Source organism: Diadema setosum, chromosome 21 (assembly GCF_964275005.1).
Source record: "Diadema setosum chromosome 21, eeDiaSeto1, whole genome shotgun sequence".
Taxonomy (NCBI): Eukaryota; Metazoa; Echinodermata; class Echinoidea; order Diadematoida; family Diadematidae; genus Diadema; species Diadema setosum.
Genome location: NC_092705.1, coordinates 22974072 through 23118250, shown reverse-complemented (window position 1 = coordinate 23118250; position 144179 = coordinate 22974072). Strand labels below are relative to the sequence as shown.

Below are 144179 nucleotides of genomic sequence, written 5' to 3'. Positions count from 1 at the left end.
CACTCCCTTTATCGCCTTACAAGTGTTCTTTTGTCGCACGTGTGTTTACAGTTTCTTTCGAGATCGACCCTCAAAACCCCATCAATATCACCTCGCCGCGGACCGTCCAGCAGAAATTTTACCATGGGTCCGGATACGCCGAGTATCACATCGCTGCACCGCCTGGACAGATAATTGTGGCCTTCGTAGACGATTTCGACATCGAAATGCTTGCCATGATTGCCATCACGGACGGCAGTGATGCTGACGACCGCCGGAGAATTCTAGCCCTTTTCGACTTTAAAGATCGTCCACAGAAGATCTACTCGAAGACTAACACAATGACTCTAAGTTATTACTATAACAGCAGGGCTTCACGGCTCTACAGGGGATTTAGAATTGAGCTACATGCTGTGGAATAGTAATTTGTTCGTCCATTCGCATTCTATTCTGTTTCTCAAATCAAATCAAAATAAATTATATGGTTATGACAAATCTAAACAAAACATAACCAAATGACAAAGGAACAATACGAAAGTGCAGTCTATACTATGCATGCATGACAAATCACCCTACTTGTAAAACATTATGGTTGCATTTATTCACGTATATATATATATATATATATATATATATATATATATATATATATATATATATATATATATATATACAAAACAATAATAATGATAATAAAGAAGCAGAATATTCAACAAGGAAGCAGGAGACGTTCACCATAAGCATAGCTTGACTGGGCTGATGGCCTCATTCGGAGTGTAGCTCAAGTTTGCTTCTCGCAAAAGTTAGTTCATTATTATCAATATTAGCAATGTTTATGATGATGGTGATGATGGTGATTATTATGATTATCATTATTATGAGGTAGTGCTGGCGTGTGCAGTAAGTGAGTTAAATGTTTGTGCAGGGGCCATCATAATTCATGATTATTCTTCAAAATATCAATACAATAATACTAACAAAATCAGAGCAAAAAATAAACAAAAGTTTTTTGTTGTTTGTTTTTGCATTTTACTGAATGTACTAAGGAGTTGAAGTATACTTCTTTAATTATGCTGGCTCTAAAGGAAAACAGTGATTTCTTATATTTAGGGAGTCAGGTAAGGTATTCCATGTACTTGGTCCGTGATGCCTCACCTATGAGCTATGAGGGATTTGGGACTATCCCTCATAGTCAAGTGGACAAGTGGATGGATCACAGTAGCTATAAAGAATTCGGCCCAATACACTCCGCATGTATTGTATAAGTGCATATCCAGTCTGCATAAGCCCGACTGGCGTTGCTTGCACAAGTAGACAAGTGGAAATCTGTTGAGTATATTGTAGGGTGAATGTTTGTATCATAATCGAAAAAGTTTTTAACCCGTAACCTGCTAAGGGCCAGTTTACTGGCCCAACGCTATTTTGACATGTTTTTTCATATTTTCTGGCTAAATTTGTACCCTTAAACATAAGTGCTAGCTGAAACCTATTTAGTTCTATCTTCTAATTAAACATAAAACAAGAATTTCTTCAAAAAGTGAAATTTTAGGGGCAAAATGGTGTCAAATTATGCTATTTTTGAAAATGTACCACAAAAACGATAGCATGGGGGACTACACGACAATTTTCAATCTTTCCCATACAAATGGAGATAGCTAAGAAATGAATGGAGATAAATAACTGGAGCTTTTATGTAAGATTCCTGACATGTGCCTCTACAATATAACCACAAAAAGTTGAGAAACAAAACATAAACTTAGAAGAAATATGATAAATTTTCATAATTTCTCTGAAAAATTACAATTTTCTGAAGGTCAAATTTCATTTTTGGTGTCAGTTTATGTCAAATTAGTTGATAAAATCATTCTGAAACTTTTGAGATGAAACATTTCAACATTTTCTCTTCAAAATGATATATTGCGTGTTTTCATCAGACAATGCTTGTATACTGCATTATTTTTGTTCGCTTATGACGAAATTTCGATGAATAAAAAATGAACAAAAACAGCCCATTCTGAGGAATTCGAAATAACGGGAGTACACTGGCAATTCTTTTTCTGTATGTGTTGGAGCTCGATCCCTTCTCAGTTTCTTCTCGTTTTCAGTCAACTGCTTCCACGTTCTTTTGAAACTTGTACGTTTCTTTTTGCCACATGTCCATTACAGACTTCTTCCGTCATTTCATCATTTTCGTTTCAATATATTCCGAATGTGACTGCGTACCACTTTTCGGATTGAATCTTGTTTTTGTGTTTGTTTTCTTTTTGGTCGCAACATGTTCAGGCCACTTAGGGAATGAGAGAAAATCGTTGTGAAAGGAAAAATAAGAATGTATAAAGGCATAGAATATTTATGACAATTACAGCGAACGTCCGTGATGGAGACCAAAATGGATGTATTTTGTTTGAGATGGCAGCTACCTTACTCAAAATATATTGACCGATTCTGTGACGCGCTATGTGTATTTTTTGGCATGGGCAGCGCCATTACTGCGGTGTCTCAGCCGACCCCCCCTTCCCACTCCCCACCCCTCTCCCTACATTAGCACGCGCGCAGAATGAAAAACTGATGCATGGTTGCTTTAGCCAATGGGCGTCTCGTACTGAGTGCGCGAATGCTTGCTTAGTGCGCGAACCTTTGTTACAAGTGCGCGATAAACATGTTGCCCGGGGGGTGGGGGAGAGCAGGGGGGGGGGGGGGGGGGTCGGCTGAGACACGTCCGCAATTTGAGCTCATGGCTGCGCCCAGTGCCATAAAACAGAGCGGGTTCAACTCGCTCTGCCATAAAATGTCTGCTGCCCTCAACGAACCCGAATCGGTCAATACACGGGGAGCATCAGTCACTAAAAAGTGGCTCTGTTCCTCTATCTCCTACTATGTAATTCATGGACTTATTCTACCAACGAACATCCGTGAGCAAAACGTATTCCTTTTGTTATTATAGGTAAATTGAAAGCTGAACTTGGTATTCACTTTTGGGTATGAGAGACTCAGTAATTTAGTAATATTTCCAAGTAACATTAACTTATGGTACAGTGATGTGTTTGTTATTATCAGAAATTTCCTTTCTCGGACCGAACGTCCGTGAGCGAAACTTTCAGAACCTATAACAGTGCAAATTGTCTGCAAAACCTCATCAGAAAGAAAATTAAACGAACAGAAATTACAGATTACGCAAAATTCCAGTTTCCTTTTAGTTGGTTTTCAGTGTTTTATTGTATTTTTATAATTAGAGGGAATATAAGCGTAAAATTGCAAGTAAATTTTGAGCCGTTTGTTCATTATGATCACATACCGCCTTAAAAATTCTGAAACTACTGCTCTAAGCTCATTGTCTACTTTGTAAAACTTTATTTTTCTTCATTTGAGCTGAATGTTTTAAAAAATAAAGGACACTTTAGGACAACTTTATTTTTCTTCATTTGAGCTGAATGTTTTAAAAAATAAAGGACACTTTCGAGACAAGTTATCCCTATTGTTCGGATTGTTCACCTCACGGACGTTCGCTGAAATTGTCACTGACGTTCGTTCTACCACTAGGGTCACGTTCCAAGACGGATAACTAATCGACAGAGAGTATACGTAGCTTTCCTAACTCTTTCAAATTTTTGAAAAAAGATATTTTCACTGAAAATTATTAGAAATTTGACACCCTTTCAACATGTACATTTTTCAGAAGGGGAGTAGGATATGGATTTTCAGAGAAAATATTCAAAATTTGCTTGGTTTTCGGTGAATCGTATGGTCCAAATACTGCAGATGAGACCCAGTCCGCTCCAAACATGGCATGCAGCTCCTCGGCTAGAGAGCCAGAGGTAAAATGTACCTGCGCCATCAAAGCAAGATGGTTCCCCACTCGATAACGTTTTAATCATCACGGACGTTCTTTTTTCTCTGAGGTTCGTCTAAAAATGTAATTTCGGTTCGCATTTGACAAGGGATGGACAAAAACTCAAAACATACATTTTACCATGTGGCTAGGTCTTAGTTGATTACGACTCAGAACAGTATCGCCAAAAACGTTTAATGGGCTACGATCTGTGTTAGTAAATAGCAGACCCACGTCCGTGACGAAAACTGAGTATAATCTTGATTAAAAGAGTGTTACGTCCCATGTACACCCAGTAGACGTATACAATTTTTGCAGGATATGTACATTAGGTGGAACACCAAATTTTCGTATACATTACAGTTGGGACAACAAAGTAGAATTTGCAGCAGCGATAGAGATAGAAGCATCACGGACGTTCGCCTGTTTAGGACTTTGATATTTCAATTGTTCTCTGTAATTTTTATACGTGCTCATAGAGTTCTTATAATTTTGTGGTACATACCCATGATATGTCAGATCCAGAACACTGTCAGATAATAGATGCCACGTACCTTAAAAAAGCACATCATTGGTTTGAAAAACAAAAATTATTGTGAAAATAGCGTTTTTGCCCTATTTTTGCTCTTTAAGTCCTTGTCAAATGCAAAATATCAGTGTAAAGTAAACCAGTAACCCATACATTTCCTGAAAGGAAATTTATCAGGCTTTGAGATGATATGAAAGAAACTGGTTTCTTAATAAAACAACGGAAACAACAAATAGTAACTGGAATCCCATACAGTGGCAGAATGCTTCGAGATGTTACTTTGTCCATCTAAGGTCTTTTCCATGTAAATTGTAAACAATACCATTACTAAATTATGACAATTATTATTTCGTTAATTCGGATAAAATGTAATCCCATCAGTTTCTGTTGATTTTAACCCGTTCCAGACTGAATTCTTAAATCCCCATAGACTTAACACAAAGGTAAACAGGTTATCGTAGGGAATGGGTTAAAAAAGAACGACTGTATAAAATGTAGTCTTCTTTGTAAAATAATTCGTAGGAAGAAACTTTGAGATCCGATTGGTGCTCCAACCCACACACAAACACACACAAACACACACACATACATACATACGTTGTCTTGACTTTCAGTTGATTTCATTTCTATGAGGAGGGGAAGACTGTGTTCTACGGCCCTTGACAAAATCAATAAAACTTATTATGGACATGGACTCATCCTCTACCTATAGCAGGGCCTTGTTTTTTGAAGTGTTCTAATTGATTATATAGTTGATTTCTATCATAAGTCTATGGCAGCCTGTTTGTTAAGGAAATTTATAATCGATTAATATTTTGATAAAACGGGGCCCAAGAATTGATTATGAGTAAATTTGTTCCTCTGCCAGTAATTTCAAATCGTCAGTAGTATTGGTAGGCCTATAGGTGCAAAAAAAAAAAAAATCACATTTCATTTCGATATCTCGGTCAATTTGATTTGACGAACAAAGAGTGCAGTCACAATCATGTTCGAACACGCAATGTGACAGTATATAGGGTACAGCTCCACAACGTGTATGGATTAGGCAATCAACGTTTCTTGAGATTCGTGTGTCATACTGTTTCGAATTTAAATGTTCAATTTTAATTTACACACGTATTTCTGCAACTTTTTCTTTCAAGGGTGCACTGTACAAACGAAACTGTAACACATAGGCATTTTGGTAAACTTGGATTTTTGAAAAAGAAATATCAAGTTTTTACCAACAAATTAAACATTATCGTACAAATATAACCGACTACGCTGAAGTGTTGCATTTTTTCTTCTGTCACATGTTCCATGTTGCTGGGACAGTCAGAATAATCAGACATAAAGGTGCTTGATTAAAAAAAATTATAATTTCATTTCCATTTTATTGCGTATGCCTGGCACAAGTAATCAACGAAATCACTTTCGAAAATATACACATTGATTCATCATTTTTCATGGCTAACTTTGCACATGAAAGATAAGGAAATCATTGTGATATAGAACAGAGATAATACAACAAAGGAACAATCAAACACTCTAAAAAAATTCGAGTGAGAACTGACCCGGAAGTTGGTCCGTTGGGGTCACACACCGTTCCGGGTCAAAAATGACTTGGAATTTGGTCATGAAGACCCCAAATGGGGTCATCCTGACCCAATTCATGACTCTGAATGGGTCACATCTGACCCCATTCCTTGTCATTTCTGACCCGGAAGCGTTTTTTTTTTTTTTTTTTTTTTTTTTTTTTTTTTTTTTTTTTTTTTTTTTTTTTTTTAAGACGGCACAGATTGGGGCATGGCGCGTGTAAACCTATGGGAAAAACGTTGGGTTAGGGTTTTTGGTTATGGTTAGGGTTAGGGTTAGGGTTAGGGTTTGATGGTTAGGGTTAGGATTAGGATTAGGGTTAGGTTTAGGAATAGGGTCCCCGATAGATTTTTAGTTTCCCCAATCTGTGCCGTCTAAAAAAAACACGCGACCCGGAACGGTGTGTGACCCCAACGGACCCAGTTCCGGGTCAGTTCTGACCCGGATGTTTTAAGAGTTAAGCTCAATACAAGAGGACCCCCAGTAAGCCGTTCTTAATACTGGGGCCTCATTAAATGAGATATAAATCTATTATACAGTTAAACAAACTATCGACCCACATAACTACGGCAAACAACAAACTATTTCACACACAAAACATACATGGTCATGTACACACTCCAGGTGATGCTAAGAAAGAAAAAAAGAAAGAGATAGCGATAATGTGACGGATGGTGAGAAAGAACAGGAGAGAAAGAAATAGAAAGACTCCTTGTTCACTGCGCAATTGATAATGATACACTGTATGATGCAACACTATTGAGTTTGCAATCACCCTGTTGCAGATCAGTTCTCGTGACAAAAGAACTTAAAAAGTTATTATCGTTTTTTTCGTTGATTTACACACAAAAGAAGTGCAAGTGAAAAGATGTAAGTGCGGGGAGGGTGATTCATAAATGGCTTGAATGCTTTTACTTGAAAAGAAAAAAAATGATACGATTATGTTTGATAATTACGATAATGATTTTAACATAAATATGCGTGTTTGTTGTTTTGGAACACTGATTTGTAGTTGTTATATTGTCATCCAAATCATTACATATCCTTTATAATGCACTTATAATGCACTTATTTTTCCCTTATATGTTTGGGCAATACTGTAATAAAGCGCATTTTAATGTATTGTTATTAAGGCAATCAGCATATATTCACACTTTGCATATAACGCATACGACCCCAAACAGCAAAATGCATTAGAAATTGATGATATACATACATTTCAAACTTTTGTATTATGTACAAATATGCTAAGAATTTGCTGCCGTAGTCCTTTCAAAACTTTTTTTTTCGATTATGATACAAACTTTCACTCGTACCCTACAAGACACTCAACAGAATTCCACTTGTATAATCCAAAGTCCCTTATAGCTCACAGGTCAGTGAGGCATCACAGACCAGGTGTACATGGAATGATTTACCCGACTTCCTGAAAACAAAAACATCACTGTTTTCCTTTAAAGCCAGCATAAAGAGGTAGGCCTATATTTAAAGTCAAATGCATTTAGTAAACTATAACATTATAGTAAATATAATTTGTTTATTTTCGATTTCTCTGATTTTGTTAGTATTTAATTGCATTGATATTTTGAAGAATAAGCATGTTCATTATGATAGCCCCTCCACGAACATTATTTTAACGCACAGCATTTCCTCACAATTGATGTCTCTTCCACTATAACATATATTTTTTCAATGATAAGATAACAATAACAACAATAATAATAGTAATATTAATGATAGTAATAATAATAAAACAATAATGATAATAATAAAATAATAATGATAACCACTGATAATGATAATGATAATAATAACACTTACATTCCCAATGAGGCCATCAGCCCAGTCAAACTATGCTTATGTTGGCAGTCACAGTCGTCTCAAACTAATATACTGCCTTTGTTGTATTCATATTATGCAACCAATTTTTTATTTTTTATTTTGAATGATTTTGTTATGCATGTAGTATCATAGATTGCACTTTCGTATTGTTCCTTTGTCATTTGATTATGTTTTTTTTTTTTAATTTGTCACAACCATATAATTTATTTTGATTTGATTGCAGAAGCAGAATAAATACGAACGAACGAGCAAATCACTGTTCCACAGCATGTAGCTCAATTCTAAATCCCCTGTGGAGCCGTGCAGCCCCGCTGTGATAGTAATAACTTAGAGTCACTGTGTTAGTCTTCGAGTAGATCTTCTGTGGACGATCTTTAAAATCGAAAAGGGCTAGAATTCTCCGACGGTCGTCAACATTACTGCCGTCCGTGATGGCAATCATGGCAAGTTGTTCGATGTCGAAATCGTCTACGAAGGCCACAATTATCTGTCCAGGCGGTGCGGCGATGTGGTACTCGGCGTATCCGAACTCACGGTAAAATTTCTGCTGGACAGTCCGCGGAGAGGTGATATTGACTGGGTTTTGAGGGTCGATCTCGAAAGAAACTGTAAACACACGTGCGACAAAAGAACACTTGTAAGGCGATAAAGGGAGTGTTGTGGCATTCAGTGGCGTAACTACGGGGGGGGGGGGGGAGGCATGGGGGTACGTGCCCCCCCCCCCATCCGCTGGTTAAAAAAACAAATAAAAAACAAAAACTTACCAAAATGATAATTCAAGGGTTTAGTAAACTGCTTTTGAAATCGACATGAAAGGGTGATCAAGAAATAAGATATTTTTCTAAGATTTCTTTTAACCATGATTAAAGAGGTACATACTGTGAAACATTGTTCAAAAAGCCCGGAGCCGATAAAAAGATTGTGATTCAGCGTGATTCTTGGTTGGCATTCTGAATATAGGCAGTATGTTGTGCGCAGTGTACTCAGAACATCCGAACGGCAAGAGTCGCTGCATTGTTGCGCAATGTGATGTAGAATGTACACCTTTGTACCTTACGCTTCGTTATATCAAAGCTAGATCATTGATTTTGCAGTGTTGCTTTACATGCTTGTCTATATTAAATGCCTTGCATTGCCAATTCACCTGATGGGCTATTTCCTAACTTTTCCATGCATATAAAACACACACACACACACACACACACACACAAAAAACAATAAGGGGATTCTCTAAGGTGCAGATTTTGGACATCCTTCCCCCGCTTGGTCACTTCGACACCCTTGACTACAAGTGGCGGATCGGGGGGGGGGGGGGGGGCGCACTGGGGGCCCCCCTCTTAATTTCCAAAGCGAAAAAAAAAATCTAGCTACAAACAGCAGGTTTAGGACTGTAAAATTTTCAAGCTAGCTCACTCCGCTCGCTCGCATTAATCGCTATGCCATTCTCCTGATGTTGTTGCCAGTAATTGCCAGCAGCTGCGCCCGCAGTGCGCCCCCATCACTTAATTTCCAAAGCGAAAAAATATAGCTACAAACGGCAGTTTTAGGACTGTAAAATTTTCAAGCTATCTCACTCCGCTCGCTCGCATTTAATCGCTATGCCATTCTCCTATAAGGTTGTTGCCAGTAATTGCCAGCAGTTGCGCCCGCGGTGCGCCCCCATCACTTAATTTCCAATTACAAAAGGCAGTTTTTGGACTGAAAAATGTCAAAATTTTCAAGCTCGCTCGCTCCGCTCGCTTGCATTTAATCGTTACGTCATTCTCCTGATGTTGCTGCCAGTAATTGCCAGCAGTTGCACCCGGTGCGCCCCCCCCCTTAATTTCTAAAACGAAAAAATATAGCTACAAACGACAGTTTGGGTTCTGTAAAATTTCAAAATTTTCAAGCTCGTTCGCTCCGCTCGCTCGCATTAATCGCTATGCCATTCTCCTGATGTTGTTGCCAGTAATTGCCAGCAGCTGCGCCCGCAGTGCGCCCCCATCACTTAATTTCCAAAGCGAAAAAATATAGCTACAAACGGCAGTTTCAGGACTGTAAAATTTTCAAGCTATCTCACTCCGCTCGCTCGCATTTAATCGCTATGCCATATTCCTATAAGGTTGTTGCCAGTAATTGCCAGCAGTTGCCCCCGCGGTGCGCCCCCATCACATAATTTCCAAAGCGAAAAAATATAGCTACAAAAGGCAGTTTTTGGACTGAAAAATGTCAAAATTTTCAAGCTCGCTCGCTCCGCTCGCTTGCATTTAATCGTTATGTCATTCTCCTGATGTTGCTGCCAGTAATTGCCAGCAGTTGCACCCGGTGCGCCCCCCCCCCTTAATTTCTAAAACGAAAAAATAAAACTACAAACGGCAGTTTTGGTACTGTAAAATGTCAAAATTTTCAAGCTCGCTCGCTTCGCTCGCTCGCATTTAATCGTCATGCAATTCTCCTGATGTTGTTGCCGGGTAATTGCCAGCAGTTGCGCCCGGTGCGCCCCCCCCCCCCTTCATTTCCATAAGCAAATAGATATAGCTACAAACTGCGTTTGGGGGACTGTACAATGTCAAAATTTTCAAGCTCGCTCGCTTCGCTTGCTTACATTTAATCGTTATGCAATTCCCCTGATGTTGCTGCCAGTAATTTGTCATATTCATAATCCATGTAAGGATAACTTACAATGACTGCGCTGTGCAATGCATCACATTCCGTTATGTATTGTAGTCCCATTAAGTTTGCAGACTGACAGCGCACGGACACATGCCTACACACACAATACACAGTCACGCACGCACGCACAAGCATACACGCCTTCAAAATTACTTTTCCACGAGGTGCCCCCCCTCCCCACCCATGCCTTGACCCACGGTACGCCACTGGTGGCATTACGGAGAAATGTGCTCTCGATAGTTTAGCAATGAGTAGATTATGTCCTCTTTATAATCATGGGATTAAAAACAATACAAACGGCATGTCGAAACTTCACTTTTGCGTATTCTTAAACCAAGTAATGACTGAATATATCTTATCATGCAAAATACAAAGAGAAGTTGTGTGTTTCAAATAAATTAAATTACTGAAAAAAAAAGTATTAAAAAACACCCTCTATTATGCTTATATGGAATATCAAACAGAGATCGAAGCTTACAGGTATTTGTGTCATCACCACACTCAAGCTCGTCCTCCTTCCCACCCAGACAGTCGTAGAAGAAATTACAGACAGCAAATGCCGAGACACACATGCCAGATTCGCACTGAAAGTCTGTGTCGACACACGAACCTGTTCGAAGCACAAAATCCAGTCTTATTGGTCGCTACACGTAAAGAACGCTTCTCCGACAAAAACTAACAAACAAACAGACAAACAAACAAACCATACACTCAATGGATTAAAAGCTGTGGCGGATCCGGTAAAAGCTGTGGGGGAAGGGGCGTACCGGGCGCCCCCCCCCCCTTTAATGATTTTAGTTCTCATCTTTTTCAACAAAAGCATGAATGGAATCGCTGAGCAGCTGTGGCACGAGAAACACGAGAAAATTTGCACTGAAGTTTTTTTTGTTTGTTTGTTTGATTGTCAGCCGATTAAACCCAGAAGTGGCACCAAAAATATAAACTGCTTTGCACCCCACCCCCCCCCCTTCACGGAATTCCTGGATCCGTCCCTGACTTACAATGAGACAGTAAGTAAAACTCCACAAAACAAGCGGAGATTCATACGGAATAGAAATAAAAGGAAAATGGTGTCATTTAATTTGATTCGAAAAAAAGGTTATAAATTGGATGTCTTCATTATAGATAAATCGAAAAGACAGTCACATCTCTTATAGCCACTAAATAGATACAAACAAACAAACTAACAAACAACGAACAGGAACATAGTTTCCCTGCGAAAGAAAATCTCCGATTTCAAACTTTGCAAATTGCTAACATTTGCAGATTGTCATCCGGATACAGATCACAGTAATAACATTAATAAAGAATACAACCTTCTATCACCTTATATAATATATAAATATATAAATATATATATATATATATATATATATATACATATATATATATGTATATATATATATATATATATTCATATATATATATATACATATATGCAAAAAGATCGGTGTTACATTTAACATGACAGGGCTCAGGGGCGGATCCAGGAATTCTGTAAAAGGTGGGGGGGGGGGGGGCAGCTAATATTTCTGGTGCCACTTTCTGGTTTCAATTCATTTCTTTCTTTTTATTTCTTTTGTTTTTAACGAAAAATAAAGGAGGGCGTGCGCCGGTTGCCCCCCCCCCCCCCCCCCGATCCGCCACTGGGTTTTAAATCTAACACAGATCAAGTGTCAATAGAGGACCACACTGTGACAGGTGTAGAAAATATTGTTGTAGTGGTGCTGAAAAGTGTTCACCTGACACTTTGTGTGTTAGTTTTGCATTGCTGGTGTTGATTTCAATGGTATAACACCAGCCCAGTGTCAATTGGAGACCACACCAACTGGTGTTACTGTGGTGTGTTCATATATTTTTAATCGAGTAGGTAGGCCTACATACTTTATATCAAAAAGTTCTCACTTATTTGTCTTATTAAAATTCAAAATCAACAAGAAGAAATTAACATACGTACTTGTCACTTACAACTCATTTCGTCATCCAGAAGTGGGCATTCCGGGTAGTTGTTACATACGCGTTCTTCGTTGAAGCTAACATCACTGAAATTCTTGCAGTAGTACACAAACTCATTTTTCCAATCCTCTGGTGAACAATCACAAATGAAAACTAATGAATTGGTGATGCATTTATCCTCTCTATCTATCTACCTTTCTATCTATCTATCTATCCATCCATCTATCTATCTATCTATCTATCTCTGTATCATTACCTGCCATATGTCCAGAATAGGACCACGGACCTGGTATATATAATAATGTCAACAAGTCCTCTGTTTTTACTTATCAATAAAGACATGATTACAACATCAATTTCTCTAGTTGATAATTACCTTAAAGACATTGATTAACCATGTTTTCAGTTTTGAGGTCTTGAATGCATTGTCCTCCATGTTAAAAATGTCTCTGATATCATTTACGGAAAGAAACTGTAAAACATTGGGTTTGAATAATACTTTATACAAACAAGAGCTTATTCATTTGACCGGATTTAACACGCTTGATGTTTCAATAGACAGGGGTGTTGGAGTGAACACTTCAGGAATCTATTTGTTACGATAATGGTTCACAGATTGATGCATGGTGAAAACTTCAAAACTTTCGTCTGTTTGAGTGATACTTCAGCAGTCTGCTATTTGAACTTTACTCACAGACTTGCCCAAAAAAGCTCAAATTTACGGAATGTGTGTCATGGTGAATTTATTTATTTCATCGTATACATGGTATAGGGTCTTTTCTGCGTCGGATATGCAGTGACATTCAAAGGTGCCAAGTTAGTGAAAACAATATGATGAATATTGACCAGAACTTTATGGATCAAACTGGCAACCATAACTCACCTACGGCAGCAGTGCAATTTTGCTCGTCTTCCCCTTGAGGGCAGTCTTCATATCCGTTACAAATAGCCCATCGAGAAACACACAAGGAGTCGCTTACGTTGAGTGTGTAGTTACAACTAATCATTCCTGGATTACAGACAGGCAGCTCGCTGTCTGTTGAGAAAGGAGGCAATTTGCAAAACTATTCAAGCTCAAGCTCAATCTTTATTTTTTTTTAACAGAATGTACAGAGATATGATTTAAATTGGACATACATTTTTAATACACATGCAGGAAGCAATAATAGCAGTTGTATAAAATGTTCATGTACACTATGATCAATGCAAAAAGAGACATACTGACACACAATATACATTCTGCGATTATATGGATTGGTTCGGGAGGGTCGAACTTGCACATAATATTATGTGCAAGTTCGACCCTCCCGAACCAAGCCTTGTTGTTGTTGTTGTTGTTGTTGTTGTTGTTGTTGTTGTTGTTGTTTTTGCTTTCGTTATATAATTGAAAATCCCATCGCCTTTACTTTTTGTGACGAATATTTTCGCCAAAATTCAATTCAATTCAATTCAATTCAATTCAATTTATTCGGCACAAAATAAATGAAAAGTACATTATGTACACAATAAAAACAAAAGCAATGTGTATAAACATACATGCACATATTATGGAAATTAATGCCGGGACCCCTTTGAATCATCCGGTGCTTGTTGTTGGGGCCCAAAACAAAATTATACAAAATACAGTAACTTTGCTAAATAGCATATTGTGCAAAAATGAAAATGAAAAAAAAAAATACACACACACACACACACACACACACAACTTATCAGCCCTACACTATGCACACACACACACATGCAGCGCACACCCAACACACTCATTGAGCAATTATTGTATTCATAATATGTACGTAAATGCACCTTATTAATCATATTGTAGGCCTGTGCGAGTCGAGTCCGTTCATTGTGTACGAGTTGGCGCGCTTGCGCACTTCAGTCTTTCAGCTCAACTTAAAAATAATTCATGTCCCATTTCGTTTCCATGTACGAAAAAAAAAAAAATTCGCACCCCGGCACTTTACCCCACTCATAGAGCTGTATTATACGTACAGCTCTATGACCCCACTCCAGTTTGGACGTATACGAAGACTGACGCAGGACAGAATAGTGTAATAGCTAGGCACGAGGAACTTACCACCATAAGGAAGAGCAGTTATTGTGAGGTAGAAACCAGGTCGAATGCCCCCAACACTTCCGCCATAGAATTGTAAGGCCAGTTTGTTGGTTTTCGTACGTAATATGCTTTCGTCAGGTGACAATTTCCAAAAATACGCCTGGTTGCGAGAGTCTAGGAGATCGTGGGTGTCACGGAGCGTGACAAACGCCCCCAAAGTCAAATCAAAGTGGAGAAAGTCCAGGCGAAACGCGCTTTCAGGTGGCCCCTGGAATTTCCACGCCATCCAGCTTTCAGCAACGTACGGCTGCGGCCAATCGGGGGAAGTGATGTTAACGGACTGGTAAAGTCCGAGTTCAATGAACTCTTTGAAAGATAATGAAAGAGAGACAATTAACATCAAAGGAAGAAGAGAAAGAAGAAGAAGAAGAAGAAAAAAAACAACAACAACAACAACAATTGCCATCTGTAGTTACCATCGACACTTTCCAGGGTCATTGCCGTCATACTAACCATGAGAAAAAGCTTGTCCACCAACACAGCATACTACTATTACTAGGATTACTTTTTGGTGTTTAGTTTTGACTTTTTCACGGGGACATTTGAAAATGTTATTCGTTTAAACGGATTGTATATTTTATGTTGAGATCTAACTTCATTTTTCTAACATTTTTTCGGTGAGATAATGAGAAACTTCTTATGAAATATGAAAGAGCATGTACCAGTAATTCCATGAGGAATTCAACGTTTATTTGATGAAAATTGGTTTTGAAATGGCTGAGATATCCAAAACAGAGCGATCCTAATAAAATGTGGGACCCACCTTTTATTACGATCACTTTGTTTTACTTTGTTTTTGGATGTTTCAGCCATTCCAAACCCGATTCTCATCAAATAAACTTTGAATTCCTCTTAAAATGGTATGCTCTGCACTATTCCATAAGTGTTTTCTTGGTATCTCGCAAAAAAGTTAGAAGCCCAATTCTCATCTCCACCAATACTGTACTATCCATTATTTTAATTACATTACAGAATAATCATCACTATCAGTGTTACAAACATTATTGAATAAGATTTAAAGGATTCAACTACAACAAAAGATATATAATGCCTTTTATTAAGTTCCTAACTTATTTCATCTTACAGCCTTATCACCAGGGTATTCAAAATGCTTTCCTGGATAGTTGTCTTTGTTTATTATCTTTCCACCTGTCTTACCCTTCCCCTGACCCTAACCCTAAATCCTGGACCTGGACCTAGCCCTAACAAACTCTAACCCTACACCTAATCGTAAACCTAATCTTTACTCCAACTTTGTCACTAATCGTATTAAGCCGAGGGTAATTGTGGGAGGGGTAATTGCCCTGATACGATTTGCAGCAATATAAATAGCATTTACATGTTGATATTCGGTTTTTCAGAGAACTCCATTGTATTGTACAACATCTCCTTTACTTAAAACAGTGTATCTACATTGCTCAATGCAATCACCTATGTGTATCTATTTACTGTTATCGATTTATTTCACTGCACCTGTTATTCTTTGTTCTTTGTACATTTTGAAGTTTGTATTCAAATTGCATCTGATTGAATGCAGAAATAAAAAACAAACAAACAAACAATGTCTTGCCAAACTAATCGCTCGTAAGGGACAAACATCGTTTGAATGACACTGTGTATACCTATTGCATCAAAATAATATTGTAGTGTTGTAACAACTGACTAATTATACCACATACATGATAGAGGCTGTTGCATTTGTAAATGATCTATCAAAGACACGATTTTGCAATATTTCTGTGTCTGCCAATTAACGGGAGAGTTGTTAGATGGTTTTTTTTGTTGTTGTTTTGCGTCATCTAATTTGTATGTGGGTATACGACCGACATTATTAAGTTATCGTCAAAACATGGAAAATTTCATTATTGTTTCTTTCTTGTTCTACGTCCAAAATCCTGCTGACACCTGTACCACTTTGTCTGAATTTACTCTTGTTTGCTTTTGTCAAAGTGGACATTGACATGAATATGTATCGTTTCCATTCTTATCTTTTGAATGGATAATGATCGATATAGGGACATCAACTTTTATTTTCCGTCAATTGACTCACCGACCGGGGTGCCGTGGTAAGCCGAGCAGTTCACTTCGTCGGTCATTCCTGGGCAATCTCCCATCCCGTTACATCGGGCGTAGATAATCGATTTGCACGACCCGTCGTCACAAGTTACCTCGGTCGTTGGGTTGCATGTGCCTGCGCGGAAGAAACAAACACGATTTGGTCGTATTGGTCAAAGTACAAACATATCGGTCCGAACTTGCCCTAGAGGCTGTCACTTACCAATCAAAATTTTTTTTCTCTCTCTTTCTCTCTCTTTACCATTAACTGTTCATTGGTGGAGAACTACACCATGTACATGGTAGACATGTTCCATCGCGTCGCATTATATGTCTTTTTTTTTGCTTGTAATTCCGAAGGCTCGTTCGTAGGGTCTTCGCATTATTCTTTTTTTTTCTCTTCTCCTTTTCGGACCATCAAACCTTCGGAACAACGAATCTTATTTCATTTTTTTTTTGATTGTCCTACCTCCGAAATAGCCCCACAAATGTTCAGTTTAATGAACCCAATTTCATTTACGACTTAACGAACATCTGGGTATACAGAATTCGTATGTTTCGGAATAATGGACCCTAGGAATAACGAACCTAATTTCCTTTTGGGTAAAACGAGCTAACTGAACAAATGATCATTACCCTGCAATACTCACCGCACTGTTCTGGAGATTCGTCAGAATTGTCGAAGCAATCATATCTGTGATCGCAGAGTCTGTCCCGGTGTACACATTTGCCATTGTCGCAGGTAAAGTGCGTGGCGGGGCAAGAGCCTGTGTTCATGCAGTAAGAATATCATCAGTGTAAGTGGAATACGTTGGGGATATTATAGTAAGTAAAGGGGAGTACGATGTGTGCTGATCATCTTGTTTTGACACCATCATCGTCATGATTCGTCTTCTTCTCTGTCATTATTATCGTCATTTTTTTATGATGATTAAAATGATGATTATGATCATTGTTATTAATATTACCATCTACATAATTTCCATTTAACATTATTATTGTGAGATTCTGTCGTCTGTCTTTAATATAAAATGTAAGGCGTTACAGCACCACGACACCCTGATTCATATCCTTTAACACAGCAACGATGAACTGCATGCAACTTGTTAACTGTATGCGATGCACGATTCGATCATCACGTACTTGGAAGCGTTCTAAGTTACATATACCCACTACTGAAAGGGGAGGGTGCTTCAGGAATCATTTGTGATTCCACACTTTTGATCTCAAAATACTCAAAAACAGCTCATTAAACAGGCAAATCGCGTCAGCCAGACAAGTTTCTCGGTAGAGACTTCAGTTATCTTGCAAGCAAATTCTGATTGATGGAAGATGAATGCCCTTCTGAAAACTATGTTATTTTAGCTTAAAGTCATGCACATTTTCTATAACTATGGACTTCCCGGCTTTGTTTAAAGAGAAAATTTTCCAAAAGTTCTACGACAAAGTGTGCATTGAATTTCAAGCTTGAATAATTCGAAAGCTCCCTCGTTAGGGGCGGGGGAAAAATCTTGCATACGGCCATGGTAGTGTCATTATTCCTCCATCAATGACAATCACCATAATTATTAAGCCACGAGTATCATTGCCTAGTAAAGTAGAGATCAGGGCCCCATTTGATGAGAGATATTAGGATAGCAACTCTTGCTGGAATGGCAACTTCTCATAGCAACAGTCAATCAGGAAGCTAAATTCTTGTCATTACTATATGGCAATTGCTATTCCGGCAAGAGTTGCTTTCATCATGTTCATATCAAATTTTTTAATGTAATGCGGCCAAGACGGTCTTCGTCAAATGCCTTCTGCAGTTATTGAACGAGAAAGAGTGATCATAACGGCAGCCCGGTCTTAATTCGCGACTGAGCGACTTATCAGCAGTGAAAATGCCTTCGTAAAAGCTACCTGGGGTTTGTGTCAGGACAGTCTTATGAAAGACTTTTCGTTCATATTGACACACTTGTGAGAGACTTCATGAAATGGATTTTACTTCACTTTGAAAGTCTCTCACATCTATCTACATAATATGAATGACTTTGGTTATTCTAAGATTTTTGTAAGGACTTTTATGTGATGGCCTCACGAAACGGACCCTTGATATTACCTGTTAATGTAAAGGGGCACAGTGCTTCGTCCTCATTCCCAAGACACTGCTGTGAGTGATCACACAACATGTATTTCGGGATACATTTTCCGTCTCCACAGCGGAAGTGGCCATGTCCGCAGACATCTGCGGACAGACAAAAACCAAAATACACACAGAAACAAACAAAATGAACCACGATCATGCAGAAACACAGGGGGGAAAAACAAACTAATATTTACCCTTCCAATAAACACCCCTCCCCATCAGCTGCCAGTAAGACCTCACCCTGTTCCTCCCCGCCCGTTTTTGTCGCCCCATCCCCCTACTGGCCTTAATGTCATGCGTCCCGTGAAATTTGCTTGTCTCTTCGATCGACCTGCCACCGTCACTTAAGGAGATGAAACAGTATTGGTGGAGATGAGAATTGGGCTTTGAACTTTTTTTGCGAGATACCAAGAAAACACTTATGAAATTGTACAGAGCATACAATTTTAAGAGGAATTCAAAGTTTATTTTGATGAAAATCGGGTTTGGAATGGTTGAAATATCCAAAAACAAAGTGAAACAAAGCGATCGTGATAAAAGGTGGGTCCCACACTTTATTAGGATCGCTCTGTTTTGGATATCTCAGCCATTTCAAAACCAATTTTCATCAAATAATGAATTCCTCATGAAATTAGTATGCTCTTTCATATTTCATAAGAGGTTTCTCATTATCTCAACAACAACAACAACAACAACAACAACAAAATGTAAGAAAAATGAAATTAGGTCTCAACCAAAACTATACGATCCCTTTCATGGACAATCCGTTTTCCTCTTTATAGTGGAATACAAACTGATGGCGTTGAACATACGGGTGCACGTCAAAAGTTCGACACCCATGAATCGAGGAACAGCCCACGAGTCACACAGCCAAGGAGTTCGACACAAAGCAAATAAGGGTCATGAGTTCGACACTTGGCAAGCAACGCCCACGAGTTCGACGGTAAGCAAACAAGACCAACGCGACCGTGATATTGTAGAACTCGTGGGTCGTTTTTACTTAGTGACGAACTTGTGGGCCTTGTTTGCCCAGTGTCGAAGTCAAGGCCTTATTTGCTAAGTGTCGAACTCATTGGCTGTGGGTTATATGACTCATGGACCCTTTTTCAATGTCGAACTCGTGGGCTGTTCAGTATGACTCGTGGGTGTCTGTCTCGTGGGATGAACGTGAATATATTTGTCATTTTTCTCCATTTAAGCTTAAAAGTTATAGTTGGCAGGCCTTGCAGGGGGAATATAGCGAAAAGTGATTGAAATAAAGGAGAAAACAGATGGACAAAAATACAAGTAAAGATCAAAAACGAATATGACACAAAAAGAAATGTAAGGAAATGAAAGACGGATGGAAAGACAATGCAAAAATAAAATGAAAAGAGAGGAGGGGAGGAAAGAAGAGGTGAGGGGAGAAAAGAAGGAAACGAAAAATAAGCGGCAGGGACATTTGAACCAAATTTTTTTGGGCTTGCCTTCTGATGATATACCAACCACATGCTTCTTCGTCCTCCCCGTACAATGGACAATCCGTTGCGTTGTCGCATCTCTGGTCCAATGGGATGCACGTGACTCCATCAAGACACGCCCACTCGGTGACGGGATTGCAGCTCACGGCTGGAAGAGCTGAGTAACAAAGGAGGGGCAAAAGGAAATGGTCATAAACATGGAAGTTATGAGATACAGTCCGATGACGATTATCCGTCCATCTCCTATCCGGACTTCTCTATCATCTGGGCCCCGTTGCATAAAAGTTACGATCAAACGCAAGTAAAGAAGATCAACAAAAGTCCCAAATGCTCCATTCTGATTGGTTGAAAAGCAAGTTGCGTATGATCTTCTTGACTTGCGTTCGATCATAACTTTTATGCAACAGGACCCTGGACGTCTCCAAGAAGTAAATGATAATAATAATAATAAAAAAAGTTGATGTAAAACACAATCGAAAATCCTGCAAAACTCACGCAAATTACCTATGATTACCCCCCCCCACAGAGACCTGTTATGAATTATTGTACAGTTAAAATAAATTATTTCAATTTTATTACTATGATTATGGCCAGCATAAACTACACTATTGTTGAGATGTACACTACCTACCTTTGTCACTATTAACTTTAAAATCACTCTTTATTCAACAGACATTACAGAAAAGTTACAGCGGGTTAATTATTAGAAAAAAAGAGGAACGAAATGTTCTTCACTTTCCGAATCTGCATCTTTAAATATTCTAAAGTTATGTAGAGGGCTAAACATTTGCATTTTGTGTGTGTGTGTGTGTGTGTGTGTGTGTGTAATGTGCATTACTTATGAAATCATCAAGCAGAGACAGTGTGAGAGAAGGAGAGAAGACAGACAGACAGACAGATGTCTTCGTGAACTGAGCATAAAAAACAAACAAACAAACAGATAAATCAACTCTGTATATTGCTAGCTGGAAGCGCCACGAACCTCCTTTGCGAGTGACATATATCTTGGCCGAAAATTCCACTCCGTCATCTTGACTTGAGCGAGAGAAGGTGAGCGCCACTTTGTTCGACGTCGAAAACAACGTGGTCGGCCGATCACCTGACCGAAAGGCTTTAAGGGACGACGTCGCGTTTGTCGTCGGGTCCACGTCGTCGATGAGCAGCGAGGATAGGCCATCCATGTGGAGGAGGCTGAATTCAAAACGGAGGACGTAGTTGGTCAACTGTGTCTCGAAAACGGTCGAATACGTAGTCTCCTCTCCAGGCGCCGGCTTGGGATAGTCATTGGACGAGATGTAGTCGACGGCTCCTCTCTCTATTTCGACATATTCTATGACAGACAGGCAGACAGGTATGACGTTAAATAAAAAAAAAAAATAGCCTGTTTCATTAGGAGAAGCAACTGATTAGTAGTCGAGAATTCAAAGAGAACGTTAAGTACATACAATTTTTATATCGTTATCATCATGATCATCATGATCATCATCGTCATTATTGTCTACAGAGTGCATAATCGTGATAATACTGCAAAAAAAAGTTTTTCATAAATTCAAAAAGAGAAAAAAAAAGTGAGAAAAATAGTAAGAAATACATGCTATAACGGAAAGAAAATTTGTTTTCCGTGTATAGATAATTCCCCGGGATACTATGTGGTTGTAGCAGAGTAATGTATCATGAAAGAAACAAAACAAACAGAACTAATTACCACATAAAAAACTATTTTGAAAGTCTTCTTATGCTGTCATCGATTGTCATATAGGCCTATATCACATAATGCTAGGCAATTCCTTCATCGCATTTCGCTGATTAGAGAGAGAAAAATGTTGTTCTTGTTGTTTCCAGAAGAACGCAAAATCTTCAAAAAAAAATTTACAAGAATCTGATCATGCTGATACGCAGTTTTAAAGAAATCAAAGGGACAGAAATACCAGACTGTTTTATATTGAATTCAAATTTTCCCATTCTTTCTTGTTCCAAATTTCCCCTTCTTTTCTTGTTCCCTACCTCTGGCAGTGTAATTGTTCTCCTTCTCTCTCCCTGAAACACAAAGATGATAAGAAAAAAAAAATGTATAAAACTTGTTCCGGTACGAACAATAATTGTATTGTCCTACAGATATTTTGAAATCATGATGAATTATTCAGTTCCTGAGAGGCATAAAATCATTATATTGTAAGCGAAAGCCGGGGGCTTTATTGATGAGTTGATTATATTATTCTAATAGTAATTGTGTCCCCACTTGGCAACCACATTGGGTCGGTGTACTTTCCTCGAAACAACGGTCATAAAAAAAAAGAAATAAGACAGTGTAAAATGAGATAGTAATCTTTAGAAGCAGCTGACAGAGCTTACTAAACGGTGGAAACTAACAGTGGCAAAAATCAGTAGAACCACGAATCTCCATATTTACATTTGTACCAATTCCTACTTTGAATGATAACTCCTAAACTCAAGCATGTCAATAGACTTCGGTAATTGTTTTTTACTGAAACAAAATTATGCATATTCTCAATCGTGGGTCCTTTATCAGAATTTGTCGCACTTTAAAATGTTGGAAAAATGTCGTAGTAGGATATTCACCGGTACCGGTTAGTGATAGTGGAAAGATTAGGGTTATACAGGGTTAGAATTTGAGTTACGGCTAAGGTCAGGGGAAGGGTCTGGGGTGATTATCCAGGGGTGATTTTCCTAGAACCGACAAACTCACTCATGTGAGTAGATCAATCACTCATGTCGTAGATGTGGTTACCTGCGACGACGACGGCAAGGATGACGACAAAAAGAACAACCAGGATGACGATCCCGACAACGGGTTTCTTGGTCACCATTGAGGCTGGAGGGCCATCAGATTCTTTCGTTGTTGCAAGAGAGTCACGTTGCGAAGCGCCCTCTTCGTTGAGCAAGACCTCGCCTGTCTTCTTCATTTCCATTTCTAGATAAGTACTTATTACCGTCACAAGGATTCAGTGAGGGTCCGTTTCGGGGGTCCCCAGAAACGGACCCTCACTAGTACCGGTCATGCCGGTGATGTTCGTCGACTATTGTCGAAAGTTCATTAACCCTTCAGCAACTGAAGATTCCGTACACAATGGCCTATATGTTGTTCCTTGGAAGGTACAGCAATATTACTCTCATTTCGACAACTTTCTAAATTATGCAAAATAGATCACGGCATGTTTATTTTTGTCTGTCATAAGTTATGTTTATTTTGCAAGCCTATTAAGACTTTATCTAGAGACTTTTGTGTCACAGAAATAATTCTGACTAACTTTGACGTACGTTTTGACATACTTTTTACATACGTTGACCTCTTTCAAATTATGTAAACACCTTTTCTATAATGAAAACAATAACAATAATAAAGCATAAAGCTATAAAAATACTGACGGTTGGTTTCGGGCAGTTACTGGGAGTAATTTGACGCGGCGGATTCAGGCGGTTCCGGGCGGTTCAATTATGAATGATTTAATCAGGAAATGACATGAAATTCGTTATTTCGAAGGTTCGTTATTTCGGAAGTTCGTTAATCGGAAAATGAAACGAGATTCGTTATTCCGAAGGCTTGTTATTTTGAAAAACACAATGGTTTTACCAAGGAGGTTGATTACGACAGAAAATAACTTGAAGTCCTGAAGACTGTTTTTGTTAATAGGGAGATGGCCGGTACTAAGGCAATAATTCTATTATGGAGAATAATTTTTCGCGGCCGGGAGAACCAGCATTGTGTATAGTCCATGTTAACAGCCAATGAAAAATGCAGTCACCCCTCTTAGGAAAAAGACGGCAGTAACATACAAAAGAGCACACACATTATTAGTAACATTAGAAATCATTCCGTGGAATACTTACTTACGCTGCGTCTCGTGAAGTAAGAAATAAATAAACTGCAGTGAGAGCCTCTTTTCACAACACGAGGACCAAACTTCTGCTTTTATCTATCCCGTCACAGCTTGGACCTCCTACTCACGCCTATCTACCGTTAGCAGTGGGAACGGTATATGAGCATATTGGTCATTGGGTGAAAAAAAGAAAGGAAAAAAAAAAACACCGATGGATTGTCAACTTTGTTTTCTCAGATTTTATATGACCATCCCGGGTGAAGGCCAAATCCCTGAATTCGGAACTCACAACCGATAACACATCCTGTCTGTAATACAGCTAGTAACTGATCAGTGGGAATCAGTGGGAATGCTGGGGGATGATTGTTCCAATTCTTGTACATTATATCTATTGTTGTGTGAAAATTATTTGCTTCGGAATGGTCTCATATTCAAGTAATGTACAGTTCAATGTTTCCAGGTTAGCATACATACATAACACAATGGTTTTGTGTTACAGTGACGGGACGATCGTTAACGATGTGTATGGGTGCATGTATAAGGGTCTTTGTTTGTACATGTACATGTATGTATGTATGTATGTATGTATAGGTGAATATAATTTTATGTGTGAGTGTATGAGCGTAAAACATGTGTCTGTATGTACATGTATATGTATGCATCGTGTTAGAATTTGTATCATAATGATGTAGGCTTATTCATTATGTGTGTGTCATCCCATTAGAATATCACCCTCTGTGTAATTCATACGCACATCCGACGCATGGAACCTATATTCAAAAAGTGTGAGAAGAAATATGAAATGGTTATTGATTTTATCGAAAAAGATAAGAAAAGAAAGTATGATTAATCACTCTTAGCGGTGTACAGTTGTTATTTACATTATATTTTTGTTGTTCTGCAAAACTTCAACGGTTGTAGCCACTTTTTCTTTCTTTACAGTCAGGACGATTGTTCGGTAACTTTACCCAGGAAGGACTTCCAAACTTTCTCCATCCGGAAAAATAATGGATTTCGAATGACAGGAAAGTCACTAGTCTTTAGGCCAACATCATGAGGTCAAAATAGGCTTCAGCCCGACATCTTGGTAACAAACTATTTTTTAAAGGATTTGTACAGAAATGCGTATAGAATGTAATTAACATAATGAAAGTCCTCATAAATTCTCCTTAATTGGTCATTTCCGCAATTCAAGAAGACGTTCAAAGTTGGCCGCTATTTCATGTTTGTTTGTTTGTTTTTTTCACATGTATAGCTTTGCGGGTAGTGCGACGAATCATCACTTTTAATGTCTATTCTGAGAAAGGATAAACACATCGAAGTACTTATTCAGAGATATGAAACAGAAAGGTACTGATATAACACTCAGGCTATTCCTGAAATCCAAAATGGCTGTCAGTTAATGTTTTTTTCTCATGACTTTGCACGTAAGTTTATGTATCAGCCATACACACATACATAGGTCATAATCATGAAATCATGAATCATAATTACGAACTGAATTGTAATAATTGGTCAAACATCTTTGAAAAAGGAAGCTTTATTATTGTTTTATTTATCTTGTTTTATTTTATTTTATTTCACTTTTTATTTTTCATTTTTTATTTTTTATTTTTATTATTATTTTTTTTCATTATTTTTTTTTTTTTTTTTTGGGGGGGGGGGCAAATTTCGAAGGGGCACATTTTATGTGACAGTATGAGATCCTCGGCGATGTAGGGAAGTGACCGTGAGGGGGAGGATGTGAGAGGTGGGATACCCCCTTCTCACATTTTGGGGGACTTTTTGTAACAAATGCAGTATAAAAGTCGCGTTTATAGAGCATTTAAAAATAAATGTCTATAGTGACAAGACTCGAACCAATTATCTTGCTATTGACATTCCGTGGTCATGTGCTTCTTATCCCCTGCGCCTAAACAGTGTTGTTTATTGGCGTTGGAGTAACTTTCGTTGCTATTAACAATAGCGTGCTCTTTCACCTGTTCATCGTCACCGCACATTCTTTTCGCATTCCAGATTCCCTTGCGTCCTCTTGAAATATCCTTGGTACTCCTGGCTAAATGCGCGGGAGATTTTGAATTCTTTAGCCATTGTCTGCCGCATGTCGTGATTCCGGATGTGCTGTCGATGAGAGAGCTTGTACGCTGTATCTAGAAGACTGTTCACCGACTCAAGTCTTTGCAAGACGGACTATGAACTAATGCTCTATGCTTTGCATATGTTCGTTTGGCAGTACCAGGATTGCAGCCTTTAATCAGGTGAGAAAACTTACTCCCTCATAAAAACCAGGGCCTTACAAACTCTTTCTCTGTTTTGAGATTACAGTAGAATAACTGATATCTGTTTACATTGTTCATTCTGTAAGGTTATGTATCACTATCAGACCTGCGTGCATGTAACTTGCATGTCAGAACAAGACAATGTGGTAAGCACTGACGTTCGTTCTTTTTAATACCCTCTAATTTCTCAAGGCTTTTGTTTTTGCGGAAAAATGATGATTATGATATCACTGTAAGCAATTTCCACATTTCATGGTGACAGTATTTACGGTACATTTACGAGATGGAACCGTGGGACGACAGGAAATGCGCAATATTCACTGACGTATGATTTGTGTAAGAGCCCGAGTACGTGTTATGAGCTTTGCAGATGTCCATGTGTCATCACGGGTGCTGTTCGTTATTCCAAAGGTTCGCTATTCCGAAGGTTCGTTATTCCAAAGGTTCGTTATTCCGAAGGTTCGTTAATCCGAAGCACACAAATTCCCTATACCTAGGGGTTCGTTAATCCGAAAATGAAAAAGGGTTCGTTAATCCGAACATTTGTGGCGTTATTCCGAAGGTTCCTTATTCCGAAGATTTATTAATCCGAAAATGAAATTTGGAATAACGAACCTTCGGAATAACAAATCTTCGGATTGAAGAGCCGTCGGAATAACGAACCTTCAGAATAACGAGCTGTAACCGTCATCACATACATTATGAGCTGGAGATGTGAATGGAATCATCCCAGTGCGTACGAGGCCTGCCCTGCAAGGAAATTATACGGTCGGTCGTTGCTTTTTACTACCACCCCGATTATTATCTGATTAGTATTAATAAAATCTAAACTTGAGTCGCAATGGACAAAATAGTACTAACAGTCGTTTTAGAAGAAAGTCATAAAATCAACCACTGACTTTTTTTTTTTTGGGGGGGGGGGTTTGTTTCAAATGGTATAGCTTGTTAACTGCTTGTCCTGTATAGAAATGCTTGGCCCTGAAGGAAGTTCATTATAATAATACTCCCTAATTTAAATGCACTAGTAATCCGGCCTTATCATGGCCAAATGTATTGCATAATAGATCCACAGGTGATTTTGCCACTTGCCTTGTTATAGATCGATATTTTGTGACTCCACACTTGTAATTATGATCATCATTGTAAAGTCGATAATTACAAGAGCTTCTTTTGGGACAGCCACCCCATTTGTAATACTCTACACACACACACACACACACACACACACACACACACACACACACATTTCAGACACACACACAAAACACACACCCAAATGTTTTATTCTTATAGAAAGGATTGACACTGATATTATGCTTATCTGAAAGAATTTCTGGATTAGTTCGTTGAAGTCTGAAGGAAATCGAATGTTTCTCATAAAATTCATTTCGTCATTTTTATAAAACAATACCTTGAAAAAATAATCCCTACAGCAGCTCGTAGAAAGCTAAATTGGGGCGAACTGTGCGATGGCGACATTGGCCGGCGGTGCTTGAAAGTGCTATAACTATTTCCAATAAAATCCCAAAACGCATTTAAATAGTTTGGGTTTTCTGATCCGTTGATCTACTTATCTATTTATTTATGAATTCGATGATTAATTTACCAATATTTTTTTTCCATCTTAATTTAGTTATCTATTTGTTTATAGCGTGCCTTGGCTAGATTTCCATATGTACACCCACTAACATGGAAAAAAAAATCTGATCACTTATATTTTGTAGTAAGATGTATTTATAACAAAATTAGGTGGGAGAAATGCAATATAGCAAACTTACCAGGTTTGGTCATCTATTTCTTGGGAGGGTACGATTGAGCAGCATCCAGAAGAAATTTCGTGAAGAGATCTTCTCCTTTGTGATATTGCCTCCACTTGTATTTCACTAGGTGAAGTTCCCACTTGTCTCAGCAGGTATGTTTTTCGCTCAGCTACCTCTTGATCTGCCACCACAATCCTTCGATGTTGTTGGTGTGTTGCTTGGAAATAGGGTCCACAAAATTTAATGTATGAGTGCATGACAGTTAAATGCTCATCCTGCGGCTCCCAGTTGGTCATAGGCCTTCCAACAGTCACGAATTGTTGTCCCTGACTTAATGTGCTGGATGATAAGTGGTTCCAATGTGACTCTATCTCTCTTATTGTCCGGCACTGGCACAAGGAACACTTCTCTTGTTTCTTAGCAACCCCCCCCCCCCCCCCCCACAAAAAAAAAAACACAAAAAAAACACACAAAAAAAAAACACTGTCCGTCAACTGATCTACCTTCATTATACTTCCGCTTCTCAAACTTTGACTTGTCGATTTCAAAAACTTTTCCAGGTCCACCAATGGGCGTGTCGCAGTGTGTCTTGGTGAGAACAGCCCACTAACAAAAGTTGTTTACAGTAGTTGTAATAGTCACTCACAGTCTCGCTGCTCGTTGTCACAACTGTCATGGAAGTAGAACATGCCGAACTACATCTGCTTCACCGACTGTTCACTTTCTATGGTAGAATGTCCGGAGATGAAAATCTGAAGAAGAAGTCAAAGTTGAAGTAGGAGTTGCAGTCGATCTCTACATCTGCTTCACCGTGTTCACTTTCTTTGTAATGTCCGGAGGAGCTGGACGTCTGAGAAAAAGTTGAAGTTGAAGTATATTAGAAGGAGTGGCAGTCTCTACATCTGCTTCACTGTGTTCACTTTCTGTGGTAGAATGTCCGGATGAGTTGGAAGTCTCAAGAAGTTGAAGTTGAAGTAGAGGGAGTGGCAGTCTCTACATCTGCTTTACCGTGTTCACTTTTGTGGTAGAATCACCGGAGGAGATGGGAGTCTCATGACAGCTCTGCTGTATGACAGTTTGTGAATGAGGCAATACACAAGAGGAGACTTCGCTCAGACTCAAATTGCTCTGATGGTTGCACCATGAAAATTCCACAAAAATCAGTTTCATGAAAATTACAAATTCCATCAACTTGATACTGACATATGTTGAGGGTAGCAATCATTCCCCTTGCTTTCTGAAAGCAGTTAGTCAAGTGCTCTTTCATAATGCTAGAAAAGTGAATTTTTGTGGAATTATCTTTATATTTTCTTTGTATTGTTGTCCACTCATACTTCATAACCTCTAGTAGTCTCCTCATCCAGCGGTTCCAACACCAAAACTTAAAAAATTCACAACTTTTGCATCGATTGTCAATTTTCCTCAAATTTTCACTGATGTGTTCTACTAATGTTGCTGCTTTCACTCAATCCACATTGCTCTTTGGGTTTGTGTTCCCTTTAATGCTTAATCACCTGTCCGCGCAATGTATACGGAGGGTAGAACGCCTTGATAATTGAGCCAATGAGAAAACTCTCTGTCTTTTGGGGGTTTAAACTCAGTTTGTTCAAACACATCCAATCATTAACATGTTCGAGATCACGGTTTAACATTTTGTTTTCCTCTCTCTCTCTCCTTTCTCTTTATCCAAGTTTCAACAAAGTTCATTCAATAGGTAGCATTTGTTGTGTAGGATCAACCGCTACGTAGATAAGCGGGAAAACAATCATGTCAAATCTTCAGTTCGAGTCGAGTGTGAGTGAGTTAATCCGCCTGGACGGGCCGCTGAGCATGGGCAGTGGATCCGCCTTCCGCGCTGGCAACGAAAGGCGATAGAAGGAAAAGGTAAAAGAAACTTGTAAATATGAGTATTAGTGTTCGGGTGTGACATTATTGCGACGCTACGACTAGAATAAACTAAAAGTGGTGGTTGTTTACTGCTAAGAATGATAATGTCGATAATTGTACGACCACTGTCTGACACAGTCGCAATATACTACGTAATATACAATATATCGTTTTTATTGGCCCTACAAAAGGTCGCTTGGGTTAATTTTCCATGAATAGTGGACCTGAATGTTGGGTCAACAAGGGTGGTTTTTGTTTTTCAGTGATTCTGGACAGAGTTATCCCTCGTCTATCATGATAGCATAAGATTAACCCAAAAAAAGAAAGAAAAGAAAAGCAAAATGTACCAGATTTTGTAGACCCTTTCCTATCATTCATTTACATTGTATTTATCAATTTATATTTGTGGTAGAGAGAGGGTTGGCGTTGTCACCGTCATGTCTAAGGAAGACACCTTCGAAAGGATTGAGGCAGACACCATCCAGAAAAGGATCCGACAGATCGCCAAGAAAAACGCCTGAAGAAAGACTAGCAAGTCTCCGGGAAAAGATACGACCAAGCAAAACGAGGGGGAGACAGGTTTGTATCCTGAGATGATATACTCAATATGATATCTTGTATCCGCCTCTCCATTTTGTCTCTCCATCTCTTCCCCTCTACCACTCTCCTCTTTCCCTTCCCCCTTTCTCATTGTTTCTCTATCCCAATTTCCTTTGCTAGATCTCTCCTCACGTCTACCTCTTTGAATTTATGTGGGTCTGTTAAATTATCTCTACATTTCTTTTATCTCCCTTTCTATATCTACATATTCTCTACTTCATGTTCTCTGAATCTATTTGGTTCCCTACGAATTGTGAATCTCTTCATCCATCTCCCTTCCTCCATGTCTGTTGTCTATCTATATCTGTTTCTCTGTCTGTCTGTTTCTCTCCCCTTAACCGTTCTGTCGTCAGCTCATGATACAATCTATTAGTAAAACAGCTATAGTTCATGATGATTTACGAGAATATAGGTGCATAAGACCAATGATAAAATAAGTACTTAAACACTTCTTCAGGAAATATCCATGTGATTTTGTACTTGTTATAAAAGACAATAAGAAGACATCACAATGAAATTTGATGAGGAAACATAAACGCACTCTTCATGCTGAGATAATTCCACTTCTTTTCCTCATATCTACCCCCTCCCCATGAAACAAAACACAACCAAATTAAACATAAATGATAGATTCATTCCAAACCGCGCCCTCATGAACATAGACCGGAGTCACTTTAAGGTCACGCAGGAAAATGCGGCAACGTCGGAGAGAGGGGACGCAGAAACTCGTCAACGTACAACATCGATTTGCAGGAACGGCTGAACGACAACCGTGACGCCAAGATCCTAACGTTTAAACAGCGAGCACCGAAGGCCCAAGAAGGTAGTTCAGCTTTCAGATTAGTACCGTAGATAATATTTAAGAGCCTATCTCACTGTAGGAGACGTGTGTTGCTACTCGTGCGACACGAAAGACCGAAAAAGTCATCCAGAGGGTGACTTCAGGGCGACGATATCAAACAAGGTAACAACTAGTTTGCCCGGAAGTCGAGGGGACGTTACCTGCGATGTCCCAGAGACACCTTCTCCGTCACCGATACTCATCTTCGCCGGTTATTGACGAGACGTCTCGAACAAATTAGTCGTCGCGATGTGGCCGCAACTATTTTAAAATTTATGAAAAAAAAGCACCATGTGTATGCTATGGCAAGATAATATCAGTTACGGTGAGAGGGGAAAAAAGACAATCAGCGCATTCAGTCATACTTTGCAATTCCTACCGATGTGTACAAATGTGTACTTTGCTCGTCTATCCTGAGCGAAAATTGGCTCAAGTGTGGTGCGATACAAAGCACACAGGATGGAGAAGCACCTTGCACTTCCGACACATGTATCTCGTTTCCGGTCGAGGGATGCGCTCTCCTAGTAACTTACGCCTTCCAGATGATGAAGGTTTATACACAACGCTCGAACTTGTCGGATCGTTGGTTTTGTCAGTGGGAGGAACATGAACTGGCAAGTGTTGTGATTGTGAAAACTCTAGTCCAAACAAATTTTCCTTCTCGCTTTTCCTCCCGGCTCGAGACAGTTTTAGTCTGTCCTGGTTATGTAAATTTCCATGGGTAAATCATCGATCATTCTCATCAATCAGGTCTAGAACCAAAAAAAAAAAGTCAAATGATTAACCCTCCTGTCGACCAGAATGTTAGCATTAGTTACAGCAAAATCATTCAAATGAAAATTCAGTTTCTTGTACCATTCACTTCTTCATGTCGGTATACTGATTAGTGAGAAAGTCTGACAAATCCAGTCCTCCCATGTAGCTATGCGTATATAGTCCGACACAATTGTCTGGTTTCCAAATGGCCTCTACTGTCACAAGATATCTCTTCTGCGTGTCCCTGGAACTACTGGAGTGGATGGTGCTCAGCATTTCTTTACATCACTTGAAAAGTGACCCTCCTCGTTTCAACTTTCTGCTTGGTTTCAGATCCTTTAGCATTCCTTTCCTGTTCATTCTGACAATGCCACAAGCACGTGTCTTGCGTTTAAATAGTTATAAGAAAAGGGCTGGACTCGTGTACCAGTTGTCCGGTAATAACCTGTACCCTTTGTCAAGCAGGCTAGCCATCATAGAAAGTACCAGTTGGATGATGCCTTCACTGTTCTTGCCGGTATAAAGACGAAAGTTCCTGGTATATTCTGATGGATCAAAAATCTTATATGCTTTCAAGAAGTATTTCGCTGGCTTTTGAGGATTGTACGTTTTTAAGCTCAGTCGTCCATATAATATAGAATCTTCTAAGAGCTCCATCTATTGCTATAGAACTCCAACGTGTAAACACTGTTCTAAAAGCCTCAGTGACCGCATCGCAGAATGGCCTGAGTTTGAAGAGGGGGTCGTAGTTGGGGTCATGGCGTTCCTATGCCTCATCGTTGTTATTGAAATGCAGAAAGCGGAGGAGGAGGAGCCGAAAGCGATCTCTCGTCATGGTTTGGCCAAAGAATGGTGTCTGGATTGACTGCCTTGTGGACCAGTGGATATAGTTGGACTAGTGGTTAGCCCAAAAGATGATCAGTTGTACTGTAGGGGAAAAAAGAATCAATCTACAACGTATTAATTCAATTTTCTTTGTCAGTATTACCCATTGTATTTATTCAGACAAATTAAAACAACATGTCTACGGCTGCAAAATGTACGAATACGCATGGTTGTCTGCATCCCTGAAATACATTCACCAATTTAAACAAGTCAGAAATAAGAATGGGAACATTAAAATACATAAATCTAAATACACTTTAATATTTACAATACAGTAGAATAAAAGTGAAATTTAGCTATGGCCTACGGAACACCATTGCACATAGAATGGATAGTCAGCATGTTAATAAGTGATATTGTAATAGAGGAATAATCAAATAAAACAAACAATATTGCAAGTTATACAAGATTATTAATTATTTTCATATAAAAAAGTGGATGAGTATATCAGAAAAACTATATGCATATTAATATTATGTCAGTAAGAATAGGGTTTAAATGTTCACCAAAATGAAAGATTAGTGCATAACAAAACATTGTAAAAAATGCACATACCTAAAAAAAAAAAAACTTTTTAAATAAATATTTTAAAGGAGAAAGAGATGATTACAATGGTACTGGTTACAATGTTACTTGGTGATGAATTCCATTCTTGTGCAATCATTGAGATAAAAAGAACTTTGAAATAATCTGCTCTAGCAAACGTGATATACTTTCTTATTATGATCATTTCATCCAGTGTCCGGTGTTTACAATATTATTTATCATTCTGTAGAACAATATACGGCTGAAATACTTCTGTCTTTTAAAGGTCCAGTTTACCTTTGGGAACAGTGATTTAACAAATTTTCAAGATACAACGTTTAATGCATATGTTTAGGTCTGAACGTGCCACAAAACATCCTATCATATAAAATTTTCGCGATAAAGCCTGAAATATAAGGAGATTTCTGTATATTTAACAATACTTAACACCAATTTTACGGATTAATATCTTTACAGTGGTTGTTTCTATCCCTAACCCACATTTTAGAACTATTTTAAAGCACTTATGCTGGGTTTTTGTTTCATCTGCAAATGGTAAATTATGCCTTTAATGTAAAGTATCTTTTGCAACGAAGTCAAGAAAACACACCAAATCACGGAACAATTAACAGTCTTATAAAGTTCTTCCGAAAGCTCTCCTTGTAAATGATCATAATTTTATTCTTATTAAAGTGAATTAAGACGCCTGTACAAAATGCAGTCGTCTGCATAAAGACGAATATTTGATACTATATCATTCGTAATATAAATCTATGCGGAACAGTATCGAATGCCTTAGCGAAATAAAAAAGAAAAAAAAATCCATTTGACAGCCAGAGTCCATAGCACTTGTCCAATCGTGAATAACTTCCTGAGTCTCACATGACTGCTTTTTACGGAAACCGTGATGACCGTCGCACAAAAATGTAATTCACTGTCAGGTGATTAGCAATATTTAGTCGACTACATGAAATTCTTTCAAGCAGCTTACACACAATAGAGTTCATAAAAATATGGTGATAATTTCTTGGGTCGTTTTTCGAATCCTTCTTGAAATATAGGACAATTAATGTTCGCTCTACGCCAGTCAGCTGACAGCTTTCCTGAAGACAAGGATTCGTTGAAATAACAGCTGACATAAAGAGTTGGCTAATTCTTCAGCCCCTTCTTTCAAATATTTTTGTTGTAAACCATCTGGTCCTAATTGGGATTCATTGACATCAATGTTCTTTCATAATTTACGTACTTCATCAACTATTACAAACAATAATTTTCCATTACTGGAACACGTATATAAAGAATCGTTCAGTGGGAGATTAGTGAACTGAGTATCATTGAATGCAGACTGAATCTGTTTATTCAAAACATGTGCAATCATTTTATTGTCTGTCACATGAAATCCATTTACTGCCGATGATGATATCGTCTTTTCTACAGTCTTTTTTGACTTAACACATTTTAGACAAAAACTCCTGCTCCTATCAACAAGAAAACTTACTCTAATCTTCCCCGAGGCTTGCCCGTTGTAGCAACTACCACCGCTGGCAAACTGTATTATAAGCGATGAAATCTTGCAATAGACTAACAAGGAGAGAAAGATGCCATGTCTTTGATCTTGTGCAATGTATTCCTATTATAGAGTAGCAGCAACAGCAGTTTGACCCTTTTTTCGAAGATGTATGCAAGACTGGAAATGCTGTGAAAATCTAAGACAAGATACTCTACAGTTGCTCTACCCCTGTGTTCATCCACAGGTTACTCAAACAACCTGAAGGTGCTGTACAGCTCGTCCAAGTCGACAGGCCCAAAGAAAGGTCCGAGCCGCTTCATCCCCCAGTCGGCCGATCGTATTCTTGACGCCCCAGACCTCCGGGATGATTTTTGTCAGTAGTACACTCCTTATACTAGGTGTTACAAAAAACGTTTCCCACTTTTGATCCTTAATAGTTTGAAAACTAGCGCCGGAGGCGGGGGGGGGGGGGGGGGGGGCAGGGGTGGCACTTGCCCCCCCCCCCCCCAAACAAAATGTTGGGGGGTCAAAACGAGTTTTTGCCCCCCCCCCCCCAAAAGTGCCCCCTCTAACAAATAATTAATCACTGATTTAAAGACCAAAATGAACAATAAAGGCATATTTCTTGTCTAAATGTTGTAATTTCATAACTGATAATGCAAAAATTTTCGCCCCTTACGGGGCGAAAATTATAATACACTAACAACATACATTATTGTATCTATACACTAATAGTAACTTATGAGTAAATTTAGTGTATAGATGGTAGCCTCGTGTCCTCGAGTGTGCCCGCTGAAACATACATTTAGTAAACCTTACATTTTTCATTTTCTTCTCTGCTTTCTAGCAGTATAAGAATATATTTTATTGTTCGAACGATGCGATCACGTTTAAGCTTTTAATGAATACATTTCAGATAAATTGCAAAGTGAAAGTGACTCGCTCGTTCTGCCCGTACTTATAGTAAAATGAAAAGTTTTCATATCAAGTTATTATCATAGTCCTTCGCCGTGATTTCTTTTACTATTCTTTTACTCAGAAATTTAATTTAAAATGCTCTATAAAAGCGACTTTTATAGTCTGTTTTTACAAAAAGTCCCTACCGTGGGAGGGGGTATCCCCCTTCCACACCCTCCCCTGCTCGGTCGCTTCGCTCCCTCGACGAGGATCTCGCACCATCACATAATATACCCCCGTATGTTAAGATCATGGTACTTCCAACTGATTTTTTTTCAGTATGTTAATTCCCTAGAAATTTGCTTTTAAACGTTCTATAAACGCGACTTTTATACTCTGTTTTTACAAAAAGTCCCTACCGTGGAAGGGGTATCCCCCTCCCACACCCTCCCCCCCCCCCGCTCGCTCGCTTCGCTCTCTCGCCGAGGATCTCGCACCATCACATTATTAATGTACTCCCGTATGTTATGATCATGGTCCTTCCAACTCATTTTTTTCAATATGTTAATTCCCTAGAAATAGGCTTTTAAATGTTCTATAAACGCGACTTTTATACTCTGTTTTTACAAAAAGTCCCTACGGTGGGAGGGGGTCCCCCCCCCCCCGCTCGCTCGCTTCGCTCTCTCGCCGAGGATCTCGCACCATCACATTATTAATGTACTCCCGTATGTTATGATCATAGTCCTTCCAACTGATTATATTTCACTATGTTTAATTCCGTAGAAATTTGCTTTGAAATGGTCTATAAACGCGACTTCTGTACCCTGTTTTACAAAAGCTCCCTAAAGTGTGTGTGTGTGTGTGTGGGGGGGGGGCATCCCCCTTTCCACCCCCCCCCCCCCCCCGCTCACTCGCTTCGCTCCCGCGCCGAGGATCTCACATCGTCACAATGTGCCCCCGCTGAGATTTTGCCCCCCCCCCCCAAAAAAAAAAACAAACAAACAAACAAACAAACAAACAAACAAAAAGTGTTTCGGCGCGCTTGCATCAGATAACACTGTCATTGATATGAGTAATAGCTGAATAATGTACAATTCATTTTGAGGTGCTTTTTGAACATGAGAGCATGAATCAGTGTCGTTAAATTCATGATTGATTTTAAAGTTAAGTTCCAGATTTTGGTCAAATTTGAACCCTCTGTACAAAATTGATCTGTACACAAGAACCAATGATGTGTATGTGAGTGTGTGCTTACAATGACTCAGAACAAACATGAATACCACGAATACCACCTTTTCAGACCTCTGCTGACTAGGCTTCTGAACTCTTGCTCCAAGGTACACGAGTGCTTTATTAATAATTCATGATGGATTGCCCTGGGCACTCAGTATGGACTCATGGTAAAGGATAAAATATGCCCATGAAAAAAAATAAGCACACGTTTTCATGAGCTTGCATACACTACATTTCAGGATGAATAAAGACTAGCTGTGTGAGTGCATTTTTTCATGAATATGTAAAAGAGCATATCGATCCTGGCCATTGTTCAGGACCATTGTAAAGGTGTTAACCACACACTGCCGTACACACCAATTGACCCCTGTGCAAAATCAAAATTTTGTACAGAGGGTTGAAAACAGAGCAAAATCTGAAACCTAACTTCAAAATAAGTCTTGAATTGAATGAAACTTATTCATGCTATCATTTTTAAATTACCTCCAGGAAAAATGTTAACTATATAGCTATTGCTCATATCAATGTCAGTGTCATCTAATATACAGATTTTGAACTATATAGGATCAAAAATGGATTTTTTTGCAACACCTAGTACTTGTCCTCATTCTTCACGTTCCTTTCCTTTGTTATTTTCTTCATTGTAGTATGATTATAATGATAAGAATGAGAATAATGAAAAAGAATGATAAATAATTATATTCTCATCATGTAATCAATAAATAAATCAAAATTCATGTCTATATTTCCATTGCCGTTATTAAGAGAAGTAGTTAAATTTACGCTGTATTCATGATAGTTTTCATTGTCCTCATTGGGCCATTTCTACTATTCACTCGTTCTTATAATATCGCAGTAATTATTACAGTAATCGAATGATATAATTCCGCCAGTACGACTATTATTAACGGCGCTATTTTTGTCGACAAGCTTCCATATATTATCTGCTACGACGTAGGACTGGAAACGGCATTGACAAAGACAAACACAATTGGACTGCTTATGGTGTTGAAGGTCAACGTAGTTGTGAAATGAAAACCTCACACAGGAAAGAGGAGGAAGGCTAGTGTATTGGGGAATAATGAATGCATCTATACTACTTTATTGACGACGCAGTATGATTCTTCTGAATGATATAGGGACTAACATGAATAATATTATTGTTTGTTTTTTTTTTGCTTTTTTTTGGGGGGGGGGGGGATGAGGATTATTACTACGTATCAACCCTACGCACTTCACTGATAGTGGCCCCTTTCTGTTCCGGAGACCTTGGGTACCAGTGCCGTGGTGTGTACAACGCTATGGGGTTTTCTGTGCCTATCGGCATTCACCGCACACGAGGAGTTAATCTTTTTAGATGCTTCCCTAAACAGACTTAAACCTGATGGACTGGAGCTCGAAGAACATTGTCGCCATCGCTCTCGACAATGCCGTCTACCTGTGGAACGCCAACTCGGGCGAGATCGACCACCTTTTCCAGTTGGAGAGCGTCGGAGATTACATCTCATCGTTGGCCTGGCTGAAGGACTCTGATGTCATTGCTGTCGGCAACTCGTTAGGTCAAGTCCTGGTAAGTTCTCACCAGGGAGCCTGCCACCTAGCTATTATTACTATCATCATCGTCATCATCATCATCATCATTATCATCATCGTCATCGTCATCATCAACAACATCACGCCGCCGTCACCACCACCATCACCACCACCACCACCATCATCATCATCATCATCTTTGCCGTTACTATACCATGAAACAAGATATGCTGAACGCCTTTCTACATCTCTCTATAATGTCTCTATGTCTCTATCCATATAGCTTTGATAGCCGTCTCAATCTCTGGCACCTCTCTCTCTCTCCTCTCCCTCCTCAGTGGCCTCGCGACCTCTGCCCTCCCATCATTCATACTTCCTCTTCCTGCATGCGCACTTCCCGCACCAGTTCGCGTCACAACGGGATCTCATCATAGTTAAAGGACAAGTTCACCTTCATAGACATGTGGGTTGAGTAAATGCAGCAATATTAGCAGAACACATCATTGAGAGTTTGGAGGAAATCGGACAATCTGTTCAAAAGTTATGAATTTTTGAAAGTATCTGCTCACTCAAGCTGGATGAGAAGACTACTATAGTTATGATGTCACATGAGTACAACCATAGTAAAGAAAGATAAAGAAATAATTTTCTCAACTTGACTTTTGAATAAGAGCACATTTCTTCGACTTGTTAGCTGACATAATGTAGGGTAATGAATAATATTACCCTTAACATTATGTCAGTAACAAGTCGAAGAAATGTGCACTTAATTCAAAAAGTAAAGTTTTGTGAAATTCTCTTTTTATTTTCTTTATATGGTTGTACGCATATGACATCATACACTATAGTAGTCTTCTCATCCAGCAGTGACTACACAGATACTTTAAAAATTCATAACTTTTGAACAGATTGTCCGATTTTCCCCAAAGTTTCACTGATGTGTTCTACTAATATTGTTGCATTCACTCAATCCACATAATATGTATATGAAGGTGAACTTGTCCTTTAAAGACACTGAACTGTAATCGTCGTTCGTTACAATAGTTTAAAGTTACCGTTTCAAACGGCTCATTGATATTCACAACCGAGTATTTATTTCTGAGCTGTTGCCATGGAAGTTAATATGCCCTAGTTATCATTACATATAGTCGATGTACTACTAATTTGTGAAACGGGACCTCACATTAATGACACAGGTTAAGCCACTGAATCGATGTTGTCAATTTGAAATTGTTGCAGCCAGCCTGTTGATATATTATTGCACGGAATCACGTGGTGATGTTTTCTAGTCATAACCATCCCTATTATATTATGTTATTATATTATTCATGATATTTCTTCGTGAAATTCAGCTGTGGGATATTGTCAAGCACAAGTGTCTACGCTGTATGGAAGGACATCCCACGCGAGTAGCGTCTCTGAGTTGGAATGCTTACATTTTGTCAAGGTATGGAGGGATTATGTCATCATTCAAACATTGCAGCACAATATTATTGCATTCCATTCACAGATCTTTAGTAGTGTATGAACGTTATAATCTGTTCATTGTAGTAATAATAATGGCAGGGCCCTCTGGTAGAGCAGTGGCAACACTGGAGAGGCTACCCTGGATAAATAAGACATTATCATCATCATTATTATCATTCGTATTATTATTATTATCATTATGATTATTATTAGTATTAGTATTAGTATTATTATTATTATTATTATTATTATTATTATTATTATTATTATTATTGTTGTTGTTGTAGATTTCCCTCGAATTATTTTCTCTTGTCTGATATGAAAAAGTAAAACACAGCTAACGGGAAAGGAACATTTTTGTCTTTTAAGACACTTATGTTGTCCTGATGCTATCGTTGCTCGGGTAATGATACTTTGTGTTGTTGTTGTTTTTCCTGGAAACGGCATACTTATTGCAAGAGTAGACTTGATGGATTGGATGACTTGTGAGTAAATTAAGACCAAGCAATGACTCTTCGTTATACGAATTATTCCTCTTCATTCATTTTAGAGTGTTTGATGCAAGTATGTATTTATGTTGAGCAGCATGACTAATATTAATGTGGGGTTCCTCTGACGCGAGAAAAAATAGGTAGAATACAGACAATTTTGCTCTTTTGTAGATCTATCCCAATGTCTGTTTGCGTTGGTAGGCCCCATTTGCGCACGATTTGCAGCTCTGACATTGTATTATTGGAATTCAACTGAGATTAGGATCTTGCTATTATGATGATGACGATGTTTAAAGTGATGATTGATTACTGAGTGATACTCTAAATTATAAACATTGCCGTTGTTGTTGTGGTTGCCTCTTGCTTAGTGGAGCCCGCTCTGGGGGCGTCCACCACCACGACGTGCGGATCGCTGACCACTTAGTGGCGGCCAACGATGTCCACAGCCAGGAGGTTTGCGGCTTGGCCTGGAGTCCCGACGGGAAATATCTGGCCAGTGGCGGGAACGACAACGTCCTCAACGTTTGGGATTCGTCCAGGGCCCTGGCAGGTTCTGAGCCACTCTTCTCGCTCACTCAACACCAAGCAGCAGTCAAGGTGATGTACAAAGTGATAGATAGAGAGATAGATAGATAGATAGATAGATAGATGGATAGATGGATAGATAGATAAACGGATGGATGGATGGATGGGTATATAGATAAATACATAAATAGTCAGATTGGATAGATAAATACATAAATGAATGAATGAATAAATAAATAAATAAATAAATAAATAAATAAATGAATGAATGAATGAATGAATGAATGAATGAATGAATGAATGAATAAATAAATAAATATAAATAAGTAAGTTGAAAGAAGAACAGAAACATTGTAGACAGATAGAGATACATAAATGATGGGTGCATAGATAGCTAGATAGGGAAATAAATAGATACATACTTATATATCAATTATATAATATTGAGAAATAAAGAGATAGGCAGATAGACAGATAATTAGATGGATAAAGGTATCTTTATTGCATACAGCATGCAGTATCTAGGAGACAGATAACAACTGCATGCTTTGAATTTTATTATTCTCACCTGGATTGTACATTCATCCACTCCTGACTAAGACTTTCATGCAGAGTGACTATGGGCATAGAATTACAAGAAGTGAAAATGTGCGTTTAATGATGTGGATTCGTATCAGTAAATATCAATTCCCAACTGACTTTTGTATAACCGTTTAAAGTTGTTTTTTTTTTTTTTTTTTTTTTTTTTTTCTTGGGGGGGGGGGGGGTATTATTGAGGGGGCGCATCAATTAGTACAGATTACATGTATGTTTCTACAGCATTAAGTGTGTTACGTACGTGTCACCTTTACATGTTCAGCCACTCGTCGATAAATTGTCAATATTTTACAAAATCTTATAGAAAAATGAATGGATATCTCAAAACCGCAGGCTATTAGCTGGTGTCCATGGCAACCCAACCTCCTGGCTAGTGGTGGAGGAACCGCCGACCGGACCATCCGTTTCTGGAACACGCAGACTGGACTCTGCGTCAAGACAACAGACGCAAAGTCTCAGGTAACAAAATTTCATCTGGAAGAGATAGGGTGCTTTATAGTAAAGACTGGAAGAAAAAACGATATGAAGGGAGAAAGATGGAACAACGAGATAGAAGAGGAGGAAAAGGAGGAGAAGAAGACTGCAAAAAAAAAAGATAAATAGAGGCGTTTGGGAGGGAAAAAGATTGAAGAGAAGGCAGAGGCGGAGAAAGTTGAGGAGAAGAAAGACGGAGAAATAAAAGCAGAAGTAATGGTGGAGGAGAAGAAGAAGACTTGTTTTTCTTCATACTAATTAGTTCAGCGCCACGCTACGGGGAAATTATGGTACGTAATGGGTTCTTCTTAACTCTGTGTTCTATAATTTTTTCTCGACTCCAATGAACATCACAGGTGAGCTCTATTTTGTGGTCACGTGCATACAAGGAGCTGGTCACGGGACATGGCTACGCCCAGAATCAGCTGACCATTTGGAAGTTCACCACCATGGAGCGGATTTGTGATCTCAAAGGCATGTGCAAGTCATAATGTAAAATTCAATTCCTAGTGTCAGGCCCATTCATGACCATTGCTATAGCTGCGACATAACGTTCGACCTTAATACTCCCTAAATTGACCCGTGTAATCTGTAAGTGCAATCGTAATGCTTCCACGTGCACTGAGGAGCCGATATGTACAATGTATTAAAACTGTATCCTCCTATCCACAACGTCAAAAAGATCATAATATTACTGTACGGTGTACATGTAATTACAAACCAAGACACAAAGAAGCTACTGTGTTACGCTGGAATTGTAAGAGAAAGTGTTGGAGAAAATTCCGGGCAGCTTGCCATTTGAGCATGTATTATGATCAACTTCTTACACCACCTTCTTACACCAAAGTCTTGCATTTTATTGTACAAATATCTTTCTAAATCGACCTCTTCCCATCGAAATCAGTGTCTTTTCACTTACACCGACCTATTCTCTTTGACACCAAATTATTCCAGTATACATCAATTTCTTTCCATTTTTTACACTCTCTTCCCCTTTGCACAAACTCTTCCGATAAGCACAAATTTCTTCCCATTAACGCAACGTATTTTCATTTTCACAAACCTCTTTAACACAAATATCCTTCCCATCGACAACCTCTTTTTATTTGCACAAACCTCTTTCCATAAACACCAATCTCTTCCCAGTGACACCAACCTGTTTTCATATAAACAAACGTCTTCTCATTAACTCCAACCTCTTTCCATTTACACCAACCCGTTTTATTTTATACACAAACATCTTCCCACCAACACCAAGCTCTTCCTACTAACACTTATAACCTCCTTTCATTTACACAAACCTCTTCCCATTAATACCAATTTCCTTCCCATTGACACCAACCTCTTTTCCTTTACACAAACGTCTTCCCATAAACACCAATCTCTTCCCATTCACACTAACGTGTTTCATTTTATACACAAACATCTTCCCGTCAACACCAACTTCTTCCTATTGAAACCAACCTGTTTTCATTTTACACACAAGCATCTTCCCACTAACACCAACCTCTTATTCCTACTGACACCAATGTCCTTTCATTCCCCCAAACCTCTTCCCATGAACACCATCCCCCCCCCCCCATTGACACCAACCTTTTCATTTTACACACAAACATCTTCCCATGAACACTAACCTCCTTTCATCTGCACAAAGCCCATTCCCATTAACACCAACCTTCTCCTGCATCCATACCAACCTGCAGGTCACACCAACCGAGTACTCACCATGTGTCTGTCACCAGACGAGACCACCGTGGTGTCGGCGGCAGCAGACGAGACGCTGCGATTCTGGAACTGCTTCGCCCACGAGAAGACGAAGAAATCGTCGACGACCACGAAGAGCAAGGACCCGGTCAAGAGTTTCATCACGAGAACGATCAGATGAGATGGGGAATGATGTCGATATTAAACAATGAACAGTATCGAAAGAAAACACCATGGACGAAAGGAAAGACCACGCCTTCATACCAGCCAAACCATTGCCGCATATCAGTTACCATTGACTTAAGAATCCTTTCGCATTCTTAGACACATAGGAGGGAGTAGCGACCGATGTTTTAAATCGGAAGTTTGATATGGAGAGGCAGTTTAGGTGAGAACTTTGCTCATCATACCAGGTATTGTGTTGTAACAGCCACCAAAAATTATCCATAAGAGCAATGAAACTTTCCCTGTTAGGACTGAAAGTTGCAATTTTGTGTCATCAGATATTTCGTCATTCCAGATCTCCTCTATGCCAAATTTCCATCGTACTTCTTCTAGGACCGTAAATTTCTTTCACGTTTTACAGCAATACATCTTAATCTGATGCCCTTGTGGACGATTATCCTGGGCTCTATGGTTCTCTGGGCAATGATTTGAGGAGTCTGAGTAAGGGGAAATGTCCATGTTGTGGAAGTCGTCCCACGGTAATTGTACCTGAGCGCAAACTTTTTAAGAGAACACACGTACTAGTAGACGGGTCTCATTGGTCAAATGAAATCATTGTTCCACAATGACACAATGAATATTATTGTCCCGGGGTAGCTGTCCCACTCGGAATACACCTGTCTAGGAGGGGGCTCTCAGGCCCGAATTCACGAAGGTGGTGCAATTTTTGTCCATGGTTTAAACCATTGACAAAGACCGTAGTTTTGTATGGGGCGCTAAGTGTCGCATGGCCTATTTCGTTACGAAATGACTGATTTCGTAACGAAATAGGCCATGCGACATTTGGCACCCCATACAAAACTACGGTCTTTGAACCATGGGCAAAGATTGTACCACCTTCGTGAATTCGGGCCCTTGAGGTAAACTGTCCATGGAATTTCAACCTGAACTGTACACTTTCAAGAGTCAGTCAATATCCCCTTGGTGTAAAACAAAATGTACACAAGCAAACTATAAAACAACTGGCACTAAATTCTGACAGTTTCATATTCGTAAAATCGAAAAAAAAAAAAATTGTAATTCAGAAAATAACAAAAGTCATAATCTTTCAGTGAAAGCTGCATGTGTTTGATTCTTCATTAAAAAAAAAAAGCAAAAAACTAAAACAAAAGGCAACCGAGCATCCAAGACGACAAAATCAGTATAATGATAACTCAATATGATTTGAAATACTACGTATCTTCTCATACCTTAGTGTCCTACATCTTAAATTGATTAAAAAGACTTTACACACGGCTCTTAACCTTTGGGGTGTTTCAAGAAGTATAATCTCAATTGGGGAAGCAAAAGCAACATAAATATTAATTTTTTTTACAGGTGAACTCACCCTCAAGAGAGAGAAAAAAATCACTTTGAATGCATTGATACAGTCCAAGGTAAGAGATCCGTGTCTTTGGGCAAAATCGGAGCCAAAATAAAATCATAAAATCGGCATCATCTGCAGACGTCCAGAAGTCTGTTCAGTGGACACATGGGCAGTGGTTACAAGGCGATATTGCCCGTTCTTCAACATCATTATTGCATTTTATAATAAAATAAAATACCATGTTTCCAGACAGTGATTTTCAACATAATATAATTAGTTTGGAATGTAATGACTCTAGTCAAAGAGACCAAGATTGCTGTAACATCATCCATTATGAGACAGAAACTTGCTCTTCCATTGTTTGAAATACAGCTGTATTGCTCATATTTTTGTCCTTTTTCTGTCCGAAACCTGAGAAAACAAAACAAAAACAACCACCCCCCCCCCAAAAAAAAAAAAAAGTTCACATAATGAACATCTTTAAAATTTTTCTTTATGCACAACCTATATGTTGCAATATACAGGGTATCCTATTGTGATACGTTTTGGCTGGACTCATACATTTCTCATCCGTCTTTGCTTGTATCATCGCGCTTAAGGCAACCCTTTGAGAGTTGGTCATTTAGATTTTGTGCGATTCTCCCCACACTTCCCCTTCCACCCATTTGTCATCTGATATACTATAACAGTTGCACACAACTTCAATTACGAAAGGTTCTCCTCTTGCAGATAATGAATGAATTTCTACAAGACAGTGATATAAGGCTGTTCCAATACTGTGTAACTTTTTTTTTTTTTTTTTTGGTAAATAAATGTTAATGTGTGTCCGAGTGTTTTGTTTGCAAGTGTCTATGTGTACCCTCTGTATAATATTTATTGAGCACTGATATCTTATTCATGTTACTTGACTTGTATTTGTATTCACATGCAACTTATACTGTCATGAATAGAGGGTGCATTTTGTGTGTGTATGATTTTGTAGATATTTTACTAACTGAAATAAAGAATTGTAGCATACGAAGATTCAATGTAGTTTACTTTGTGTGTTTAAATCTGTCTAAATTTCTCATCATAAGACATGTATTTGCTATAAATGCTGACACAATGCAGTGCAAACATTGCACACTGTTCACAGAGAAATAACATTTATGCTTATCAGACTCAATTGCAGCTGAAGAAATACAACTGTGTAATATTATCATGCTGTAACATAAAAACATCATGACACAATTTCTGCCTTAGCATCCTATATCACCCATTCCTCCACCCTCCCAATAAAGATTTAAAAAACTGTCACTCAAAAATAAAACATACACATGACTAATGCAGAAAGCAATACAATGCAATGAGCATGCACAGTATTTTACTAAAGCATTTGATATCCTTAATGGTAGAAGGGTACATTGTACACGTATAAATGATGCCTTAAATCACGATAAAACACAGCACCAGATTGTAGAAAACTGCTTTTCTCTGCCCCCGCATAAAACAAATTCCTTCATTTCTAGCAACTAAACAAAGAAAGAACCAGATAAACTGCACAATTTCTGGTGTCGAGGGCCTTTATACAGTGGGGTTTCTATGGTATTTGACAGAAAGAATACAAATGTGCACATGCCATAGGAACATACAATAACTGAGCAAAGGGACAAATTCAGACTGAAGGGTAGGGCAGAACAAAGGCTGCTAACATAGTGTCAATGCACTTGTATTTTCTACGGACGACTATTGCATTAGCATAGGCTATGCACATACGTACTTGATGTGAGATGCGAATGAGGACGTGCATCCATGGACATCATTATAGCAACACTAACATCAACACCGAACCTGTAACTACAACTTTGGTAATCCCTAGGGGCAGGTGTAACCCAATACGGAAAAATCACTTGGCTATTTGTATGTCACCAAGAATACAGTGCACTCCCATTGTAACGAACACGGTTATAGTTGTAACAAATTTCCGGACACAACGTACACCTGTAGTAAAAATTCAGGTTGCAACATTATTCATTCTGTTTTGTTTTGTTTTGTTTTTTTTTTTATTCTGTTCGGTTATAATGACATTTTAATATAACCAAAGAAAACTGCCGGTCCCAAGGAATTTGTTATAACCAGGAGTCCAGTGTACTGAAACTTGGATCAACAGACAGCACCAGGCTCAACACTAGCTACTGGAACTACCCTGTACATCATAATTTTGAGGTCAATCTCCAAACACCAACTGATTTCAAGCTCAAGATTTTTGCTGGTGCTCGTGTTGAGACAGCACTTATACTGGCAGTAGCGCCGAACATGAAATCATTTGATGACTGACAAAAACCATTTCATTTCTGGACATGAAGGTGACTTGGCATACTGTAAAAGTGGAAATTTTCGCGCACTTCGCGCAACCAGAAACTCGCGCGAAAATAAAAACACGCGAATATTTTTGCTTGCCATACGTTCCTGTGCGTGATGTCTTGATTCCGCGGAATTAAAAACACGCGAAACTCTTCTGACCCGGCCTAGCGCGAAAAATTAGTCGCGCGAAAATATCCGCTTTTTCAGTAGTTGTTTCCTCACACAATTTCCAGTGTTCAGTGCATTATATTTCCCTAATGAGTAAAGCAGTGTATGTATAAACATATAAATGTGTGTGTGTGTGTGTGTGGGGGGGGGGGGATTCTTTCCATCACAGCATACACTCTATGCCTATCAATCTTGGTAGATTGTACATATTGTATGAATGACCAATCCCATTGTTCATTCATCCCCCTATCATCCAGGTTTTTACCTGTGCGCCTATCAGAAATTCCTCCATTGCCATCAACTTCTTTCTCATTCTCCAATTACATTTGGGACTGGATGAACACACAACTCCTATCAGAGTCAACTAATGCTTGCATATACTGTATAAGCTGTTATTTTGCGAATCACAGTTGGATCACAAATTTAACAACACGTAAAAATGACTCCATACGCTGTGTTAATAGAGCATTAACGTAAGCGGCGGCGTTGATTCGCGAAAACAACATCTCACAAAAATGTCTGTGACCTTGTCATTCGCGAAAATATCTGTACGCGAAAATAACAGTGTATACAGTGTGGGAGTACTATGTTAAGCTGGAAGGATGTCGGCAAATCCTGTCAGATATAATTCTAGCTGTAGGCCTGCATTCAGAAGATGTACACCCATGACAAGCTGTTGTCAAATAAAATGAATTTTGCTTGTGTTCAAGTCTATTGACGGTTGATACAATACCGCTGTACGGTAGTACAATTCACATGGGCAGAATGCACGTGTTATAAGCAAACATTTGCATGTGTACTTTTTTTTTTCTTGCTGGTACTGAGTATGAATATATATCCAAACTGTAAAATGTCCCGTGACTGCATCATGCCTTGCTGTCCATTTCACAATTCCTCATATGGTGTAATATAAGGTGTTCTTTCACAATGTCACATGATACATGGGCCACATCACATGACACTCTGGCCAAATCACATGACACAAGTCAGAGTCACTCCTTGGTTGCTGGTTGACAGACACAGTCACAGTGCAACACAATATCAAAGAGATACGTCCTTGATGGAGAGCTGATTGCTGGAATGCCACTCACAAGAAGAGTCCCCTCATTCTACGACCCATGCCTTGCCTGTCGTACAGCACGTTGAACTTGTTGACAAACTGCCAAGAAGGAGGACAGTTAAATACATGTGAAAAAATGACACATAATTTGTAATATGAGTTCAAACAAATACAATTACATAACAATGAAAATGTTATTTGATTAAGGAATCAATACACCAAGAGATGAATTACTACATCAATTTTATCACTGAAGTTATCAATGAAAAAAATGCATGCATAGCTTTACACATAGCATTATGTGCTAAAGAAATCAGAAATAAAAACAATTCTTAAGTCTTTTTAAATCTGAAAAACCTCATATCAGCGACTTTTTTATTGTCTGAATATCCAAGGCACAGTTGCATAAAAGTTGAATTTAAAAAAAAAAAAGTTGTTTGTATCATTTTTCCATCTGAAAAGATGGTTGGATAGCCCATTTTCAGCAGTTGCACTAGCTGGTCTTCCATGGGGTCCAGTTGGATGTGAGGCAGGACCATTTTACCGTACTTGAGTTGTAACCTTCTCACAAGCAAGACCTTCATTTTGTGTCCCACCCGAGGGGCAGGGAACGGGACATTTACACACAACATTGCTCACAGACACTTTAGGATCGAACCTACATGTAGGTCCATTGTATCTGGTAGCAGACGTGCTACCGACCCAAGCCAAATCACATAAAGTCTCTGCATACTTAATTCTGATTGGCCGATATCCTGACTTAGCTTTGATTTTTCTGTCTTGCGTTTGATTGCATTTTTTGAATGCAACAGAGCCAAGAACTCTAACTCACCTGGTTGACTGTGTTGCATCCTTTGGTGATTGCTCCTAGGTATGCCATGAGGGTTACGTCATTGCATTGCTGCATGGAGGTAAGATTTCAAACATGACATACAGTACTGTAATCAAAGACCTTGTGAGAATGAAGACATGATATTAAGCAGACACATAAAATTCATCCCAGAACATTAATCCGGTTTGTAGATCAAATAAACCCATACATATACAAATTTGTCATTCTTCTATTCCTTCATATAGTATGGTAATAACTGCTATAATTTATCCACAGTTACATGTATTCTTCATGTACTCTCTATGAGCACAATTTACCTTCACTGTCCAATTATTCTTCAGAGTGGAGCTGAACACGTTGAGGAAGGACTGATTTTGCTACAACACGCATCTCCCACAGACACCTGCTTGAGTACACTTGGGACTCGTCCTCAATGGGTTAAAGCCCATCAGTCCCCTGGTCCACGCTTAACCCTTAAATTGTGCTTTGTTTGTAGATTAGCACAAATATACTCCAAACTTGTTGTCAATGGATAGATATTACCTTTAAAATCCCCCTGTTCCCTATTGTTTCACCGTGGCTCTCCTGTTTGACTGAAGCACATTGCTACATCTGAGTAGGCTTGCTAATTTGCAACTGCATGAAAAATTTGGATGGATTGCTGAATGCTTATGAAAAAGTTTGGTAAGTTCAGCAAAGTGTCTGGAGATGTAAAGGGAAAATTGCTTCCCTTTAGCAGCCCAAAGAAATAATCCCACACTCCATACATTGGACGGCCAACTCACGTTGTAGAAGTCGGTGTCAAACTTGTCGAGGTGGAGAACTGGTAGTCTGTGGCACAGACTGTTTGCGTCCCTCAGGACGTCATGGTTCATGGGGACCTCTCCCGCCTGGACGGCCTTCACGTAGTCCAGTATCAGCTTAACACGGCTGTGTAGCATCTTTACTGCGTTGTGCTGAGCCATCAAGTGCTCCGCAACTTTGGAGCCGCATGATAGAGAGAGAGAGAGAGAGGTGTAAAGGAACATAGAGTAACATCAACAACACTTTCATCTTCTGTCCATTCTTTATAATAACAGTCATTTCAACAGCTCAAGGTATAGAGGCCAAGGGTCATCTCTGAATTGTACTGCTCTGCCCCCCCAAGGAAAAACGCAGTATCTAACATTTTTGGCGATTTTCACTTTTTTGCATAAATATAGTCAGTGGGCAATCCTTCTTCATATGACATATTCAGATTTTTGAAAAAATGTTTGGAAAGCTACTTTTCCGTAACTGCCAAACGCAGTATCTACACTTAACTTGCACTTTCCCCAAGGAAAAACGCAGTATCTACATCATGAATATTTCCCCCAGGAAAAACGCAGTATCTACAAAGCTAGTCTTAATTACCAGACACTGTTATTTATATATGTGAATACTTTGCCGGTTGTTCTGTAATTTGAACGTAAATTACTTTCTTTAGATATACTTGCTCAATAATGAGACATAATGTTCAAAATATCTAACCGAAACAATACTGATTAGTAAATATTTTGATGAGATCGTGATCCTAATATAAAACACAGTGTGTGATTAAGACTAACCGAGTGCACATTAAACAATACAGCTAGCACAACACTGACAGCTTGCATATTAGCTGCACTGAGCATGCAGTCAGCACAGGGCCCGGCCGGCTAGTCAGCATTTATACAGTGTGAGTGTGTACTTGTCTTGGATTAAAACAAAATGTTGTCGCCTGGAAAATTACTCGTGAGCCTAGCCCTCAAGAAAAATTTATCTGCAGATAATGAGTAAGTAATTCAAAACTATTTCAATATTGAAAGAATAAAGCTGATCGTTTGTCACACAAAGCGAGGTAAACACAAATGCATGTTTGTCACACGAAGCGAGGTAACGTTAGAGTTCTAAACACAAATGCATGTTTACCTTGCTTCGTGTGATTAACGATCAGCTTTTCTCTCATATTCTACCTCGATGATGAACATCTTTCGTACTATTTCAATATTAACTTGTTGTGAAGTAACTTTGATAGGCCTAGACCCTTGTCAAAATTCCTCAGGCTCCAAATCTGAAAGTTTCGTCGAAAGGCAATAGACCTAGGTGCCTGGATCTATTTGTGTTGTATCGGATAAACGTCGCGTTTATACTAACATGTTAGACCCTATACATCTAGGCCTAAGTCCAAGTCTAAGACTTGTCTAGACAGTAACGTTTGAGTCTTGCGTCTCTTTTCTAACGTTAGACTTAACGTTAATCAGAACTTTCAGGGTCCGTATTCCGAAAGTCTAAAGAAAGATGTAGTGTAGGACTAAAATAGGCCTACTCTACGGCAGGCCTGTTTATAAAACTAAGAAAGAAGTCTAAGACTAAAACTTAACCACTCAGAATCCTCAAAATCTAACACCGCTAGTGAAGTCTACTCCATACCATACTGTCTTAAAATTACATAGACAGCGATCTAGTGGAAAATAGATTATGTGAAAAATAGGTAGGGGCCTAGACCGGTAATCTAAGGGCTTAGACTAAACCTTCTGCAGTTCTAACGTTAGGCTATTTTTTTTTTCTATGAGTATCGTGCATAGCCTGAGGCTGTAGACTCGTGTAGCCTGCTACGTAGCCAGCCTAGAATAAACGATATAAAAACTAGAAGTAGTCTAGATCGATCTAGGTCCAGACATCCGAATTAGATTTATTTTGGTCTAGACAGACTCTAGCCTAGACTGTACAGATCTAGATCTAGTATCCTAGATGCTAACATTAGTTAGCGGCTAGGCCATATCACATTACAGCCCTGGCAAGCTTCATACTTATAAACGCGTAACGTTTACAGCAAGATCGGTCTGGGAATGTAAGCAAAACGTTCCAAGAACGATCTGTTATTTGTTAATGCTATTGTTATGAAGCCACCTCTGTAATCAGGGCATAAATGGGGGATGGAGGATGCATCCCCCAGGGCCAGAGGTTGAGGATGGTGCATCATGAATACTTGTACAATGATGTATAGAACTGTCTACATGCATACATAATTATGGCAGTCATTCCGCTGTAGATACTGCGTTTTTCCTTGGGGAAATACGTTCCATTGTAGATACTGCGTTTTTCCTTGGGGAAATCAGTCAATTGCATGGGGTTTCCCCAAAGTATCTACATTTTCATTAATAACTTAAAAACAAAACAAAATCACAAAATGATATTTTCCAGGAAAATTGGTAGCTAGATAGACTAAAATTCCACAATGAAGGAATTTTTCAAAAGAGTATATTTTCCAGGGGCTTTGGCAAAAACATAAAATGGTGAATATCTCGGTTGTTGAGAAATGGAGCTGGATGTAGATACTGCGTTTTTCCTTGGGGGGGCAGTGCTTGTCTTACACTGGAAACATTATTAAACTAGAGAAGCACTCTGAGAGCGCAGACCTCCGCCAAGCATGCAGCTCATTTCCATCACTGATCTTGTTCTTCCATAGAGATATCAGTGATTTCCACCCATAGGCCTACGTACTTATAGCATGCTGAAAGTGTTTATAGTGTGCTGAAAGTCGCCCAATTTCCCAATATACTAGTAGAAGCCTTTAATTGTTACGTCATAAACCCTCAGCTGCACGGCGCACCTCGCCCTAGCAGAAACTAGAGCACGCACTTTAGTGCGCGCATACAAACCTCAAATACGCGCAGCCTGAACTCCCAAGTTCATTGACCCTACCTGCCAAAATATCAAAAATCCTTCATAAATTCCCCCCAAATTCTCGGATCACTACCAAAAGTTAATCGTTTGGTACTTGTGTCATTCTCAACCATTCCTGCAAGTTTCATCCCAATCCTTTAACTACTTTTTGAGTTATTTTGCACACAGACAAACTAACTAACGAACACACACACAAACCAACGGTAACGAAAACATAACCTCCTCCCTTGGCGGAGGTAATGAGAGTGGATACATTAATTACTATTTGCATGAATTTAGAAATTTTGTGGAAGAAACCTGCCAATCATAGTGAGAAACATAAAAATTGTAATCTTACGAGAACGTGCTGCCAATTTTGAGAATCAATTAGAAATTTAGCACACATGGATTTTTGTAAATCCTGTAAATGAAACAGATAAATATTTATGAATATACAAGTGCTCTTATGAAAAACAAATTATATTTTCACATCATTGTACAATAAATTGTACTTTATGAAATGCTAACAACAAGTAGTCGAAATTATGATGGTGAAATACAGCATAGCATTATAAACTTCCTTGGTTTTTGGAATTACTATTACAGTATATAACTCAAAAAGTGCAACTAGTCCAATGACTTTTTCATACAACTATAAGTCTAGTCAGATGGCTTATCTTATAACACAACAGGTTTTCCCTCACAACAGGCCAAATTCAATTTCTTTTCTCTTCTAAAAATAATTATGAAAATTCCAAGCTATCAACTCTATCAAGGCACTCCTCGACAAAAATAAATTAATAAATAAATAAATAAAAACAAAGATTGTGGACTATATGAAACTGTGCACACAAAGTTCACTACAAAAGAATATTTCCTTTAAAAAAATCAACGGAAGCAAACAAAGTCGTGAACCCTTTGAGGTTCAAAGTGATTCTTACCCATGGAACTTTCCATAGTCTCGCTGTTGGTTACCCTGGCGACGTGATCCACCCCAATCCGCTCAGCTTCCTCCGTAGCCAGCGTGAAGTTGAGCTCCACAAAGAGCATGGTGGCCACGCCTTGTATCAGATCAATCACAGACTCATACATCGTGACTGGAAGCTGCAGACAGAACAGTAGACAGCATCAGTTCTGTACATATGTACACGTATGTATGTAAGCACTTTCATGATAGTGCAAGAAGAATGTAAGACTGAAGATATTTTCCTTACAAACTCATTAATATTTTTCTTACAAACTTATTTTCCTTACAAACTCATTTTCCTACCAAAATGCCTTTTTTTCAATTGTTTATATCATCCCAGTAATGTGGTGCTCACAGCAGTATCTGTGTTCAGATAGAGTTTTGAGGGCTGATGACTCCGTCAAGTACAAGTGATTTCTGGAGAGCTGACCGTACCATGGGAGAACAATAAATGACTAGATACCTTTGAGCGCAAGCTTACAAGGTATCTTGAGCTGGAAGCAGAGTGCTCAGACAATGGTTGGAAGGTCTCTTGTTTTCCATTTGAGGTTGGCTGTCATGCATTTATGGTTCGAACATTGCATAAGTGGTTTCAGAAGTTGGGTTTTACAAGCAAAAGGATGCTTGAAGAGCTGCATCTTTCGCAGCAGAGGTGAATTCTGTGTGGGTTTGGACCAAGTACATGTATGTCTCAAAGCAAAATAGATCCAGCATTTGAGCACTGTTATTTTCCTTTTTTTTTTTTTTTCCTTTTGAACTAGTGGGATGGTGTTGCATTACACTGCTGGCCCACCACTGACAGAAAGCATCGTTTGTAACAAGCCAAAACTCCCAGTGACTTGTGGAGAGCAACTGATTATACCCACTGTCTACATTCTGTAAAAATTGCAATTATACTGGCACGTCCGTGCAAAATATGTAAGTGTTTATGTTTGTAAGCTTACATCTGCTTGTCTTGATAGAGGATTCAGCTTCAAGAAGATTGGACTTTCATTGATTTCACAGATCTGTGGGGAAGACATTGATACAGAGATAACAATGGCATTGCAACAGAGAGAAGATGAGTTAACAGAAGCTATGCTTTCTTTCATAAAATTGCTAATGAATATCAGGTGTTCGTCCTGCTCATATTATATCCCTGTCGAAGAACCATGGAAAAGTGTTGACAATGAAAACATTTTCTGACAAACATAATTGTCTATTTTCTAAGAATATTCGTACAAAATTGTCTGAACAACTTCATGAAGAAACTGTAGACCATCATTTGGAATATATATCCAATGGCTGAGTTTATTTGAACTGCACAAATTTGTTGGAACTTGGTTAGGTTTTTAAAGGTACCAACGAACAAATGACTACTTGAAATAATAGCATGATTTGAAGATGGCCATGTCTTCAATTCTCTTTTTCATATACAACGTAAACACTGTAATAAATTTATGTGCACAATTCCCCCACAGTGTACACTTTTTTTTTTATGGAGGGAATGGGTTGGTTTCCCCTTTTTCATATTTTTTTGTTTAAGCTTGAGTGAGTGGATGAAGTCAGAAAATTCAAAGGAAAATCCCAAACCTAAAAACATATAATCAAAATTAAGTTGCTTTGTTCAGCACAAGAGAGTTCTTTATTTGAACTTCTCCACAAAAATATCATTTGACAGCTCTGCACACATACTTCAGATAATATTAATTTAGTACCCTAATCAGGAATGTTGCCATCTACAAATGATATGCAGTCATCTTGAGTTCTTGAAAATTTTGTACCATCACTCCAAAATTTCTGACCAAACCCTTCCAGCTGCCTTGACCACACTTAGTGAAATTGAAGTATTTCATCACAAGTATATCTACTAAATTGTAGTATGACTTACCTGTTTGTGAACCTTGATATCTGCTTCATTTGGGGCTCCTCCTGTGGTGTACCACCCAAGAAACTCAAGATCTTTGAACACTTGCTTGACTGTGATACAAACAGAAATCGAGGTGAAGAGAAACAGTAATGTGTTGTGGCACCTCTAGGGAGTACATGTACATTTGATATTTAAGAAAATTATGCCTCCTGACAGCTTATAAAAACACCTCCATTCAAGCAAATATTGGAAGACGGCATGTGTCTGTTTATAATCCATCCACATTTGGTGAAATCTTCATTACATTATTTAGAATTTTTAATGCAACCTTCATGTGCCAATACCATACATGTCATGAGGCATTTCATACATATTCAGTAAAAGCAAACTTGTTAATGAGCTGGTCACTGTGTGTTGATATTACATAAAGCTGGTGAGTGCACTGTATTCAGGGATTATTTCAATTTCATCATAAAATGTGAGTTAAAATTCATCGATCCAGGACTGTGAATCAGCCGTAAACTGGAGGAGGGTGAGGCATCCCACCCTTTATTTGGTTTACCCTCGGTCAAGATCCCCCCACTTCAGTGACTATGGGAAGGTTCTTTTTGTATACTGAGATTCATCAGAGTAAACAAACTAACAAAAATTATAAAACTCTTCCAAAACAGATTTTTCTGCCTATAAAAAGGGTAACTTAAGACTCCTAGAGACACTTACATTGCTCCTCCTTGGTGTTGTAGTATTCCCGGTCAACAATGATGTCTCCCTCGATGACATCAAACAGCAACTCAAAAGAGTTTAGAATCTCAATGTTTCTTCCTTCTTGTTTGCCAATCAATGCTCCAAGAACTGGGAAACAATGAAAAGTTTACCACAATAAATAACTTGGCTGAAAAGACTAAAAATCTATCCTAAATTGCAATTTTTCTTTTGAAGAGTAGGATTATCATATTAGATTTTGCCTAGATATCCTACACTCTGCTAACAGCAAACATGACATCATAAATACTTATGATTAGTGGTCATTTTCTATTTTATGTTGTTCAATGTCATGATAATTTTCCCTCAACAAAAGAGCATTACTGAACCTCAAGTCAGTCGTCTACAGACTTCCGTACCATCATCCCAATGTCCACATCCACGTTGCATGCATGATAAAGATGAAACAAACATGATACAATATTGAATTTGTAGATGTTTTCTATTGATCTTACTTGTTTTTCCTGGTTAATAAGAGCTAAATTTCAAGACTAAATTTGTAACAGAATCTATAAAGAGACAAGACTCAAGACTCAAGAGTCAATTTAAAGACCAGTAGTTTTGGAATCAAAAGAGATGATTCACCAAGGATTGGTAGACATTTGCATTGCGTGGGTCACGATTTCATACTGGCACTGAATACAAACAATGCTAATCTATCAAAGGGTTGTGTCATACGCACTCGTCCGTCCCGATTTCAGACAAGTTACACGAAAGTGAATATATGGGGCTACATTACACTACAGAACTAATACCTTGCGTCGGTTTTCCTTCTTGTGCTCGGATCCTTGTCCAGTGCTCTGAAATGTTCATTACAACCAAAGGATGGAGAGCAACAGCAACACTTCCAGATGTCCCACTGGAGGCCATCACAGACTGCTGAGTAGACGCAGAAGCGCCTTCTACCTCCATTTGCGATGCCATTTTCGATGTCTACTCTTACTATTTTTGTTTCAGGAACTCTCTTGTCAGGACACACTGCACATTAAATCGCTGATAGCTGGCGCTCCGCAATTTTTAGACTAAGCTGTTTTTGTTGTTGTTTTAGTTTTAATGGCGTGTATCACTCAGAGAGTGTTTTACACCATAGTGATTTAAAAGCTGTCACTAACTATCAAAGAGATTTTTTCTCCTCCCAAATCTCTATGGTTAAAACTACAGGGCTCACACGGGTAAATATTTCCCCATAGAGACGTGTGTTAACATTCAAAATTCAAAATTCAAAAAAATCTGTAAAATAGCTGCGAGAAATGAGGTGTTTCATTTTCACTAACCTGAAAAAAAAGTGAGATATACCCTTTCATCCATCCAATTTCCAAGGGGGGGGGGGGGGGGTTCTTCAGTTGAAACTATGTCCAATTGTTAGCAAAGCCAGACTACGAGTTCTTATTACTCCCAAAATCACATAGGCCTATTTTCTGTACATGCACCCAATCAATAGTCCCTTCTATATTCCATGAGAAAAGCTTTCATCTTCCAACTCAGTGCAGTTTGTAGAGGAATTCATACTCAATATCTGCAGCTATTCAGTTTAATGCCAAACTGCATTTTGATTTTTGATTAATTTTTTCTTCTTTTATTTAGTGGTACATTTAACGATTCTGTGAGCCCTACAGGGTTTATTCAACAGTACATAGACTTTATACTTCTAACAGAAAACCGGGATTGCCTGCAATAAGCTTTATAGGCCCCTGTCTGAAAAAAAAAAAATACAAAGTTTGAATGCATGCAGCTGTAAGGACGGCATGAACTCACAGGTCATGCATTGTCAAATCAGGCAACAAGTTATAGTTGTAGGCCTACCCGCAGGCACGAATCTAAAACGGCAACAAGTAACAAATCAAAATAGACACAGTAGGGGCGGATCCAGAAATTTCATAAAGGGGAGGCGCCTAAGTTACAAAATTAAAAGGGGGCACGCCCCCCCCCCCATTTTTGCTTTTATATATTTTGTTTTAACAAAAAATAAAGGGGGGGGGGGGGTTGCGCGCCCGGTGTGCCCCGCTTGGATCCGCCACTGTACAACACTGGACAACAACATCGACAAAACAGGCAGGGGAGTGTACAGAAGCCCCTAGATTTCATAATTATGGCGAGAATGTGATTTTTTTTTTTTTCAAATGAAATAGTATTGAATGTATAACATGAGAAAAATATGGTAAAGATAGTGATGCTATAAATAAGGTTATATAACTACAATAGAAATGAAGCTACAGAATAGAGGCTTCAGATGATGAACGTGCGTAATGGTAATAATATTCACTAATTGAAAGAAAAATAGGGCCTACATCCTGAATCTTATTATGTTGTGTTACTTTTTGTATGAAGACAAAAAAAAAAAAACACAAACAAACATAGAAGTAGATCAACGAATCGAATTATGCAGAATGAAACAACATTATAAGTTTGGGTAACTTCTCACGATGTAGCACATTACTATCTGCAATGAATCCCCCCCCCCCCCCCCCGCCATATTTACATCCTTGAAAAATTCAGTGAAAGCTCGACTGTTGGATCAGGCCGGCCGGAGAATATTACTGGAGGTGGGATGCCTCCCTAATTGTTGAATACAGTCACTGACAGTAGATGAATGTTGGGTTGCGTTGAGTTCAGGAATTACGCCACCTACGTTTGATTCATCTTTTCGAGCAGCTGCACAAAATTACGCTAGGTTTCTTTTCTTCTTTTCTTTTTCTTCTGCTTCTTGTGGTCATTTAGACGAATTACTCCCTTTTCATTTCTTTAATGTCCTTTCATCTTCTCTCTTCTCTTTTCTCACTTCTCTTCCACATCCCTTCCTCACAATTTCTTCTTTCTTCCACTCATACATGTCATGCTTCCCTGTTGGACTTTAGTATCATTATTATTTTAGTTTCCACTCTGCTTCTTTTCGAAGTTACACTCACTGTGCTTACAATGTTTCCAAATCTATTCTCCATTTCTTTGCCATTTTCTTTTTTTTCCATCAATTTCCCTTCCCAACAATCATTCCTCCTATACAAAAATGTTTTTTGTTCACGTCTACCGCCTCTTCCTTCTTTGCGACATCTTCTCCAAGGCCTTCTTCTCTGCATCTGATACTTCTGCTTCAGCTGCTTCAGGCTCCTTTTTTTTCATTATCATTGTTTCTCTTCTTTTTATTTTCTTCTCCTTCTCCTCCTTCATTTTTTTTACGTCATCATCATCTTCTCTTTTTCATCCTTCTCCTTTTCTTCTTCTCCTTCTTTTCATTCTTCCTCTTTGATCTTTCTGTAGTGAATGCAAGGATTAGGATATTGGTTTGTCACAGGGGCGGCGGGGTGGGGCTTGGCCCCCACTTTTTTTTTGCATCCGTACGTAAGAATTCATAGGGTGTCACCACTTTGGGCCCCAAATTTTTTATGTTTACCCTGGAAGTGGCACTAGAAAAAAAAAATATGAAAGACACCATTGAGCGCAATAGAGCCCTTGTGTTTGAGCTGAAAACCTTTTTTTATTTTTTTATTTTTTTTATTTGTTAGCTTGTTTTTTCTCTTGTTAGCTCATGAAAACCGGAAGTGCCCCCCCCCCCATTTTTAAAAACGTGGCGCCGGCCGGCCGTGTGTTATGCCCAAAGAGATTTGATAAGCTCGAAATTGTTCATCAAGCCATCCTCGCACCCCCGTCCCATATAGGGCCTACTAGTACCCTTTTCTCTTCTCCCCGTCCCCTTCCAGCCTCCTTCAACACCCTTCCGTCCCGACCTTTTTACCCTCCATCCGTTTGCTGTCGCTAATTTTTATCACTCTTCGCACCAACTACGTGACTTTTTTTTTTTTTGCGGATCTCAGCATGCTGTGCTGATGACTGTGTGTCGGTGGGGATGTGTGTGTGTGTGGAGATGTGTGTGAGTGTGTGTGCGCGCACGCACTCATTATACTTAATAATAGTTGGCGGCATTTTCTCCTCAAGTCTGCAAGTAGCGCGGCATTCACAAGTCTTTCAAATACATGTACCCCCTTTTTCTTAATGATTATTTCCCATTTTGTTTTGTGAATGTGTGTATCAGCTATAACGATTTGATAAAGGACAATGTGCAATATTCAATACGTGACTTAATGTTATTGCCAAATTTTCTCATTGTTGCTCTCATTCTTTATTGTTGCTCTTCTTATGTAGATTAACTTTAGAAAAGTAAATAAACAAACAAAGAGAAACAGTAACATCCTGCACTGCCTATAGATATGACTGTGTATTGTCTGATCTAATTGACGTACTCGGATATGGCTTTCATATTGTGAACGACAAAAAGATACTAAAACAATGACGGACTTAAAGCATAGGGCAATATCTGATGTGTAAAATCTCTGAGACAATGTTATCGAAACACAGAGATTTATGATTATCCCCTGATTTTGCTGCAGGAATGAGACTGATACATACTAGCACACACACACACACACACACACACACACACACACACACACTCACACATACATACATATCATACTTCAAGTTCAAGTTCAAGTTTATTTATGTTTTTCTCAGTAACATACTCTGTAATCTACTATCATCGAGGGAAATAATGCATGGGAATTGAATAGAATAAACAACAATAGTTAAATAGAAATCACTTTAGGGGCCGCGGAACATTTTCAGTGTGTGTGGATGTTTAGGGGATTTTAAGGGCCAGTAGTTGCCCCCCCCCCCCCCCTCCTACGCCCTCCCCGCTTTGACGGGAAGAATCTCTCTGCTGAACCCTTGGAGTGCATGGGTTAATTGGTAGAATTCTTTATGAGGGGAATGAATTTGTAAAGCGAAAAGTGTGTGTCCTCCCCCGGTTCCGCTGCCCCGCACTTACATGACTGTATAATTATTGCATGACTTGTATTATGGAATCATCGTTTCACGATACTCCCGCTGCTTCGCACCAAGAAGATAACACTACTTGTTTTGGATTAATAATTCACTAACTACGATTCCTTCCCATCTAATCATTGTCACTGGTTGTTAGCCCTGCCGACTTTGTTCTTTACACAAACCACCTCAATGCCAACTGTTATGCTCATAATGTATGTATCATGTATTTTGAATTGATTTGTAAGACAGTACGCTACGCCTATGCGTCGTGTAATGTTATTTTCAAAATGTCGGCCTATACGTATTCTCTTGTTATATGCAGTGATTTGAAAACAAAAATGCAGAAATAAAAACAAACAAACAGACAATTTACTTTTTTTTTGTTGCAAACATCACCAACCATTCCCTCCTACTGGTCCCGAATGTTCAAGCGCACATGTAATGAAGTCATGCCTTGTCAACACCGCTGAACTTTGCGACTGTTTACTCCCAAAACTTTACCTAGAGTTATCGCGTGCAAGATCGGCGCAGACGGGAACAACGGAACCAATAACCCTGAGAGAACGGGTTCTCTCCTTAAAAAAATGTCATCCGTTTCCCCTTGTGTATAACGGTAATGTGTATGTGCCTCTGATCAGGTGAAGAAGGACGAGTTCTTTTTAAACGGAATGTCACTTTAAAAGACAAGTCCACCTTCATAGACATGTGGATTGAGTGCAATTGAATATAGCAATATTTGTGGAACACATCAATGAGAGTTTGAGGAAAATCGGACGATCCATTCAAAAGTTATGAATTTCTGCTCAGTCACTGCTGGATGAGAAGACTACTGTACAGCTTGTGATGCCGCATGTGTAGAACTATATAAAGAAAATAATTATAAAGAAAATCACACATATTTTCATTTTTCTCGCAATAGAAGAACGCTTGACTCGCCTCTCTCAGAAGGCAGGGGGAATACATGTAATTACACTTAACATAATATATGTCAGTGACGATGTTGGGGGAAATGTGCACTTTAAAAAAATAACATTTTGTGAAATTCTCTTCATTTTCATTATATCGTTCTACGCAGGTGGCATCATACACCGTAGTAGTCTTCTCATCCAGCAGTGACTATGCAAAATAATACTTTAAAAATTCGTAACTTTTGAACGGATTGACTAATTTTCCCCAAACTTTCACTGATATATTGCTGCATCCACTCAATCCCCATGTATATGAAGGTGGACTTGTCCTTTAATAATCAAGATTTACCCTCATTATGGGGCGACACTGACAGAACTTGAATGATCATATGAGTTACCAACGGCATGCAGGTCGGGGGACTTGGTAATTATGTGCCACTCAAAAGAGGGGGATGAAGAATGCGAAAATTGGGAACGGATTTCTTGGGGTCCTTGGTGGGCAATTTGCTGTCGTTCACATGAGGGTGATAAACTCCGAACTTTTATAGAGATCCATCTCGGAATGACAAGAGATAGACAAAATAATATCGCGTCATATTTTGACATCCATGGACACAGACCTGGGGCATGCCTGTGCACAGAGCGCGAGCGGGTTGACAATTTCTCAGGAAGTGGACCTACCGCCGAACCACCGTGTACAGTACTTAGTCACGTGTCTTAACCGGCGTATAAGGACTGTATGATTCACCAGTATTCACGTTGGCAGAGAATGAAATACCTCTAGCTTCCAAGATATGACACGGGAGCCGTGTACATGCATTTGCTGATCGAAATTGGCATTTTAATGACGTTCTAACCGAAATAACAGTCAAACTTTTTCACCGCTACTATCAGTAAAGCTACGTTATTTATCGACTGGCTAATTTGTTGAGGCGCACATGGCATAATCATTCTTCAATCATAGAGAGCGAGGTTTTCTTGATTGCAGCATTAGAAAAATAAATTTCTTTGAAATTCCCCTTATATCTCATTCGTATGACTCTATACTACTGTGACATTACCTATTCTTTTAGACTTTCTATAGAGAGAAGATTGCAAACTTTGGAAATTAATATCTTTTATTATTGTGCTGGTTATATTGGGGGCTGTCCTATTTCTGTCAAACTTCAATTGAATGCTTCCCAATTCCTTTGCGTAATTTCTTTCACGTACCGGTAACATTTTGGGTATTAGATGAAACAAAAAACCCAGAGTTAGTGCTTCAAAATACGAGTAGTTCTAAAATGTGAGTTAAGGATAGAAACAACCAATGTACAAATGTTAATCAGTATAACTAATGTTTAATATTGTTAGATAATCAGTAAACAGTTATAATAAAATAAAACCTAGAAAAGAAAAACGTCTGCAGTTATGGTTTAGTGAGAAAAAATAGTGATATCTCAAATCATATTTTAGACTTTATTGCGAAACTTTTATATGGTATGATGTTTTAGGATACTATACAGTTGAACCTCTCGTATCCGGACAAGTCGGGACCGGGGCTCATCCGGATAAGGGATTTGGCCGGATACGGGAGAATCAGTGCTTTATACATGTACATATACATACACATGTACTGATGTAGCCCATTGTAGTACCACATGTAGTAATGTGTATACTGCAACCTTTTCATTGTTACACTCAGTAACCAGACCCCAAAATAGAGGTGTATGTTAATGTTGGAAGTAATATGTAATTCATGTGTGTTTGTGTAGGAGTTCTCAAGGAGTTCAGTTCAGTTCAGTTCAGTTTTTATTTCTGCATTTCAAAATCAATACAAATCCACAAATCAACAAAATACTTACATAGTCATTTACACAGCTAATATTCGTAACGTTTGGATCTTACATACATTTTTTTTTTTCAAGAACGAATATCATATATGAAAGGAAGCAATAGGAAATGATAAAAATGAAATGCAGGGGACCATCATCATAAGCTAAGCTTGACGAGGAAGATGGCCCTCTTTCCTCTTTCCTAATTATTTAAAAAAAAATCACGGCGAGATTGCGTCCGTATAATAGAGAGATCCGGATAAATGGAGGCCGGATAACTATACTTACCTACACATAATATGCATCAAAAGTGATAACTCGAATTATTTTTTTAAATCACTGCTCCCAATGGTAAATAAAACCTTTCACTAATTCCCCAAACGGATTCCTCACCATGGTGAGGTCTGGACCTGTCATCCTCCTCTTCTTCATCTTCATCTTCTTCTTCTTCGTCTTCTTCTTACTCCTCTTCTCTTTCTTCTGTTTGCACCTTTTCTCTTTATCTTCCTCCTTTTCTTTATCATTATATCTTCAATTTATAGTCTTCTTTTCTTCTTTGCCCATTCATTTTTTTCTTATCATTCTCTTCTTTTTCTTCTCTTTCTTTTGAACTTTTCCTCTCTACCATTTCTTCTTCCTCGTCCTCGTCCTCTTCTTCCCTTCCTTTCCAGCTCTCTTTTCCCTTCTTCTCATGATTATTTCAGTCAGACTGAAAAGTTTCGCTAATTTTTCAGGAAACAGGTTCTTGAACGGTCAATATGAACATGCAAGTGGCGAAGTGAGCATGACATCCCCTCACAACTTGCTATTCATAAATTTAAAGTTTGTACATAAAATGTTGAAATTTCCCGTTTTTCATTCAAACGCAGATATATGCCCGAAGCTCAAATCCTGGTATATCTGACTGATCACTATTCTGAAGTTATTCAACCTGGAATATAATATCATGTTTCAGACTTCAATGGCAGATGCATTGAATTTTCGCTATTTTTTTTTTTTCGTGCACGATTAATGGTAAATTGTGAGGTCACTTATTTGCATCATTCATATCTACTGTACAAGAACTGTTTTGCAGAAATCAGCAAAAATTCAAAATGTCATAACTTCCTTATTTTCCATCCGATTTCAGTCAAATTTTTACCGTTGAACTCATAAGATTTTACTCTTTCTTTTTTTTTTCTTTTTTTTTTTTTTTAAATCAGACTAACTTATATTTGGACCGGATTTTCCCTTTAATCCTTTCTGTTTGCGCGGGACTTTTGACCTTATTCGTACTCATTAACTCTGCGGTGGTTTTCCGTACCAAGCGACACTCTATGAACACAAAGGGTTAACTCGTTCCTTTCGAGATCTTCCCATCTCTACAGCCTTTCCTGGAGACCCGTCAGTTCCCTCCAGGGTTATTTAGTTGGAAACCTTCAGATGATTTTTAGACCTTTGAGTCCGAACATTTATTTTTATGAATTGGTGATTCAGTTCATTCCCCTCATAATGAACACGGTTACTACGAAACTACTACAACGAAGTAAAATTCAGGGTCCAAAATTATAATCAGCTATTCTACATTGTCTTTATACCTTAATTAAATTGTTCGGGTATAACGAAATTTCGATCGCTATACACCGTGCATCACAAAACGAACAAAAAGTCGCACGCAGTGATTTTGTGAGAGGACTGAAAATCTGTGAAATGGTTCGACCTATCCAGTCTTGAGTTGTTCATATTTTGTAAAAGAGCAAGTCTTCTTCCACATTATGTTAAAGTTTGGGATCATAAAACATACAGGAACTTGTCTTTTCAGCAGGTTTTCTCGAACACTTTTTGGTGGAATAGTGTGATCAGTTGTTTCTCAAAGAGCCCTCTTTTCATTTCTTAAAAACCCCGTCCATACTCTTCACTTTCCACTCCAATAACTTTTGAAAGAATGATGCTACTGCATTGAAAGTTGGCATTAATCATCAACAGAATGTGTTAATGATGCATGCTTAATTTCAGCTTAATCTAAAATTCCTTTCATTGCTGTTGCTTCGATGGTCAACATCCCGTTTTTGTTCCATTCATCGCACGGCTATAGGGTGGCTTGGTAAAGATTAAGCGTTTGAATAGACACTGTACTTCCGAACCTGCTTTCTGTGTTCACACTTTCCAGAGTGTGTCCTTTCTCTGCAATATTTAGATAGCTTAGGAGAGTCCATTTGAATTGGGTTATACATCATTTCAACGCTTAGAGTCTGCTCTTTGAGAATCTGCTCTTAACTAAAAATCCATGTCGGGCGACTTTTTGTTGGTTTTGTAACGAAAGAAAACCGCCGGTCCCGAGGACTAGTCTTCGTTACAACGCAAGTCGTCTGTACTGGATGCAGAGTTTCAGAATTCATAGTAATTGTAAATTGGATGAGGAATCAGAATGTTTTCACAATTCACAACAAATCACAATGAACGAGGATGGTGACATAATAAAAGAACACATGGTTGGGAGATCAAGGAAGCAGAATAAGAGAAGAAAGTACACTGTTGTATCTACATTACTGGAATATGGGAGCCTCCTGGATATCAGCATCCTTGTTCAGTGTATTATGTTTTGGGTTTTTCAGAATATTGGTTTATCTGCTCAAGGACCACAATGAATTCCTAAAATCTGTACATGGCGCAATAGATTTTAAATTATGTAAATCGTCTGAAATGCAGCTTTAAGAGCCTCTATAAGGAACGTGTTCTTACTCTTACAAATCTGCCCCTCGCCCCTTCTCCCTATTATTTTGTTCTATTAATTCATCATTACTTGGTTAAATCATTCATATCTTCTTCTTCTTTTTTGAGAGAGAGAGAGAGACATCACAAAATGCTGATCTAGAATTTCACAAAAAAAGGAGAATTTGTACAAATTCCTTTTCATTCATAGTTGTTTCAAATAGTCCATGTAACATCAGGCATCTAGAAACACAGAAGCGCAGATATCCAGTAACAAAGCCGTACAAAAACATATACGTATGCACACTTTGTACAGCAGTTATATCACAAAGGGTGTAGTAGTACATGATTGTGTAAGCATATGAATTCATAACTTTAAAGAGATGAATAAAAAACTTAGACTGACTATGTCGATTGCTCAGGACAGAACTATTTTGGGAAAACACAGGATTGCAGAGCGGAAAACTGAAGGAGACCGCTACTATGTAGTGCGGCTATTGCGTTTGTCGTCGGGGAAAATCACTGCGATTATGTTCAATTTCCGCTCAACCGAGCGCCAAGATTCAGATAGGATCTAAAGCCCTGTTTTCATCTTGATATTCAACTTGGGAATATGCTTGGCATTTGACTCTCCACTACTTTCCTCCTCTTTCTCTTTTCAGACTTGAAAAAAAGAGAAGATGATAGTACTTCTAAAACACATTTTGCATTTGAGGTAGAAGGGCATTTAGGGCATGTAGGGAATATACACAGATGCTCATGCGTATAAGTGCTGTGTACACATAACTGTCTATATATCTTAGATAACATAGTGTATACGTGCCTTGCATAAATGCATTGCCAAAATGTATTGTATATGGGTAAAATCTCAAACATGTTAGCCTTCATTAAACGTGTAGGTCCCCACATTGTTACGGTGCTGATCCATTTGATATCGGGATGGGGGCCGGGGGGGGGGGGGGGGGTAAACCTTTTCCGCTTTTCTCCCACATGTATGAACATGGCATATACCTATAATTACAAATTGTATTATACTCCGAGATGAGAGGTCTTTCCATGATCAACCATTCTGCTGGCACGTTCGTGAAAAAACTTGTTAGCTCCTCCACCTCTTCTTTCCACGTTCAATTGTGGCATCCTCTGATAGATTAATTGAAAAAGGGCGAACAGAGGTGGAATTGAGATTATGTAGGCCTATGTAGACCAAGAAATACACATTGACAAATTAAAGAGGAACAATAAAGATTTTATGAACATACATGATGACAATCAACACACGTGAAATTCCACACAAAGACATGTATAACTTTGAAGAATAAATTACTTGGTGGGGCACTTCATATCCAAAAAAGTGTAGAATAAAAAAAGAGAATAACAAACAACAAGAGAAGACCAGTACAAGTGAGAACACAACGTCGTGAATTCACGAAGCTACGCAAGTCGGTAGCATCCCACCACCCCCCCCCCCCAGCATCATGCCCCCCCCCCCCCGCTTCTGTCAATTTTGCTAGCATAGCTCCGTGATTGCATCTCTTTTTGTTTGTTTGTTTGCTTGCTTGCTTGCTTTGTTTCACTGGCCACACCGTTTTATGTGCCGCATTGGTGACTGCGACAATAACATTAGGCCTACTTCCCTATCTTATTTTCTCCTATAGGACGTGGATATTGTTTTAAGATTTGTTTGATGTGACAATTAGCATGATTAGGATTTGGGTTAGGATTATATCTGTATAAAGGTAGAAATTATGTTTGCCTTAGCGTGCAGATATTGCACGGTAGCAATTGTCGTAGGACCAATTTAATGTAATGGAACAGTCGCATGACACCCGAATCCAACATGCCTGTACTGTTATCTCCAAATTTCAAGAAAATAAAAACAGATCGAGACGAAACCAAGCAAGACTAGGCAAAACGAGACAAGAAAAGACAAAGCAAAACAAAGCAAAAAGGACTGTCACAACAGAAAGTCATAGAACTGTGATATTCCTCCGAAAAAAAAGGGGTCAGTCATCTGTATTCTGGGACAGTTTTATGGAACGACATCTTAACCTCATTTTTGCACTTCCGGGCCAGCATTGCACTTGGCAAGTCGACAGGAAACTTATGTCAACTGTCTGCACGCTGCATTAATGAGTGATGAGTCACAAGACTAGAATGGACAAGGCGAGAAGAGTACAACGCGATCCGATTTGGGATTGTCACCAAAGATGCCTGACTTACATTAATTAAAGGAAACCAAAACCTATACTTATAAAAGAGAAATGTGGATTAAGTTATTTCAAGAAGCCATATTAGTAGAACACATTAGTGAAAGTTTCAGGAAAATCGGGGACAATCGATGCAAGAGTTATGAATTTTTAAAGTTTTCGTGTTGGAACCGCTGGAGTGGAGACTACTTGAGTTTATGACATCATGTGTGAACAACAATATAAGGAAAAAAAGAGAAATATATAGAAACTTAAACATGCTTTCAAGCTTCTAGCATAATGAAAGAGCACTTGTCTAACCGCTTTCAGAAAGCAAGGGGAATAATCACTACCCTTGTATCAAGTTAATGGAATGTGTAATTTTCATGAAAAATATATATATGTTTTTGTGGAATTCCCTTTATATTTTCTTTATATTTTCTTTATATATATATCAGACCCCCCGCCTAAAAAGGTCGTCAGCGGTTGAGCACCAGGACCCAACACCTTATCGGGGGGGGGGGGGGGGTGATGTTCCCATATCCGTCGACAAAAGTTATTATTAAAGTCAGTTGTATACAGTATGATGCGAACGAATTAAAAAAAACAAAAACAAATTAGGTGTAATCGTATGTACACGCGATTGTGATGATTCTTTTTTTCTGGAAATTTTTGGCGGCAGGCAGCCATTTAAGAACCAGGGGTTTAGAGCAACAAAGGCATTAGGAATGGTTTCGAGAACCAGAAAAGCTATATATCTGTACATTCTAGTCCTCTTTTATCTTCCTCCGTCTTATTTTTCTTTTCCTTCTTCTTCAAGGCTTCTTCTTGTTTTTCTTCTTCTGCTTTTCCGGTTTTTTTTTTCTGGTTTTCTTCTTCCACCTCATTTTCTTCTTAATTCTTGGCTTTTGATTCATTTTTCTTGCATTTTCGTCGTCATTCTTGTCGTCATCGTCTTCTTCTACTCCTCCTCCTCCTCCTCTTCCTCTCTCCTTCTTCTTTACCCTATATTCCTAATCCTATAAGCCTTTCAAATTCAAGGAAAAAGTAGCCTATGATCCAATAACGGATCCAGCGGGATGGCACCGGGCGCGCCCCTTTATTTTTTGTTAAAAGAAAAAGAACAAATGGGGGGGGGGGACGTGCGCTCCCTCTTTATGGAATTCCTGGATCCGTCCCTGTAATGCAAGAAATGCGTTTTGACATTAGTGGTTGATGCAGTCGCGGACCGGGGTGTGGGGGGGGGGGGCGCACTTAACCCCCCCTTTTTTTTTGCTAAAACAAAACAAAAAAAAAATGGGGGGGGGGGGGGGAGTGCGCCAGCCTTTAATTTTGTAAAGGCGTCTCCCCTCTACAGAGTTCCTGGATCCGCCACTGTAATGCAAGCAATGAGTTTTGACATTGTATTTTGTGGTTGACGCAGTCGCGGATCCAGAGGGGGCGCACTTGGCGCCCACCCCTCCCCCTCTATTTTTTTTAAACAAAAGAAATAAAACGAAAAATGAAGGGGGGGGGGGGGGCGCCAGCCTTTAATTTCGTAGAGGCGCCCCCCCCCCCCCCCTTTACGGAACTCCTGGATCCGCCTCTGTAATGCAAGCAATGGGTTTTGACATTTGTGGTTGACGCAGTCGCCCCCTCTATTTTTTTTTTTTTGGTTAAAACAAAAGAAATAAAAAGAAAAAAAAATGGGGGGAGGTGCGCCAGCCTTTAATTTTGTAAATGCGCCTCCCCTTTACGGAATTCCTGGATCTACCCATGTGACGCGTAATTACATTTGCAGTAAATATGTACATTTTGACATTTGTGGTCAACGTGTTATGACATCGTGGTTAATCAGATTTTGACATTTGTGGTTGACGCGTTATGATATTTGCACTAAAAATGGAAATTAACAGGGCATTCAGACGCAAAAAAAAAGGCAGAAAAAAAAAATCACACTGGAACGGTATGGCTACACGCCAGTGAATTTTTACGTCTGAACGCTGACATTATGTGGTCGATGTGTTATGACATTAGTGGTCATTATGACATTTGTGGTTGACGTGTTATGACATTGGCGGTTGTTTTGATCTCGCTCCTACATACAAACAACAAGAACAAGAACAAGAACAACAACAACAACAACAACAACAACAACAACAACAACAACAACGACAACGACAACATACACACACAAAGCTTTTGTAAGTCTGCATCTCCTATTCAGTGAGCCATGTATTACGTGTTTAGGCGGAAAAAGAAATAGCTCTGATAGATTCGACAATCCCCGCAGCGAATTGAATACAGCTTTACAAACACACAGCTACCTCGACCCCCCACACACAAACACACACACGCACGGTTTAAATGTAAAGTTCGTATGTTTGTCCTCGTTTTACATCATGTATCAAAGTGCAAGCACACACACATACACACACATTAACACACACACACACACATTTACTTTTTTATAAAGATCTCAAGAAGCTTTGGACATATAGGCCCGAATTCACGAAGGTGGTACAAAAGAAACCATGGTTTAAACCATGGACAAAAACCATGGAGCGCCAAGTGTCGCACAGAATATTTCGTTACGAAATTGGTCATTTCGTCAACAAAATGACCGTTTCGTTAACGAAATTATCATTTCGTGGACGAAATGTTCATTTAGTTACAAAATGGTGTCATTTCGTTACAAAATAATCATTTCATCGACGAAATGACCAATTTCGTAACGAAATATTCCATGCGACACTTGGCGCTCCATATGGTTTTTGTCCATGGTTTAAACCATGGTTTCATTTGTACCACCTTCGTGAATTCGGGCCTAAGTGGCTAAAGTTAGTGTGCTGATATTTCAAGAGCAAGCAATATATGCCTGAAAAGATATATATATATATATATATATATATATATATATATATATATATATATATATATATATATAATATCCGAAAAAAAACCCCGACCCAAGTCCAAATTTGGCCATCGCCTTTGAGTCCCTTTATGAAGTCATAAAGATAGATAATCAGTCAAATGAACGTTTTACAATCAGAATTTGTCTGAATAACATTCCACTAACTGAAACCCCCCCCCAAAAAAAAAAATCATTAGGTAATTGTTTAATGATTCCTACTTTTCTAAATTTTCTGTAATGGACTTGGTTCGTTTTTATTAAATGTATTCAGATATTCAATTTAAGATCTTGCTATACTTACAAGGTTTTTTTCATAAGTTATCTCCAATCTCCACTTATCAGTTGGTCTACGTCAACGGCGGCCATATGCACAACTAACTCCTGACGTGCCTATTAGCGCCTGAAACTTACGGGCAGGGTAAGGCCTTTTCTTCAGTTCAGTTCAATGCAATTCAACTAAAAAAAAAACTACACTAAGGGTGTATACGTTAACAACAACTTTGCGAATAATGTGCGACATATTGTGGGCGGCGGGCCCCTTTGAATGTTCTTCGTAGATAAATGACGCTACAATATTTGATAACGCATTAACGCCGTTTATGATGATGATGATGATGATGATGATGATGATGATGATGATGGTTGTCCTAATCATCGTCATAATCGTCGTCGTCATCATCATCATCATCAACATCATCATCATCATCATCACCATTATCATAATCATCATCATCATCATCATCATTATCATCATCATCATCATCAATAAAGTCTCCAAGACAAATTTTAGGACATGGCGCTGATTAACTAGTTATTTAACAGTTTTGTCATAGCGTGACAGTCATAACAGCATCATAGCACTTTCCAGGAACACACACATGGCGCTGAGAAAACCTGAAAAACATAGAGAAAACACTGAATGCAATGATTCATTATATCTTTTATTGGAATCTGATTGCTTGATGATTCGACGTTTCCCAAGATGACTTCCAGGCATCATGATTCGCGGGCCCCCATTATTTTTTTTTATTTATTTGTTTATTTTATTTTTTTTTTTTGCATAATCGTTAGCATAGGGTCTAACCACTCGGGGCCCTCACTTTTCTTACTTTTCTAACATGGTCAAGCTTTCTACGTGTTGTTCTAGAGAGATTAGAAGTGCAGTAATGCTTTTTTTTTTTTTTTTGCTTGTCAGCTGAAGAAACCCGGAAGTGGCACCAGTCGCACCAGAAAGTTGCGCTGAGGGCTTTTTGTTTGTTTGTTTGTTTGTTAGCTGATGCAACCCGGAAGTGGCACCAGAAATATAATCTGTCCCTCCCCCTCCCCCCCCCCCCCCCCACTTTTCAAGAAAAAGTGGCGCCGGCCTTTGTTACATCAAAGAAAATGCTGATATGAATGTTTAAAGTGGCTGGAAAGTAAAACGGTCCGAGGACTGCAGCGGCAGCAGCATGATTTGAATTTTAAGTATTTAATTTTACTTTGCTCCTTTTTTGCCGACTTTTTCGGGGGAAGGGGCTGCGATCAAAATTATTTGGTAGTATTTAGTGGTATCTAGTTTTGAAGGAGCATGTGTTGATGTATACCTTATCAAGACAATTGTTTTCATACACGGGTGTATACCTAGTCATTGTCCTTTTCATACCTTCAACTATGAATTGCTGAAGAATCCTAACATCAGTGCAGCTGTGCTGGCAGAATCCTGAATATATGGAAACTATATTCATTGGAAAATTAATGAAAAATCACTGCTATGAATTAAAACTTGCTGTAATTAAGGCGCAGCGTGTAACATCTACGTCAGGTGGGCATGCGAAATCTCCTTCATAGGAGACGTCTCATTGGTCATAAAATCATCGTAGGTGGGGTAAAGCTCATTACCAGCTACACGAGTTCGATGAAGAGCTTTTTGTTGCCCCAACGTGGATGGCGATCATGGAATCCTCGCCACTGTCAATGGAGATGTAAGCGTAACCCGATGAGTTGACTGTGATGGTCTTACCAGTGCAGCCCCAACCGGTTGGGTCACCGCTGATGACGTCACAGTAGTCTCCCGCGGGCAGACCAGTTTGCAGAGTCTTCGAAACGGTATAGCCCTCGTTGTTGAGTGCGAAGAAAGCTCGGCTGCCTCGGGAGAAGGAAATGAAATTGTTACCGTTGTCGTACCAGTTTTGCACGCCGTTGGTTCCGGCGGCGTTGCGGAAGCAGGCCATGTTCCTAATTTGGCGCCATCGGTGCTCGCATACCCACCCGTTTCCACACGTGCCATCGCTGTTAATAGAAGGAGAGATGATGCTGCCGTCGGAATAAGCAGGAGGACTGTCATCGTCGTTTGAGAAATAGTAGCTGCTCATGATGCGGAAGGTACCATAGTCCCAAGCCATGCCGAAAGCGAGTGCCTTCTTGTACGGCACTGCATTCATGTGGGTGAGAATGTCACCGGCTCCTCCATGACCTCGTTGGTTGTCGTGATTGTCTACGAAGACAAGGGCCTGGTGTGACGGCAACATGCCCCAAGACTCGCCGAAATTCGAGTAATACTTAGCGGCGTTCCAGCCTTCTCCAATTCCTCTAATATCCTCACAGTATCTGAATTCGGTGACATCGCCAATGTGTACGTACTCTTCCGCATGGACGGCTTCCCAGTCACTCAAGTCGATAACTTCTTGGTAGATATACGGCTTGCCACCCACCGCGCAGTTGTTCAGTCTGATTGAAGAGGAAAAATGGAAAACACTCGAAGAACTCAATCGCAAAAAAAAAAACAACAACATTATTTTAAACGTTCTAAAAGTAAGTCCATCACAAGAATATCATTTTCAGTGGTACCTTATTTTGAAGTTATGGATTGTAAATAGCCGATACTTTGTTATCATTTCCTTTTTTAGCAAATTTTGTCTCAAGTTTCTCAACTTAATAGACATGGTGGTTACTCGTTTTGCGAACAAACTTTTGACTTTCATATTTAATATTTGCTCTCAACCTTCGAATATGGAGAGATTCATGTCACATGAATATCAAACACGATGAAATTAAGAAAATATGTACACATAAGTATTGGGACTTTAGAGAACCAACACGTTAACAATGTGGTTAACATGGTAATTACAGAACAAGTCTAGCCCAGGGAGATGTGTCATTAAAGGTTCTAGAAAGCTACGTTTGAAAGTTATAAGTAAAGACAGTCATGATTGAATATGGCGCGATTTTTGCTCTAAACTTTAATTTTCATTTTTTTTTTACCTGCTCTTGATTTCTTCCAGGTCGCCAGGCCACATGTGTTTGGCGGCATCGATTCGGAAGCCAGCCACGCCCAGGCCGACGAGGTCTTCAGGTAGGCCGCTACCTTCTGGTTACAATAGTAACCGTTAACGGAGCCGAACATGAGATCGTTCAGACCCACGAGGTCGCAATTCCTCACTTGATAAACATTGTTGTAGTCATTTATATTTCCGCCGGTAGGGCAGTTTCCTCTCGGTACATTAAAATCCAAGCTGCTGTACGGCACATTCGGAAAGTCGTAGCTAACTGTATAGGAGAAATTCAAATACATAATGTAGGCATACCTGTCATTTGGTCATTTGAAGCTGTAAGATTTGTGTCGGAAAACGAAGCAAGAAAACAAACAAACACACAAACACGAAAAAAAAATACAAATGAAGATCAAATAACCAGCCAAAGTTAGTCCTACACTTGCCACTTTACAAATTGCAAATTCATACCACGTTCAAGATAGATTTTTTATGAATAGATTAGAATAAGACAAACTAATATCAGTGGTTTCATAAAATTGGATCTTAGAGGAATCCCGAACCTAAAGAGCAATGTGGATTAAATAAAAGCAGCAACATTACTAGAACACATCAGTGCGGAAAGTTTGAGGAAAATCGGACAATCGATGCAAAAGTTATGAATTTTTAAAGTTTTGGTGTTGGAACGGCTGGATGTGGACAATGTAAAGAAAATACAAAGAAAATTCCACAAAAATTCACTTTTCTAGCATTTTATCAGATAGATATACCAGGATTTGATCTTCGGGCATAATTGCGTTTATATGAAAAACTGGAAATTTCACAATTTTATGTACAAACTATATGCAAGTTGTGAGGGGATGACAGTCATGCTCACTGTGCCATTCACGTATTCATATTGACCGGCAAGAACTGTTTTCTTAAAAAATTACTGAAACTTCAAAATGATTTCACTTCCTTATTTTTCATTCAATTTCGATCAAAACTTTACCGTTGAACTCGAAATATTTTACTCTTTCTTATGAGACTAACTTATATTTTGGACCGGATGTCCCCTTTAACATTATGTCAGTATCAAGTTGATGGAATGTGTAATTTTCATGAAAAATGACTTTTTGTGGAATTCCCTTTATATTTTCTTATATCGTTGTCCACACATACGTCATAACCTCTATTAGTCTCCTCATCCATCAGTTCCAACACCAAAACTTAAAAAAAAATGATAACTTTTGCATCGATTGTCCGATTTTTCTCAAACTTTCACTAATATGTTCTACTAATGTTGCTGCTTTCACTCAATCCACATTTCTCTTTGGGTTTGGGTTCCCTTTAAATATGAACGTTCTTAGATTTTAACTCGTTTAAAGTTTCCTTTGATTTTACAAGTCGGTATAGTCTGAAAGGATAATGCCATTTACTTTAAGATAATTTCGATTAAACATTACACAAACTTGCCCCCCCCCCTTTTTTTTACATGATATCACTAAGAATAAGCTTATCATTCGCATCAAATTATAGTAGTCGTTCAACAGGAAATCTTTCGTCGATGCGGTCAAGTTCTAAAGTATTAGCCATCCAAAATGTCAGTGGAGTATCAATGGCATTTATTAGCACTACAAGGGAGTCATGGACAAGAGTTGTCTCTGAATGTAACACTGACAGGCTCGGCAATTTGCCTCGCTGCCCAAACAACGTCTTTACGCTAAACGGCTGGGGAAGTGTTGCAGGACAATCGCAATATCTCACCTCAGAAGCCATCAAATGATAAAATTATTGCCGAAAAATGAAACTTCAGTATGAGACTTGTGGTAGTATGTCCGTACTATGCTCTAAATATCTTTTCCGTAACATTTGTCGCATGGTTATGCCGGGAAAAAATCGAGAGTCACTGTCATTGTGACCCACGTAAAATCTATAGCGTGAGCGTTACGCAGTCCGATGTATCGGTTTTCGTGCGGCATGAAACAGTTGAAGCACATTGCAGGGTTCGTCCTTCACCCATTCACCACCCTGCAATACCCTTATTGGACCGAAACCGTCTCAAAGATAAAAAATTCAAATCTCGAAGAACACACCAGCCCAAAACTCATATGAAGGATGATAATAATATCCATATTAGATATATATGTGGAGTTTCAAGCGATTTAATGGTAAAATGAGGGAAATACAAGGAGGTGAACTTTCAAGATTTTTTGTCCTTCGCTTTGTACAGTGCTTCGGTGACCGTTACGAATTTAAAAACTTTGGCCTTTTAATACATGTAATATTGCGGAGTTAATTGCACCATAACATCGGGCCTGCTGAGAAAATCTTGAAAAAAACGAAACGCATGAAGAATTATGTTTGGTTGGCTGTAATTTGTCCAAAGCCTTACATGCTGCCATGTGGTTGATAACTGCGTCGACGTAGATGAGGACTCCGACAGCCCGACATCGATTGACCATGTTCTTGAATTCACTTCTCGTCCCGCTCCTACTGTTGATAGCGTAGCCGATTGGCTGGTAGCGTTCATACCATGGTCGCCATGGGTCCCAAACTAAATTGTGTTCATTAGGGGGAGATACCTGAACACCCGCAAAACCGTACGGTCCAAGAAACCTGCATCACCATGACAAACGTGGCAGTAATAGCAATAGTTAAAATGACGATGGTTCTAATGATAACGATTCGATGGGTTGCGGTTATACACACACAAAAAAGTACTCCCTTGATAACAAACGGCGTAACCTTTGAAGGAATAAGTTTTGAGGAAAATAATTTGGCAGGGATACTTCTACGCTTGTTGAATAACTCCTGTGGGAAAATAAACGTGATGTATTGAGCCGTAAATGAGAGAGTACACATTAAAGATGAAATTGTCACTTTTCAAAGGTTACAAATGACATTTTTGGAAATAAATAATGTGAAACATTCTGCATCTGGTGAAATTGTTTCATCATCCATTGTTTAACCCCCTTATGTCACGTCAATTAGTGCAATATTTAGCACTTCTTGTTTTGCTGCATACCCATCCATTATACAATGACTCGCTTTTATTGCAACTGATTGACAAATTGCCCTACATCGATGTAAATCAGCGTTATTTACGTCGATGTAGGGCAATTTGTCAATCGTTGCAATAAAAACATCTCCACGGAAGAATTCCATGAATTTGAATGACCCCTTTTTATCACAACATGTCTGTTACATGCTGGTAACAATATCCGATGTCAATTCTTTCACTAAACTGATTTTTCAGTTAAAGGAGGGTTGAACAAGGACATTTAGGTGTGAGCGGGTCAAAAGATGGATGGTAAAATATCAATATTTCATACTCGAACAGGTGTCTACGGGAAATGTGTGTTAAAGTAAAATCAGCTCGTCCTCACAGGGTTAAAGATACACCAGAAACAGAATGTTTCACAGAACCCCCCCCCCAAAAAAAAAAGACACTTGAGACTTTCGAAAAGTGACTATTAATTTTTGTCTCACTTATAAATGACTGAACAAAATATTCGTACTTTCTCACAGAAGTTAGTAATTAAGTGTAAAGATACCCTTACCAAATTAGTTTGCTATTTTTTTATTGTTAAAAAGATACGACATTTTGATTTAAGGGGTATTACTTTTTGTTGTGTTTATTACAATAATCTCGTAAATTATTGCTTATCATCCTCAACGAAAACACATATACGCATTTTCTTCAAACAAATTTAACTCATTAGTGAATCCCTCCTATCTATACCTGTCTACAGTTTGTTGTGGGCTATACCTGCATTACAAGTGCTACTTCGACAATGATCACTTCGTATTTTTCTTTCGAAGTGGCAGCTTATCTTTTTCTTTGTTAATTCTTTTGTTGGATAGCTTTAGTTATTTCAGATTCGGTCCTGCCTTTCACATTCTTCGGCGATGTCAACCCATTTCCACTCGAAGAGATGAACGATGACTGTTCGGCCGTCCAAAAAGTTCTGAGCAGACGCGCCACAGACGGCGGCAAGCAAGAGAAAATACAAGCTCATCGACATGGCTGGGAGGAAAAACAAAGCAAAGCAAAACAACATAAATTTTTAGATTATGGAATAACTGAAGTTAATGAATTAAAAGAAATCTGCTCAAAAAAAGGGGGGGGGGGTAAGGACTGGTGCCTAAAGTTCAAAGCGAGTCTGCCTAAATACTCTGCCATATCATATGTGTATATTTGTAAAAAATATAATGTAGATTTTCCCTCTCAATTTCATCCGAATTGTATTCGAATTAATGAGAAGGCTTTAAATTCAAGCGATTTTCGTCAACGCTCTGGTCTAACGATTCACTTCAATTCTTTGATTTTTTTCATGTCATTCATCTTCAAATTTGCTTCATGTCATTCCTTTCAGATTCTGTCTCATTCAAATTATAGAGGGAAATTCATTCATTTTAAGTTTGCATTCAATTCGCGCCAATTCAATTTCGTCCCAAGTACCAATTTCAATTTGATTTGCAGGCACACAACTTGGAAGTTTAAACAATGAAATTCAAATAAACATAACTAAGCTCTGTTTTATGTGATTCAAACCGTATTCATATAGGTCAAATTCCCATTTTCACTATTGACTAATTTGATTTTTGTAGTATTTCATCTTTATGTCAAAGTTTCATTCATATTTTATGTATTTTTTATTCGTTACCAACAATATTACAATATTGATATTACGGAATGGTCATATCATTATTCTCCCAAATTTTTAAAACATTAACAGTAACGAAAGGCACTACCAAAATGTTGTAATGAGTGCCTTTTCATGAATTTCAATTCCTTAACATTCATCACGGTGGTGCTGGTGTAAATTTGAATGCGCCACGCTCGCAATTTAGTTTGAAATTGCTTTTAACACGTTCATGATTGTGTGAAAATCATGAAATAGGAGGCTGATAAAAGGAAATTACATGCTAAAGTACTAGTCAGCTTTTTGAATCTTGATCTCGGTAATCTTTCAAATTTGCTCGAGCTTGAATGATCGCATCGTTAAAGAGAAATTAAACTGATAATATTGGGAGGGAAAACCTACATACACATTACAGGCAATTAAACTATACATGTATTGCGAATTTCGAAGATTTATATCTTGTAAGATATTGGGTGACTGATTGGATTGAAACACCTTTTTGAGTCATCACATTCTTTAAAAAGAGATCGAGGCAATAAACGGGACAAAAAATATAATTACCAAAATTACTGATGGTAAAGAAAATAAAGACAAGACTATAATGTATTTCGATCCTCATCATATTGTTGATGCAGTTGTCGATTCAGTTGTTGTTGATCATCGAAATGTTCTTGCCTTTATTTTACTTTTATTTCTTCTTACGATAATAAATTACTGAATAATCAGTTATCCATATATGAAAACCTGATTCAAAGTTTACGGATATTAAAAATCACAGGATAAAATAAAGAAACCATAGGAAGGGGGAGCGCAGACCCTCCGCCAAGCATCTTGTTTTCCACTCATGCACGAATGTTGAAAATGGTCCAATTTTAAAATATAGAAGCCTTTTGTTTACGTCATCATCAGCTTCCAGCTGCGCGGCACCTCGCCCGAGGAGCAACATTAACTCCTTGTAGGGGCAAAGAGATACTGCCAGTGTTACCAGCGTAAGAAATGGGGTTGTGCCTGAGGCGGCTATATAAAGTTATGGCAAATTGCCATGAAAATGTCACATCATGTCCACCAAATGTGGTGCCTAATCAGCTGACAAGCAAGAAAAGTCCTCAATTTCTATGTTTAATTGACAAAACGAAACAGTAGCTAAAACAAATCGTAACTAACAAAAAAAAAAAAAAATGGTATCATACAGTACATACAACGTCTTCACATTTCCTGTCTGTAACAATTATCCTAGAATTTTCCTAAAAAACAGACAAATTATGCCAAGTATAATGGTACATGTATACATGCTGAAGCGTCTAAAATTATGCAAGAAAGCATAATTAAAATCTGGCAAGAAAAAAAAAAAAACGTATTGGGCGTTCATCATAGGAGTACACCAAATTGAATGGTTTATGGAGAACTGGGATTTACACTTAGAATATCATGTCATTACAAATCGTATGCTGTTATTTTGGTACAGACTCGTCCATGGCAAAGTGGGTAAATTATCCTTCTTACTGTATGCTTTTAACTATTCATTATTTGCTAATGACACTCATAGCATGTCGTGAATTCAAAAGATGGAAGGACTTCTTGATAATTTGTGTTTCACTGATATTTGCGGAAATACGGGACAGGACACTATACGGGACTGACACGATGAAGTGAATTCTAAGACATGTACAGTGTACAGAATGAACTTAAATTTGAGAATTATTTGATTAAATTAAGCCCTACTAATAGAATTTTCTTTTTCGGTTGCCTTAGGTCTTTGAATAACAAGTTGCATGTGGTGACGGGACGGTACTCGAGCATACCAAGAAGTGAAAGAATTTTCTCTAGGCCAGATTGGTGAGGAACTTCATTAATCATTTTAATTTCCCCTTTTTCATAATTCTCATAAACAGCGCTTAAGAAATATTTCTGGAAAAACTCAAGCGTACTTACAATGGATTTACTTTCTAATGACACAACAAAAGAAAACATTGGTGAAAATTATTGCAAAATTTTGTAAAGAAAATGATATACTGATTAATCATATTGGACCTAAATACCAAAACACTATCATTTTTTGTGTGTATGTGTGTAAATTTGACTAAGATGAGTGAGTTGGTAGGCCTGTATGGTATAAGGATATTGTGTATACATCTATGAGTTCGTGTTTTAGTGCTCGCAAGTGGTGTCTGTAATGTTTCTGTACATAATTATCATGTTTGTGTATGTTTTCATATTTTGTATAATGTTGCTTTTGAACAAGCATACCCTAAATGTGATGATTGACTCAATGAACTTTCAAATTTCACGAGCTTTAAACTAATAAAGCGAAGCTCAAAACTGAAATACACGCAGCTGGAACTCCCCAGGTCTATAAAAGTCGTTCAAAAAAAAAAATAATAATACCTCCAGCGACATTTCGTGGCAGAGGCATAAAATAAAAATCTGGGATTACTACCAAAATCTAATCATCTGTTCCTTGTGTCATAATCAACCTTTCCTGCAAGTTTCGTCGAAATCCGTTCACAACGTTTTGAGTTATTTTGCACACAGACAGACAAACAAAACAAACAAGCAAACCAATGTCGATAAAAACATAAACCCTTAGCGGAGGTAATTAATGTAAATCATGCAATCCTCGTTCACGTGATGGAAGCCGATAAAGTTTAAATGACTTGCTACTGGAACGATGAGCTCTAACACTTAAAGGAGACCTCCGGATGATTTTCAGATTTTACATTTAAACAACTATAAATTAGTTATACTGAGGACAGAGTTTCAGAATTTAAGATAATCCAGATGAAAATAAGACTATTTTCAAAATTTAGAACAAATTGCAATGAACAAGGATGATGACATGGCAGAGTCACCATAAGAATGCATGAGTTGGGGCTCAAGGAAGTAGAACAAAGAAGAAGGCATGCATAGATTATACACAGGTGAACTTGCAAGCAAGCGGTATTATAATGGGAATTACACTGCTACATTTCTGAAATATGTGAGCCTCCTATGTCATCATCCTTGTTCAGTGTAATTTGTTCAAGGTTTTTCAAAGTATTGTTTCTCTGCTCAAGAACCACAATAAATTCAACAAATCTATACGTGGAGTTGTTGATTTATGTACTACATGATGTGAAATTATGAAAATCGTCTGGAATGTCCCTTTAATGCTTATACTCCAGTTCCACAGAGATTTTCTTTCATCGGTCACTCATCCGAAGCAAAGTCTGTTGTTTCCGATCACCCACCGAAGTGTATGGGATCAAAGTGCGATGATTTCGACTTGTGCTGGTCGACTATCGGGTCAGTGTCAGACATGTCGGGCGGTGATCCGATGGGGCAAAATAACCGATGAGGATGACAGGCGACATGTCTGACACTCACCGTTAATCGGCCAACACGAGTCGGATTCATCAGATTGCCATCCGATACATTTGGTTGGTGGCCGGAAACAACAAACTTTGCTTCTGATGAGTGACCAATGAGTGACCGATGAGAGAAAATCTGTGGAGCGGGGTATTAATGAAATGCAACGAAGTGCGAGTTTACTTTTTTGTTGTTGTTGTTGTTCGCATTTCTATACTGCACTGTATGGTATTTGGTAAATTAACATATGCCGGGTACAAGTTGTATTGAATGCCTTCACCAGTTGTAACCGAAACACAGTAAGAAACAAACGATAATTAAAAATAAAACTTGAAACGAAAAATAAAGAAACAACTTATTATAAGATTAAGTAACTAAACGTGCGACAGCAAAGAAATTTTGAAGGTTCAAATTTGACTTCAGAACTGATATTTTCATAAATTTAAGAACTCCTTTTTTTAACATCAATCTTATGCAGTTCAACTACAATCATTCCCAGAAGTTAGATTAAGAAAAAGAATAAGAAGCACACCAGATAGAGGATATAAGATATATATATATATATATATATATATACACACATGTAAGAAATGAAGACAGAAACGGTTGAGTTTCAGATTTGCAGATTGCTGGAAAGGAGACCGGATAATGATTACCTCGTATCGAAGGGATTATAGCTTTGGTAGATTCGTCACCTCCTCAGTCCTAGCAGATATACGGCAGAGAAGTGCAGCTTGTCGGCAGATTCCGGAATCCTCTCCAATGTGTTTTGGCGATGCGATGTGTAAGGGACTTATATCTTGTCCGACATCACCGAAGTACCGTGCAAACTGGAGATTTGGGTTATCATTCTTTTGCTGTCTACCAGATGGTGTGATTTCCACGGTTTTGTCACGCTTTGTTTTTGACTACGTCGAAAGGAAAATTACCTATTCAGCAAGAAGATATGGGTTTTAATTATCTTTAATGTTTTGAACTTATATAATCTTGGGGGGGGGGGGTGGAGACTCCAAAAAAAATTGAATACATTATGAAACTTTCTCATTCGGGAGTTCTAAGTGCTTCAACAGATTATGTCATCAGTTATCTGACATCGCCACGTAAGCAGTCCAAGTTGAGCAAACAACGACGGTTATGAAACCAAGTTCAAATGTCAAGCTGGTTACAGACTCTCTTTGATCGGTATTTATCGGTATTTGTTCCCCACAACTCTTCAAAGGGGAATAACAATTATTAACCGTTATCAATTATTAGACAGACACCAGTGCGTCTCACTGTTTTCTCTTTCACCAACAGGTGTTGTCCTTCTCATTCTTCAAGCAAAATAATGTACACATCTACTGTTCTGAAAAACACACCATAGTTACAAATTAAACGTTTATCATTTCTATTTTACCACGTGCGTGCTCCATATCACAGCTAGAAACTACAAACAAAGGTCACTGCAACGGCGTAGCCAGGATTTGATCTTGGGGGGCGGTTATTCTGCGAGGGAGCGAAGCGACCGAGCCCGAGCGAGCGGAGCGAGCGAGGGGGGGGGGGGGGGAGGGGTGGGAGGGGGGTTTTCCCCCCTCCCACGGTAAGACCTTTTTGCATTTTGATGTTGTAAATGGTGCAATTTGATGCATGTTTTGCGCGTTTTATCGACGTGAAACAGTCCCACTTGTTTAGGTAGCAGTATATTTTAGTGTAGATTATTATTGAACATTTGCCTATAAATGGTATAATTCAAAATACACTTCTTGTATTAATTCTTTTCACTGAATATCATGAACGCGACTGAACCCGAGCGAGCGGAAGCGAGCGAGGGGGGAGGGGAGGGTGTGGGAGGGGGGTGTCCCCCTCCCACGGTAAGAACTTTTTGCATTTTGATGTTGCAAATGGTGCAATTTGATGCATGGTTTTTGCTCGTTTTATCGACGTGAAACAGTCCTACTTGTTTAAGGTAACAGTATATTTTAGTGTAGATTATTATTGAACAATTGCCTATAAAATGGTATAATTTAAACACACTTCTCAATATTAATTCTTTTCACTGAATATCATGAACACGACTGAATCCGAGCGAGCGGAGCGAGCGAGGGGGGAGGGGAGGGTGTGGGAGGGGGGTGTCCCCCTCCCGTGGTAAGAACTTTTTTGCATTTTGATGTTGTAAATGGTGCAATTTGATGCATGTTTTTGCGCGTTTTATCGACGAGAAACAGTCCCACTTGTTAAGGTAGCAGTATATTTTGATGTAGATTATTATTGAACAATTTGCCTATCAAATGGTACAATTTAAATACACTTCTTGTGTTGATTCTTTTCACAGAATATCATGAACGCGACTGAACCCCAGCGAGCGGAGCGAGAGAGGGGGGAGGGGAGGGTGTGGGAGGGGGGGGGGGTGTCCCCCCTCCACGGTAAGAACTTTTTGCATTTGATGTTGTAAATGGTGCATTTGATGCATGTTATTGCGCGTTTTATCGACGAGAAACAGTCTCACTTGTTTAAGGTAGCAGTATATTTTGATGTAGATTATTATTGAACAATTTGCTTATAAAATGGTACAATTAAAATACACTTCCTGTGCTAATCTTTTCACTGAATAATCATGAACGCGACTGAACCCGAGCGAGCGGAGCGAGCGAGGGGGAGTGGAGGGTGTGGGAGGGGGGTGTCCCCCCTCCCACGGTAAGAACTTTTTGCATTTTGATGTTGTAATGGTGCAATTTGATGCATGTTTTGCGCGTTTTATTGACGAGAAACAGTCCCACTTGTTTAAGGTAGCAGTATATTTTGATGTAGATTATTATTGAACAATTTGCCTATAAAATTGTACAATTTAAATACACTTCTTGTGTTAATTCTTTTCACTGAATATCATGAACGCGACTGAACCCGAGCGAGCGGAGCGAGCGAAGGGGGAGGGGAGGGTGCGGGAGGGGTGTCCCCCTCCACGGTGAGAACTTTTTGCATTTTGATGTTGTAAATGGTGCAATTTGATGCAGTTTTTGCGCGTTTTATCGACGAGAAACAGTCCCACTTGTTTAAGGTAGCAGTATATTTTGTTGTAGATTATTATTGAACAATTTGCCTATAAAATGGTACAATTAAATACACTTCTTGTGTTAATTCTTTTCACTGAATATCATGAACGCGACTGAACCCGAGCGAGCGGAGCGAGCGAAGGGGGAGGGGAGGGTGCGGGAGGGGGTGTCCCCCCTCCCACGGTGAGAACTTTTTGCATTTTGATGTTGCAAATGGTGCAATTTGATGCATGTTTTGCGTGTTTTAACAAGTTGAAACAGTCCCACTTGTTTAAGGTTGCAGTATATTTTGCGTACATTATTATTGAACAATTTGCCTATAAAATTGGTATATCATTTAAATAATCTTCTTGTAGTTATTCTACACTGAATATCATGAACGCTGTCTGCAGTTCAGCAATCAAACAGAAAAAGCAGCACACGAGGGTGTAGATAGGGGCATATCCCCTCCCACACGAAGGTGATTTTGCGTTTTCAGACCTGAAATTCAGCGATCTGGTGCAAATTTTTGGTGCAATACTTTTTCATCGAAGTGTTAAAATCACGGAATTAGCTCTTATTCCGAATGTGCACATCTGTGTGTATGTATAAAGTCTAGTGAGGTAGAGCTTAGGGAAGGGGGATTCCCCCTCCCGCTCGCGGAGCTTTTGCGTTTTTAGAATTGAAATAAAGCGATCTGGGTATAGCCACAGTCTACTTCTACGCATGGCGGGAAGGGGGGGGGAGGGGCGGGCGAGCAGGGAGAAGGCGTGGGCGAGTGTTATCTCCACCCTTCCCTTCCGATGGAGCTTTGCCTGAATTGAGATATCTCGTATACGCATATTTGATGGAATCAACATTTGGGAAATCACAAAAAAAAAAAAAAAAAAACTGATGGGGGGGGGGGGCTGAGGGAGGAAAGGGTCGATTAAAAGGGGAAATTCCCCCTTATACATGAGGGAACCTTGAGTTTTCGGAATATAAGTGATAAGTCTTGTGCACTCAGAATTATTCATATTTTTTGTGTGTTTGTAAATCTAAAAAGTGTACTAAGCTAGGGAAAGAGGCACAGAGGGGGAGGGTTTGGGAGGGGGATACCCCCTCCAAGCACGAGAGATTTTGCATATTTTGAATTGAAATTCAACGATCTGGTGCACACTTTGACTGAAATATTAAAAAAAAAATATCTTATTTGATGAAAGGTTGCAAAGGAGACCCGCTTCATGTGCATGCATACAGTATACACGGATTTTTTTTTTCCGCCTCCCAAAACCCCGGTCCAAATCTTGGGGGGGGGGGGGGGCGACCGCCCCCATCGCCTCCCCCCCCCCCCCCCCCCCCCCGGCTACGCCAGTGCTGCCAACAGAGTTCACAGCAGGACACGATAACTTTATGTTGGTTTGTCGTCGTCTTAAACATGTCCCACGGAGCTCGTTTCTGGGTTCCACTGTTGTGTAATATATCGAAGTCTTGATTTTTCAATTCAGTTTCGGTTTTATTATAAGAACACCAAGTAAAAGTCCGAAGACTAACCGTATTTGGTCTCACATCAAACTTGACAAAAATAAGTAATTCAACTTTACAGTAGGGAGACACAAACTTGCCAAGAAACTGTTTACAAAGGTTAGAACAGGAATGGCTTGTCCTTTCCACATTTTTTTCCTGTATCCTTACCAGCATCCATTTTAGCGTGACACGTTCTTCAGCCCCTAGGTTTCATGTGTTGCTCTGCAACCTATTCGGATGTTCTATAGTCAGTGTCCGATTTTGCACTCATCTGAACGCTCCCCCCCCCCCTACTTTGCATGTCCTACTCGAAGGGGAGCGTTCACACGGATTATAGTGTCTTTCATTCACGGACGTTTACCGGAGAGTCATGATTATGACCGAAATCATCGTCTTCTGAAGACTACGACAAATTATTCTAAGGCTGTCTGCGTTTGTATGAAACCAGATTGTTGGGATGATGTCTTAAAAAGCAAGCTAACCAAGATTACGTTCTGATGATATCCCAGCTTTGTGTGTGTGTGTGTGTGTGTGTGTGTGTTCTTTAAATCGAACATGCATGGGCTATCTGCACCCTTTCCCCGACATTAATTGTATTCATCACAGAGAGTAGATGTTTTCCATTTTGTTATGACAACTAAACTTGCTGAACTTCAAATAGCGATCAGTGTGTCACGCTATTTTTCTGTTCATGGGTATGTGTGTGAAATGCATGCACATTCATTTTGGCTCTTGATACAGAAAGGGTTACAGATAACGGTAGTTGATGATAACGTCAGCTGTAGTGGTAATGCCAATTTGCCGGGCAGGGGCGGTACATGTTGGACTAGTTTATTAGTGCATACAGTGTTATGGATATTTCTTCACCGGAGATGGTGACGTGGACTTCCATGTTTCCTTATGATATAGACAAAATACATCTAAGGCTTGAATATGCCTTGTGTCGGGCAGTCATCGGGCATGCTTTCGCGTTGTCGGGAACAGACTTTGTTTAACTGGTATGCATAACATGAATTATGTACTGTAGATGTGGTAGTAAATTAGCTCTATACAACTCCTTATTTTCGTACAATATTTTACTGCATTTTTTTTTTCTCGCATGATTTAACTGGCCTTCACTAGGGCGGAAATTCTTCGTAAGATCTTTGTGATACAAAGCCAAATAGATACAGTAGTTAGGGAACACCGCACTCCCTTGGAAGCCTGCAATTCCTACAAGCTTTAGCTTTTCGTAGGTTTCCTTCGTGTTTCTCTCTCTGTTCTTTTACATCTGCAATATCGCATATGACCGTTTAAATGACTTTTACTGTATATATTTTTTTTCTTGAGATCCCCCCAAAAAGTTTGTTTGTGCATGACATGTATTTTTATGCTTTAACACTAATGTATTGGCTGTCTTTGAGAAATATGAAAATATAACTAAACTAAACTGAAACTAAAAGTGAAACTGAATTGGATCGTAAAGTAAAACTGCCTTTCGGGAGTGAGAGGAGAAAATTTGTCTTTCACACTTTACGAGAGTGTGTAATTTCAAGCACCATTCTATGACTACTTTCACACGTACCGGGACTGCGTATAATTTCAAACGTGATTGTTGTTACATTACACAAGAATCGTGTTTCAAATTATACATTTTTTCAAATTATACATACATGATGATGGTCCCCTGCATTTCATTTTTATCATTTCCTATTGCTTCCTTTTATATATAATATTCGTTCTTGAAAAAAAAAAATGTATGTATGATCCAAACGTTACGAATATTAGCTCTGTAAATGACTATGTAAGTATTTTGTTGATTTGTGGATTTGTATTGATTTTGAAATGCAGAAATAAAAACTGAACTGAACTGAACTGAACTGAACATTTTGAATGCAAACCACAATCGGGTGATTTGGATCGTAATTCCAATCGTGCTTCAAAATGACGGTCCGGAGGTGCATGATGTTGGCCGTTTTCAGACTGGTCGAGAAACGTAATTGCAATGCTGAATTATAATTACGATTCGAATTATAGTTTCGTTCACACGACCGAGGAAGGCTTTTTGAGTTTTGAATTTCAGAGCGAAGATGGGATCATCATGGGAGGTGTGGCTTCTTTCCGAGTTCCAATCAATCACTCATGAGCGGTAAGTATAATAGGACGCTTTGACTGCAGTGCGAGCAATATGACCAACGCGGTCTTTCTGCGGAAGTGGTTGAAAGGTCATCCTAAGCTCCGCCCCCAAACCACGATTTGAAGATCAATCCTTTTACGCGTCCGTCTCGTTCCGTAATTCTGGCGAATCGCGATTGGAAAAAAGTCTCCAAACCGTTGGATTAACGGACCTACGGAATAACGAATCTAGGGGAAAAACGTCCTCATCAATGCATCAAATTTCAAAATTTTTTTGGAGTTTCTGGGTATTGTAGATGCATGTTACGTTTTGAAGATTCATCGAAGGCATCATAGCAGGTTTTGCTTCAATGGAGGGAGTGACGCTTATTGATAACGGTCTCCTCCACATGTTTTTAAAGATTTGCTATGAAATATATGTATTACTTCACATGATTATATAATTGTAATGTGATCTCCTGTTAATATTTTCATGACTTGTGAATAATATGTTTGATATTGTCACACTTATTTTTTTTTTTTTTTTTTTTTTTTTTTTTACACAAGTGGAGAAATAAAACTTACTGAAACTGAAGGCTGAAAACCTCCATGCCATTTTGAATTGATTTCGTAGTTGGGGGCGCTGTAGCATAGTGGATAAGACTACCGACTCCCAATCGGAGAACCCGAGCTCGATTTCCGCCTAGTGCTCACGTCCTTGGACAAGATGTTTTTACCCATGATGTCCCTTTCGACCCATGTGTATAAGATGGGTACCTGGCAACGCTAGGGTAATATATTTGTAATATGAACTCTTGTTCACATTTCAATTATAACTATAATTATAAGTATAATTATAATTATAGTTACAATTTTAATCTTAATTAAATTATCATTATGATTATGATTATTATCATTATTACATTTTATTTTTTTAATCTATTTATCTTTTTTTTTGTAGTGATTTAAGCTGCACATACATGTTTGTACCAACCACAGCGACTATATTTCGCCACACTCGATCTTTCAATCTGTTGAGCGCCATCAGAAATGACGATGCATGCTCACAAACTATTGAACGTTTTGGCGGTTTTTCGTGACTCACTGAGAAACTACGAAGAACAATTGAAGCATGACAGGGGAAAAGGGAAGCACACGCGGCATGTCGTTATTTTATGGCCCCTGTGGGATAGACTAAATTGTCCCGCCGCATTTGATCGTGGTTTTGAAACCTGCATTTGGTGGGACCTCTTCGAGGGAGCAGGCCCACACCCTACAGTCAGCTGGAATCATTCTGAAAGTTTCTCCCTTCACCCGACTCCCTCACTCTCTCCCTCTCTCCCCTCTTTTTCTCTCTGTTTATCTATAGATCTATCAATTCATATTCTCTGTTTGCTGTCTTTATTCTTTCTTTCTATTGTGTATCTATCTATCTTTCTATCTATCTATATCTATCCATATCTATCTATCTGTTTATCTATCTATCTTTCTTTCTTTCTACCTGTCTTTCTATCTACCAGTCATATCATTCTGTCTATATAATCTATTTTTCTATCTATCTATCATTGCGTTTATCTGTCTTTTTTCTATCTATGTATCTATCTATATATCTCTCCATCTATCTTTCTTTCTGTCTTTCTATCTACCAGTCATTCTATCTGTCTAATCTACCTTTCTATCTATCATTACGTTTATCTGACTTTTCTCTATCTATCTATCTATCTATCTATCTATCTATCTATCTCTATATCTATCTATCTATCTATCTATCTATTTATTTATCTCTCTAAATCTGAATATAACAAAAGATATAAAAAGGAGTGAAATGGCGGAAATCACCTTATCAGGATAAATACAAAGTCACGTGAGGCAAAATGACCCAAGGCATGTCACTTAAAGGGATAGTACAGTATTGGTGGAGATGAGAATTTGGCTTTTAACTTTTTGCGAGATACCAAGAAAACACTTATGATATAGTCAAAAGCAAAAAATCAGGTTTGGAATGACTGAAACATCCAAAAACAAAGTAAAACAAAGCGATCGTAATAAAGTGTGGGTCCCACATTTTATTAGAATCGCTCTTTTTTGGATATCTCGGCCATTTCAAAACCAATTTTCATCAAATAAACATTGATTTCCTCATAGAATTACATGCTCTTTCATATTTCACACGAGGTTTCTCATAATCTCATAAAAAAACGTTAGAAACCTGAAATTAGGTCTCAACCAAAACTGCATGATCCCTTTAAGGTCGTCTGTTATATCTTGTGTATCTTGTGGACACCACATCCAATTCTTTCTTTTATCTTCACGCTCTTCTTTTCTCTTTCTTCTCTACAGTGTGGTAAAACTGAGTTTAATATGGGAAGGCACTGCTTAGCATGTGTTCCAGCTGTCTGCAAGATTTTATTGACAATGATGCAGCTGTGGTAATTAAAGGGAAAATCCAGTCAAAATATAAGTTACTAAGTAGTCTGATGATAAAAAAAAAATAAAATCTGACGAGTTCAACGGCAAAAAAAAAAAAAATGGCGGAAATCAGATAGAAAATAAGGAAGTAATGACAATTTGAAGTTTTCCTGATTTCTGTAACAGTTCTGGTACAGTGGATATGAATATGCAAATGATTGAGCTATTTATGTCATAACCTCACAATTTTCCATTGATCGTGTACAAAAAAAAAAAAAATGACGAAAATTCAATTTTCTGTCATTGAAGTCTGAAACATGAATGTATTACTGGCTGAATAACTTCCGAATAGTGATCAATGATACATTCCAGGATTTGAGCCTCGGGCATAATTGCGTTTGAATGAAAAACTGGAAATGTCAAAATTTTATGCACAAACTATATATGGCAAGTTGTGAGCTCACTATGTCATTTGCATATTCATATTGACGGTTCAAGAATTGCTTCCTGAAAAATTAACCAAACTTCAAAATGTCCTAACTTCCTTATTTTTTCACCTGATTTTGGTCAAAATCTTACCTCTGAACTAGTGATATTGTACTCTTACTTTTCAGACTAACTTATATTTGGACTTGATTTCCCCTTTAACAGATGCCGATAGATACTTGCACAGCGTTGCGTCTCTTCATCTATAACTTACTCACACAATCACGTGTACTAAATCGTTTATAATGCCCTTCTGGCAGACAAGATACTTGCTTGGGATTAGCATAGAACTGCATTACAGCGACCCATTTTGTGATTGCCAGAAACTTCTTTTTAAGAGGAGATGTCACTTTTCATAGTGGCTCTTTTCAAATTTAGATTTCTTTGATAAAACAAGGATGGCGAAGTTGTAAGCAAAACAGAGCTGCAACTGATTGTCATATCACCCTATATCGACGTAAATAAGTACTAAATTGATCAGTGTTTTACTTGTACCCATGACAAAAGATGAATTCAGCGCTTATTTGCGTCGATGTTATACATGCACCCTGTCAATCAGTTGCATTAAAAACAATTCGACGCCAGAATTTCATCAATTTGAATAATTACGCAGTACCCGTTGCATATGCTACAATGATTACAACCAGCACTGACAGTCGGATGGAAGCTCGATGGTCTAGTGGATAAGACGCCTGTCATATCAGGGGGCCATAGGTTCGAATTCTGCTCGAATGATTATGCCCATGATTTCTTTTGTCATGGTTACTACTAAAATACTGATCAATTCAGTGTTTACGTCGCTATAGGGCAATGTGTCCACAGCCCAATACAAACAACGCGACGCAAGAATTCTATCAATTTGAAGTCAAAGATTTGATAATTAAGTCGAGTAAATAGGCACTATTATGCATGACACGATATTCGATCGTGGTATATAACTAGAGGTAAAGAGGTATGTTTAGCAACGGGTATATATATTCCTGAAATCTTCCTGTTTTTCATAATAGATAAAATTGTTAGCATAATCATAATCTTTCCTAATACTATGTCCTAGTAGCCTATTGTTACCCTTAACTCTGAGTGCTGTTGTTGCAACTATCGTGATAACACAATACTGGTGTCATCATCAAGCGATATTTGAATAATCATCTCATACAATCGACCTCGCGTACAAGAAGAAAAACATGGCTTAGTCGAGAAAAAAAAAAATACCCTGGATGGATCTAAACATTGTTTTTTTTTTTTCAATTCTATTGTAAGGTCGAAGGATTTTCCACCGTCCCTCTCTACTCTGCTTACAGGTGAGATTGGCTGCATTTATTTTTCACTTAAACCTAAATCTAACTTGTAGCACTTTCTTATCATGTCGCCTGCCGAGAATGAAGCGCGAGTCTACTGCTTTAAAGATATTCTCCAAACTTTGAGTGAAGCTTGTCATCAACATACTCGAAAATTTATCAAAGTTTGGACATTGTTTGCCCCTTGGTATAGTGTTGTCCCAGGTACCTGCCGCATGCTTCATCACATGGATAGAATCCATGGTACTTGTATCCTTTATTGAAGGGGAGGGGTGGGAGGGGGGTAAGGGTCAGAAGAAGAACAGCTAACATCATCCCGAGAGGGGGGGGGGGGGGGGGGAGGATGGGAGTTGCTGAGAGTTCAAGCCGAATGTGACGGTGATTCATCTCTCAGAAAGTTTCTCTTTCTTCTACAGTCCAGGGTAAGAGTAAACGTTTCGCCCGAGTCTTTAACCTGAGGCCAGGCTAGGCAATGGGAGTGAAAATGAAAGGATATGTATTCCATATAGAATATGATTATCGTCTAATCAAATGCCATCTCAAAAGTAAGTTTAAAAACTTCGAGGTAAGTCCATTTCCTAAAACGTCGCGTTTATATTCACGTACAGAATAACATAATCAGAATAAAATAATCATATTGTCAAAACGGCGTAAGAGACAATGTGCAGGAGATCGCCATTAGGCCTATTATATAAGCAGAGCTTTGCTTCAGTGACGTTTATAAAATCACATTATCTGACGTATTCATTGTGTTGGCAATTTGGGAGAATGCAGCCATCCATAGTTTCCGAATTTGCGTTTTCAATGGTTTATGCGGATGAAAGTTGTTTTGGTATAGGCGTGCCTACCGGTAATTGAGCGCATATTTGTGTAAGTTTTCATCCTACAAGCTTTCCAATATATCGTAGTTGGATTGTTGCTCCGTTGGGATATTTTAGTTTCGTTTTCTTTGAGAGAACCATGCTATCGAGTCTGTAAGGTGTGATTGCTTTTCTTTTTTTGGGGGGGGGGGGGTAGAACAATCTTTCGGGGTTATAATGGGTTATGAGTCGTTTGTAGCTGCCGTTATTATAAAGGTTGTCATTCTTTTTCAGCGAATAAAATTTCATTACCACGTAAATTACAATCATATCATTCAATCTTTGAATTTAGAGACAGTGATAATCCGAATAGTGTATTTGTCTTCACATCCAGGCTCTCTACTTGGCGTTTTGTACTGCTTTTAGAAGCGTATGCCGCCACCTACGGCAGTATGGTATTAATTACCCCCCACAGAGTCACTTCGGTGTTGGCGTAATCTTTGCAGGCGTCGGGGCGTTTTAGATGCAATGCATCTCTTTAAATTAGCGAGCGTTGCCAGATAGGATTCGAATGATAATTGAAAGGGTATAACAGAGCTTCTGGCAAGCAGATGACACGCAGGCATCATGTACCCACCTCCTTGGTGCGCCTAACACTTAACATGTGCGACCTTATTTTAAGCTACCGAAGACATAAACTCTACGAACTCATGACCCAGTTTGGATGTACTGCAAGAACAGAATAAATCAAAAGAGTATGCGTTGTGAATTCAATTAAAGCGATCCAATCATAGAATGCATGCGCGATGCCGTTCAGGAAATTATATCAATGAAAATTATATATGCAAAAGAAAAAAAAAATCGCATAGGAGACGTTTGATCAACGCTACAATGTGCAGAGATTATGTGTATTGATTATGATAAGTAGAATCACAAACCCCCTGATTTATAAATCACCAAACTTCTCCGAGGCTTTCTGAAAAAAAAAAAGAAAGAAAAAAATCCGGAATGGTAAAGAGGAGGATAATGCCTGGTTGTTAGGGAAAGTATTTAACGAAGATCAGTTTTTTTATTGTTTTGTTTTGTTTGAAAAGCAGGATTTGAAGTAACCTCATTACCTTCTTTGCAGATTTTACGTGGCTTGATATCTAAAAGTACGATGAACTCCAGTCGTTTCATAACTTTGGAGAACACACAGTTACACTCAAAATGTCATTTGCGTCATAGAGCTGTACTGAAATACCAAATAAAGTTGTGATCTTGACGAATTGTGTACGTCTATGGATAAGTTCCTAACGAGAAAGATTCAAACCCAAAAAATAAAAATGAAAACATAAAAGAAACTCTATTTTGGGGAAAAATATAAACACTGAACAAGCAGAAGTACAGTTTTAACACTATAGATACGTACATGTCATTGCTAAATATTGACAGGAGTGAGTGCAATTGAAGGGAAATTCAATATATATATATATTTATATATGATATATATGTATATCGCTACTGTTATGTGTTCATCTAATAGTAGTGCGTGTCAAGGTTTGTATAATTGCCTCCCCCGAATTCCCCTAAGTGAGTTAGCGGGATTTCTCCAAAATGCCCGTATGAAATTTCTCTTGAATAAATTGCAGGAGCGGGAGGTATGCAAGATGGTTCCTTTTTATCTAAAATTGGCACATCCCTGGAGCGGAGATGCATGGTCGTTGATTTCCTGTGACTCAAAAATGTCCGTGGGTGAAGCGCTCTTTCCAACACTTCAGATTTAATTTTACAGATTTTTTTATTATTTTTTTTATTATTTTTTTTTTTAAGGAGAAGAAGAGACTGAAAGTTTGGAGAGAGCAAAAGGGAAATCAGAGAAAAACAGTTTGAGTTCAATGAGCTTCCTGCATGACCTTTGACACGTGTAGGGCGTGCAATACATATTTTGCTGAATTATATAGTTTGACCCTATTCGAGGCCACTCGGGAAGAAGCGGTGGCACTTAAATTCACAAACATGAGTAAAAGGAGCTTTCTTTCGCCTTTTGATGATGGCTGAATTAAATATCAGAAAGAATGAATTCAATGCATGCCTCGAACAATTACCATCATGGAGGTGTAATCATGTCTTAACAAAGTTCGTTCTAGTGATTACACATTTTAATCTAATTTTAATCTGATCTTTTAGGCTAAAACCTAACGTTATCATCAGCGATGGTCATGGCTATCATATCCTCTGAGTTTGTTTGTTTGTTGTTTGTTTGTTTATTTGTTTGTTTTTGGTCGGTTTAGCTTCATCAGGGAGGCGGATCTTCCACCTCCTTGCCACTATCTCATTCTCACTGTGTAAAGAACCAGTTTCTACGAAATCACCTTTCATCTGAACATTTTTATTAAAAAGAACGTTTACCAGTATACAAGCTGTCATTCCGGGGCGTCCACGCTGTAATGATTGAAACTTTTATAAGGATTTTCTGAGATATCTAGAGTAACCGTGGTATTAACGCGGTGGCTAAACTAAACATGGTAAAAGTTAAATTTGTGATCTGACGAACCTGCTCTTATTATATTCATTATTGTAAGCTGTTCACTGAACTTTTGAAGGTTACTGACAATTGCATCTTCGTATTACCAGAGAAAACAGAACATCATTATTATACCGACGCCAAGGCGCAAATATTTCTTTAGTCCTACATAATCTCACTCGAGCTGGGATAACAGTTGCAATGTCTTCAAATTGCACTTGCGTCTCGGTATACCACCGACATCATAATATTCAAGCCACAGATTTCAAAGATGAGAAACCTGCAAAATGTGTTTTGTTCATGGAATTTCGAAACTTGCTCTCCTGAGACTAATTTCAAATGCCGAAGTCGAAGGATGTTCGGGAATTAGAATCGTTTCGCCCTGTTGGAAAGAACACACTGTGTTCACATAGTTGAATATGTGAAAACGCTCGAATTTAACTGTGTGAAGATTATTTCACACTGTGGTGTGGTTTTTCACTGGGTATTAACATAGCAATGTTCTGTTTCACACTGTGCGTTGATGATTTACACTGTGAATTGGTGATTCACAATGTGTTCACACTGTTAAAACGTTCGAATGTAACAGTGTGAAGAAATTTCACACTGTATTCACAATGTGTTCACACTGTGTTTCACATTGTGTTTCACACTGTGGGACACTGTGTTCTTTCCAGCAGGTGGTTTCTTCGGAAGCTTGGTACCGATTGTTGCAAAAGGGTTGTGTTGAAATGCCAACCATCCTGCGAGCTTCAGTGCATCTCAGAGGTTTGTGGTGTCTGATTGTCGTCCTTTTAACCATTTCTGAAATAAACATAATGAGACAAAAAAAAATGTCAAAAGACAAACATTGACAAAAGCCTTAAATTTGACCTCCGGATGTTTTTCAGATTTTTACATTTGAACAACTATAAATTAATTATACCAAGTACAGAGTTTCAGAATTTATAGTGATTGGGTTGAAGAATAAGAATGTTTTCAAAATTTACAACAGATTGCAATGAACAAGGATGATGACCTGGCAGCCTCGCCATAAGAATGCATGAGTTAGGGCTCAACGAAGCAGAACAAAAGAAAATGGCATACATACATTCTACACAGGTGAACTTGATAAGCAAGTGGTACTGTGATGGAATTACACTGCTACATTTCTGAAATATGTGAGGCTCCTATGTCATGAACACTGTTCAGTGTAATTTGTTTCAGATTTTTCAGAGTATTGTTTCTCTGCTCAAGGACCACAATAAATTCCACAAATCTATACGTGGAGCTGTTGATTTATGTACTACATGATGTGAAATTATAAAAATCGTCTGGAATGCCCCTGTAAAAGCCGTCCGGTCACTCTGGCAAAACTTCTCGAAGTTTAACCAAAGTTCAACCATGTTAACTTCGAGAAATCTTCGCGATGTTTGCTTTTGCAGGCACTTCAAAGGGCCTATACAGTGATCAAGATGCAACAGGGATGGTCCAATCCCCATATCTATACCGTACCTGTTTATTTTCCACTTTTTGTCTCATTAATATATAATCGTGATTGACGAAAGGAACTGGTGTTAAATTACATAATGGTGAGACTACTGAAACGAAATGTTTATAAAATTTGGACCCTTATAGATCCTGACATTGATGAATAAATGAATAAATCTAGACGAGTGAATGAAAAAAAAAAAAAACCCACAGTAAATGAATAGATAAAGACGTAGATAAATAGATGAAATATACATAATTAAATGGATCCTGTGACAAATAAGTGAATGAATTAATGAATTAATGAATGAATAATTATCTTGATACAAACATACCCATGCATCCATTGTGTGCACATAAATTAAATCAAATCCTCCTTTAATTGACAAGTGACTCTGAATTGAATGAAAGCTAGTCTTCCTCGGTAGAGAAATCATAAGAGGAGGGACATATAGAACCAGAAAGTAATCAGGGAATGAATAAAACACAGACAACAATGGCAGAGACCCACTCACTGGCACACCGCCGCAACAAATATTGAACAGACACGTGAGCGGTTTGTAATTATGGACGTCAGAGTGGCGCCCCTAACGACACGGTTCGGAGTTAAAGACCTATGTAGCAAGAGGATATCATGGAGAGGGAAGGCTGACCGGCCCTGCTCGGATACATTCGAGAATCCCCGGAACGAATTTTGTGTAAGGCTTAATCACTAATCTCTATGTAACTGCACACACAGCCGAAGAGTCTCGACTGGAGTCGACCGTTATCGATGAGCGCACGCTTGGATGCACATATTCGCTGACCAGTGCTATTCGTGGTTTTCAAAATGTACCCCAACGGGCTGCGAAATCGGGCCACCCACCCATGAACCTCCACGCTACGAATGATCTTTAAGGGTAGTGAAAGTCTAAGATGATGAAGAAAAAGAAGAATTCAACTTCATGTACTTAAGATAGGGAAAAAAGAAACTAAAAGAAGGAGAACAACAGCAACAAAAAACAGGAAAGAAAAAAATAAACACACTGTAAAAGAAGAAGAGAAACTGCCTAATGGAACGGTGCGTTCTAAAACGATGAATAACTACGCGTTCCCTATCAGGGGCGGATCCATGATTTCCGTAAAGGGGAGGCTTCTTTACAAAATTAAAGGGGGGCGCAAGAGCCTCCCCTTTTTTTTCATTGTATTTCTTTTGTTTTAACAAAAAACAAAAAAACAAAAACGAAGAGGGGGCGCCGTCCCGGTGCGCCCCGCTCTTTATCCGTCACTGCCCTGTTCTCTTTCCTTAACCGCTGAGATTGAGAATAGCAGCACAGATATACATAACTTTGACTATTAAAATGAATCTTTGCCTCTAGGAGTATCACAGCTCGTATGAAAGAGTATCAGGTGTAATTTGTGAAATATCAATGATTTCTAATTTATTTCGTCCACTTCGGTTGCGTCGCCAAAAAGCAAAGGTTATAATTATCTTGCGACGGTGCTAAATGGCGTTCCCTTTCGTTTAAAGCGTGAAAACCCGTAATGACGTCAGACAAAAAGAAAACTGATTTTTGGGCTCTTTCCCTAAAGAACATTATATTTTTACAATCTTGAATTGTCAAGGCGGAACGACTTTTATGCAATTCATATTTTCATCGTAACACATGCGAAAGTAAAATACTTATAACTAAGGATTATAGTCATAACGATTATGTAAAAATAATACGTGTAAACACCTGCTTTTTTTTTCTTATGTTCGTTAAAAATGTATGGATTAATGATTATCTTATACCTGTAAACGGGTATGATAAGCGCAAAAAACAAAATACTCTTCACATGACAACAACCAAAAGGTAGAGTTCAACATCTATAATAATATTGATTGGGACGTCAGTGCTCTTGCGTGGGGTACATCTGTTCAATAAATGCTGTCTTTGCTTACATTAAAGGATGATAATGATAAACAGCGTGTATCTTCTGCGGGGAGATATTTCTAGTATTTCGGCCCTGTGTACATACTTTCATTTGTTTTTGTTTTTTTTAAGCGAAACTGAAATTGTTCTCGAGAGTGTATGGCAAGTGATAAGCGTCACGTTAGCCGGTTGGACAGTTTTGATGGACAGAATTGTTTCTTCTGAACTTCTATATTTAGGCTAATGTAACCTGCATGAAATCTGCAGGCGAGACGATGAGGAATTCTGATGTAGAAGAACAATGCCATGCCATTAAAATGTCGGAAGCGATTGTACTCAAACCCCATGCCCTGTCTGAGTTGATTGCAACCGAATGGCGATACTCACGTGATTATGCACGAGCTAGAGGAATTCCCATTTCAACGTGACATCTGCTTTTGCCTTGTCCTATATCAAGAACTGATATCAATACGTTGATCAAAAAGTGAAATCCCTGGAATTCGGAAATAACTTAAGAGCATAATATACTGTTAAAACATGCTTATACGGCAATCCCTCTATGAGATAGATAAAATAGATGTGTAAGATTCAAACTCGTCACTCATTTTAAAGAAAATCCATGTCAAACTGCATGGTAGGAAGACAACACTCAAACGATTATGACAGTTATAGCATATCTGAATCAATTTGAATGTCGTTATTAGCATTTTTTTTCTTTTCAAAATCAACAAACCTTGTTCTCAATTCTACACATTTTAATTAATCGTGATGTATAGCCAGCGTGTTTAGTACCACTCGTGGGTTAAGTATGAATTTGCATCATGGTATCGGCCTATTAAAGCATGAAGAAATGACATACAGGGCATGCAGGGATATGATAATCCACATGGCCTCAAGTTTCTGTTCCTTTTCTTCTCCTGTTACTGCCTCATCCTGTTAATTTTAACCACCTTTTTTTTTTCTTCTTTGATGAAAACCATGATGACTGACAGCAGAGTTTTATTATTAAGCAAAATGAATACAGTGTATATAATGCAATGCTGCCCGATGTTCCAGTTTATTACTTAATTTATTATGATGTCGATATGATATGAAGTGTCTTTGAATTAGACATGATATGGTTACGCTGTTTGCATGTTGACTATATATAACGATGGTTCTAACTATTTTTTTTCTATCCATTTTTTAATTACTTTTTACATTACATTATACGTGAAAACTTCAAAGACTGAAACTGGAGCTCTTTTAGCACAGCATATAACACAACTCAACTGAAGACGAGCAGGTGTCTGGACATAATTGGCAACGACCAATGCTTATTAATACAACTTTAAATAAAAGAAACACAAGGAGAAACCAGAAAAGAACTAATTCAAAGACACTTCATTCTTGTCGATGAACTGCAATGCCTTTTCATTATGATTAAAAGATTTTTTCTTTTTCATTAAAGATACAATGCATACTGCTATAATACAGGCAAAAAGTAATTCGTTTAATAATGATGTTTACAGTTGCTGCAGTACACAACTATCGCTGTTTGTTTTTAGTTTCTGTATATGAGCAGTCATACGATGACGAGGCGCATTAAAACTTTACCGTTTTTTTCTGTCACGTATTTTCTGTGAAAGCCCCATCCCAGATATGATCTGCTTCTCTAAAGGGGTTTACAGGAGACGTGTGAGCGACGAGATATTAAAGTAAATTCGAAATTTCCAATCCCGATGAGAGATGTATCATTGAATTCCAATTCCATTCCCTCGCGGGGATGGGAATTCTTGTTTTCTTAGGGCACTAACGCACGGAAGTCTTCTTTTATCTCCTCGATTTACAGGATTCGAAGTGATAATTAAGCCAAGCGGGATCAGTCGAGAAGGCGCGGGAAGCATCGGTTCGCGAAGAAGGAAGTTTTTCTCGCTTCACGTCGATGGAGAGATTTCGAGATGTCTCCAGGTTCCGGTAATCGCTAATGAACAGTATCCATCGATATATTCACAAGCGATCGACGTACAAACAAGCAATAATAACATCCTTCATGTAAACAGAAATTTGATCCGCTCTATAGAAGTTGAGCAAAAAGTATATGTAATAGAATGACCTAGATTATAAAAATAAAAACAAAAACAGAAAAGACTTGGACAACTAGATGATACATCTACGGAAAATAGAATAACATTTTATCAAATATGTGTTTGCATGTTCACATCAAGTCAATTTCTGAGAACATGAAGAATGTATTCATGATGAAGTTACACTTCTTTAGTATGCTCATAGTTTCCAGATTTGGTCGTATAGTATACATCCTCCTCAGTGGCGTCTCGACTCTGAACAGGCTCCTTGCAGCCCTAGATGACAGCTGCATAAAATTCACCGTTTGTAAGTGGGACCGAATGTGGTTACATTAAAGACCCGATATAGCGTGGGGATTTATGGGCGGCCCAATGCATTCGCAGCTTGCCGGGGTGCATTCGAAAACCACGTATAGCACCGGTCAGCGAAATCGTTCATATAGAAGCGTATATACGATTATTGTTATCATAGTCGATTCCAGTTAAGATTCTTCAGCTGTGTATATACTTACAAAGACAAAAGAGATCAGTGATGAACCTCTACACAATATTCGTAATGGGAATTCTCGAATACATGTATATATCCGAACCGGGTCAGCCTCCCCACTCCAAGAATCCCCACACTATCGGGTCTTTAACTCTCTCTGTGCCACCTTCGGATTTTCTTTTCCATTATTATAGACTTTATGTGTTTGAGATTTATGCACATTTTATCTCTTGGAAGGGTTAAAGGGGCCCTGAAATACAAATGCACATTGATTTGTGTTGATTTATGATACCCTCAACATCACTTTTGCGGTGAAACGAATATCTAGAAACATTCCATATATTTTTTTACGATTTTTCCTTCTATTTTTCTTCAGATTACTTTGGAACGCCCAAAAAATCCTTCCAAACCAATCAATATTAATATTCTTGAGATGACCTCATCTGTCAATCATTGCTAAAGTACTGAAATGTTTAACAAAAGACAATGGAGTGCACCTTCCCCTCGACTCAGCATAACTTGCATGTTCCCTCGCCATGTCTTTTGTTAGTCACATTAATATGACAGAAACATGCAAGTTATGCTGAGTCGAGAGGAAGGTGCGTTCCAATGTCTTTTGTTAAACATTTCAGTACTTTAGCAATGATTGACAGATGATGTCATCTCAAGAATATTAATATTGATTGGTTTGGAAGGATTTTTTCCGGGCGTTCCCAAGTAATCTGAATAAAAATAGAAGAAAACATCGTTAAAAATATATGAAATGTTTCTAGATATTTGTTTTACCACAAAAGTGATGTTGAGGGTATCATAAATCAACACTAATCAACATGCATTTGGATTTCAGGGCCCCTTTAATGTGCACTGGGAAGCCCATCATGGCAGCCACCTGCTACTGCGCAGCCGTTGTCAATTTCCAACAACTTGTGTCCCGAATCGGAGATGGTATATATTTCGAGCGCGCGCAAACACACACACACACACACATTCACACACACACGCGCGCGCGCGCGCGCGCAGACACACACACACACACACACACACACATAAAACAAACATGGGCCAAAATGTCAGCGTCCTCTTGACTTCCACAGTCTGTGCTCTCAGTCACTTTTTTTTTTTTTTTTTTTTTTACGTGGGGTGTTAAGAGCATCGTCTTGTCTCCTGAATATGAAACAAGTATACTTCATCTAATAAGAATAGCAAACCGTCACCATGCAGTTTCCGTTGCCAATATGAATTTACAGCTTAAAGGACATATATACTATATGCAAATAATGCACATTGACTTGATATACGATACCCTGATCATCCCGTATGCGTCTAATTTTCAACATAAGTGCTATATAATTCATAAGATTTTTTTTACAACTTTCTTCACATTACTGACTTTGTTGGTAACATGAAAACGTGCAAATTGTGGTCTGTATGTTATGGGGGAATGTGTAAGGTGCATTCCCGTGTGATTTGTTAACAGTGGTTAATCATATAAGTATACTTTAACAATAACTGACGGATGATGTCGTTGACACAATCTTGTTTTGGAAATTTTTTTGTGGGTGTATCCCAATAATCTGAAGAAAAATAATAGAAACATTATTAGCATCATAAGAATTACAACAAAATTTTGGCATGGGTATATAAAGCCTTATAGATCTGGCCACATTAGTGATGTTCAGGGTGCCAAAAATCAACACAAGTCAACATAATTATGCATTTGAATATTGCATTGGTCCTCTAAGTTGTCAGTTAAGTCTCTTGATACCACCATCTCAAGCTGTTGTAAAAATGAATATAAACTGGGCGACGATAATAGTGACGGAGTTAGATAATGTATTTAGTGCTCGGTCCATTTGCGTGTTCTCCATTCGTCATTTCTACATGAGCTCAACGCGCTTTAAAACTCTGGCCACACACCCGCGCATTCTATAATCACTCATACCCGCCCTACGCACAGAGCTGCAAATAACAGGCTAAATAAAACCTTCCGTTTATCCTTGTCGAAACCACTATCACAATGGGTAAAGAGAAACAATACTCACTGACACATCTAAATGAGGCACCGGACATTGGGTTTGAAGACAGCGGAAAAAGATAGACAGAAGACATTCAAGAACATCAGGAGAGAGAGAAAGAGAGAGAGAGAAGGGGTGGGGGTGGAGAGGGAGGGCGTTAGAAGGAGAAAAACAGAAGAAGAAGAAAAGGATAAAACAAAGTTTACTCCTTGCAGCGCAGAAGCTCGAGGCGACCTTGTGTATTTCTGTTTGTTCATTCGTTTGAGTTTCTATCATGTGCTAGTGCTAACAAATTTTAAGACGATTCAATTCAATTCAAACAAAAAATTGTAACAAAATACAAAGGGTGCATTACGCAATTTTAGCTTGGCCATTTTGTAGGAGAGTACGTACTGTAAGAATCATAAGGCATCCAATAAGTGTATGCATGTGGAATAACCAAGAATAGCAATGCACGCTTTGTGCAGATTTTATCCCCCATACTAAACTGTAGATTCAGTTGGTATTATTTTGTTGATCCTGAGCGCTCGTTGGAATTTTTAAACACATCAGAAAAGAAGAAAAAAAAATAAAACACAGCAACAACATGAACAACACGATTGCTCTCTAATGCGGTATGACAGAGGTGATGACCTAAAAACTTTGCTGAAGCTTATAAAAATTAGTTCTCAGTAAAAATTACTATTATGTAGATCAATATAATATACATGTCGTAGGCCTGTAACTTTGAATTCATTTCCTCATCACACGGTTGACTTAATTCAGCATGACAGTCGAGCGGTTTTCTTGTACACATTTAGAATTAACGAATTTAAATCGAAACCTTTAAAGATTTTTTTTTTTTTTTTTTTTTAAGAGAAGCTCCTGTCTCTTATAACCTTCGAACAACAATAGGAAAAGATAATGTGAGCGACCTCCTCATGAGCCAAGAATTCTTTGCCGTCTTCTCCTTATTCAGTCAGACATTATGGCCATTGAAAAGTTGCCAAAAGAAGTAATGTGTGATCTGGCAGGCATATAGTCCACTGATCGGATGTGTTTTGACACATTCTGTACCTGTTCAGGCTACTGCTATTTTCAGGCACCAGCCACGTGCTTCTCTTTGTAAATGTCACAAAAGTAAACAAACATGTAAAAATAAAAAAAAGACAAACCATAATCCCCCACACCTCTCTGCAATTAACAACACACTGCACTTATCTTCTTTTTTTTTTTTCAATGTAGATACGACTAATACTTGAGGTTCTTATATCGAGACCTTTGTTGCAGTTCTTTATCATTTTCAGTGAATTTGAATTACGGGAAATCCAGTCCAAATAAAATTAGTCTGATAAAAAAAAAAAAAAAAAAAAAAAAAAAAACGAATAAAATATTACTAGTTCAACAGTAAAATTTTGATTGAAATCGGGTGAAAGATAAGGAAGTTATGACATTCTGAAGTTTCGCCAATTTTCAGTTCTTGAACGGCTATTATGAATGTGCAAATGGCAAAGTGAGCATGTCATCCTCTCACAACTTGCCGTGAAGTTTGTACATAAAATTTTGACATTCCCAGTTTTTCATTCAAACGCAAGTATGCCCAAGGCTCAAATCCTGATATATCTAACTGATCACTATTCTGAAGTTATTCAACCAGGAACATAATATGTTTCAGACTTCATACCTTCCTTATATTTCATGTTCTAATTTCTCAAAACATAAATAATGCAACAACTTTAAAAATAAGCTTTCTTGCGCTTTAATCCTTTCTAATTTTTACTTCGCATTCAACCAGCACGTCTGTACTCAAGATCCTTTCAATTCCCTCATATCATGTTTTGTGGAAGAAGAATTAAAGTAAATTAAGATGAACTGAATTGAATGTATAACTACTTGGAAATCACATTCATTAATGTGGCTGAAGTGATCTATATTTCCTGCAAGATACGCATCACACAGATTGACTGCTGTCCGAGACTATCTGGGAGTAGTCCTGTCAAAATGCCTGCTACCTGTGCTCTTTCTACTGCCATACCTTACGAGCTAGCTCGTCGAACTCGTCGAGATGAGATTCTTTTAAGAGATAAAGAAGAGAAGCTACGGAAGGTAGATAACGCGCCGGAGATGACCGAAATTACCCGGAGTTGTCTGGTGAAATATTGTCTGTGGTATATAATCATGGCTCCTTTTCCCGTCAGTTCAGCTCTCTTTCCTCCTGCCCTAACACGACTGAAAATAGAACTAGGATGATGTTTATTGTCCATATTGATTTTAAACTTTAAAAGGAGAGAGGTAGATAGGGGAGATGAAAACTTCAAAAGACTAATAGTGTGAGTCTATCTGTAAAAATGTTGATAAAGATCTAACTTTTCTCACTTTAAGATTCTTGAAGAGGAAAATAGGCGCCACGTCTGTCTCAAGCGGCTGTGGCAATGGATATTAGGGTTCGACGGTGGTCAAGTTAAATTGTCTGAACTCTTTGCACTGTCCTAGCAGTCCAGCCTTCGGATGTAAGATTTGCCTTTGGGTATTTTCAGCCCTACTTCTAGTAACAATGTTAGCTGCATTATGACGTCAATATTTCAAGGTATGTCTGCTTTCTTAGGTCTATTCATTCAACACGAATGATTTGAGAGTGTTTCATTTTTATTTGGATGGGATTGCCATTCCTGTTGGCGTTGACAAACTATATCTCTGAAATTAATTTGTATCATTCATGTAATTTACGAAGTCTGCTCAATTCTTCCACTGATCTTCTTAATTATATGCTTACCATATCTTGTTAAACTTAAAAACTTGTGTTTACTTTATATACATTATAGAGTATTGTCGTATCAATGTTATGTAAATGGGCTGCATGTTCAAAATGATCACACGTGCTTGCTTACGGAAGCTCGCGTAAAGGAAATAATAATCAATGTGTTGCATGCCATCTCCTGATCGTTACCAAAATCCGAGTGTAAGGAAGGATTTAAACAACATACTGTACTATGGTTCATGGTAAATGTACAGTTCTATGTTTTCTTTGGACATGCTTCATCCATGATCATGAACACACCTTTTAGAGGTGACATCTTCCCCAGTTTTTACTGCTCCCTACATAAGCTCGTGAGTGTTCCTGATTTGTGAGCGGTATCAGGAATACACACCTAATATTCATTTTTTTTTCTTTCTTTCTTTCTTTTTTCAAATTGTTGCCAATTGTGTGTAAATAATGTGATTTTTGTTTTGATTTAATAAAACATATAAAAAAAATATTCATTTTCTTTTAGGTTTACGGCACAGTTCAAAGATGATTTTTTTTAATGTTGCAGCTTTATTGAAAAAGTCAATGTGTCTGTCGTTGTAATCATTTTCCTCTTCTGCTTTGTTTCGCTGGTTGTGTCTTCAGTTTTATGGAGTAGGAAAATTCAATAGAATATCAAAATGTCTAGTTTAATTCCAAGCAAGTTTATAGGAATAGATGTTGCACCTTATAGCGAACACTTTGCCACTTTCACGAAGTTTATGTGAGGTGTTATGCATTCACTTCTGTATCTGTACACAAACATTGACATTGCAGATGAATGTGATTTTGATGAACCCTGTCGGCAGGAAAGTTGACTCAACATCTCCTTCTCCACATGTCTGTCTCTATCTCTCCTCTGCCTCCTTTTCAGTTTTCTCTTTTATCTCTACATAGTATTATTTCTTTTTTTCTGTTGGTTTGCTTCTGTCATGAATCTATGTCAGATGTCAACTCAAGAGGCGCTGAGTCATAACCAAGGCAAGACGTACGCAGCGTGAAACTGAAATTTCTGAACCTGATAAAAAATGTTGGCCTTGACCAATTTCTCCCCTTTCTCCCCCTCTCTCCCTCTCTCTCTCTCTTTCTTTCTCTCTCTCTCTCTCTCTCTCTCTTTCTTTCTCTCTCTCTCTCTTTCCTTCTCTCTCTCTCTCTCTCTTTCTTTCTTTCTTTCTCTCTCTCTCTCTCTCTCTCTCTCTCTCTCTTCACACACATGGAATGTTCATGATATTGATGAGAGCGGACAGTTCAAACTTGCCTCGCAATTCCCAATAAAGATTGAAAACATTTTCACGGATCAGCGGCGCTATGGAATTGTCTCCGAGACACTACAAGCCATCGCACTGACACATATTAGTTTGTAATGAGATGATTTCTCTTTCCGCTATTTAAGCTGTAGTATTTGTTGCAAAATTCAGTGTTAAATGTTAGATTATGAATTTTAGAATTCATGATAACGTCATAACCATGTGTAAAGTCAATTAAATTCAAGCTGGAAAATATATATTTACGCATATTTTTCTTGTTTGTTTGTTTGCTTTTTTTGTCGTGCGAAGTAGTATTCACCTCTTTCTACATTTTTTTTTGGGGGGGGGGAGGGGGGTTACATTTAATATACTCTTTCCGATTCTAAGGCATTTTTGTTATATACTGTACATATTGAGAGCAGATTTTCTCTAAATATTTTTGTTTGCAGTTATAATACTTTGACGCCAAATTGTGTCTTCTATCTCTTTTTTTTTTTTGTGGGGGGGGGGTTGGGGAGGGTGGGGCGCATTCTTAAAGATATAAATCATATTCATCTACATTCTCCTTTCACAGTGGGAGGAAAGGAAACGTTCAATGGTATCCTTTTTCCGTCATGCCTTTCAATGTCTGCTAACTTTTATCAAATGAAATATAGGAAAATCAAAGTTCCCTCAGAAATTGTTGGTATTTCTTACATGTTACTCAAAAAGTAATTCGTAAGGTTTTTTTAGTATTAAAAAAAAAACACCAAATGTGGCTGAAACGAAAAGACATGAAATCAGAACAAGTATGATGAAGCAAGGGGGAAACAAATTGGAGGTTTTGGGATAGAAAGTCCTACCTTTACAGAACAATGGATATTTTTTGTTCTTCGGAAGCTTTCTGCTATTTTGATAATTCATTTCTGGCAAAGACCGAGTTTGTTATAATTATCGAAATTACCACACACACGCACATGCACACACGCACACACACACACACACGCACACACACACACACACACAAACACACATACACACAAAAGAAAACATCACCATTGCCATAATGGCGGTGGCGGAAGGTTGAGGAGGAGTGTGAGGGGAGATGTTGGGGGTTGAGTGAAGTGTAGAAAAGAAGGCTAAATTATCTCCTCCCCCTCCGTCTCTTTGCCTTGATACTCGAGGCAGATCCTTTCTTCTTGATCTTTCTTGGTATCATTTACCATTATCTCACCCTCCACAGGTGAGTCTGAAATGACTTCATCCTCTCATGTCCAGGAAGCAGGTGGCAGATGCCATACCCTGGATATCTCCGCGGTGTAATCTATCCTCACTGGTCACTAGAGTGTTCGGATGGATTACCGTATACCCGACAGGAAAAAAAAAAATCTAACAACAAACTAGTTAAGCAAAGCCTCGATTCTTTACTCCGACAAAGGCAAAAAAAAAAGTACATTGTATGGTTGGGGCACCACCTATCGACAGGGCACCTTCCCATCGACACCCTGCGTATCATGGCTGTTTGCGTATAGAACGAAAAAGTACGCGCGAGATTAAGTGTCATTAGCTATAAAAACAATAAAAACGAAGAAACGAAAATCAAACTCAAACAAACCAAGCTAAAAATTACACATCCGATCAGTAACGACGCATGGCTGTGAAATTCACGTGTATTACCTATGGCCTGTGAAATTCACGTGTATACCTATGCTGTGAAATTCACGTGTATACCTATGGAGGAGAGGGGGTGTCGATCGCAAGGTTCCCTTTTTAGCTGCGCGAAGAAAACGGAACGCACGCACTAAAATTGCGCTATTTTAAAACGGAGATTCATAATCAACGAGACGGTCACGACATTCAAAACTGCAGTATTTATGGCATATTTGAGGTAAGAATTAGGCGGATTTGTATTATATTTTTAGAATAAACAAGCTACAGATCCTTAGGGTGTCGATACGTGGTACCCCCAACCCTACTCTAAATCAACATTTTGGCCTCATACATGTACCTACCTTCCTTTGATTGTATGAAAGCCCAGGAAAACGAAGGAAGAAGGAAAGCGGATATGTATGAGTAACAATGATCTCTATTCAATTTGAAAAGCGACAGTCGGACAAGACATGTTTGAAAAGAAATGTCCATAAAGGAAATAGATAACCTTCATCTACTCGTGGTACTTCGCGGCACAGAAGTTAATTCGCTGGAACTTCGTGTGGAAAATATTGAAACCTCTCTGTTATTCTTATTCCAGCTCCCATGCAACCTTATGCTATCACTACTGCTGCATCACATTCAAACAACCTACGATTTCATAGACGCCGAGCAGGGAGCAGTGAATCTAGGCATTTTTACAAGACACGCAAGAGGTGATCGCTACTATGGACTATTAACGTCAGAAGCTTGTCGTGGTATGTAGGCCTATATGTTGCTGATGACCTGTTCGAACGTGTGTGTCTCGCATGTTTCGGGATTACCTATCGGGCCGTGCTTAATCGAAGCCCATGATCAAGCTCGCCGTCATGTTCACAAGAGCAGTAAACTCGTTTCATACTGCCCTAGTTCCCTCCTCAGACATGGGTCTGGGCTAGGGACCTGTCAAGGTATATAAAATCATGTTTGCAGTTACTTAGAGCCATGCATTGAATATACTGATTTACACGAGAAACAACCTGTTCGAAGAGGGTAATCGAAACAATGTCTTCCGGAAAAGTCTTTAGAATTTGATATCAATGTTCTGCTTCAAAAACATGAAAAGAATTTACGTACAACATAGTTTATGTTATCATCAAAAACGTATAATCACCTGTTTATGAATCGAATAGTTATTTTACTAGGAATCTGAATTGCTCACTTGAAACGAAACTTGATCTCAAGTGAATTCACACAAGACCTGGACTACATCTTCCCTAAGGGCGGGAAGTGGAGACACCGTTCTACGTGACCCGATGAAAAAACGTCGCTATGGGGATGTAATTAATTATCCTTCCGCGAGCTAATTGATCGGCCTCTGGTACGCCTCCGTTCAAATTGTCGGCTTCCCCCTACTCCCCGCGCACTTTGTCGACCAAAAATATACTCGACCGCTTTTCCCCGTATGGTGCAAAATGATTCTGCATATTACCTCATTCAACCTGCGAGCAAATATAGGGTTCGCTAATTGGACACTACTTGGGTGAATTTACTGAAGGGTGTGCGACTATACGTGAATTCATGGCGACGATGCATGTGAGAAGGGCGTGCATTTAAACGACTCCAACCTTTTACACAGCATCGAATTCATGATTCATTTTTTCTTGGCGCCCACTGGGTTTGAATGACTTTTAACAATGTAGCGATAGATTAACAGCGCTATAGAAGCCCCATTGGTGGCAGTGACCCAAACATTATAAAAAGAAAAATGTAGGGTTATTTCGAACAGTGGGATCTATTTCATTTTTTTTTTTTGGGGGGGGGGGTGGGGGACGCTTTGTCATAACAAGTCCTTTGCCTAAGAATTACCCTATCAAATAAGCGCGCGGGGGGGGGGGGGGTTGTTCTACTAACGTTTAAGCTTCTGATTGCACCCAACCGATTCCAGATTTCAGATAAAATTGCTGATGAAAATGTGATAACGTCGGGAGGCGTAGATAATGATAATACGATATGAGATGAAGTAGAATATCAAAAGGATATCATATTTATTGTTGAAAGAGAATAACCAATCATAAATTCTTCAGGATGAATCATTGGCAAGTGTTCTTGCCCATAATGCCATTTTACTGGTATATTGTCACTCGAATGGCGTTTTGGTTTTCTAGAATAGACGAATCTTCCTAAATGCTCATGAAACATATTGTATGCTCACCAACACAAGGACTTCAAATGGATGCAATCCCCTATGAGCTGCATACCATTTGCTCTGATGATTGCTGAGTTTTCCCTTTCCTGCTCATTTTCATCGGTAGGGCCTGATATCACATCCTACGTACTAAGTGTACAGCAACATGTTGAATAAAACTGATGAAGTGCAGAGTGTATCAAGTCTGAAAAGTCAATTGAAGAGTTATAAAGAAATGTTGGGTATCAAACGGGCTCTAGTGTGGTAAGTCGGTCAGAATTGAACACATTCCGTGAGATTGCCTAATGCTTTCTAATCTTCTCCACACAACCTGAACCATAAATCTAAACTCATGAAAAAAAAAAAACAACACGTAATCATCAGATAAGATGCTCACTTTTTTTTTTCTCGTAATCAGGGTTCGAGTTATCTGTGTCCACTGTATCCATCAGCGCTAAATTGCTCAAGTGGGGGAAGGGTTTATCGTTTGCAACATCAGATCTTAATATAAATGTTGTACGATATAACTGATACAAGCACAGGCAAGAAGTATGTGTTTATGAGTATCCCTGTCAACGCCATCACTTGACATTTCCTTGGTTGATGAAAAATGCTATCTGCGTATCTCACGTCGAATTTCAGAATATTGAGTCTGGCCGAAGGTTTGGCAAATTAAATAGAAACATTCTCTTCATTTCTACCATGCTTAAACTCTGTAAGAACATTCGAAGTGGGTTTGATTTTGAAGAAAAAAGGAAGGAGTGTAAAATTAGATCACATTTTGGAGAAATTGTTTTGTGTTTTTTGTTGAGCTTGTATGATAATGTAAAGAATGTTAGCTCTGCGAGTGAATATCACTTTCATTACATGTACATTTTGGGGTATTTTCATATTCTTATAATGTGTTTGATTAATTTTACCTAAAACCAACATAAGAGGGAGTAATTTTTCAGATAGTGAAAAAAAAATAAAACAAAAATCCCTGAAAGACTAATCTTACCTCACACCAACAAAGGCATGGTAGGAGGGATTTTTTTTTTTCAGTAAGTAAAAAAAGAAGAAGAAAAATCCCAAAACATAAAAACAGAAAAGGCAACACAGGGAAACATTATTTTTCTTTTAGGTCGTTCAGGAGCGATGTTCACATCAAATAAAAATGAAGACATTGTTATAGGCCTTCAATCTTCATACTAAAACCCAATATGCATAGGAACAGCCTTATTAAAATGGCTTAATCATACAATCTTGACTGTTTGAATATATAAAAAAAGTGCTACTCAACGGGTACGTGCTCAAGTAATTGAGACTTTGTGAAGAAATGAATCAATACTCTTTATACCCTTGATATCGATTACATCTGCAGAGAAAGTGGAAGTCTATAGTTATATAGGCAAAACTTTTATGATCATCAGATCATTATTCCGTAGACTTGGATAAAGGAAGTGCAGAGTCAACAGAGACAAGGGGTCAGTACCGGTCCGACAACACATTAATAACACCAAACATTGCTTGATTTGATTTGAGATATCTTTGCATTTAATCAAATACAAATTTAATACAAATTCAAAAGCACAAAAACAAAGAATCTGTTTGTGCAGTGAGTTAAAATATTGATATCATAACATTACACAAATAGATAAACATAAGCAATTGCATTCTGCAGTGACCATATGCAAAACATGCAATATGCTTTAATATATAGCATCTTTCAGTAAATAACAGAGAATGAATGGAGAAATAATGTCCATCATCGTGAGTGATTTATCCTGAAATGGACGGGGGATCAATTTCAATCTATTAACCTTGCTTCATTGATGCCGTTTTGTATTTTAGGAATTGATGGAACTTTTAAATTTGGCAAATCTCTTGGTACTTAATTCTACAATTGTTCACTTGTTAATTGTTCGCTTGCCATTTTGTTTTGATAGACGGAATTGATAGAATGTAAAGACTTGTCGCATCTCTGGCCATTAACAATGTTTCACTTTTGATTGTCATGTTTTGTTTGGAAAGGAAGAGATCAATTGAATTTTCGAATCTCTTCGGTGCCTCTCGAGGTATTACGACGACAATGACTAAGAGTTGAACCTTTGCTCCGTATGTCCAGGCAATGTATAAAAGGAAACATGACTTATTATGACACGCAAAGGACACACGGTTGATTGGACAGCCGAACACCTGCCCTTGACACACTCAAGCTGAGTGTTCTTTTAGTCCATTAGAATTCATCATAGGCGTGCCAACCACATTTCAGAGTCGCCTTTACTCTGAAAACACTATCCCGTAAATTACATTACAACATATTTACTCGATAAGAATATGTGTAAAAGTAACTCTTGACCAGTTCTTATGTAGTAATGTGTGAGAAAATTATGTGAAAGTTGCATGACACATAATAGTCTACAAGTCCAGTGTATCTACATTGCGAGACAGTTTGAATGTGAATACGGACTGTTATGTCATTGGAGACCTACAGAGCAGGGAGTGATCCGCAACCTTCAGCGTGTTTCCCCTCCGCGTAGCCCCTGCCTCAATGGAGAAACCAGCTAAAGCCGCTCCAGCGGTCAGTTGCCCCTGCAAATCCCTTATTGGGGCTTTGGGGGAATATGCGTACATTTTATATAATTATGTGCTCGTGTATGTTTGCATGAATATATATATATATATATATATATATATATATATATATCATTTTTTAGACAGTATTATATGGTTTGATTGAATAAATCATCATTATAACATCACGTTTGAGGGCACAAGTCTGACGGATGGCTGAGGTATTTAGAGATGATGTCAACATGACGTGACGTGATGATACGAGGAAGCATAACGTTGTTCCTCTTTCTTCTGGATACATAAAAGGGAGTAGGACTGCTTTTGTTGTTAATATTGTAATTGTTATGATTATTGTGCATGTGATATAGTTTCTATAAACACATAACTTTTTTTGTACAGTTACTCGATTTATTTATTCATTAGTTTGTCTTGTCAGCTGTGAAGACAGAGACAATTGATGCACTTTCTGTCTCAGGTAAATTGTATCTTCCTCTAGGAAACTGTCATACAGTGAAATAGAAGTGTAAAATCTCTGAGTCACCTAAGCATGTACTAACATACAACAAAACTTGAATGTAATCCATGTTTTGAGTTTATCAACCTGGACCAGTCAAATACATATATCTATTATATTTATCGTAAATTATAATAGCTCGGAGAAAAGGGGTTTAGACAATGTTATAAGCGATACAGGACAGAAATGACACAATCGATGATATGTATAATGCCTCTAGATGTAGCCTGTTACATAGGGTAAAATGTTAAAAAAAAACAACAACACGTATTTTAACCTCCTTGTTAACTGTGTTTTTGCAGTAAAAGACACTGGAAAGGCGTTACCCTGTCCGTGAGATTCAAAGCCTATCTCAAAGATTTCCCGGATTGTGATTGCCTTGGTGCTGATTTAACATCACAAGTCTTCTGATATGTTCTCTTCTGCTGTTTTGTCGCTTTCCCGCAAAATTATGTATCCCGAAGAAGAACAGCGAATGACCTAGACAAATGGAGAACGGAAATCTTAGCTTTCAGCTTTTTTTTTTTTTTACACCTCCGATGAAAAAAAAAAAATATCAAGATCGTTATTTGGCCCAGCCCTTTTTCGTATGGCTCTCCCACATACAGGCTCAAACATAAAAGTATAAAATAATTGGAAATAGACAGAAAAAAAAAAGCGATTAGTGTGCAAACATAGACAAAATAACTTAATGAGAAAATAAGTCAGAGCTTCCTGAAACAGAAAGCTTCATGGATAACAGTCTAAACCCAGCATCGGAATTTAAAGTATTTATCACTCAGCGTTCATTTCAAAGAGCCTAAGAAATGGTTATTGTGGTAAAAAGGTTGTTGCTGATGGCATTGATAAAAAGTGTTGTTATAAACGAAGGTCTTTATCATATATTATATCTTTTTCACAAATAATTACTGTACAGGTTTCTTTTTCATGTATAGGGTCCATTCATTTACATTAGAAGCGATCAACCCATAACCTGATAACTCGTTTAGATATCTTAGAATTTATTAAAACACATCGAATTAATCATTATCACCAACGGTTAGATTTACGGCGGTAGATAGATAGCCTTTTTTCTGAATTCGGTTCCCAAATGGAAACTCGTCATCCCTTATGAATCAGCAAAGAGTAATGTCAGAATTCATCAGCAAACCCAGGGCAGTCCACCTTCGAATCATTTGTCCCAACATTTTAAGTTATAGTGCTTGGCTCAAGCACTATTACTTTACTGCCCAGGTTATGTAACTTATCCTAGTAACCCCAGCTGCTTATGTATATCCATATAACAGCAGCAGCTGCTTGCTGATGTATTGTGACACAATATTTGATTGCATGACCGATGAGATAAGTACAGTAAGGCCTGAATTCACGAAGGTGGTACAACTGAAACCGTGGTTTAAACCATGGACAATTTGTATGGAGCGCCAAGTGTCATTTCGTTACAAAATGATCTTTTTCGTCGACGAAATGACTGATTTCGTAACAAAATAGGCCATGCGACACTTGGCGCTCCATACAAATTGTCCATGGTTGAATCCATGGTTTCTATTGTACCACCTTCATGAATTCGGGCCATAAGAGTCTATTCAAGTTTCCTATTAAAGATTCTGCGATTTGATCCCACCACAAATCTCGGAGAGCTAATTGCTGAAGAAGAGTTAACGACACATTCAACGTCCAGTCGTTCATGTAAGGTGTGGCAAAAGACCAGTGATGCATTTATACGTAGCTACCTCCGCAGGTGAATTCATGATAGATTGTTACGTTACGTCATGATACAGTCGTGATGATACACATGTATTACAACTAGATAAGTTTAAAAAAGACACAACATTTAGATCGCTAAAGATAGAATATGCGATTAGACACGTTGACATATAATTTTCGGTAAGATCGAAGAGTCAGTGAATATTCCAATTTTTCCCAGAAAAAAAAAATGACCACAGGATATTAATTTGCGGTTAGTGATTCCGTCAGTTCACTCTGTTTTAATAAGTCAGAATTCATACCTCAGTGAATAGGGGTGGACTGTCTTTAATAGATGGACCACGCTTCCGCTGTCCTGTCTGCATGGTATATGACCGACGTGGCATTTGATTCTTGCTTGTCTTCACTGTATGGACCATGACTTGACTTGTCCTTTTCGCTTGGTCACTAGATCTACTTTTTCCCCTTTAAATAACAGCCATTAAAAGTAGATTATTTGCATTATAAACGGGCTGGCTGAATAGTCAAAATCTAGAACTGACAGAGCAAAGGAATGTCTGAGACAAAACCCTTGAGAGGCGTATTTTTTTTTCATGATATGTAATTTCTGTCTGAGGTGTTCACATTCATTTATATCATGACACAATATAAATTCAATTCATGCTATCATAATTTCATTCATCTATACAAAATGACTATCACACACCATTGTATGTCAATGCATTGACATCTTTGTCATTACTACTATCGTTCTTGATGCTCCTGATGTTACAAAGATTGATATTACGTTAAAGATAGATTTATCATGCATAATTGGTTATCCTTTAACACTTCATTGCTTAAATTTTCACTTTGAACCAATTGGATAGAACTTTGTCACACGCTATTTTCAATCCATGATGTAAATGTACTAAAAGGTGTAACATTGAGGTTTCATAATTATGATTAACAAAAGAAAGAACAAATAATTTTGTACACTAGTTGCAACTTTATTATTTACACATTGTTTATGACACCATAACATCAGAATGAGTTCTCTTGATATTATGACTCCACTACAGCAAAGGTTTATCGATAATTTTACCACTTCTTCTTCGCCTATAGCTCGCTCGTGTCATACCCGTCAGGGAACATGACTATGAGGGTTCTTAACGTGATGCCTCGATCCCACCCTTCTTCAATAAACACTAAGCTTACTCTTTTACCGACCCCTGGCCAGTAGGATACTGGTCACGTCTCAGTTCCGTTGCAGGTGTGGTTATTGAGTAGTTTACTTTACTATCCCGCTTATATTGCTTTGTTTTGTCTGTATTTTTTTAATTCGCTTGCGTCATTCTTTGTTTCTGTAATTCTGTAATTCTTGGCAATACCCTTTCCCCCCTCACAAGAGTTTTCATTATTCTACCTGCTTCCTTTCCTCCTTTTTTTTTTTGTTTTGTTACAGTGAAGGCGATTTGTCTACGTGAAGGCATCTCATCAATTGCTAATATTCTGGCATTAATTTTGTTTGAATAATAGTTGAAATAGTATTATGTTTCCTTTTTACTGTCCTCGTCCTGATCAATAGTTGCGGCGTTTATATTTCTTGTTCATGTTGTATGATTATGTGTTATGAGCTATCACATCCATTTGAACAATAATTTCGTATTCATGATCTGAACATGCATTATGCCCAATGATATATTCTGAATCCGTATTGTGGTCGGCGTTCAAATGGCGTTGTGTTGCATTCGTTGTATGTATAATTGCATTTATCTTTAAAAAAAAATCTTTTTAGATGTTAATGGAGATTGTCAGAATAAAAATTTTGGTTAAACAATTATTAACGACATGAAATCAGAAGTGTGTCGTTGTCTGAGTTGTTTTGGTCTGAGTTTGTGTGGGGGATATCGTAAAAGTTAATTCATATTCGAATAGACTCTGAAGAAGTCACTCAAAACACGCGAACGATGACTCGAAGCAAGATTCGGTCAACCATAATCCACTCCCAGACATTTTCGTTTGCAGTCTTCAGTCTGTGGATCGTCAAAAGTCAAAACTAGCTATTCCGTCCCGCAAGCCCATCGTTACCTGCGGCACGAGTCTGGCCATGTCTGGTCCGACCGGACAAATTGCCGGATGGTGAAGCTAGACGCCTGGTCATATCTTCCGGTTCTCTGATGACAGTGTGCAGCCCAAAACAGCAATGACAAGAAGGGACTTCTTTGTACCCCTTTCCATCAGCCCGTGTCTTCATGGCCATGATAATCATGTTTAGGGGATTACTCTGCAAACTACAGTGGGATGAGCTAAAGAGTCAAATAAATGATCTCATCCAAACAGAAAGGGGGAAAAATAATGTCTGTGTAGTCGCGTGCTTGGCTACAAAGCAGAGGTAAACTTGATTGTTGAGTCAGAGCTACAGGTGGTGCAAAGACATTAACCGAAGAGTTGTATGATATATTATCATAATTCTTCATTAAAGGATGAAACCAGTGAGGTATGGCGGTCAATGTTAGCATATCATATGCCACCAGTGTCATTTTAAGGTTTATTCACTACCTTTAATCTAACAACTTACAATATGTTCTTGGGGCGAGTAAGTCTCCCAGTGTTAGTTATATGAAAGGTACTTTAACCTGAAACACAAACTAAGACGAGGAAATTCAGGGAAACCTTTGAGGTAATACCAAAACTTTATATTATCTTTAAAGAAATACCCATTACCTCACCATCGATATGACTAATATTGATAAATACATTTTACTGGATTTACAACAAAAAAGATGCATTAAAAGCTGTACACAAGCACACATTCATATTCCCATAATATATGCACCAGTCTATTATGTCAGTGTAATGCGATAACAACCGAAAAGAATGACGTGAAAGAAATAGACCAAATATTAATAAGAAATGAATATTAGGAATCCGAAAAAGAAGCAAGAGAGGGCAGAAATGATAAAATCTGGAAGATCCCTCTAAGGTGATCGTGGGCGATATTGTGATGGCACGATTCTCGCTGGCCAAAGAAACAGGTTCAGTCAAGGCTGTTGAGTTTTACTCGAATCAACGCAAGATGTTAGATATATGAACAGCTGGTGAGGGATGTAAGGCATGTGGTCAATCCACTTGAACTTCCAGTCACGCCCAAAATTTCCGGAGAGGCGAAGACCTTATAAAACAGTTTCACTTTGAAGAGAGCAACCTCTTGACACATGAACAAACTCTAAAAACCCGTTCATTAAGACAGTACAAAAAAAAAAAAAGTTAATATCCGTGTATTCATCTACAATATTTTTCATCGAATTCATTTACTTTTGTATATGAAAGATGTATATTCTATATGTAGAGAGAAAGACAAAGCAAGAGAGGGAGAGAGAGAGAGAGAAAGAGATGTACTATGAAATATCAAATTTCTTGCAGTACTTTCGGATTTACTTTGAGACTTTGAGGCGGCTTTACATGATAACGAGTCACAAGCAAAAGTGTCGTAATACACTGATCAAAGTGTATAGTTGCTGGTGTGTGTTATGGTGACTTTATGATATGCTGTATCGTCGCAAGTAAGAGATAAAGATAGAAATGTGTCATGTGTCAAATGAAGATCATCACGTGATGATGCTGAAGAAGATGGCATGATATATTAAATTTGTTCTATTTGTGAATGAATTAGTGCTTGCGTGGCTACGAACAATCAATAAGTAAACAAATTCAAACAATGCCTGCATGTTCTCGGCCCCCTCTATAGACAGTGCGTAAGTAGTCAACCTAATATTGAGGGTTGAATATCGCCTGTAACTTTTACTTTCCTGTCTTCGGACAGCTCATGCCCCCTCGTTGGAGGCGGAAGAGACAGAGCCGTCCACCTGTCCTGGCATCAAATTGAATAACGACGCGATTGAATTTAGGCTCGGGAGGAAGTTTGGGTGAATTGAAGAGACAAAGGGCGTGTCAAGTTACGCACCGAGCTGCCTGATTACTTGGGTGATTTCCCTCTTCTTCGTTAGAACAGAATATACTGCCTGCCATCAAAGAGGGGGGGGGGGGGGGGGGGGGGGGCTAGAGGGTTTTGAGTGAAGGGTTGAGGGGCATGCGTGTTTCGAATGTTGCATTTTTTTTTTTTGTTCCGTTTTGTTTCCGTTCCGCTGTTTTATGACCTTAACCCGAGTCATATTGCTTTGTACACAGACTGTTAGGTCTACATTTAAGCATGGAGCCAAACCCTTGTCAGTAGTTGAACAATACCATTAAACACATCGAATCTGTTTACAGCGGATCTATTAATTTCCATATTTCATGGGATTTTATTATTTCAAAGATATGTTACCTCATAATATCTCATGTATGTTTTCAACTAATAATGAAATTCACAAATACAATACACGAAATTGCAATAGATTTCATATGTGGGTAGTAAAAACAAATATGGTTTCAAACTCCGTACGTCACCAATTTGCGTTAATCTGGTAGTCAATTCCTAGAGATATTTGTTCACGCAATAGCCTGTCCTCATTTAAGAAATTTTTGAAAATATACCTTCTAGCAAATTACACATAGTCATAGTCAATTTATCATATCATTTGTCTTATGTTTTTGTTTTGTTTTGTTATGTTTTGTTGTATTTGTTGGTTTTCTGTCCATGTCTACACTTTGTACCTTAAAAATCAATTATTTTGTGCATAATCGTAAGGGAACTTACTTCACAAGGCCTTTTGTGTATTGTAAAATCCAATACTGTTGTATTGTTTTATCCGAAAATGAGATGAATAAACGAATTGAATTGAATTGAATATACTGTAATGAAATTGAACAGAATTTATGTAGACTTTAAATTTAAATTAAAGCTAGATGAAAAGTTTGATTAGTCACCATAACATCCGAGGAGTCATTTTCCAAATCTGATAATTTTAAAATGTAAAATTATTTCATATCCTCTTGTAAATTCTCAGACATAAAAGCTAGCTGGACTGCAACAAAAGACATAATCATGTCATTTAATTTTGATAAGGAATGGAAATCAAAGCTCTTTTTCTAACCTTACCTTTTTCCTGTCAAATTATGAAGTGAAATCGTACATTTTTCAGCTCTATGTTATAGCGGATTAATTAAGGATAATGTGTTTAAATGCCGTAATTAATCTCAGACTGATTTCAGAATGAGGATGATAATTTATATACTAATATATATATAATATATGTATATATATATATATATACAACAAAAAAGAAAGTAAACACTTTTTCAAGTTCATATTTCTCATAGAATATTCTGCTAAATATTAATGTTTTATATACCATATAAAAGGTAATTCAATTGGCTTTCAAGTTGGTAGGTGAATAAAAAGGGGAACGTTACGCATGAGTGAACACATTCATTTTTCTCTTCCAAAGCACAAAAGTAAAAATTCCAAAAGTAAACAAATTGTCAATCGTGCAGAAGTGCTCTTACATAATAAAAAGGAAAACAAAAGACAAATTTAACACAATACGAAAACGAATTAATTTGGGAAAAAATAGATCTATGATCTCTATAGTTTCTTTGTATAACCAAAGATTAAGACAGGCTAAGATAATGGAAGAAAATGAAGAATCTTCTGTCAAATCCAAATTCAACTGACTTTAGGGAAGAAGCCATATTAACAAAAATGGAAAAAAAAATTGAAATGTCATTTCAATTTAGGGAACTGAAAATGATATTTTGTTCCGGAATTTGTTTCATGAATTCTTAACTTCCTAAATTAAAAGAATGAAATAAAGAAATTATGCCCAATTTATCAGCTTTGCTTCTTACTCCTCATTAAATTTTCGTTTGAAGGTCTAGTTGACAAAAATTTCCTATTTTTCCGCCTTAGTTTCCTTCTTTGTATTTGTTTGAGGATGTAAAGAAATTCAAGTTCACAAAACTTTTGCTATTTCATGCATGTCTCTAATTGTGTTAAATCGGTCTTTGGTGATTATTGCTCTCTTGAAGCGCATTTGTAAGTGAATAACAAATGTCAATTTTTGCAATTTTTTATTTTATGCCTTGCAGGACAAAAACATGTGTGTCCACTCATGCGTAAAATTTACGTTTGTATTAAGCTAACTTGATGATAGCCAATTAGAATAGCTTTAATATTGTATTAAGTACACTGATTTTTATCAAAATCTCTTTGATATGAAAAATATAAACTTGAAAAAGTGTTTACTTTCTTTCTTTTTTTTTGCTGAATATATATATATATATATATATATATATATATACACGTCTTATTATGTAAGGCATCTAACGAAAAAAATAGATGCGTGTATAAAGATCCGTTTGTGTTTGTGTGTGTGTGGGTGTGTGTGTTTTGAGTACATGTAAATTCCGTAGTGTAATTTCTGTAAACGCACAAGTACTCTTGGGATGTTGTTGTACAAGCGTTCACGAAATGCCAGCTGAAGTCTTAATTCTATTAAAAAAAATAAAATAAAATAAAAAGGAAAAAATAGCCATACATGTCTTTAAACCTGAGATGAGAACTTGATTATCAGTAATACTTGATCACCTTGTAGAACAACGAGGATATAATAGAATAATTATTGTCGCTGCTGAATAATTCTTTTTTTTTTTCAGACCTTGAAAACTGCTTGATACAACACGCAAACGGAGATGGGTAATATAGGGTATCGTATAAAAAACATCTTTCTTCTTATTCTTGTTCTTTTTTTTTTACAACGATATGATCCTAGTATTACGTGCTGTAGGTGGCGTAAGCGGGATTTTGTAAGGGGCACTGCCTCCAGAACTTATGACATCCCAAGCAAAACAGAGTGCAGTCGTCGGGTCGCTACTCTTTACAGTATAGCAATCCTTCACAGATTTATGCTGACGCTCATTAAACTAACTTGCTAATCTAGCCTGCAACAAATCCGTCAAACTACAATATCTTAAAGATTCCTGTCGGACGTGAGCCGAACTTCTTGCATCCACCGTTATAAGTTCCCTAATCACACCGATGTGATGGCATAATATTCCTGCTGTCTGGATCCTGCATCAGGATATGCCTAAGAAAGTGGGGAATGAATTTGATAATCCTGAGTGTGGAAAAAGGGAGAAAAAGAAAGCAAAATAAGAAAAAAAATAGACTCTTGATTCGTCAGAAGGCTCATTACTAGTCTTGTCTCAAGGAAGTTTGGACAGGATTAAGGAAGATTTGGTCCATTGGACATGAAGCCTTGGCAGATTCTTATCTCGTCGCCTGACCGACCCTTAGGTCGCGCCCCATAAACGTCTCTCTCTCTCTCTCTCCCCCCCCCCCCTCCTACTCGGTCGTCTCCTTAACTGCAATAAAACTAGAATAAAAAGATAAAAGATTATATTAGGGACGGTTATATCGTTACATTTTGAATATGGAAGTCATTGAATCCTGGGGAATAATGTCATTAGACACCTGTAAAAAGATCATTTATGCATTATTTTGCACTGGTATTTTGGTAAAGTTGTGTATAACTGCATCCTTACGCAGTCTCATAGGACTGAGGCGCTGAGGCATAGATGGTAAGACTTTTACATGGACATGTAACAGATTTGTAAAAGTGGCGATAATAGAAACAGAGCGAGAGAATGGGAGTGGGGGAGACCTTATTTTTTCTATCATAGGCGTGTAGAGGCTTAGCACAAAACAGCCGTGATCGTGCAAACATCAGCGGGAGACAAGTTGCTCGGGTGAGATGGAGACGGAGAAAAGGAAGATTTTGAGAGAGATATAGTGAATGAGAGGAAGGACAGAAAGCCATGATTTTTCTATCTAGCTGATAGTCAGATGACCTTGACATTGAAACAGGAATGTAATGATCTCGCTCTTTTCTCTCGTCAATTGGGCGTCTCAAGGCTTTGCCTGCAGAGAGGCAGACGGGTATACTTCGCGATAGGGAGGGTGTGCCGGAAGTAGAAGGTCAAAGTTAAAGTCGTCAAATTTTGATACCTCGATTAACCTTCACTCTTTAAATTAAGGGGACTTTGGGATCAGACCCAGCTCCGGAACGGTAGTATCGATTTACACGCTTCTGAAGCATTCCTTGTAACCTAGGAGAGTAAGTAGCAGAAAGAAAGACAGAGAAGGGGAGAGAGAGAGGGAGAGATGGAGAGAGAGGGAGAGGGGGGGGGGGGAGAGACAGAGAAAGGAAAAGCCAGAAAGGGAGAGGGAGAGAGATGAACACGTTGTAGAATGACACTCGTAGACGAAGAGGAAACCTATCTTTCTCCAACCCTCTTCGAGTAGAGTGTTTAAAGGCCGACTCTATTCTTAGCCTTCCGGCGCCGACGGGCATGGTCATGACCGACCCGCCTCTAACTATACTATTATAGACTTAATATCCAGTCGCTTGATCTTTACAGTTTGTTCTTTGGACTTTTCAGTTTGAGCAGCAAATGGTAGATATTGCAAAAAAGGAGAACATTACTGTTAACGAAACTATGATTATTTCATCATTGTGGAGATAAGAAAGATAACAACATTCACCCCCGCGTGATTGTTTCGAATCCAGAAGTTATTATTTTATGGGCTTTTGTTACGGTTCGGTGCGTTCCTGTATTTCATAAGGTCACTTTGATTTTCATATGACTTAAAGGATATAGGATTGATAGCTGGTTTATCATTTACTTAATGCATTATGGTGGACGAGCGCTGCTTTTGATTATTAAAACAGAGTAGATATACAGTGCACTTCCGTTACAACGAACACGGTTATAACGAATATAACGAAATTTCGTTTACAACGAACGTTGTTACAACGAGATTTGGTTTACAACGAAGTAAAAATTGCTTCTTAATACAGCAAAAGCAGGGAAGAAGAGGCGATGGAAGAAATCACATGGAATCTTAAACCATCATTTTTCGTATACGCGTTTCGTAGCCCCGTTTTGCGCTTTCTAAACATGCACGTACAAGCAAATTTCTGCTCTCTCTCTCTCTCTCTTACAATGCAAAAATTAAACGAACTTGATGAGATATCATCATATTTAAAGGAATCATACAGTTTTGGTTGAGACCTAATTTCAGGTTTCTAACATTTTTTTTGGTGAGATAATGAGAAACATCTTATGAAATATGAAAGAGCACGTAATTCTGTGAGGAATTCAACGTTTATTTGATGAAAATTGGTTTTGAAATGGCTGAGATATCCAAAAATTGCGATTCTGATAAAGTGTGGGACCCACACTTTATTACGATCGCTTTGTTTCACTTTGTTTTGGATGTTTCAGTCATTCCAAACCAGATTTTCATCAAATAAACTTTGAATTCTGCTTAAAATGGTATGCTTTGTACTATATCATGAGTGTTTTCTTGGTATCTCGCAAAAAGTTAAATGCCCAATTCTCATCTCCACCAATACTCTACCTTCCCTTTAACATAACTTTTCAAGGTATACGTATGTACAATAAACAACATATAATACACACATGGTTTGGGCGTTTTCATTACACTGCATTTTTGTTCGGGTAACGAAATTTCGTCATATCACGAAAGAAAACTGCCGGTCCCGAGAACTTCGTTATAAGGGGGTTGCATGTTTACATGATGCGGAAAATTTAGTATCCGTCGTAGACTCATACCTAGTGACGCTTAATGTGAGAGTCTGCGATAACTGCTTCTTCCATTGCGATGAATATTGAGATCAAATTATGTATCATGGGACACTTTATAGGGAACGAATAATGCGGTTGTTAGATATGCGTTGAGTCGTACTTAAATATAACTGAATCAAGAAACTGCAGAGAGTACGCTCCTAAACAATTCTCGGTGCGTAAACAATGTATATTGCTAAACGTCGTTCACGTGAATCTGTTACCCCACTGCAGTGAGAGAGCTGTAGCGAACGAATACACTTTAAGATTCTTTTGTTAACTGTCAATCATTATTGTTTGAGAAACATTTTGATAGCGGTCTACTACCTTCTACAGCTAATACTCACTTTCTAAATCACACTTACTGTCTTTATAGTTTCTCCCACCAATACCAAATCTATGATGCTGGTATAGATTTTCAGTCAGCATCCCCTTACATGTGAAATAATCTACCCGAATGCAAAAAACAAACAAACTCAACAGAAAAATTCAAATCTATGTTAAAAATATGTCTGCTTATTCAGAAATATCACGTCTTCGTAACACTTTATGCAACTGGTAACTGGTAATTGTTACATCAACTGAACATTCTGAAACTGTACCTGCTTCTTCTTTCCTCTTTCCCTTTCTTCTCAGCGCTCAGAGACATTTTAATGTGGTAACAAAGAGCTGTATAAATGTTGTGAAATTTTATTGTTATCAATATTATTCTGCATTGTTACATGCAGGAGAGTTCGGTTCCTTGCATGTCCCGCCTGCTCCCATTAGGTGCATTTGGTATCAAACGTTATCAACCACACTTTGACATTTTTTTTTAAAAGTAATCGAGAGCAGAATTAGTTAGGTTCTGGAGTTAAAATAGATACAAAGCACAAAACATTACCACTTGACAGAATTATATGCAGTTAAAGGGATTGTACAGTTTGGGTTGAAATTGGACTTCAGGTTTCCGTCTTTTTTATGACTTTTGTAAAGATAATGAGAAACCTCTTTTGAAAAAGGAAACAAAAAAATTACGAATGTTACAAATCATACAATTCTAAGAGGGAATTCAAAGTTTATTTGATGAAAATTTGTTTTGAAATGGCTGAGATATGCCGCGGAACAAAGCGATCCTAAAAAAAGAAAGAAAGATGGTACCCATCTTTTATTAAGGTCGCTTTGTTTTACATTGTTTTTGGATATCTCAGCCATTTCTAAACCGATTTTTCTCATATAAACTTTGAATTCCTCTTAGAATTGTATGATCTGTAACATTTCATAAAGTTGTTTCTAAGTTAAAAGCTGAATCCTCACTTCAACCAACACTATATCATCCCTTTAAAAGGTTAAAAACGCACACATCAAACTGTAAATATAACCTCGGACTTGCGGAAAGTTCAGGACTCGCTTCACATGAACTTGGCACAAGCTCTTCTGCTTTGACAAGTCTCCAACAGTTTGTGGGGGCGAGAACTATGCGATGACTCCCAGGATAAAGATGCCCTCCCCATTTAAAGTGTAATCCCACATCAAGTTGACATTGGTATGGAAAGATGTGGGTGACCAGAATGACAGAAGTCTCATCAAAGTGGACATGCATGACATGCTAAAGCTGTAAGATTTTAAAGTTCCACCGGACACACGAAATTGGAGAAGAAGCGATGACGTCTTATAGGCCTACACCTCACTGCTCTCCAGTTGATTTGTATGAAAATTGTAACTGAAAATTTTGGAAGATGGTTTAGCAAAATGAATATTCTTTTCTATTAAGTCATCCTCTATAGGTCATTACAAGAATACAACGCTGCGATGCAAAAAAAAAAAAAAAAAAATCCCTCTTATTCTTTTTGATACTGTGGAGTAAAGGGCCATTATTTTTGTGAAGATCCGTAATGTTCTAACGGAAACGTGTACCGCTGCCGGCGGCTTCTCCCGCTCTAATACTGTCATCACAACAATAACACATTCCACAAAACATTTGCTGTGTATTGCTGTGTTAAGTCGCAGTTAAAACTCGTATATAGTTCCTTCTCGTAGTTCGTTCTCGTAAATCCTACTCGAAGAGTGCAAGTTGATGATCGTGCGAAGTCGCACACTTAGCCACGTGGAACACCACGATCTCTATACAAGAAGCAATGATAGGCACTCAACAGGGCATGTAATACCATGTACGACAAGAGCTCTTTCCCATTCACGAAGCAAAGTCGACGACTTCATCGGCTGCTCGCTATTCTTGATTCAGTCCGTTGGCTCATTTCGCCAGTGACATCTGGTCACTAGGGGCTCCACAGCGCACGGAAGACAGGATGGATTAAACTTTACATGATGTAGTATAAGAGGGAGGTCAGTGGTCTTGTCCTATGAAACTCATTTGTTCCACATGCTAAAAAGTGCCGTGACTCACAGCAAAATTTATTAGAGAGAAGCCATCAAGCTGTCCACAAACTCTCTCTTGGGGGAACTTGTTGGAAACACATGCTCCTCAAGAACCTGGGAGCGGCTTGATAAGACTGTATGAAGTCTAAGACAGTTTTAGAGAGATCAATTTAATGGGAAAGAGATAGAGAGAGAGACTACGGGAGCAGGAAGAAAAAAAAAATGAAAGAGAACTATATAGGCAAGGAGAACCCCCCCCCCCCCCAATAAAACCTCAATAGAAGTTACAGAACATATCTGAAATATTCAAATTCATGAAATTCTTCCGTCGAGATGCTTTCATTGCAACAGGTTACTGATCGACAGATTGCCCTGCATCGACGTAAATAAGCACTGAAATATACATACAAAAGCACCCCTCCGTATATGTACACATAATTATACATGTAATTATCCTTCTAAACTTACGTTTGTGTGTTTATGTGTATGTGTTTAATAAAATATAGAAAAAGAAAAGGAAAAATAGGAGTATGCACATATTATGTTTGTGTGGTTCTATCCTTTCTATTCTATTCATGCTTCTCATTTTTTTTTGTACCTGGAAACGATTGCAAATGCAAATCTAAGCAAGAAAACGTGGAGTAAATCAAGGAGCTGAAGCTTCTATATAGAGTAAATGCAGGCATAAAGTAGAAGAGCAGAAGCAAGAAAACCAATATCAAGTTAACTGAGACACACCCTAACCTGGAATCATCGAGGGAATTTTAAGGGATGAGAGCTAAGAGGCCGTCTGGCCACAAAACACCTGACGTGAGTCTCACGTTGATAATTATAAGAGTCACTGTAATCACACGGACAGAAGACGTTTGCAAAGACGCGCCGATGGTCAATGCCCCAGGAGAGTACAGGGTATGAAGAAGGGCGTAAGTGAGTAACTAACTAGTAGGTGAAAAGCAACCCAAGTTATGGACTCCCCAGTCTGGACTCTGGACTCCGCCTCTGGGCAGTAAACCCGGGAGAGCTAAGCACGACTCGGAGAGTCATTAGCCCCGTACTCCTGGCAAGTCTCCAAGTCTGTAGTCATTTCTCATAGAAATAAGCTGCTATATCACCTGCCTCACCACATCAACCACATAAACCACTATAAAATATACCAACCCGTCACATGGAGGAAGTAAATTCACAACTTCTCTTACATTTTTATGCAACAGAAGCAACAGAAACCTTTGCTTTAGAACTTTCATACCACACGCATTCACACATTCCTATTTTTTTCCGGAGCTATAAAAATTAAGGTTGACTAACATAGATCAAACATTAAAGTCCTCAGCAAACGTCGTGAATTTTAACCAGGAAATACACCTGAGATGTTCTTCAGATGTCGTGTCTACTGTCTAGACTGACATGAATTATGTTATGGTATGTCTATTTACTCTCATGTGAAAAGCATTCAGCACGTAACATTAAAATTCACTTGCTGTTGAAGGGAATTGATTCATGATTTCTCCTCTTTATTCTTGATAGGAAAGAGAAGGGAAGAGATAACTGTGTGTGTGTGTGTGTGTGTGTGTGTGTGTGTGTGTGTGTGTGTGTGTGTGTGTGTGTGTTTTTTGTTGGGGGGGGGGGGGGTTAATGATCACCTTGGCCCAAAGCGTACCCCAATCCAATTCCCAACACACATACCTTCAAAGCTTTCAAAGTCATGATTTTTTTGCCATACATGCCATACGCAGTCCTCACCCCACGTCCCGCTTCCACAGCACCTGTAGCAGTGTCTTTGATGCTTCGTCGATCTCTACTTTACGTACGTTCAGTTTATTATATATTTGCTAGTGCTTTGCCGTCAATTTTGATAAGCCATGCTTGCCGTTTTGTTTCGGCTAAGAATTATGTGAATGCATTTTTTTTTTAGTTGAATAAAAATTGGGAAAACACGATTAAAAAAAACAACAATAATAAAAACCTATCCGGTTGGAGATGTTAAACATTGGCAAACCCTACCACAGGGGAATATACCCACTAAAAAATTGTTTAGGTAATAGGAAATACATGAAACAGGAATGTAAAATGAATTTGATTTGTAAATGCACCCATAGGAATAAAGATTAAAAAAAATAAATAAACACATGTTTGGAACACCTAATGACTCCATGGCTGTGGCTAAAAGTGAAGATTATTGAATATTTCAGATGGATAAAAGTTCGTGACCTCTAGACTATGTGACAGCCTGATATGGGATTTATTAAACAGTCGAAGGAGCCAGGACATGAACGCATTCGAAACATAGATTTCAATCAGTTGACGTCAGGACCTTTCTCTTGGCAATACGCAATAACAATCATCATTGTGCAGATGATGGAAATTCTTGGCAAATCAGAGTCTTAATGTGCCAACTGTCACGTTCAAGGAAAACATGTTGCATTCATAACGAGAATATTATCGTCAACATAACCGTTACCTGCGTAAGTCCTGCCCAAATCTATTATCTTGAATTTGTTTACGTGTCGGCATAGGCAAATACGGTACACAGAGTGTCGTTTATTAGACTTATATGTATAATAGATGTATGAACATAGATGTGTATGTAGTGTGTCTTCAGATGATTGTGCGTCATTATTTGTGTGTATGTAATGTCTGTCTGCCTGTATGTCTGATTCAAGGACTAACTGTCGACGAAGATACGACAAAATTAAACAAAAGACAAATTACACATATGCACTGATGAATATTTAATTCAAATGAAATGGAATTTTATGATATTATGATAAATATGTTATATATTAGACATAAATAAATAAAAATATGTTATATATTATGATAAATATGATATATATAATAATAAATCATGTATGGAATCATGATTAACCCTGACACACAAAACCCACAGACAGTCGTAAGGGATTTATTTTTACTGACTTGCAAGTGTGCATTATTTACTTTTAATAAACTCGGTTACTTACGTCTGCCTTTGGGACGGTTTCTAGCGTAGTTATTTTCTTTCCTCCACAAATTTGAAATTTGGGTGTATGAAGGAAAATGTAAGTAATTTTAGATATCTTTCAGTATCTTCTTTATCTTCTGATATCTAAATAAACTTGGATTCAGTCCATTTGTTTAAAATTCAAACTTAAGAACTTTCTTTTTCTCAAAAGTAGTGTGGCCTTCTTGTACGTATTTTTCATCATCCATTTTTTTTTTTTTTTTTTTTTTTGGGGGGGGGGGGGTAGTACAATAGCAAGCATCCGGAAAGTTGGGGATCTCCTCTTGCAAATTTGAACTAAAACAAATAAAGTTTTGCAGACTATTATTTTGTGGGTATTGTGATGCATGGTGACGCACACATGCACACACACACACACACACACACACACACACACACGAATATGTATAAATTATATTATATTATATTATATTATATTATATTATATTATATTATGTTATATGACATTATTATCAATATATATGAAGAAATCAAATTCTTTAAGGATGGATCAATTTGAGATGATAAACGTATTAAGAGTAAAGCCGCAGAAAAACCAAAAAAAAAAAAACAACAACAACAAAACACAAACAATATATTTATGTGAGTATCTTAATATCTTGACTATAAAAATATCGTGAATATAAATATATATATCTTATGAATCAAACATTTCTTGTCATATATTGAGTGGAGTGTCACTTAATATATTTCACTTTTCTTTATCTAATGCTGACCTTACTTAAAAAAAAATAATAAAATCTGAAAATGGCATTTATCTGCTTTGGCAATCACATTCTTCATACATATGCAGAGAGAGAAAGAGATGTAGAGAGGGAGAGAGAAATACACAGTAGCAACCACGTAAATATCTGGAAGACTGAAGACGCTGCATCCGTCGCGGTTTTGATCCCGGGTACTTAGCGAGCTTGTGCAACAGATCTGCTCCCGAGTTCTCCGTCGGAAATTGAGAGTTTCCGGTGTGTTTGCTCAGCATCACAAGCTCCCTATATCGCCCGGACGTGCCAGGATCGACACGACACATGGATGCCTTTGGCGCTTGGAGATTTGGAATGGATTCGGAATCACAGCTCACACTCTCAGATACGATGAGCCGTGATAAAAGAAATGAAGAGTTGGTTTATGCGCGGAGATTAGGGGTTGATTATCAAAGGCAAGCTTACGTAATCCTACACGACTTCAAAGGAACGAAAATGATACAATAAATAAATAAAACTCAAATACATCTTTGATAAGTTTGTTGCAGCTGGTAAATGTGATTTTTCATAATAAAAAACAACAATAATGATTATGTATTATACTATCCCAAAGGATTGTCTTCATAAAGAAAAGTAAAGATATAGCAATAATCAGAACCTTGCCGTAACTTAACTATAAGTGATGATGATAGCTATAAACTAGAGTGATAAACATACTTCTAAGACATTATGGCGTTCACCTTCTGAAAAGCGCGTACACAAGCTAACGTCAATAGCCTGACAGGCCTTCAATCTTCATATTCCTCTCGGTTTTAATTCAATTCAATTCAATTCAATTCAATTCGTATTTATATCATTCAAGCAGATAAAAAAATCAGACAAAGGTACAGATATATGAATTCAAATTGACAACACAAATGTAATAGGATGTGGAGACAGCAAGAAAAACGAAGTTTATTGAACAGCTGCCACCATAAAAAGAAGTCTAAAAGTCAAATGTCAGTCAAACGAATACATGGAAATAAAAACCAAACTAACCACACATTAAGAGAAATACAATAGACACATTTTAAGAAAAAAATGAACACAAAGTAATATCTGAATACATAAATTACATTTGTGTGTTTTTTTCTTCAATAGTAATAATTTGCTAAAACATATAAAGATGTACTCATCTTAATTTCCTGAGGCAAGCTATTCCAAATTTGTGGTCCTTCATACAGTACTATAGAAACAGAGTACAATGTATAAATAAACATTCGATCTTATTGAGAGGTAAGTATAATATAGAGGATTTCTCAAACAATACAAATGGATAGCAACGTTCGACTGAAACAAAGAAGAAAGACTTAGAGGAATTTAATACACCAATATTGTAGTTATTCAATTCGAAAATATCTTAAACTGTATATTTCATGAAAAAAGGTTTCGTAGAATCAAAATAATTTGGAGTGACATAATATTCTTACAGCTTTCTTCTGCAAACGAAGATATCTGATCAGAGAATAATTTGGTGTGTTAGCCCAAGCAATTTTACAATAGTGAAGTTGACTTAATATAATGGTGATATAAATCATATGTAAAATATTTCGTTTTTGAAAATATCGTAGTTAATATAAAATACCAATACATTTGGAAAGTTCATGACAAATTGAATCAATATTATATTCATGCCAAAATATATCGATAATAATGCCTAGAAAGAACAGAAAACTCGTAATTCGTATATCATTGCTATTCATTAAATATGCTGAATTCTCTATATCAAATTCCTTTATTAGAAACGGGCCGCTAACGATCGCCCCGACACTGTACAGGCATGCTAAACTTGAAACATTGAACTGCACATGACTTGAATATGAGACCATTCTGAAGCAAATAATTTTCACACAACAATAGATATATGATGTACTCCTAAATGAATCCCACAAGGACTGGAACAATCATCACTCCCCCCCCCCCCCCCCCCCGCATTCCCACTGATTCCCACTGATCAGTTACAAGCCATCCCCTTAAAGTGCGCTCCGGATAAGCCGGGTCACATGACAGCATCTGATGGATGAAAATCGACCAAAAATTGATTGTATCAGTTACATTCATGCCGTCTGCGCGACTCTTCGTTTTTTCGTACAGGCACTCCAGTTAAAACGAACATGATTATAACGAAATACACGTTTAGAAACAACGAAGCAAAAAATCAGGTCCAAAAATTACCACCTTCCGTGCTCTCTCGTTGTAATGAACACGGGTAAAACAAAATTTCGGTTACAGCAAATATCATCCTCTCTATGTGTTTTACTGTATATTTTTCCGCTTACAACGAAATTTCTATCTATAACAAAATAAAACTGCGAGTCCTGAGGACTTCGTTATAACGGCAGTCGACTGCATAGGCCTACATATATTTACATATAAATTAAGAAAGAAAACCTGTATAGGCAGTACATTCAAGGAATGATAAATATTTAAACAATTGCCACTTCGTTGATTGTCTCATTCTGTATGCGAAATGCATTGTTATCTAAAATCATTCGAAAAAATACGAACACGCGATGAAATAACAAGTTTTACAATAATAAGCTTTTATCATTGTCGTTAACTATGACAAGGCAACGTTGTATGTGCACCTATTGAAGGAGACCTCCGGAAGATTTTCAGATTTTTACATTATTTTGAACAACTATAAATCAGTTATACTGAGGACAGAGTTTCAGAATTTGTGATAATTGGGATGAAGAATAAGAATATTTTCAAAATTTAGAACAAATTGCAATGAACATGATGAACAAGGATGATGACATGGCAGAGTCACCATAAGAATGCATGAGTTGGGGCTCAAGGAAGCAGAACAAAAGAAGAAGGCTTGTACAGATCGGGTGCTGTTCGTTATTCCTAAGGTTCGTTATTCCGAAGGTTTGTTATTCCGAAGGTTCGTTAATCCGAAACACGCAAATTTCCTATACCTAGAGGTTCGTTAATCCGAAAATTTGTGGCGTTATTCCGAAGGTTCGTTATTCCGAAGGATTGTTGATCCGAAAATGAAATAGGGTTCGCTATTCCGAAGGCTCGTTTATCCGAAAATGAAATAGGGTTCGTTATTCCGAAGGTTCGTTAATCCGAAGTAAAATATGGTCCGTAACGAACCTTCGGAGTAACGAGCTTTTTTCATTTTCGGATTAACGAACCTTCGGAATAACGAACTTTATTTCATTTTCGGATTAATGAACCTTCGGAATAACAAACCTTATCACATTTTCGGATTAACGAACCTTCGGAATAACGAATCTTCGGAATAACGAACCTTCGGACCAAAGAACCTTCGGAATAACGAACCTTCGGAATAACGAACTGTAACCGTATAGATCATACACAGGTGAACTCGCAAGCAAGCGGTATTATAGCGGTATAAATATGTGAACCTCCTATGTCATCATCCTTGTTCAGTGTAATTTGTTTATGATTTTTCAAAGTATTGTTTCTCTGCTCAAGAACCACAATAAATTCCACAAATCTATACATGGAGTTGTTGCTTTATGTACTACATGATGTGAAATTATGAAAATCGTCTCGAATGTCCCTTTAAACTCGAAAATGAAACTCGGAGAGACGCATTATTTCTTGCCCGAGGAAGCATCAAAATGAACATAATCGATCAGGACTTACGTGAATTATGCATCTACCGGCAAGGGCCAATACCAGGCCATGGGGTTTCATTTCCATTTACTGTCACGGGGCAGTGAGCGAGTTCTTTGGGCATGTCACTCTTTTGTGCAGGCCAAACCCGCTTACTGTTCCAGGAAACACGAAAACGATGTAATTGAAGCAGGGTTACAAAACGCTGACAGATCTAGAATGATACTGCAGAAATAAATAGTAGAGATAAGAATGATAAGGAAAGAGAAGAAATCGGACAATGTCCTAACTGTTCAAGGGACTGAGAAATACCTTTTTAGAGAAAATGTAAGATAATGAAGCACAGGCAAGTGAGAGGAGAATTTCCAGAAGTCACATCATCTTAAAAACAATATCAGGCCAAAACATAGTATAGAGACCACGGTTTCAGCTTTGCATTTTCATGTTCTTTTATTGCCTTTGAATTTCTGAAAAGCATCTTGCATTTTGATGATGGCAATAAGCTGTACGAAGAGAACACAAGACAATAGCAACATATTAGCTTTCGAAAACGAAAAGAAGGTGCGTACTATTGAAGGTTCACTAGTGCGAGCCCTATTTCGTTTTCGGATTTAAACGGACCTTTGGAATAACCAACCTAATTTCATTTTCGGATTAACGAACCTTCGGAATAACGAACCTTCGCAATAGCAAAATGTAAGCAACATGTGTGCCACGTCAGTCCACGGTATGCCTTTATGAGGTACCACTTCGTGATTTTGAAGTAAATGTGCATACTAGTAACAGCCCAGCGTCAAGAAGCCCAGCATCAAGACGGCCTTTGCCACTTAAGAGAGAGAAAATACACACAAATGAAAAACCATTCATACCTTGACTAAAATCATCTGTGTAAAGCGCGGTTGCTGTTCAATTTAATTTGTATGGAAGACATTAAAGAAAGTGATGAAAAGAGTAAGAGACAGGAAGTGAACGGTTCAGGGTGTGACGTCACGTCGGAAGTGCCATGTCATCGCCGGGTAGGTACGTCCCCGGGACTGCTGCTTGCGGCTTTGCCAGTCTACCTCCCTGTTGACATCATGAGTGCAATATGCTACCATTGAATGATGATATGGGACGAGTGGGCATCCAAACTATATAATTATGTTCGAATTTTTTTCTGAATCGTAACAAAATGTATCATTTCACAGAAAGAGATGTAGCACTATCTCCCTTTAAGATTGCCAGGACACATAATTATTTGTGTATTGAAGTAATAATGATCAAATATTACACATTTTACATTCAGTTGACCTCATTAGGATGGCTGTAGTACCTCATTCGTCACAAAACGAAGCAATTTAATGATGAGTGCGGAGGAATATTGTTGTAATGAATACCATCTAAGCTTTACCTGTCTCTGAAATGTACAATTGGCACCATTTCCCACGTGGCCACTCCCAAACAAGAAACAAAAATAAATAACACTATTTTAATTAAAGAATATCCGCAATAGTTATATTTATGAAGTGCCTAGATATTGCAGGTGTACTAAAAAAAGAAAAAAAGAAATAGAAGACAGAAACTGAAGAAATTGCTTTCCTAGGTCCTTTCACCTCCTCACTTCAAACCCGCGGAGGAAAACGAGAAGAAAAATTGGAAATACTTCAGTTTCCCGATAATCTGATATGCGACCACTTCCTTGGAGGCGTGCAGAAGCGTCGCCAAATAAGGATATGTAGTGCAAGAGCCGAGAAGAGGGTAAGCATACAAAAATGCAAATAGATGGGGCGGGAGGAAAAAAAGTTTTGACCTGGGAGTCTGACCCAACTCCTTGGCCCATCCGAAGGAAAGCCCAAGAAGGCCTTTGTGACAAACTCACACCTTTACTCGTAGAACATCACGTGGCCTGCCCCTAAGTGGACGACCGGCGTTTCCGAGGTCCGCATTACCAAGGTCGATTCTGTCGACACGAAGAAAGCTATTCTGAATGACGACAGTGACACAAATGTACTAGATGAGTGATGATTTTTTAGTGGAATGAAATGAATACCCTTAAACCGTAACCAGTATAAATGTCTGTGATTCATCTAACATGGAGAGGTGTCTATGGCCATCACAATAGTGGCGCTGTTTGATTCCTCTGTTTCGTGTCTGGTAGGCCTATATGCCATGTTTCCTATTCAAATGTATTTATTCATAAATAGATCTAAATGGATTCGTTATTAGTGTTCTCAGGTCAATATATATATATATATATATATATATATATATATATATATATATATATATATATATGTATATATATATATTTATATATCAGGGTCACTCAGTTTCACAACAAACAAATATCATAATACAATTACTCCGAAGAAGTCTTGTAACTCGAGGTGACGAATCCAGTTCAGGTGTTTATCAAAATGTTTATGGGCAAACCCCTCAGAAAACGAACATGTTTGGTCAACTCGTATTTTGTTGTTTTGTTTTTTAACTATGAATTCGCTAATCGCGCATGTGCGTTGCCGTGTGTGTAAGAAGTAAAGACGTAATTAATTTTACTTTTAGTGCTTGGTTATATGTTTCCTGATGGAATACACAAACAAGCCTCCTATACGTGTGGAGTGCCTCCTGAGACATCGAGAAAAAAAAAATGTCGGACAAGACATGGCAAGAAGAGTTTGTTTTGTGTTGAACTCTGATAAGATTTAATACGTTATTTTTCTAGTTTGATGGCTTGAAATTAATATGGATTTACCTCATTCTAAGATTTATGACAAAGACACTCACAATCTTATCTCACAGTCCATCACACCTTTTCGGGTTACATCCACGCCAGCCGTGTTCCAGAGGTGTCTTCTGCCGGAGAAAAGAAGTTTGTTGTAACTCGAACAACCCACGCAACAGGACCGTATTCCACGGCAATTCGTCACTCGCGATGTAGGTAATTACCCTGACAACAGGCATGAATGTTCGCAGTTGGTCGATAGTTGCTATGATGTTACAGCGATCATTGGTATAATCTAAACAATTGTTGCGAGCTCCTCAGACAAGGGGCCCGGGGTTTGACAGATTCATGCATAAGGTGAAAAATGTTCATGTCTGAGCTGAATCAACTTTCCCGCTTTTTGACAGGCATATCAGTGAAGAAAAGAGACCAGGCAGATACCACAGATTATTCTCAATACAATCAAATGAAGATTATGCAGAAACCATTAATCTTCATACGATACCGGTGTAGGTTTATTCTTAGATCATGTATCATCGTGGTCGATCATCTCATTACAATGAAGAACAATAAATCATGTCGGGGTTGCCTCTCTCTCTCCCTCTCTCTCTCTCTCTCTCTCTCTCTCTCTCTCACCTCCCTACTCTTGCAGATTATTGTCGTTGAATTACACCAGCATTAGTATGAAGATAATACGATGATTCAAACTTTACAGTTAAATCCTTCAGGATGAAGCTCATGCGAACCAACTGATATTAAGAATATTGACTATACATATAAAGAAAAAAAAAAAGAATATTGACTATAGGTGATAAGAATATCTTAATCGAATAGGTTGTTACCAGTTGTCAAAGAAAGGAAAAAGCAGTTAATGTTTGAAACCAGTTTTCTGCTCAGTGGATTGGAAATTAAGCCTCTCGGTAGGTTTATCGTCCTTTCAAAAAAAAAAAAAAAATCAACAGTCTGTCGGCTGAGAATCAAACCTACGTCCTGCGAAAGAGCCGAAACACATCCCAACAAATTACTCATTATTTCTGTGTGTTTGACGGAGTAAATAGAGGGACAGCGTTGGGAAGCGGAGTTAAAGGACATGGGTGAATGTATGAAATGCACCAATAATACTTTCTGTACGGTTATAAAATAGCTTCAAATTTGATATTTGTTTGTTTTTAGTCCACTTCATGTGTATATTTCCATTTCAAGTCCAGTTTCAATCTTATTTCGTATATCTCGATCGAAGATACATGAGATATAACAAAGTATAATTGATACATAATGTCCAGCTTGGATTAGAATTATGTAACAAAAATACGAACAAAGTACATAGTGATGTCAGTTTTAATCAAAGTAAACGAATGCTATAAAGAAATACGATGGAACCTACTAAAAAAAAAAGCTTGTTGAGTGTAGGTCCCAACAAAAAGCCTATAGCGTGAAGATTAGGATGAGGAGCACGGGTACGAGTAAAGACCATTCTTAAGAAGAAGAAAAAGAAGAAGAAGAAGATACAGAAGATATTCTGAAATATAATTAAAGGATCGAGAACAAGTAACCACATGCTACACATATGACTATGATTGTTTGAAAAAAAAATGTCTATATGCGTTGTAAGTGCATGTGCATGGGTTTGTGATAGCATGTGCACAAAAGAGTATGAATATGTGAACGTTAGGTAATGTTGAATGGCGTGTGTGTTTTGTATGTGTGTGTGTGTGTGTGTGTGTGTGTGTGTGTGTGTGTGTGTATGCATGTCTTGCCATCCATTTCTACAAGATGTACAGATAATATGAGAGCAATGATTTTGTGAAGAGCCCTGATCACGTGGTGAAACACCAGGGCAGCAGGGCCGCAGCTACTCGTGACGCGTATTGAATCACCTCGCAACAACTGATATAATACCTCTTGGGGCGGGGGCATTGCAAAAACCCTGGAGACCCATGCTGAGATTCTATGTTCAGGGACACATCGCCCCGCTTGTCAACTTTAAGTCTGAACTCAACACTCTACCTGATAGCATCATTAATTTGGAATCATTCGCTTACTCTCTGGAGCCCTTTGAGTCTTCTACTTTCCCTCTTAATTATCGCTACGTACACGTGTAAAACGAAAGTTCTTAAAAGTAATAACTGATGATGGTAGAAGAAGTGGTCTTTTCTTACCTATTTAGATACATACATACATGTATGTTCATTTCGGACAATTTACGGTTTTTATATGTAGGCTCACTTAATTCCAAAATAGTGAGAGATCTTTACTTCAGGTAGTCTTGCAAGACGAATGAAATCTCGGGGAAAAATACATCATAAAGAATTAATGAGTTTATTAAGAAAAAACTTTTGTGACGAACAACAAATATTTTAGATCACCGTTGTGCAATCATTTTTTTCTGTAATGAATATACCGGTAATCAGTATAACTACATGTATATATTTACAAATGACTAAATAATCTACATCAAATATAATAGCTATAAAAAACCCTCGCATATATTATTTACTCATTATTTATCTAGCGATCCACGTCCCACAAGCTTTACTTTTTAGTGGATCACTATTTTCCATAATCGAATCTATTTTCCGCACGCCCACGAAGTACATACATGTATGTATTGTTCCTCCTAATTATTGTATATATATATATATATAACTATAAATATATGTTGTTATATATTCAAATTCATGAAATTCTTCCGTCGAGATGTTTTCATTGCAACTGATTGACAAATTGCCCTACACTGTACATCGACGTAAATAAGCACTGAATTGATCAGTGTTTTAGTAGTAGCCATGATAAAAAAATCATGGGCGTACATACTCGAGCAGGATTCGAACCTACGACCTGTTATATAATTTATCTCGGATACTACATGAATCTTTTGCAAATATTTTAACAATATTGTTTCATGACATGTATACTTTGTACTATGTTTTGATTTTCGTTGATTGGAAATAAACTATGATCGATTGATTGATTGATTGATTTGACAATCACGTATCTGCCCTTTAATAACACTTGGCATAATCTTAATGTATTCCGTACCTCTACTCTGAAGCTTACTTCACCTGCATCGATTAATGACTGATGATAGGGAAAGGAAAAGGTGTTCAGGTGGTTGCAAGGGTTGGGAACTTTGGGAACGTTCAGAAATTCTACATTTCTGCGAGGATATTGAATAACCGGCTTTTAAGAGCAATTAAGCTCAACATAAAGTCGCGAGAAGAAGAAATCTTGTCATTACGGCCTGCGATCTTGCAAAGTGGGGAAAAAGATGGACTTTGGTATTAAAGTCCGATGGGTAGCATTTTGAGACATGTATAGGGCCTATTGAGGCCTATTCCATCTATTTTTTTTTTTTTTTTTGGGGGGGGGAACTTCCAGCTGGTTTTACATAATGTAGGTCTATATCATCTCTGGATAAGTCGACAGGAGACGATAATCTGAAAACCCCCCACAAAAACAAACAAACAAACAAATGGGCTTATCAATCTACATGCATGGAAGAAATCAAGCCGAGAGTTTATGTCTTGGTTAGAACACAACAAAATAATTTAAGAAATATATCTTTATCTTCAAAGTTGTTTCCTTTTTCATCTTTTTTTTTAACTGCAGGTCATAAGTGAAATTATTACCACGAAAGACCTGTCTCAGTAGAAATTATCTAATTCTTCCACATCCACGTTTCCCTATGGCTGCCTAAAACATCCGCACACAGGCACACACGTTTTGATATATTGCTTACGTTTGTGTTCCTATGTGTTTGTGTATGAGGATATATATACATGCATTATATAATTAAATACAATCCCTAAAATCTCTAATTTTCCAGGTCTTAAAGGGCTTTGAAATTAGACTTCACATGTACTTTTGCTAAAGTTTACTCCTTGCGTAGGTCCCTACTCCTAATACAGTATTGTATAAAATGTTTATCTTGATAATACAATACATGACAGGATGTTAT

The 144179-nt window shown here is 38.2% G+C and overlaps 1 protein-coding gene and 3 pseudogenes across 1 annotated transcript; 1 reads left to right on the top strand and 3 right to left on the bottom strand.

The window, feature by feature from the left end:
• Positions 1–26102: 26102 nt before the first annotated feature.
• Positions 26103–44222, top strand: LOC140244498 (cell division cycle protein 20 homolog; annotated as a pseudogene).
• LOC140244790 (piggyBac transposable element-derived protein 4-like) lies at positions 32483–33632 on the bottom strand (annotated as a pseudogene).
• Positions 44223–46478: 2256 nt separating the features above from the next.
• On the bottom strand, positions 46479–58047 carry LOC140244279 (COP9 signalosome complex subunit 6-like). The gene is made up of 8 exons (XM_072323926.1): positions 57858–58047; positions 57061–57192; positions 56362–56450; positions 55436–55498; positions 54466–54628; positions 50644–50837; positions 49859–49927; positions 46479–49125 (listed from the first exon to the last, which is right to left on the bottom strand). The coding sequence occupies exons 1-8, from the start codon at positions 58024–58026 to the stop codon at positions 49054–49056; spliced, it is 951 nt and encodes a 316-aa protein (XP_072180027.1). The 5' UTR covers positions 58027–58047; the 3' UTR covers positions 46479–49053.
• A 15695-nt stretch (positions 58048–73742) lies between these two features.
• LOC140244773 (alpha-amylase A-like) lies at positions 73743–84311 on the bottom strand (annotated as a pseudogene).
• Positions 84312–144179: the final 59868 nt, after the last annotated feature.

Excerpts from the sequence above, each read along its gene's own strand:
- LOC140244279 (XM_072323926.1), bottom strand. The coding sequence starts at position 58,026 with ATGGCATCGCAAATGGAGGTAGAAGGCGCTTCTGCGTCTACTCAGCAG. Across the intron at positions 56,451-57,060 it reads CAACACCAAGGAGGAGCAAT|TCAAGCAAGTGTTCAAAGAT; the intron begins GTAAGTGTCTCT and ends TTTGTATCACAG. Across the intron at positions 49,928-50,643 it reads TTGACACCGACTTCTACAAC|CAATGCAATGACGTAACCCT; the intron begins GTGAGTTGGCCG and ends ACCTCCATGCAG.